This window comes from Sardina pilchardus, chromosome 6 (genome assembly GCF_963854185.1).
Source record: "Sardina pilchardus chromosome 6, fSarPil1.1, whole genome shotgun sequence".
Taxonomy (NCBI): domain Eukaryota; kingdom Metazoa; phylum Chordata; class Actinopteri; order Clupeiformes; family Clupeidae; genus Sardina; species Sardina pilchardus.
The window spans coordinates 18,473,809-18,616,779 of NC_084999.1; the positions used below are offsets into that span (position 1 = coordinate 18,473,809).

At 44.2% G+C, this 142,971-nt stretch overlaps 7 protein-coding genes and 1 long non-coding RNA gene across 9 annotated transcripts; 6 read left to right on the top strand and 2 right to left on the bottom strand.

The window, feature by feature from the left end:
• Positions 1-914: 914 nt before the first annotated feature.
• Positions 915-5,346, top strand: vps72b (vacuolar protein sorting 72 homolog b). The gene is made up of 6 exons (XM_062538849.1): positions 915-1,648; positions 1,785-1,937; positions 2,426-2,549; positions 2,723-2,899; positions 3,704-3,848; positions 4,373-5,346. The coding sequence occupies exons 1-6, from the start codon at positions 1,532-1,534 to the stop codon at positions 4,806-4,808; spliced, it is 1,152 nt and encodes a 383-aa protein (XP_062394833.1). The 5' UTR covers positions 915-1,531; the 3' UTR covers positions 4,809-5,346.
• Positions 5,347-6,780: 1,434 nt separating this feature from the next.
• tmod4 (tropomodulin 4 (muscle)) lies at positions 6,781-17,622 on the top strand. The gene is made up of 10 exons (XM_062538851.1): positions 6,781-6,872; positions 11,233-11,410; positions 11,922-12,078; positions 13,216-13,338; positions 15,420-15,512; positions 15,624-15,754; positions 16,161-16,268; positions 16,546-16,689; positions 16,839-16,983; positions 17,170-17,622. The coding sequence occupies exons 2-10, from the start codon at positions 11,303-11,305 to the stop codon at positions 17,190-17,192; spliced, it is 1,032 nt and encodes a 343-aa protein (XP_062394835.1). The 5' UTR covers positions 6,781-6,872; positions 11,233-11,302; the 3' UTR covers positions 17,193-17,622.
• Positions 17,623-18,437: 815 nt separating this feature from the next.
• Positions 18,438-20,948, bottom strand: scnm1 (sodium channel modifier 1). Its single transcript, XM_062538855.1, has 8 exons — positions 20,793-20,948; positions 20,588-20,658; positions 20,052-20,140; positions 19,861-19,955; positions 19,668-19,768; positions 19,361-19,509; positions 19,096-19,222; positions 18,438-18,761 (listed from the first exon to the last, which is right to left on the bottom strand). The coding sequence occupies exons 1-8, from the start codon at positions 20,934-20,936 to the stop codon at positions 18,662-18,664; spliced, it is 876 nt and encodes a 291-aa protein (XP_062394839.1). The 5' UTR covers positions 20,937-20,948; the 3' UTR covers positions 18,438-18,661.
• A 337-nt stretch (positions 20,949-21,285) lies between these two features.
• fam8a1b (family with sequence similarity 8 member A1b) lies at positions 21,286-26,188 on the bottom strand. Its single transcript, XM_062538857.1, has 5 exons — positions 25,657-26,188; positions 25,326-25,446; positions 25,077-25,200; positions 24,271-24,410; positions 21,286-22,738 (listed from the first exon to the last, which is right to left on the bottom strand). The coding sequence occupies exons 1-5, from the start codon at positions 26,171-26,173 to the stop codon at positions 22,594-22,596; spliced, it is 1,047 nt and encodes a 348-aa protein (XP_062394841.1). The 5' UTR covers positions 26,174-26,188; the 3' UTR covers positions 21,286-22,593.
• Positions 26,189-36,067: 9,879 nt separating this feature from the next.
• Positions 36,068-78,171, top strand: LOC134082849 (exostosin-1a). Its single transcript, XM_062538858.1, has 11 exons — positions 36,068-37,857; positions 66,137-66,230; positions 68,859-68,966; positions 70,298-70,417; positions 71,934-72,066; positions 73,948-74,066; positions 75,031-75,126; positions 75,378-75,467; positions 76,131-76,291; positions 76,806-76,977; positions 77,881-78,171. Exons 1-11 carry the CDS (start codon positions 36,905-36,907, stop codon positions 78,064-78,066), a joined length of 2,232 nt encoding a protein of 743 aa, XP_062394842.1. The 5' UTR covers positions 36,068-36,904; the 3' UTR covers positions 78,067-78,171.
• Positions 78,172-84,643: 6,472 nt separating this feature from the next.
• LOC134082850 (double-strand-break repair protein rad21 homolog A-like) lies at positions 84,644-93,099 on the top strand. Its single transcript, XM_062538859.1, has 14 exons — positions 84,644-84,769; positions 86,045-86,237; positions 86,480-86,609; positions 86,807-86,906; positions 87,125-87,231; positions 87,367-87,555; positions 88,190-88,312; positions 88,667-88,798; positions 89,168-89,391; positions 89,733-89,889; positions 90,262-90,407; positions 90,698-90,874; positions 91,618-91,701; positions 92,067-93,099. Exons 2-14 carry the CDS (start codon positions 86,094-86,096, stop codon positions 92,256-92,258), a joined length of 1,905 nt encoding a protein of 634 aa, XP_062394843.1. The 5' UTR covers positions 84,644-84,769; positions 86,045-86,093; the 3' UTR covers positions 92,259-93,099.
• Positions 93,100-93,259: 160 nt separating this feature from the next.
• On the top strand, positions 93,260-129,279 carry LOC134082851 (eukaryotic translation initiation factor 3 subunit H). The gene is made up of 8 exons (XM_062538860.1): positions 93,260-93,410; positions 99,575-99,731; positions 114,406-114,573; positions 116,570-116,669; positions 118,182-118,331; positions 121,249-121,369; positions 127,417-127,549; positions 128,974-129,279. The coding sequence occupies exons 1-8, from the start codon at positions 93,318-93,320 to the stop codon at positions 129,069-129,071; spliced, it is 1,020 nt and encodes a 339-aa protein (XP_062394844.1). The 5' UTR covers positions 93,260-93,317; the 3' UTR covers positions 129,072-129,279.
• A 5,366-nt stretch (positions 129,280-134,645) lies between these two features.
• LOC134082088 (uncharacterized) lies at positions 134,646-141,287 on the top strand. 2 transcript variants are annotated; one of them, XR_009939565.1, is made up of 3 exons: positions 134,646-134,811; positions 137,566-137,718; positions 140,518-141,287. It is a non-coding gene; the product is annotated as an uncharacterized LOC134082088 (long non-coding RNA). The 2 variants fall into 2 exon arrangements; XR_009939564.1 differs by having other exon boundaries at positions 134,663-134,811; positions 140,515-141,287.
• Positions 141,288-142,971: the final 1,684 nt, after the last annotated feature.

Consider the following 142,971-nt stretch of genomic DNA (forward strand, 5'->3'; position numbering starts at 1 on the left):
CATTCGGCCTACTCGAGAAAAGCACCTGTTAGGTGAAGTCCCTGCGTTTCAAGTCCCTTTCTCCCTTGCGTGGGCGAGATTGATACTGAGATGTGCACCATCTCATTTGATCAGCATCATAAATGTCAAAAAGAGGAAGAGAATCAAAGGCCTTACTCCATTAGAAATATATTTATCTGAATGGGAGCTGATTCAACAACCTAGGAGTGTGTAGTGGTAAAATAAAAGGTAAACTGAATTCTGTGCTAACAATAAGGTGGACTGTGCATAAGGCATAAGGTGGACTGATTTTTTAAAAAGGCATTCAGAACATGCTTGATGATGGTGGAGGTTATTACCCAATGTGTATAACAATATCAGTGGTATTAAATAGTTAATTGAGTGTTGATGAGAGCACATATATTGTGAATGTGGATGATAGGCCTACAGTGTGATTCTTGAGTGTTAAAAGTTGCAATTGCTGAATAAACCTTTTAAAGAGGTGGATAAACTCAGTTTAGAAGAGGATATGCAGTGTTTAGTTGCATTTAGCATCTAACATTGAGTAAGCTTGTATTTCAAAGTATAATGCTTTGGGAAAAGTTCTGTGTTTCAGAGAGAAGAATCTATTTCGGAGAAGGCCGATGATCAGTTAGAACATAAGAACATTCACTCGGCATTTGTAATGTTTGCTGTACGGCCTCCCTGGTGACCAAATGAGCCACCCAAACAAATGGAACAGCTGGATCATTGTAATGACTAGGCGGTGGTGACTGAGCCACACCAGTGGGTTAGGCCTCTCTGATTCACCATAGAGGACTGCTGGTTTCACCTTGTGTAGGCTAAAAGGTAAGTAGCCTAGGTTTTGAGAGACAGAAACAGAAATAAGTTCAGAAATGCAGTCTGGTTAGATTCTTTCTCTGTGGAATCCATGGCGCTCTGACAATGTGTTGTTGTGTGATTGCCATTGTGAAAGAGGTTGCAGTTCACTAAAATGCAGTGGTGCAGCATGCAAATGCCAAGCACCTAACAGCCTGGTTTGAATTGCTGGCCATGTTGCAAACTAATAAGCTTATCAAATATTATGTAGGGCATAAACTAAGAAACTTCCATCAAAACAAAAAGCATGGACTGCCTGAGATGTCATTAATATGAAAGGAGAAATCTCTAGTTTACATCTCTAGTTTTTGTTTACATACGAAACAAAAAAAAAAAAAAAACGCCCAACGAAAGTTATGTAACCCCATTTCCTATATAGCAGTAGACTGCCCCCTGGTGGCAAGTTAGCGTTCAACGTTCTATTGGTTTGGTCTGAATGAAGTGTAAATTCATCCATCGATTGTGCTGGGTCATTCATACATATTCTATGATGCACTGGCTCTGAGTAAAATATAACTGTCCCTCCTAGCCACACACTAAAATGATCGCCATTCCAGCAGCAAGTTCACTCTAAAAGTGTCTATGTCACACGTAAAGGCAAAAGTAGCATATAGCATTTGACTTAAGAGTTATTTTCATTTATTATATTATCTCATTTTGTAAGTGAGACAAAATGAGCTTAGCTGTCAGTCGTGCGCCTCGGAAGACAGCGGGGAATCGGATGTCCAAACTGCTGGATGCTGAAGAAGAGGACGACTTTTACAAGACAACCTATGGTGGCTTCAATGACGTGGGTCATTTACAGTGCATGCAACCATACCTGGTGTCCGGGTGTGAATGTTGTACCATAGTGTGCCAAATATTTAGATCAGTCGCATATTTTTTTCAATATGACCATAATGCGTTTTTCCAACCATAACCAATAGGAATCAGGAGATGATGAATACAAAGGAGATTTGACTGACACAGAAGATGAGGTGGACAGTGACTTCGACATTGATGAGGGTGAAGAACCAAGCAGTGAACAAGAAGAAGATGGCCCTCGAAGAAAATGTAGGGTTGTCACCAAGGCCTACAAGGTACTGCTGACAGATGCCATGGCATAGGCCTATTTGTAACAGTGAATTAATTTACAGTATGGAGCATGTAAAATCATGTGCTACCATGCATTTAAAATGTCAATATACACCATATTTAGGCCTACTTACTAGGCTATAAAGTACACAAAGAATAGGCACTGGCAGTATTATGGCATTAATATGGACAGTGACATTTATGAATATGAGGACTGCCTCACTGTCACTGTTCAAGGGTGTAGCTTGGAACGGAACACCAGTTAATGATGATAAGTGACAATAACAATGGGGTCTAAGGTCATATGAATAGGAAGTATTCAACCACGTAGTTCTTCTTCCTTTTGTTTGTATGACATAAGTGATTTACTCATTTAGGTGTAAGGTTCCTGTATAGGGCATGTGACACAAGAACATGTAGGCCTCCTGTCCTTAGCAGTGCAGGATATTGATTGTGGATCTTTTAAAAGCACTAACATATCAGTTGACATCAGGAACCAATCAAGGCCGTCAAACCCAAGCTCAAGCCCAAGAGGCAAGCCGAACCCCCCCGAAAGACGGCCAAGGCCAAGACCGACAAGCACAAAGCCCTGGAGCCTCAGGAGGACATCACCAAAAGTAAGATCTCCTCCATTGGCCTCTGCGCTCACCACCCTCTCCCTCACCGTCCAAATATGGCCTGTTCTGTGGAAGTGTTCACTGAGGGCCAGATAAGATTTTATCAGGCCCGTAGTCATAGACATGTCATGGTTGTTTCCGATTTAGCTGCTGACTTATGTTGACAATCCCAGACAGGAAGTCCGTGCGTCAGTCCACCACGGAGCACACCCGTCTGACGTACCTGCGGCTGCAGGAGAGGCAGGTGGCCCCGCGGCGGAGGAAAGGTGCCCGGCACGAGCGACCCCTGACGCAGGAGGAGCTGCTGGCCGAGGCCAAGGCCACCGCGGAGATCAACCTCAGATCGCTGGGTTAGACAGCAAACACACACACAAGCACACACACACACACAAACACACACACACACACACACACACACACACACACATAGCATAAGGCCACAGTGGAGATCACCCTCAGACCACTGGGTCAGATGGCAAACACACACACACACACACACACACACACACACACGCACACATACACACATACACAGCATAACGCTACAACGGAGATCACCCTCAGACCGCTGGGTTAGACAGCAAACACACATACACACACACATACACACACACACTCACAAAATCGTACATATGGGTAAAGCATGATGAAATCCTTTGAATGGATCAGTGTATTTGTCATGGAGTGCAGCCAGATGTGCAGCCAAATCAATAGAGTGTAAACACATCCGGGGGAATGCCCTCATAGTTTCGTCTCTGAACACATTCCGCCTGATTGGCATGACGATAAATCTCAGTGTACATTCTGTCTTCCACTTCCACTGACATGAGTACACAGAGTGCCAGCATGTTCACTTTAATGTTATCTATAAAAACAGATGGCTGAGGTTTTTCGCTTGTCACTCATATTAAATATCCATTTTCTTGGGGGACTCAATGTTATCAGGCACATTAACGTAACATTATCTCCGTGTTGTTGTATGAAAACCTTTAGAGATTTGCTAACTGTCCATTTATCTTGCGACAGCACTGACCTGCGTCAGTCGAGGGAGAAGTTATGCGAACAAACAGCCAGTCGCGACAGTTGCACAACAGCAGTTGCGTTTGTTTTCGCTCTGTCACTTGTCTCTTGCTCTTCACCTCTGCTTGCACCAGAGAACTATGAGCGGCTCGAGGCCGATAAGAAGAAACAGGTCCACAAAAGGCACCAGTGCACCGGCCCCATCATCCGCTACCACTCCGTGCTCATGCCCCTGGTGTCCTACCCCGCATTCAAGGAGGAGAATGTGGATGTTGAAGGGTAGGATAAAGCATGCCTACCTTGCCTAATTCCTAATGCATGGCCATTTTTCAACCATTTTTGCATCGCTCGACTGTATCAGTCAGTACGATTACATGCACAGTTAAGTCGAGCTACAGTTAAAGCTCGATGAGGGGGATTTGACATCTGTCCTTATCCGCGTGTACATGATTGGTACGCTAGATGGCGATATGCCCCCCTCCCTGTTCACATACACAAAAACACCAAAACATTGTCAGATACTTCATGGTGGGGTTTATTAGGAAAGAGAGGGACAGGTGCATGGTCCTTAGAGACCAGCTGTGTGTAGTGTATAGTGTACAGTGGAGGTACATAACAGGAGCTCAGAGAGTAGGCTGATGGTAAGACATCAGACAAAATTGCACAGAAGAACGCAGATCAGAAGACCATGTGTGACAGACAGACAGATAGAGAGTAAGAGAGACAGAGAGAGAAAATGACAATTGACAAGCATCAACCTCCGCACAGTGTGACATGATCCGTACGCTTGTCTTATCGTCCAGTTTGGACCAGGACACCCAGGGTCCGGCTCCTGTGGCCTCCCAGTCCGAGTCGTCCCTCCCCGGCGGTGCCCCGCCGCACGCCCCCGTGGGCAGCAAGTGCTCCCGCACGTACATCACCTTCAGCGACGATGCCACGCTCCAGTCCTGCTTCCCCCACAGGCCCCGGCCTCAGATCCCCGTGCAGGAGGTCTGCCCCGTCACCCACAAGCCCGCCCTGTACCGCGACCCCATCACGGACATCCCCTACGCCAACCTCCGGGCCTTCAAGATCATCCGCGAGGCCTACAACAAGTACGTGGCCGCCCACGGGCTGCCCAACCCCGGGCCTGGCACGGGCACCGCCGCCACCACCACCGCAGCCACCGCTGCAGCGGAGACCTTCTCAAAGGGACTGAGGCAGAGGCTCACCGTAAAGCAAGGCCTGCTTACATCTTAGACTGTCAGATGGTGGGACTTGAGGGAGGCTGAGTGACAGGGTGGACACGAACCTAATTAAAGATGGCAGACAGAGATGTAGTATCTGCTGTTGTATGCTATATCAGGAAGTTACTGTTATCACTGTGCTGAGTTTTAAAAGACAGTTCGAGCTGAATTTATATTTGTGTAAGAAGGGTATTAATGTAAATTTGGCCATAGAGGAATGTTTTTTAATCGGTCATATTTAGTTTGAATGTTGATTGTATGACATTTAGTTAATGTAGATGTCTGCAGTGTTTTGATTCTATACCTTGTATTTATTAAATACTTTCTACAAAGTAATAATTTTATTACTTGAAAGCTCCCAGTGTCATGCAAATGGTCAAATCAAGTCTGCTTAATGTATTCATATCATGCCGGTTTTTCCCATTGAAAGATGGAGTGTTTTGTTTTGTCTTTCATTCAGAGGTCAAGAATGATCTGTTTTACTTACGTGTGCTACAAAAGACGAGTCTTCACTCTGGCAAGTAAGTCCATTAAATGGCTCTTTACTTGAATGTCTCTCCACAGTGCTTTAAAGTGTTTTCACATGAAAATGAAGAAATGTATGACGTGTGATGTGTGTCCTAAGGGTGATGACATGGGACAACCTTTTGAGCAATGTTGCTGGGCAGCCATATAACCAGTTCCAATTATTCGGAAAGGATGATCATGACGATTTGCATACTGAGTTTGAAAGTTTTCCAGAAAAGAAATTGTTGCCCAATATCAATTACAACATGCCAGAACCACAATAATGGCAATGAAATTTCTCAGTAACATTGCTGCATCTCGTTGTGTTTGTACTTGTTCTCTGCACAGCGACAATAAAGTTGAATCGAATCGAATCTAATCTAATCTAATCTAATCTAATCTAAAATCTTACCAAAAAGAGGCCCTATGTATCATCAGCGTTAGGCCTTCATAACTATCAGAGAAAGGCCATATTCACAGTTGTTAAGTGTCCTATGAGATCAAGTTATTCATGATATTACAATATTTCATACAATAAACAGCCAAAATACGTATTGTGATACATTATGTTACTTTAAACTGTACGGATCTATGACAGTATATGTTTTATGTGAATACTTTTGAATATTATTTACAGTTATGCTAGCTTCTACTCAAGCAAATGGAATTATGAATGTTTGATGAATGCTCTTATTATGTATAATGAATGCTATCTATGAGTTAAGTGTAATACTTAAACTAGAAGTACTGTTTGTCTGACAGTGAAATGGTGCCTGAATTAAAATGGTAGCAAGTGGAATAAATGTTTACTTAAAGAACCAGGTGTAAATATCTATTTGTAATAGGACAATAAAAAAAGAAATAAATGAAAGTTTAATTTGAGCACCACATTTGCGTAAGTGATATACAATATTGATGAGCCACAACATTTTGCAGTAATCAGTCGATACCAAAGCCATCCACTAGATGTCTCATTGGTCCTACAGCTGACTGTGGTTCATTTAGCAATCTGCCAGCCTGGCTGTACCCTCAGTCTCCCCAGTTCTGCTTGCTGCTCTCAACACCCTCTCTCTCAGTTCCTGCTCCTTCTCTTTCTCTCTCCTTTTTTTCTCTCATTCCTCTCACTCTCTCTTGCTCTTTCTCTATCTCTTCTTCTCTCTTTTTTCCTCTCGTTCACCCTTCTTCTCGGTCACTCTTTCAAAGCGAAAGTAATAAAGTGCTGAGCCCACAGAGTGCTGCTACTGTAGTATGCCTGCCTCAGCATGGCCCCTGAAAGCAGGGCAGCCGGGGAGTGACAGGCAGGGGGAGTGAGGCGCAGGCGCAAGGGAGGGGGTGGCAAAGGGGGGAATGGGAGAGAGAGAACCGGGGTTGGCGTGTGTGTGTGTGTGTGTGTATGAGTGTATGTGGGTGGGGGGTTATTGGGAGGGTTGGGGGCAGGGGTGAAGAGGAGGGGGGTGTGGGTGGGGGTGGGGGGGGGGGGGGTGGAAAAAAAAGAAAGACAAACGACACTCTCTGATTCCAACTGCAGGCTTTGGCTGGTCCGAGGCTTCAGCAGCGAGACGCTGAGGAGGTAGGTTGGGGGGCTGTTCGGCTCTGTTGAATGGGGTGGCTGGGGCCGTTTGCTTGGGGGTGAAGCTGTCTGTGCATGTGTGTGTGTGTGTGTGCGAGCGGCTAATGGGGGCAAGGCTGCTAATACTCGCTCCACTCATGTGTGCGGCTAGTTTAAGCATGGGTCAACTGTGTGCTGTTGAGATATAGCCAGTACACAGGGGACGTATCCAACCAGTTGCTGACAGACGCACTCCGTATTTTGTTTGCTCATTTTGTTGTCATGATGTTTTGCTTTTATTTTGTTCTTTGTTGTGTTTACTTTAGTTTGCCTATACACTATGTGTGTTGTCAAGAATATAGCGTTATTACTGAAAAGAGTTCTACTGACTCCCGTCCCTTATATCAAAACTGTGTCAGCCTTTGTACTTGTGTACTATAATCTAGCCAGACATCCACACAACTCTTATTTGCAACTGATAAGTTGGGGTGGATTGCCACTGATGCAACATCTTTGGCACATAATACAGCAGATGTCTCCTGCAAAAATGTACCTGATGTTGGACTAGTTGAATCCAGAAAGGTTCAGAGCCGCTATGTTATTGGTCATTGCCACCAATGACCCTCACCACTACATGCTTGATTACTATTCGCCTAGTTCCTTTATGAAGAAGCTAGGCGAATAGATTATGAGATGTTGTGAATCTACTGTTTTGCCCCTGGTCTTGCCCCGGCTAGCAGCCTTTGAGAAGGTGTAGACTGATCTGGGGGGTGGGAGGGGGGGTCTGGGGAAGGGATGGGGAGGGGAGGGGGTTAGATTTACACCGTCAGAAGGAGCTGACTTGAGAAGCTAAAATTAAGCTGGAGCTGATTTGGAATTTTACACTTGGGCGGCAAGGCCTGGTGGAGCCGACCTGCGAATAGTGTGAAATCTTGCCACCTGACAGGCCCGAGAAACTTGACGCACTGTTCGGGCACTCCCTGTTCCCGGTAATAATGCAAGGCCACCTGAGCTACCTCAGGTATCAGGAATAAAAAAAAAACCTGATTATTTCACCTAAACTTGTATTATAACCACTTCTTTGTAAACCATTATATTACAGTAGCAGTCGTGACGGGACCTCCTTGGGGCCTATAATTGGCGGCCTAACCATTGGCCTCTTTCGTAAATTCTTGGCCCAGTAACCACCCACACCTCCCCTTAAAATAGTGAGCTAGCATAGTCCAGCTTCTCTGCCCATGCATCAGAAGAATGGGATCCGTCTCTGCTATGTCCAATTGACAGCGCAGGCCCCTTACGTCACAATGGTAATGCTTTCTGGGTCCCTTTCCATCACTCACCACAGGCCCCTCAGATATGCCAGAAGCATGTTGAGTGTCTAAATTCAAGCCAGACCATTTCATACGGGGGAGTAGTATGCTCTGACCTTTGTCTCCAGGGGGTCATGTGGCTCCCGTTACAGCTCAGAGATGGGATATTCCAAAGGTGGTAATTGCAAGTCAACCTGTGGTCATTCTGTGGGGGAAAAAAATCTGATGGTGCATTTGGTGAGGATGAGTGATTCAGTAGCTATGAATAGCCATTTGGGTTATTTGACATGTTTTTTTTATCAGTTCCTGTTTTCTGCTCTTAATGGTTTAAATCAAACGATACATTCATTTTCAGTGCCAGGAAACGATCACATTGTTATTTGGAGTGACATTAGACAATAAAAGGCAGTTGTACACTTGTAGATATCCATCTTCGTTATTATACGGCACAGAGAGATGAAGAGAAATGGTTGACATTCCGGTAGTTCAAAGGGGTCCGGACGTATAGCTGGCCTTGATAGGGCAGAGACGCGGAACCATCCGGCCTGCTGCTGCTGCTGCTGCCGAGGGTTGAGTTGGGGCGTTCCGACAGGAGTTCATCTGACAGGTGCGGTCCACAGTTGTCTTTCCTGGGAAATGTGATGTGCTCATAAAGATGTCACCTGGCCAAGAGTGAGAAGGCTGTCTGTGGTTATTATGAGGATAAGCACAGGTCCTTGTTTGTCCTTCCGCCGGAGCGTGGGCTGGATTTTCCAGATGATGGACTTCTCTGCCCACCGTCTGGCAGCTCGGCAGGAAATATACAGTGAATGGCCAGTGTAAATAAAGTCCATGCACCGTATGGACGGTGGAAGTCTCAGTCGGTGGAGGATTATATTGTGTTTAGGTGGACGCTCAGTTGCAGCATCCACATTGCTGCATCTTCATATTTAAGAATTGTAAATAGTGCACACAGTTTGGAGAGAAGTACCTGGCTTCAAATACTAAATTATGGACATGCAGAATTTATCAGGCAAAATGGTAGATGGTTATTTCTCACATATCTGAGACAGATGATTATGTAATGCATAGCCTCACAATGAAGACTGACTGACTGATATCATGCATGCAGTGTTGACCTCTGTCTTCACAATGTGACCCCTGAGCAGCTGAGGCCTAACTGTCTGAGGGGAAATTTCAAACGTACCTCCCTTTGAAATGATTATCCTTCTCAGAATTACGGAATGTATGCAAACACTAGCATCACACTGGTGTTTTGGCTCTCCATTTGATCCCGACGAATGCTCTCAATTCTTTTGTTGTTGTTGTTGCTGCTGCTGCTGCTGCTGCTGCTGCTGCTGCTGCTGCTGTTGTTGTCATTGTCCTTGTTGTTGTTTATAAATGCTGTCTGTTTGAATGATGGAAACCATTAGGCAGCCTGGTTTGGTACTGGAGGGAGAATGGAACAAATAGATCACACATCCTTAGACTGTGAAGCATCCAACTCTTATAAAGCACACTTCCCATGTACCTGCTCATCCAACTCTTATAAAGCACACTTCCCTTGTACCTGCTCTCACACGGATTTCCCAGGACAGTGTGTCGTTGGTGTTTAGTGTTAGTCTGCTCTAAAGCGTGACTATGTGTTAGTGGTACAGTACAATGCTTGTCACGCTGTTTAGATGCTAGGATGTTTTGCAGGGTGAAGCTTTCCCAACTGCCTGGGAAGAACCCTAGAGTGTGGCGTGTGAGTGTTTAGTGCCGCGTCTCCTAGCGATGCCAAAACATTCATCTCCCAACACCAGTGTGCTATCCGTCATCCAACTCCAATCAATCAATTAGTCTTTATATTTATATTGGTTTGAGCAGAGCTGTAACATCCGTATCAGTTTCATTATACAGTATCCACCTGCTATTTAATTCCAGTGACGCAAAGGACGTTTCCACACAGTCTGTACCGCTTTGTGTACGTGTGCTGCGCATCAGAGAAACTCAGAGATAATCTCCAAGCCTCTGAGCGAGCAGCACTGTACGGCAAGTGGCTTTGCATAGACGCCTTTAGCCAAATGAGCAAAATGCAAATGCGCTGCTCTTGTGTCCGTGTCTGGGGCTGCGCCGGCCACGCCAGGCACCTGGGCGTGCTAATCTGTGTCTGCAGACCCGCGGCGGACTCCCCTATCAGAGCGCAGCAGGGCCGCGAGGAGAGCCAGTGGAGTGGGTGGCGTGGGCGGGTGGGTGTGACAGGGAGTAAGTGTCAGCCTGTGATAAATAAGAGGTCGCAGCTTACTGCTTCTCTCTCTCTCTCTCTCTCTCTCTCTGGCTGCACTGTAACTTTAGACCCTCGGTCAGCCTTCAGGAACCAAGAATAGAAAAAGATCTCGCTCTCTTGCCTGTCTTGTCCATCTCTCTTCCCCTCTCCTCCTCCTCTCTCTCTCTCTCTCCCTCTCTCTTCTCTTTGCTCTCCATCTGTTTTGCTAAGCATGCATGCTCGCAGAGGCTTCCCCTAGGAATCCATACCTGTGCAAACAAACCCCTTTCTATATAATGCCATAATTACCGTGCCGTAACCCGAGCACGGAGTCGTATGGAGCAGTTCCCCCCAGGGTGCACAGAGCGCTTATGGAGCGCTGGTGTGGAACATGTAGATCTGTGTGGATCTTCCTTAGGCCACACAGGGGGGTTCCCCAGTCCCCAGGTGATTAGGCGAATGTCCACAGATTAGGTCACAGTGGAGGCACCAGCTATGCTAGGTATACAGGGGATCACGGCCTGCCTCTTGAACCCTCCCCGGAGGCCTGAGGCTCGTGCTCTGTGCACTGTGGCTTATGTTGTCTCGTCATCGGCTATCAGTGAAAGTGGGTGGGAGGGGAGGGCAGAACGTCAGAGTCAAACAGTGTCTGTCTGTCTTCTCATGTAGACTCACTCGTTGCTCTATTTTTCCGGCCTCTCTCTCTTTCTCTCTCTCTCTCAAACTCTATCTCTTGTTCGATATACTTTATTGGCATGACCATTTAAAAGTGGACAGTGTTGTCAAAGAGTAGACTACAGAAACATAGAAGAACGTGTTTTTTTTTTTCTCTCTCCCTGTGCAGACAGAGCCCTCTCTCTCTCTCTGTGGGGTTGTGGTGCCGCGTGTAGAAGGAGTCCAGCAAGCTAGCCAAGATGTCCAAGGGCGACCCACGGGACATTGACGAGGATGCCATCCTCAAGGGCCTCAGCGCGGAGGAGATTGAGCAGCTCGAGGTCGAGCTGCAGGAGATGGATCCGGAGGTATGCAAAACACACACACATAAGCAGACGCACACACACACACACACACACACACACACACACACACACACATACACACACACACACACACACACACATACACACACACACACACACACACACACACACACACACACACACACACACACACACACACACACACACACACACACACACTTAAACTCCTCCCTGTCATCAAGCAAACAAAACATGCTGAGGCACCCAATGGAAAAACAGATGAAAATGATCATACTAATATTATCCTTACCATGCTTATCTCTCTGGTCCAAGTTCCGCTCATCTGTGAAATTGCGATACTTTCGGACACTGTGTGACACCACTGTAGCTCCCCTTTCATCTTATAATGACAACTGTAGGATCAGTGTGCTCACTGTGTTTCTCTAAACAAAACGGACAAGAACTCGTCACAAAGAAACGACCCCCGAAACCCCTGAACTAATATGTCTCTGTGAATGCACTGCGCGCTAACCTGCTCCCGTTGCGTCCACAGAACGCCATCCTCCCCGCCGGTTTCCGTCAGCGCGACCAGACCAAAAAGACCCCGACGGGCGATTTTGACCGGGACGCTCTGCTGGACCACCTGGAGAAGCAGGCCCTGGATCACAAGGACCGCGAAGACCTGGTGCCCTTCACTGGAGAGAAGAAAGGTGTTTACTGATAAAAAAAAGAAAAGAAAAAAGTATTGAGGCACTCCTGTATGAGAAATAAAAAAAAAAAACCTTATTAAATACTGTCTACAGAGCATAGCCAGTATAGCCAGCATAGCTTTTTTATTTTTCATACGTGACTGCTTCAATTCTTTTGGGGTTTTTTTCATTGATGACCTATATTAATGAGCACCTGGCAACATATACTGTATGTTGATCCAGGGAAGTGTTCCCCTTTCTTTAAAGATGTTTACTAGATTAAATTATCATCAAGCCTATTTAGGGCAGCACTTCCATGCATACAGTACATGATAGTCTTGCCCTTGTGCCCTCATACCACCACCTGACGGTGTGAAGATGGGCATCTGGGGTATCTAGGGCACTAGCGGAAACATCATAGAGATCCCGAGAGTGGACAATAAAAGAGTAACGAATGGCTGTTGTTGACACACTGTGGGTCACATGGTGTTTGCGAGCCCAGAATTGACGCTGGGCTGGCAATGTATCACTCATCTGTTGTTCAGTTGCCAGCGTGCTGTCAACTCGCCTTTGAAAGGGCTTGGCGCGTTAGTCTCGTCTCCATCAGAACAAATATAGGGACACATAACTGACTAATTAATCTGTGATGAAAAGATCACTTTCAATGTGAGACCTTTCAGTTCAGCTAGTTATCCACCAGTATCCTTGATCTCACCTGCAACCACATGAACATTGTTTAGAGAGAAGCCATTTCATTTGTTACTTTTGGATATCTACATTTTGATCATTTACTTTAGTTAACAGTATTGTATTTATTTCTGCAGTATTATTTAAGACCTGCACAAAAATGACCAATTCATTAGACGTCAAGCTCCCACTGTCCATATTAATGTGTCAGTGCATTCAAGTGTTCATCAGTGACCACTCAGAGTGTTGGTCATTTTTTAGCAGACTCTTTTAGCAATGCAGGCGCTGGGCGTTATTTTGCAGCGTTGTTTTGGCTTGACCCTGGATTTAGCAGGCACGCACTGCTCAATTACCAGATCAGGTGCTGAACTCTTGCCATGGGGGACTGACTGGCAGTTGTTTTCTTTCATCTCTCATCCATACTCTTGACTGACCTCCCTCCTCCTTGTTGGCTTGCGTTGTCTTCTCCAGGGAAGACATTTGTTCCTAAGGCAGGGGCAGGAAAGATCCCCGACCACGAGCAGATCACCCTGGAGCCCGAACTCGAGGAGGCCCTGAGGAACGCAACAGATGCTGAGATGTGCGACATTGCAGGTAACACTTGATAGAGTGATATGCACACGACACACGCGCAGACAGACAGACGCACACACACACGTGCGCCCGCACACACATATTCATTCACACATACACACACACACACAAATATTTGTGTACACTGTGCAAATATGTGTACTTATACATCCACCCTCCAGACTCGTAGCTTATTCAAACAGCGTTTTTAAACAAACAATGGCAGCCAAGCACACAATAAACATTGCAGATTCTCATCTCATTTAGGTCTTTTAGGTGTTGTTTAGGTTAAACATGAAGTCATCACTTACAAAACATAATTATAAAAATCATTCCAATTGTAAGGATGTTCTTACGCTCTTGACCAAATGTATATGTACCCATATAGTTTGCGTTCTTCTCAAATACAGTATAAGCTCATGCACTGAGTCGTATAGGAATTGTAAGGCTCACTGTAACGTCCCATATCACAGATGCATGAGAGTCAAAGACATGATACAGGGTCTCCGATTCCCAAGCCTCAGCAACTCACCAAAATAAGCTGGCCAAGGGCCACGGCTCTGACATGAGCCAGGGAGGGGAGAGAGAGGGAGGGAGGAGAGAGTCGGATAGCATGGCATGGGTTAAACATGTCTGCAGGGCCATGATACTGTATCGACTTACACCAGAGAGGCAAGCAACCACTTACAGGAAACATTCACAGGGAGCTCAAAGCTAGGCTCATGGAAAAGATAGTCAATTATGAATTCAATAATATTATGATATCTGTGAAGCATTCATTAGATTAATCCACCAATGTACTGAAATTGTGTAAACATGTAAATTAAATATTAGTTAACAAAATCACATCCAACTCAAATTTGTTTTACAAACCAAGAATACAGAGTTTGTGTCAGGTTGATACAATTATGTCACAAAATTTGAAATGAGAGAATCACACATAGGCGTCTTGCAAAGCAGAGGGGGTAGAGCTTTCGGGTTGGCGGAATCAACATTCACAGGAATCTCAGAACATTAGTGTCAAGTCTTTGGGCACAGTTGGGTCCAGTCCACTACCGAGGCAACAGCACCCTTTTCTTCCTCCCTCTCTCTCTCTCTCACACACACACACGCACACACTCATAGACAGAACAGCATAATGTGAGTTTCCGGATGGTCTCACCAAGTTTGTTATTGGAGTCAAGCTCACAGGGCAGATTAGTGTGTCGCAGCCCCCTCATTGAGAATACAGTTTTAACTCTGGAAAGGGTCCAGATGAGGATTAAAGCTTCATTAGCCTCTGCTATTCTCTCTGTTTTGTTTTTACGGCTGAACCCACTCACACCGAGTTGGCAGGCGGGCGGTACACATACTGTAGAATGGCGAGCATGACATTCACTAGAATTACTCAAAAGTCCATTTCCTACTTCCTGTTGGAGCCCAGTGCTTGGGGTTTTGGGAGGTCAATAACAAGGGGCTGCACTGTGGATTTACTCCCGAGTACATTTGTGTGATGTTATCTGGTGCCTCCTCTTCTGACCAGCTGTCCAGAGCCACCAGAGAGAGCCTTCGGGGCTCTACTGTCACAGCAGTTGCTGTCACACAGTTCACTGGACCCATAGGCTTTGGTTGGACCGCAGGGCAAGCCATGTGCTGCCCTCTGGTGGTCAGTGGTCAGACAAAACGTACCTCGTCTTCACACCCACAGGGATAAAAGTCTTTGCCGGAGCTCACTGTGCGAATCATTGTGCTATAAAAACTCACGACAAAACAAACGTCAGTGAAATTTCTTGGTGTGTCTCGAGGGATGACTTCAGTGCAAAGCAACGCGCACAGTTAAAATAGGTTCAAAGCTGAAATGAGATGAAAGATATCCATCATTTGGGTGCTGGAATTAGAAATGCAATTAGAAATCCATCATATTTCACTAAGACTTTGTTCGATATACTGGGGGCAGTGATATCATACCTCAGTATTTGGGTCATGAAACGCATGCTTTCCATGCTCTGTCATGTCATTAATTATTAGCATTTAAACCACCCATCTCACAATCATGGAAAAAAAGATCAACTGACAGATCCCCCTCCTATTAATTCGGTGAAATGTGTTTTGTGTCTTTGCAGCTATTTTGGGAATGTACACACTCATGAGCAACAAGCAATACTATGATGCCCTCGGGGCAACTGGGACGATTGCCAACACAGAAGGCATCAACAGTAAGTAAATACACACAAGAGCACTTACATGTACATAGTATGTGCAACTGGTAAATTTGTCATTTTTTTCTTTTCTCACTTGGATGCAAAATTGTGTATTCATGATTTTAGGTGTGGTGAAGCCAGATGAATTCAAAATTTTCCCAGAGGAGCCCCCAAATACCACTAACGTTGAGGACACTCTGTCAAGAATTCAAAAGAACGACAGCGGTCTGCAGGAAGTCAATTTGAACAACATACCGGTGAGTCTTTATACTTATTTAATAAATCATATCTTGAAGTAGGCACAGTCCAGTTTTCTCGCACGTTCAACTTACTTAACCCTATATTTGTGTGTTGCTTTCATGACAAAACACAAAGTTCATTCTTTCCTCTATAGTCACACAAACAAATCAAAGATTCATGGCATGCTACTCATTTAGTAACTTGCCAAAGATATCCCTGAGCCACAAAACTATATCAAAAAGTGAGCTTATATTTAACTCATCATGTTGGTATTCATTTACAGTAATCAGAACTCATGCATCAATGTGATAGTCTACCATTTGAGTGAGGTGCTGTGAATGTACAGTATAAGTATGCTTGTTAACTGCTGATGGTTTACTGATGATATTTGAATGCTTTATAACACCAACCATCTGCTCATAGGACATTCCCATCCCAACACTGAAAGCGATTTTTGAGGCCATGAAGTCCAATTCTCATGTACAGGTCCTGAGCGTTGCTGCTACCCGTAGCAATGACCCTGTTGCATCCGTGAGTGCTCACCTAGTGGCTTATTCACCTGTTTCTATGCACACTATACTTACATTTCACTCATCTATATTGACTCCATATTGTAGATGCTCAGTAATGTACAAGTAAAACAAATGACTGGAATTTCAAAATAAGGCATGTTCATGTGTATGTTTACAATCTTTCCCAGTGCTCACACTCACAGACATATGAAAGCACATACAGTAGTGCTCGATTTTGTTTGTCACATAGATCATACTGTAGGGAACTAAATGCTCTTTTTGTTTCTATTCTCCAGGCTGTTGCGGAGATGCTTGCGGTTAATAAGCACTTGTATAGTCTTAACATCGAGTCCAATTTCATCACCAATGAGGGCATGATGGCCATCGTCAAAGCCTTGGGCTCAAACACCACACTTGGAGAATTAAAGATCGACAACCAGGTGAGTGATTTAAAACTGCACTGAAATTAGAATTGGAATTGGAATTGAAAAACATTCAGCAAAGCAAAACCCTACTCAAGAGAACGTATTTAGCAGTGGTTCATACAATAATTGTCTCACCTTCGATATCGTCTTCCATCTTTCCACAGAGGCAGAAACTGGGGGACTCAGTGGAGATGGAAATTGCTACCATGCTGGAGGGAAATAACAGCATTATCAAGTTTGGATACCATTTCACCCAGCAAGGCCCACGAGCCCGGGCAGGGATAGCCATCACCAGGAACAATGATTTCAGTGAGCACCAACACTTTTCATTCTATTACTTCATCCTTACATGAACACTTTTAAACATTATTCGAGGCAGGAAGTTGATTTCTCTTTGAACCTTCTGATGAACTCCTCTCTATTGTCAGAAAAGAGGCAAATATACAGTAAATATTTAAATGCAGATGATGATAATAATGTGTTTTGTCTCTGCAGTTCGTCAACAGAGAGTAGGTTGAGGGGAAGCAGCGGTTGTCTCCTTCCAAACGGCCTTTGAAAAAGCCTCCGAGGCGTCCCGCTGACATGACTGACTGGCCGATGCTGCTCAATGTAACCAAGGACTCCAACATCTCCTGTTCTACCATTAGTCCACTGTGAAAAACTGCCATTTAACAAACGTCTTCTGTGAATATGAATACCATCATCATGCTTTGCTGTTTGTAGCCGTTGGGATTCATACAGCCAGTTGAATGGATACAATAAAGGCGCTGTGCTTGTCATGCTGTGAGAGAAACCTTATGCATATTAGCCATGTAGAAACAACTGGGAAAATGTTTGTTGTAGGTCAACTCATTTCACTCATCCATGCCAATTCTTCAGTATGGTGCTTCTAACAAACGTTCTTGTAAATACTTTAAATAAAAGACGCTTTTAAGTTTTGTATTCCCACCAGGCTTCATAATGTCTGTGAGAATCTGGAGAACTTCAAATGACTGAAAACAGTCGATTTGTTTTAGTGTCCTGCTTTCTTTGCCGTTGCTGTTTAAAGTAACACAGACATTACCCCCCTCCCTCCCATTCTTCCTGCTGTGATGCACTAAGACAGTCTAGTTAACCTCATTCTCTGGTCATTGTCAGCTGGGTGGCCATGGATTTATCCCACACACTCCACAGTCTCTGCAGCTGGTCCCTTTATGCGTCCTGTGAGGCGGAACTCTTCAATCCTGTTCCAGTGGGTCCAGCAAATCGTCACGTACCTTATCTATTTTTACCCATCTGTCTGTGGGTCAGGCAACCCAGCCCCCGTGGGATTGGGTTTCAAATGCTCCAAATAGACCCTCATTTCGGAGTTTATGGACAGAAGTACTTGTGGGGAGGGGGTTAGTCATGTGAACATAAGATTATTTATGCTCTCAGAACAGCTGTTAACCTCTTTGAACCTTTTTTACAGTTTGGAAGTGAATGTGGAGCGCACCTTGATATAAATGCATGCTATTTCAGAAATTACCAAAGGTACAGAGAAATATTTGCCCTCCTCTGCAATTACTGCTTGCTAGAGGTCCTGATAAGGACAGAAACTTGTTCGCTGTAATTGTGAGCTTTACTCTCCTGTAATGTGGAACACTGCCATAGGTTGGTTCAAAATGGAACACCATCAATAAAGTATGCTTCACAGTAGATAAGGAAAAATAACTGAAATTTAGCAAAAACTGGCTTACAAACTTCGTTACTTGACACAAACACAAAAATATTATCAAACTATATTAGGCAAAATATTTATATTTACAAGACTCTGAGTTTCCAGCACTCGTTGGTATAGCATTAATAAATCACTCATGATTTGTCAGTTCAACAGCAGCCTTTGAGCTCCAGAGGATTTGCATGGCAAATTTGAATAGATTGCATTGCCACCATGGACCAGTGTCTAAACCCTGCCCACCATTCCTTTTATAAACTGTCTCTGGTATCACAGAGGAATGCACAATGTTTATGATTGGGAAATGGGAGGCGCTTCATCTTCATCTGAATCAAACTCCACATTTTCGTCCTTAATCCAATTGCCACTGCGGTCCCGCAGCCAGCCATTGCTGTGAGAGACAAAAAGCACACACTTATTAAGAGGTGGGATAACACTGACCCTCAGAGGAGGACTAGTACCACTGCAACTCTGGGGTTAAGGATAATTGGTACATATTAGAAACTGTATGTATATTATATTTATTATTATACAATCCAAACACATTTAATGTGAACACAATGAAAATCTCTTTGGCTCCAGAAGAAAACAATACTTTAAGCAGAGACAAAAAAACAAGCCTGATAATCTGATAGGAAAAAACAACAACTACACAATCAGTTTGTGGGCTAAAGAAGCACTCATTTGACTAGGATCTTTCTGAAAGAGTTCAGGGAGAATCATACCTTTTCAGTTTGAGGTAGTGTTCCAATTCCCTCCGGCGTTGTTCTGTCATTGGTTCTCCATCTGGGGGGTCATTCTGCTGTGGCTCTCCCTTCCTCACCTCTTCCTTTCTCTCATCATGCTGCTGCCCTAAGCAGATCAAGAAGCATGTGAAGCCCACTAATCAAGTATGTGGTGAAATCATGACGAGTGAAATCCTTCAGGAAAGAAAGCAGTAATTTGAGATGATGATGATGATGAGGAGGACGAGGACGGCAGAGTAGTTACCTCCAACAGCATTTGTGTCAGAAGCTGTGGATGACTTGGCATTTGAGCTGGCCCCTTCTGTTTGGTGTAATGAATGCCTGCTGTTGTCCTGGATAGGCTGGTGTATGGAGGAAACACTTTTCTGTTCCTGTTCCTGTTCTGTCCTGGTGCTAACACCACACAAAAAGTGTGACACACAGGAAGAGAAGCACACACACATTTACAGTGCAAACTAAGAAGCACTCAGGCATATCTCAGATGAGTTGACATATTGCTTCTTCGTGTAATCATGTAATTCATGTAAAATTGTACGATTAGTGATCAACACCTGCTTCTTTTGTGACAACTGCTGTACGGAGTTGCCTTCAGCAACGCATGATGGGTTATTTTCCTAGTTTGGGTCAAAAGAGGGGCAGAACTGGAAGCCTCCTATGAACAGACAACCACAACATTTGTATGTGCTACAGGTTGTAAACAAGTACTGTAAATTCATCAGAACAAAGCTTTTGCATTTTCCTCACCTGCTGTTCTTCCTCTTTGGCAACATAACTGTGGTGATGATGCTTTTCAATTTCTCTCTGCAACTGTGTTTTCTTCTGATAAAACCACTTCATTCCTAAGACAAAAGGGTCATATATTTGAATTAGCCTATTAGCCAATAAATATTTATTTAGATGACAAACAATTCGCCCAACTTTCCTGACCAACCCACCTTCCAAGTGCTTTTTCCCCTTCCGATGAACTGTCAGCATGTCGACAGTATCAAAGATGGGACGGTGGGAACACACTAAACAAGTGTACCTGCACAGAGATAAGAGGTGACACTGAGACTGATTTGAGTCAGCAGGCCTACATTAGGCTACATAAAAAGGTTGCCTAAACATCATCTTGGAACAGTCCCTGATAATAACAATAACAATAATAATAATAATAATAATAATAAATAACTGCACTACTTCAAGTGTCAAAACTGCAATTTCGGAGGAATTATTAGATGTAGGACATGGAATATTTTGGGCATGGAAATATTATTGTACTACACTGTACTTCGAAGAAACTGCAGTGTAGCTGCATCCTACTCTTTTTTTGTAAGGGGTTAAAAACAATTCCAACATGATACTGGGACAGGTAATAGCCTAAGTAGGATTATGTACAGTGGGTGGGACCACTTAGCCTGAAAAGAAAACACATTGTCAGTGATGGAGAAATAACCTCATAAAGGATAACGTGATGCAGCTTAAATTTCACCTTCCATTCTTCATTAAAGCAGCTTCGTCTTCTGGAATGAAATTCGCGAGAAGGTCAGCTACACGTCTTTTCTAGAGTAGAGAGGGACAGATTGGGACGTGGAAAGAAAGAAAGTTTATTTGCATGACGAGGAGAGGTTAGCATGCCCATCATAGCTCTGTATGGTACATGTTTTCTGACATGAAGAAACCGATATTCCTGTTACCTTAAGGACATTCAGTTGACTTTGATCGTTCCCTTCACGTTTAAATGACATTTTGTAAGCGTAGGCTACAGTAAAATCCCAGACAGTAAAAGAAAATCCACAGCCTACTCTGTAAACTGAGATGTGTTTTACTTCTTCATTCATCTAGCCTACGTTACCACGTACCTGACTACCATACTTACTACTGCCATCTATGGTAGTGGAGTATGTAATACATTGTAGGCCTTGTGTAGTTTCGGTAGAAGCTTCTGGTAAAAGCCATCGATGGCTTTGCTTCTGGTATAATAGGATTTGGTAGCCTACATGTCAGACCTCAACGACTTGTCTGAAGAGAAACTGGGTCAGCATGACCACTCTACAATCAGCCCCCTTCCTGTGGCTATCCATCAAAAGCTGTCCTCAAGGAATCAAATAAATGCCTACAAAGCTTTTGATTTTAATGTTCAACAAAGATCTCAATAAAACTTCTTGAAGAACACACACTACAACATGAAACATGAAGTTCTCCTTTATTAAATACTGTGTAAAAAAACACATACCCCCATACTGAGATATCAAAGGGTACTAATCGAATTAAAATGTTGACCGTTTCCATGAAAAATTAAGACTTTGTATGTTATGGCTATATCACAACAAGAGTATCACCAGCAACCACAGGAAGACCTGAAGAATCCATCTCATTTGTGAAAACCATTTGGCCAATTCTAAGAAAAAAACTAACGAAACAAAAAAAAAAAAACTATATAATAAATGTTACTGTTGGTGTGAGAAAACATAACATTAATACTTTTGGTGTAAAAGAACATTTTTGCTCTTGCATTCAGTAGCGATATTGCCAGCTTTAAACTCTAACATCTCTGAGATAATCAGCATTGCTCATTTTGTTAAAGCAACAATAATAATCAAATGAGAGAAATACATTAAAACACTTATTCAATTGTTTAAATAATACACTCCATGCTATTCTTCAAACAGAGAAAGAAAATATAGAAAGCTATAGAATTTCTCCCCATCCCATAATTTGTCAGTGAAATTATTCCTCAGCTTTCACACAACAAATCAGCAAATCAATCACTGGACACTGGCGCATGTTGTCTGTAGTATGTTTACAGAGTGTAGATTTCAATCGAAGAGAGAAGTGTCCATATTCCAAGCATTTCATAGCTCAGTGGAAATGTGGAAGTGTGGAGATCTACTTCAAGTGGCTCAATTGAATGATGGAATGTCTACATGTGTAAAATAACACTTATTATTCTGATAAATATAGCAATTCTCTTCAAGGCTAAAATAGAGAAACACATTCATAACACATCATTGGAAAACTAGACAGGCCAATCTTATAATCTTCATATCATTGCCAAAATCAACGTGGTGAGAAAGAAAAACCAGGGAAAGGTGTGCAATATTTCTGTGACTTAGATTTCATGTCATTAATTTATTACATATTCATAAATTAACCAACCACGACACACTCTTTCACCTACCTATGACATCAGAAAAATATATGGCATTTGTATGGTTTTAAAGTATGTTCTGCCTACATTTGGCTCCGAAAAAAACGGATGGCATGACAGGGGGGGAAATGAGGAAAATACTTTATCAAAAATGCTGTGAATGCAGGATCACAGATTAGCCATGTGTTGTCCAGGTGCTCACATCCATCTCTGGGTCAAAAAGGGTTTCAACTTATGGTTCCTCTCTCATGAAATTGGATGGTACTACAAGCAATCTCGGAGCACCAGAGGGATCAATGGTCAAAGCGGCACAGTGCCCACAACAAGAGTAGACTTCGCCCGGAATGTCATCTAGCCCCCCGCCGTTTGACCACGATGGTGCCAGCCACTATGTCGTAAACAGTCCTATTGTGCTGAAAGAAGAGGAGGGTGACGAAGGCAGGGAAGAGGAAAGCAATGGAGAAGTTTTTGCTCAGCGCTCGTATGGTAGACCTGATGAGAAAAAAGATACAGAAGCTCTCAGGATGGGTTTTTTTGTTTTTACATTTCATTTGAACAGAAAACACAATAGCCCAGGATGCTTTAATAAGAGCTTTTCCTTGCACTTGCACAAATACTGAACACTGAATACAATACTGAAACCATGCTGGTAGTGGGCACCATTTTCTTTTCCCATTTCAAAGTACCTGAAGACTCTACAAGAATCGGTGATCATGATTACCCATCTATACCCATCATTTATCAGTCGTTTTGTACAACTTGACGTCAATCTATGTGTATGTACTGTACAATCCCACGATTTGTGTACAGAAGAAACACAACACACACATTGAAAGTACACCATAACAATAATCCTCAAGACACACCTTAAACTGGGTGGATTGCATGCTTATCTTCCAGGAGCAAGTTCAAAGTCAAAACGGTTCTCTGATTAAACATGTGCGATCACAATGGTGTGCAACAATGGGCAACAGGTTTTCAAAATTGTTTTCTCTCATTTGGTAGCTGTCAGATCAGCAACAAAACGTGTAACTGGTGCATTTTGCTTGCTTTGCTTCAATTTAGGTTAGCTAACATAAATTCTCCTGAAAGTAAGGCATCTTTATATAGGGCAACACGTAAATAACAGAATAAGTTCTGATTCTTTTCCCTGGCTGAATTTAGTTTTGATTTGGTTTAATAAAGAGATGCCATGTAAATCACTATGGTGATTTATTCTGTCCAGCTAGTCTGGTCTAGTCTGGACACCCACACTTAGCTCATTCTAATGAATATTCATGTGGATACTACTTGCTATATATATTGGCTCTCAAAACACCACAGATAGTCTACATAATGCCATAGGGTCATCATTGCAATTGTAATAGCCTAGTGATTTTATAATTATCAACTTTTGTTGGTAGACCTTTGATAAATATCTCACTGCAGAAGTTGATTGGAAATGGAGGGAATATTTTCAAAGGTGTTTTATATTCATTCGGAGATAAAGACAGATAAAGTCATACATAGTTATACTGTATCTGTTTTTAGAGACATGCTCTTTGGACATTGTGTGCGATGAGGAAGAACACAAACATGGGTGCATGTAAATGTGCATTCAGTTGGACTATCAAGCCAACTCTCACATTTTTACAGAAAGGTTCCTTGTTAGTCCATGTCAAAAGCTGTTGTTCACTTGGTGTGACTGACTATTTTTATTTCAATCGTGAGCTCTTTGGAGGAGAGACGAGAACGCCCACTCATCCTGAATTACTTACACCTGGCATGACCTAGTCGCTCCTATCAATCCTGGCTTGGCATTCATAAACCATGTTGAGCTACAGTAGGTTGACCAGACAATGCTAGGTCAATCCTTGCTTTGTCTCTTATCTTGGATTCCTTAATTCAGGTTTTAGAAAATACCCCTCTGTTCATAACCATGTGTTATCATCACATAAGTTGTCTACATAACATCAGGCATTCCATAGCCCAAAAAAACACTACATATTTTGGATGACGACATGTAATATCAACATCATACTCACGCAGAGAGAGATACATTTGATGCAGGAACAACACGCACTCGGTTCGGTTGTACCAGGACGGAGCTGTCACAGGTGACCACACGCAGACCAATAAGGAACTTGCCTGGGGTGGCTCCACCGGCGCCCCAGATGCATATAATCTAGGATTGAGACGGGATGGTACAAATGGTTAATTCCATAGTGTTCATGGTGATGAGGAAAAACAAATAGATGGATGGATGGGTGTACAGCTAGATAGATAGAAGGGAATTGTAGGCATCCAGTATCTTATATGACATACAGAACAAGAAAAAACACAACAAAGATGAAACTGTATTTTTGAAATGATAGTCTATCCACTAAATGATACCATATAGAGCAAACATGCTTTCCCCTTTGACATGGTTCTCTCCATGATAATCTGCCTATCAAAGTGATGATATCACTTAATCTTAAATGACTTAACCAAGCTCCATCTATTGCCTAGTTGTATTGGGTGTACACAGTGGATTTGTGGAGACTAACTAATGGGCCTTAATTTAAATGCAGGGCAAATTTAGTTTAAATAAAGTCGAAAGTCTAACCAAGACTGGCGTAATAACTATGCAAAATCTATTTGCACATTTAATACCATGAGAAAGTTGATGCCGTTAGTTCATGCACAAGAACTTTGCTCATGGACTGACTTTGCATTATAGGTCAAAGAAGGGTCATGGCAGTGGCAGTGTTCTGTTTCTATGCTATGAAGCATAGAAAACCGATTTTCAACAACTGACAAACCACCAACCAGTTAAGCAGCAAATATATCATCAGCAATGTGTACTGACCTCATAAAAACAGACTAGTATGCGGTAGACAAGTGCCACAAGCATCATCTTCTGAAGTTCCTCCATGGATGCATCTTCATCAATCTCCTCCACAATAAAATGCATGGCAAACTTAGATATATCCCTAAAAGAGGAGTCAAAAGGGAAAAAAGATATTTCATGATGCTCATCAGACCTTATAAGTAGGCTAGATTAAATCTTTCTACATTAAAGAATTCGACGGATTGACAGATGTAAAAAATAACTCACTTCATTCCACTCAAATGCATGATGCTGATAATAATGGTTGCCTTTATGAAGAACAAAATTATGAAATCCACCATCTCTGCCATAAATCTCTGGAGGGGGGAAGGTATGGTGTATTCCCGACCTAAGCAAGCACAATAAGCATCAAAATAACAGCAGTTCAAAGGTTATGTTAAATATGCTGGCTAATATAGTCGAGGCAGGTTGGGTTACAGTTTGGTTAGGTTTCAATTAATTCTGAGTTACACAGATCAACACGTTAGACTCAGAAACATAGCGAGAGATGTTACCTGAGGCATATAGCCTACTGACTACGGAACAAAATATAGCTTACCAGGTTGTTGTGCATTCCCATTTTGCTGCTGTTGTTGTTGCTGCTGCTGCTGCGGCGGCTGCTGTACTGGTCCTGGAACCGTTGACTGGGTAACGTTAGTGTCACCCGCTTGGTTAGCATTACCTGCTGCAGGTGGGGCAGGGAAAAAATGGGGTGGCACAGGAAAAGCAAGTGGATTGTACCAGTTGCGAGGGTCTGAGGCAGATAAGTCGGTTCTGGAGGAGGACGAAGCCTGGGCTTCACTTGACGAGGAAGGTACGGGAAAGCAAGGAGGGCAAGAGAGAGTAAAAACTGACATCCAGCTATGCCAATTCACGTATGCACTGTAGTATTGCCACATCCATTCCTGCAGTTTTTCGCAATATTCTGTGGTGGTCATGCTGTTATTAACGTCCTTGTTGCTGTTTAAAGTGTTGTCCTGATTGGCCGTTCCATTAATCCCAGCATTTCTAGTCCGAACACTGTTGTTTACAGGTATTTTTTCTTTGACACTCGGTCCATTTCCTGAGTCCGCCATGTCTGATTGGGTACCCGTCACCTCTTCGTCGAACGAAGAAAGACGTGCAGTTATTTGTCTTAAAGGATGTATGTTGCCATCTCCTGGTCTGGAATGAAAATCTTTGTTTGAATCATGTCAGTTATCTCCAGTGCCTGGAATAAGTGCATGGAATTTGTCGTAGCTAATTCAGAATTCAGTGGCATTCTTGTCAACCTTTGTGCTTCTAAGGCTTAAGCTGTGAGAAGAAGAAGAATTGCCCTACGTTTTTGTTAGACTTGTGATGTGACGTTTTGTTAGACAGTCTGGTCAGTGGAGAGAATGCAAATATTTTAGTTGCTAATATAATAATCAAAGGATCCCAGGAGTTTCTAATGTATGCTTGCAATTTGAAATATATTTTGATGTTTTTAATATTTTTGACAGTATTCAGTTTTTAAGCCTTTCACTAGATGGCAGTCAAGCAACACATCCTTAGAGACCGGCCTAAACTCTAGGATGCTGATGTGCACCATATGTTCCCTTCCCTCCTCCAGATGCAGTCATGAGGTTGGTGATGTATCTGAAATCTGTCACTCTGTCAGTCTGTCTGTCTGTCTGTCTGTCTGTCTGTGTCTATGTCCAGGCATCCATCTGGATCCCTGCAGCTCTCATTGTTTTCGTATGAGTGTGTGAATGCATTCAGCAGCAACACAAAGCCACTCATCTCAAGGGCTCACATGTCCGACACTCCACTCTGCTGCTGCAGACCCTCGTCACACCTCATTGTGCAGGAGCAGGGCTTTACTGGAGCCAAGGCCTGGAGAATATAAATGTGATCCAGCCCTCTCCTCCGCGGACCACTGGACTCTGCAGCCGGAGGGCTTGTGTTCGCCTGACCAGCACCACACTGCAGCAGCCCCACACAAATCAGCCTGCCGATTCCCCTCGCTAATTTGCTACACTCACAGCACGCAGAGGACACAAGCATCTGAGAGCTTCACAGCTTGCCTACTCTCACACACACACACACACACACACACACACGCAAAAAAGACAATTAGGACATTTATGTGGAGCTTATACGCAATCACCCAGAGGGGGTAAAGCCTTGTGAACATCTAACAATATTGAGCCGTAAACATTCCCAGTGTGACCAATTAGGCTTAATTACGAGATCATTTCCTGAGAAACGCTCCAACACCCCAAACTGCATACAAACACAGAATGCGGTAATTCCGGCTAGACTGATGTACTGTAATGACGTGTTTTGAAATGTAGACAGAGAGACATTTACGGCGCAATGTCACTGAGTGTCATCATAACCACTGTTGATGAGCCATTGCTGTATTTCCAGTATAACTCAAATTTGCAATTTCAGTACAATATTTGTGATGCACCTATTAGGGAGGCAATCACATTTATCATCCATGCATGTTCACCAATTTGGTTGTGCTGAAAGTGCTTATAGTGCTGTGAACATGTTTTGAAAATGAAAGCATTTCTACTTGTCTTCTCTCTCTGTCTCAGACACACACACACACACACACACACACACACACACACACACACACACACTCTCTCACACACACACACACACACACACATGCATACGTACACACACACACACACACACACACACACACACACACACACACACACACACACACACACACACACACACACACACACTCTCCCTCTCTCTCTCTCACACACACACACACACACACACACAGGCACAAGTGGTTACTTATTCTTTAGGCCTACAACATTATGACACTAGACTAGAGCAACCTCAAATGCGTTTTACGTATTTGGCTCCCCACATAAATCATTTGCATAGTGCAGAGACATATTCTGTGTACTGTTTTCTATGACATGGTAAAATGGAATGAAAATATGAACTGAACATGTATTATTCATGCAGTTTAAGTATACAGGTGGCACTCGCTCAGGTAACAACATTAGTTTTCACACACATAGACAGAGGAGTAGAGGTAAGTAATGCAGAAAAGTCTGTGCTTGGATCCTTGACCTCTGCCCGAACCTTCTGGTCAGCGCCGAGCTGCAGTGGTTTCCTCAGGGACCCGAGATTTATTGCTCCGGCTGACTGATTCCAGGGTCGCACACTCCTTATAACAAGTCCGGCTATAGCGGGAGCCGCGCAGGGGGGGGAATTGCAGTGGGGCATCTCTAAATTAGTTTTCCCATCTTACCCGTGGAATGTATTAACCCCCACCAAATCCTCGCCGACCTTGAGATCACTCGCTTGTTTTATAAGCCATAGTAGATGCTATTTGCATACTGAAATGAGAATGTCGATCGGTCACAACAGCTTTTTTTTTTTTTTCTTTGACAATTGCATTATCGTGGAGTGTCTGTGAGAGAAATGAAGATGTAACACACTGACTCTTTGACTTATGAATCAGCCACGCCACAGTGCATGCAGCACGGCGAACACTTGTTTCAGCTGCAAGTAATGAATGATAAAATATTAACCCGTCAGAGCAGCAGTGGGCTTGAACTATTTATGGGGCTTCTTATTAGCGCGTAGTCATTAGTAATTGATAGATTCCTGTGTGTGTGTGTGCGGCTGCAGGCTCTGTTTGCCCTCTATTAGGGCTGATTTAGTTCTTTTACCAAAGGCAAGTCATTAAGTCAGAGTCCCTCTCAAGGTGTCGACGACGACTGCAGAGCTGATTTGATCTTGGTGGAGTGATGAAAGCTTGTGTTCTGATCAGTTCTTCAGGGATTGATCTTCTGGGTCTTTGATATAGGCGAGCAAGAGCTTGTTTGTGTCTTGTCAGCGTACAGTTTGAAATTTGCCATATTTCATAAAAAAGGAATCAGTTTTGTATGTTTTCAATGCGACATTCTATTGACCACTGTGAGGAGAAACACATATTCTGTGATTGATTATGCATGTATATACACAGCTTTTTATGTGAGCCAGACGAGTCCCAGGTTCTTATTAAAAACAAGACATGTAGAACCAGAACAGGGACCATGCACCTCTGTAGGGGGTTTCTATGGAAGTGCGGGGTGTGCACACATCCCTTCACCCCTGCATGTTTCACAGCCACCTACCGCTGGGCTGGGGGGAGATGCGTGAGGGGAATAGTAACGGTGCTGCCGTCTTCCCACCGTGGACTGAATTTCAAGGAACGGGCCTGAGTAATGGGACTCATCTGAATGTGCAAATTGCAGCGACTTGCAAATTGTTTCGGTATCGTCACATTGCTATTCCAATCAGGCCTGGGTTCATCTGCAATTTTGACCTATTGTGCCAAGCAGACCAAAAAAAGGCAATGAGAGAGGGCCCAGTGCACACACGCACACATACACACACACACACACACACACACACACACACACACACACGGGCACACACACACACACACACACACGCGGTATCTCAAGCAGAGAATGCAGCATCATGCCTTGGTTATCTACCTAGACTCCAGCCACCCACCCCCTATCGTATACCTCTGGCAGGAAAGTCATGGCAGATACCGCAGAGACTTTCTTTTATCATAGAATCTCAACGTCAGCTCACCTGTAAATTTAGTCATTTTAATCAGAAGTGAGCAAACATAAAGCCCTTTTTTTTGTCTATGCAGGCAGAGATAAAAACAAAGTGTTTGCAGGCAAGGACCCATGGCAGGCGAGACATACAGTCATGGCTGCTATCTGATTGTGATAACTCTGGATGAAGCCAAACAACCTAGAGCATCCATCTCAGCACGCAGTTGGCTTCTGAAAAAAAAACTCCCACATTGCAAATAGAATCATTAAAGCCTGCTAACATGCATTATTTGACTCTCAGTGATTCTGTTTTGTGAAGTGCAAAAACTTTCATTAGAAAATGTATCAAATGTATCAAATGTTGCCTTTGCTTATACTAAAACTGAATGTCTGAATGAGACTCAAATACTTGAGTCAACTAAAACTAAAACATTCTCTAAAATAGATGATGCACTCATTAAAAGGACATCTTGGGAGAAGGAATGTCTCTTTAATCAGCAGCTAAAGATTAAGAAATGAGTCAACCATGGGGAAGTAAACTTCTGTTGGCATTCATGTTTGTTTGGTGGATGTGTGTAACATTGATGGGAGGGTGTGGTTATATCGGTTTGAATTCTCCCTCCCCTCTCCCCCTATCTAGCCCTCTCCCTCTCGCTTGCTTCTCATCCCCCTCCCTACAACCTCCCTCTCCCTTACCCTGCATACAGCAGACCTCATCACACGTCTTGTGCTATTATGGTCGACGTGCATTACTGTTCCAGTAATAGCAATCTGGCTTTTTAAATTATAATTTTTTAACTGTTGCCCTTTTATGCTTTTATTTACAATTCTTTGCTTTTGTTTTAAATGCACTATATAAATGCTGTCTCTCTATATAGATCTTTCGAGATAATGTATCAGTCAAAGTTGGTTTTGACCAGATAGTGTTGCTGCATTTAAAACAGATTTATGAGGTGACCCTAAGTCTTCACAGACATCATAGGTCATTTTGATAATGGTAAATCCAGACAGTGACAGGGGTAGTAGTCTTGTGTTTTAAAGTGCAAGAAAAGGCCGCAAGATAGATATGCTTGATGAGGGTGAACCTGGCTGGCATGAAAGGAATGTTTCCCTCTGTGCTTTTCCAGCATCCCCCGGTGATAAGAGACCTCCATGACTCATTCGTTAGCCAGACGGAATTCATTCAAATGATTGATTTACCTCTGTTTCGGATACACAAGGGAAAAAAAAAAAAAAATAATAACATTTTCTTTCACATGCTTGAATTCCAACATCACCACCCCCTTGTTTGATTTGATGGTTTCCTGGCTTGGCAGAGAGTTTGGAGGGCCTGACAGATCCGACAGCAGCAGATTCTTCTCTCTATCTGTTTCTCCATCAGTCATGTCAATGCTCCCGCTACAAGTACGAGCCTGTTCTCCCTCCACCTCGCTCTACACCAGATTACAAATGCTGAGGAGACACAGTTGCCAGGAATTTGATTTCTCTGATATGACCCCTTGCCTACGATGCCAGCATGTATAACAGACGAGGTAATTAATTCACTACCTGGAACCCAAAATAATTTCATTTAATAACTGCCCTTTGACATTTCTGCACGGCAATGTCTTTTATCTTTACAGCAGCCGTGGAGACAGCATCGCCACTGCAGAGCTTTGCCCCTTAAATTCACCCCACTTTTTTTAAAGTTATTTCACACACATTTCTCCTTAAGGCATGGAACTTTGAAAGCCAAAAGACAAAAAGGCTGACGTCGTTTTTCTGCGCTAGCATCGTTTCGTGCCCTGGATCTGCCGTAAATGAAGTAAATGAGGCAGAAGACACAGCAAGTTGAGAAAGAGAACGTTAATCTAAATTCAAATAAACAATGCCCAGGGGGGGGAAATTCACAAGCGGTTTGTTTCACCGTCAGCACCCTGCCACTTTTGGCTTCTCGGCTGAATATCTTTTCCTTGGCACCTATGAATATCATTGAATTCTAAAGTGAACAATTTGGTGCGAGCATACCTGCTGCTGCACCTTTACTCCACTGCTTTATCTATGTCATGCTAAATCAGAACCAACCAGGTGAGAAAATGGAAAAGGAGTCTGGTAAGTGAAGAGCAAAAGTTCCCCTCCTTGTACCGTCAAGTGTTTCTGGAAGAGAATAGAAAAAGCAACGTCAACAAATATGTACTGCAAAACCCACAGAAGCAAGTCAGGCAAGACTCAACTGGTAGTCATGGCTTTACTTGTTTCCAACATCCCTGTGTGTTCCTAAGCAACTAGGGCGAATCTGGTTTATGATTAAAATGTTCAAAGCATATTTCCAGTGGTCATATTCCTATTAGCTAGAGCAACAGTCCTCTTGTAAACATCACCTCAGAGCTTGCCAATCCGTTTGGTCATAAAAGTCAGGAGTAGTTGAAGACAGACTAGAATAATGGGAGAAGTCACCTTTAATTTGTCAGTTGCAGCATCAAACTCAAGGCAATATATTCAGTCATTTGCCATATGTCAAATTATGCCTAGTGCGCTGTCAGATTGTTGATATGGCAGTTGGAATGCGGCCTGCTTTCAGGATATTGTGCCTGTGCCAGAGCTTCTCAGGTTGCTGTTAACATCTATTGAAGACATTCCTAGAATAGCACAGTATCAGCTCAAGGAAGTCCAATAATGTGACATAAAAAAACATCAGATTTCTTCTTTTTTTTTTTTTACCTAGAGCTGTCTTAAAATCTAATTTTACTGATGCTACGTTATTGGTTCAAGACACAAGACAAAGACAAGTGTCATCTTATCTCTAAAACACAAACTTACTGTAGATGATATAAAAAAAAAAGCCACAAATGAAACTGCCTTATTCACAAACATTTTTCACACATCTTATATCAACCCGGTGAGCTTCTGTAGGCCTGAATTGATTGATTGATACCAAACAGCATAATTAATTATGTATGATAATCGCTACTAACTCAATCAGTGTTTTGCTCTGACAAAACGAGATTGACGTGTTTGCTACTTTAAAATCTAATTGACTTGATTCTGAGATGTAAAGCAATTACTGCAATTACTGTGCCCAGATCAAAGTGTTGATGAAGTTTGAATACGGCAGAGATGCTTCTACATGTTTTCAGTTATTTAACATCCCCTCCAGTGTCTTGTGTAAACTTAAATGCTGATGATGTGCATGTGTCTAAGTGGACAAGAACAACCAATGTCTGATATTGATGTTTAATAACCTTTGTTTATGGGTGGTTGACATGACATGGCCTTTTTTTGGTCCAGAGTGTCAAACTGAAGTAAAGAAATGTCTAATCTGCAAATAAATGTGGTTATATTGTTCAGAAAAACCTGCTTTATATGAACATATGGACCATTCATGCCAGTCATATTCCTATTTCTCAAAATGTTCAGCCAAACCAGGAAAAGTTCATATGGCGTGACTGTCCCGAGCCCATTTCATAAAGTTTGATTTTGAATAAAAAAAAATCGAATTAATATATTTTCCCATTACTTAAATACAATGAATACTAAAGATGTCTACTTGTAAGTCTGTAGTGTTTAAAGTCCAGGCATAATATTTTTGAACAAGCCATAAACAAAAACATTTTGTCCCAAAAATCAATATCATATGGTGTGACCCTAAATTATGTTTTTTTTATATGTGCAATTGTGTGGAGACCTTTAGGGATAGGGGGTCCTTCCTCATTCAGGAAGTATAATAACTTCTCAGAAGGACATTGAAAGTTTATGTGTTGAGTTATCTCTCATATTTCTTTCAATAAATCAGGTATTTCCAGCACTCCTATCTCAGTTCCACTTTTCGCTGTCTTTTGGTGTGACCCATTTTTCAGGAAAATTTCAAAAGTAAATTGTTTTTTGGTCAAAATTACCTTTACATCTATGTTACCATGTTAAAGTGAGCATATGATTTTGGTCCTAGCATGTAGCCTCAAGACTCATTGTTCTGCTAAGTGCATGAAACCTCATATGGAGTTACCCCATATCATATGGTGTGATGGGGTTTTGCTGTCACACCATATGATTTATTTGTCACACTATATGATATAATCTGTATTTTCCTACATAAATAATGTTTTTTTCAAAGATATGTTTAATTAATAGTTTAGTGTTATACATATTTTAACATATTTAACATTTTGTTAACATTTATTATTTAATATGTGGCACCTATTACCCAAGTGCTATACAATATCTGGTGGAATTCTGTTTTACAAAGTTCTGAGTTTTTAACAGTGATCCTTTATGTGATATATTTGTCTTAAACTGTGATTTATTGTTTGTGAAATGCATATATTCACATTTTTGCGTTAACAAATTGTTATTTGGTGTAATTTATCATATGGTGTGACACCATATCATTTGGTGTGACATCAAGAAACATCAAGAAATTATGAAAATAAAAAGGCTTTCGGAGTCTAAATCATACAAATCTGAATGTAACAGATAGGAAATAGGGTCAGCAAACATTGTATGAATTTCATTTCTTTTGTATCAAGATATGTCCAAATTAATATGAAGTTTATTGAAAGATTAGGGACAAATGCCTTACTTTGTGTATTGATGAATAAATATACTGTAAAATATAATACATTTCCACAAGGAAATGCTAGATCTTGATGAAGTAAAGATAGAAGATTATGATACACTGACTCACATAAAAAATATATACCACATTATAGTTTTACACACAATAACTTTCATGTCACACCATATGATAATTTTAGCCACTAACACAAGACATTAGTGAATAAATATGAATTTCAATACAAATTCTAAAAGATCATACATATTTTGGGAATGGGAGAGTCAGTACAAGTGATTTCCATGCATAATATCTGAATTTTTTTTCAAAAACTTTTTTTCGGCCTAAAACGTCAACCACCCATGGGTCACATTGGAGTGCTCATTATTTCATTTTCTCCAATAGCTGTGTTCATATTGTACACACACATATTGTATGTGTTCATATTGTTAGTGGCAGTTTGCCACTAACCTCCCATTTATTTTTCACATTCTCCTTATCATTCAAATTCTTGATCTCGCTGAGCCCTACAGTATATCCATTTGCCAAAACTGTGCATGTTTTTGATTGAAGAAATAATGAAATCCCTGTGATGCATATTCACATCAATACAAATAAGCACGGCTGATTATAATGAATTAACTACTGTATATTCAACAAATATATTTAAGGCAAATATTTTAGGCTTATTTGAATATTACCTCTAAATGATCTGGAGATTGCATGCAACCTTTTCAGTTAGTTTGGCAACACTACTGCTTAGTGCTTATAGAGAGAAAGAGAGAGAGAAATAAAGAGAGAGAGAGAGAGAGAGAGAGAGAGAGAGAGAGAGAGAATGGAGAAGGGAGGGAGGGAGGACATAAGGAATGTTGGACCGAAAGTTGAGGAGGAGAGGCCCAGGCTTTGATCGCTGGCCCGTAGTGGCCGCTGTGTAGGGATATGGCTGAACAGCTTCCGAGGAACGTCGCCTGAAATTCCTCCTTGCCTGCGCTCCAATCCTGTCCTGTAAAATCACTTCTAGTCACTGAGATGCCGGCAGCTGTGAAAACACTTCTGAAGACGGGCCTTTGGAGCCGCGGCTGCAGCCTTTCTCTCTAGCCTACTGGGTCCTAATTTCTTAAGCACTGTCTAAGTGGCGCGTTCCAAGCAAACCTGAGATGCACTCATCTGTTGGTAATGGGAAGTCTCCCACACTCAAATTTAGTATACTATGTTAGAATTACTATAGTGTTAAAATGAAAGATTTGCTTGTTTTTTTTACACACAAATGTAGGTCTAATTATATTTAGATGCTATTTGTGATACAAAAAGGCAAATCACTGTTATGTATCATGTGTCCTTCATTATTAGGAAAGATGTTTTTTAAAACAAGTGTCTTCATGAGCCTCATAAGCCTGGCATGGCACATCTTTTGAGTCTATGAGAGTTTTTTTCATTGATTAATCAGAGATCAACTTGGACTCACATGCGGGGATCAGTGAATTTCTCATTTTGTAATTGTGTAGGCCTAGGCCTATTCCTTTAAAATTCAGTCGGACAGCTTCACCAAAGGCATTTGGATGGAAAATGTGAAATGTGATGACAGTTTTAACTATTTCAGATCAGTTCATGTAGGCAGTCATCCCAATATTATTACACTTTAATTTGATTGATAAATGAATGAGCCCTGAGTCTACATAAAGAAGCATGCTGATATATTATCCATGTCAGTGTTCAATCGTGGTGTATTGTTGCTTTAAATCACATGTGACCCGCGGTGATTGTGAATGGGTGCAGCGGAAACCCCGCCTTTCACGGATATGACGAAAACCAATGGGAAAGCCTGATACGCCAAGGAAGAACGTCATTTCAGTAGCCGTCGTGTTGGGATTGGAATGCCAGAGTGAAACAATCGGAGCAAGCAGACAGACTCTCCAAATTAGTCTTTGGAGTCGAGATTGTCCCTGTCAAATACTATATCGTGTCATCGCCTAAGAATGTGCATGTCAAACAACGGTTTTCGACGACTTATGTGACTGTACGATTCTTTACTTTTAACAGACATAGAGCCTAACGTGAGCAGTAGGAATGGAACTAAAGGTGCGTTTGTCTAGATAAAGGGGATATGATAAGATGTTTAGAAATGCAGGGATTTGTCCGGCTAGATCATTGTAGTTAGTCTAACCTGGCCGCCTTTGCGAAAACGAACTTGGAGCACTGGACTGGACATGACCTGGACAGTAAACTCTACCGCTATTGCAGTTAGAAATGCGTTGAAGTCTTGACTGATTTGTTTAAGTTTCCTTTATCCTGCTACTGTGGTAGCCCACTGGGCAGCAACTCTTCACGATAGCTATCGAGAGTAGCCTACTGGTACAACGTTAGCTATCATTGCAACTCACCAGGTGAGTGAAATGGAACGTCAGTACTCAACACGTATTATTTGTAAACATTTTGGGGGACAGTCAGGATTACCTTGACTTGCAAGCCTATGAAGATTGTCTAACTGCACGCAGCTAGATATAACAAAGAACATACCGAGGAGCGGAGGTGTAGATGATCCACAGAAGTCGCCCACATGCGCTGGATTTTGGAACGGAATAAGAAGGTGGAAGACGTGAGATCAAAATCCTTGCAGGCTGGTGGAAGATGGCGGAGCTCTGTAGTTGGAGGTGGTGAGAGAGAAACTTCAGGGCGCTTTGGATTCATTAGTGCACACCGTGACCCGGATCAAAGGACCCATGCAAGCCAAAAAACGGTATTTAATTCTATTCTCTGCCTGCGCATGTGTCGTTTTACTGTTTTACTTTGGAGTGGTGCAGCTCCCGGCTTCCAGGAGAAACCAGAACCGGCGTGATGATCACAGCCGCAGTGGATATCATGCGAGTCCGCACTGGCCTCACTTTTCGGACCCCCTGCAGCCTTTCATTCCTTGGGATCAATCCGAGACCGAGGACTACAACGTTCACATGTCGCCAAGGCAGAAGAGAGATGCCAATTCCGGGGTGTACAGGGGCAAACGGTGTCGCATGGACTCCTGCTTTGATTTTTCCCTTTGTAAAAAGAATGGCTTTAAAGTTTACGTTTACCCGCAGCAAAAGGGTGAGAAAATCTCAGAAAGTTACCAAAACATTCTCTCCTCCATTGAAGCATCCCGGTTCTACACATCGGACCCTGGGCAAGCTTGCTTGTTTGTTTTGAACTTGGACACTTTGGATAGGGACCAGCTGTCTCCTCAGTATGTGCACAACCTGAAATCAAAGATCCAGAACTTGCATGTTTGGAATAACGGTCGGAACCATCTTATATTTAACTTGTACTCGGGGACATGGCCGGACTACACGGAGGATTTGGGTTTCGATATTGGCGAGGCCATGCTCGCCAAGGCAAGCATAAGCACCGAGAACTTCAGGCCCAACTTCGACGTGTCCATTCCTCTATTCTCTAAAGATCACCCAAGGACCGGTGGGGATAGGGGCTTTTTAAAGTACAATAACATACCACCTTTGAGGAAATATGTGCTGGTGTTTAAGGGTAAAAGGTACCTCACGGGCATAGGCTCGGACACCAGGAATGCCCTGTATCATGTCCACAACTCCGAGGACGTGGTGCTCCTCACCACATGCAAACATGGCAAAGACTGGCAGAAGCACAAGGATGCCCGCTGTGACAAGGACAACGCAGAGTATGACAAGTAAGTGAAAGTCACACTTGTAACAGCAACCACTGGGTGAACTCGCCATGGCCATTTGTTCCCTATATCGGCCTCTTACTACCAATAGAGCAGATGCCACCCATAGCACATGATGCCTCAGTAAAATGACTCATGGTTTATTTGTGGGTGGGTGCGTATGTATATATATATATATATATATTTGTGTGACAGTCTAATGTTAGCGTTTCTGCATAGCCTCTACTCTGTCCATTTCACGGTCAAAGAGGGCTGGATAACCCGGGGGCCTATTCTCCAAGTGTTATATGACCAACTGCCAAGTGCAGTCACAAGACCCAGAGGGAGTTTTTAAGTTTACTGTAATGTGATTGGGAAGATGGAAACTTGTGGCACTGTTGGGGCACGTGCATGAAATTGCATCACAGATGAATGAAACTCGTTCACTTTCAGGAAGCCCTTTCTCTTTCAGGAAGCCCTTTCTAGAGAAAACAGTACAAGTCCCTAAGTTCTAAAGGTTGAGGTGTTCTGGCCGACTTGTTGCAGTTAGCACCAGTTATCCATGCATTCAAATACCTGAACTCATGTCTGTTGTGGGGCCAACAACCCATGAAACCTTCATCACCACTCTCAGACTACAGTTGTCTTAGCCAAAATGTGTGGTGGTGTTTACATCCATCATCATCATCATCATCATCATCATCATCATCATCATCATCATTATTATGACCTCACTGACCTCAGTGTTGTTGCGTGCGTGCTCACGAGGTGAATTGCCTTTGCTGTGGGGTTTGATATAAAAGGATTGAGAAGAATAGCTATTAGGGGGATTAAGGGGCCAGGGGAAAGCGCTGATAGAAACTCCATGAACTTGTTTGTAGCTGTGACGTCAGTGCTGAAGAAGACACGTGCATGTTTTGCATGATTTGGAATCTGTCGGTCGGTCGCCGGGTAACTTGTTGCTCTCACATGTACAGCCTGTCAACTTTCTGGCTTCCACAAACTGTAGCTTTCTGCCTTCTGGCATGTTTAACATCAGGTGATGTACAGTTGTTGGTCTCAGTGACCCACTCTGTTGGCATGTGAGTTCTATCTATAAAAAAATATTTGTTCAGCCCTCACGGGGGAAAAGCTCCCGTGTTAAATGTCATGGCTTAAATATTTTCCGCATGTGAGTGAAATGGGCTAAAGTGTGTCTTCAGTGACAGTGCATTTTGGGAGTGATGAAATTGGATTAAAGCAAAGACCATGGTGCGCATTCGTTTAGTTCAGGGGTACCCGGACATGCCTCCACTACGGGAGCCCCCCCAATCCCCTCATCCGTCTCCTTTTTGGAAGCGGACGTTGCGGAGCGCCGGGGCGGGTGAGGGAGAGAGAGAGAGAGAGAGAGAGAGAGAGAGAGAGAGAGGGCCGGGCCAGACCAGGGCAGGGGGAGAGAGAGTGCGGATCCACCCCATGCCCCCCCCCCCCCCCCCCCTCAAACGCGTCGGCCGTCTCGTGTTTCCACCGGCTGAGCTCAGTGGCCCGGGGGCCGCATGCCTGTTGTCACTGGCGACTGCGGGGCGCTGTGTGTGTCGCACAGGAGCTCTGCGAGGGATTAGGCGGAACAAAGGTCCTGGTGCCAGCGGGGGGAAAGGAGGCCTAACGAGGCCTTCCCCCTGTTTGCACAGGCATTTCCCAGACCCTGCCGCTGTGCCCCTCGGTGCGCCGGTGTCCTGCGTGAACTCTCGCGGCGCGCTGGCTTGACCTTTTGACCTCTCCGTCTGCCCTCTGCCCGCGACGAGAGCGAAGCCTCCCGAGTCATGGGAGACATTGCGTGCCATCGCCATGGTGATGCGGTTGGGTGTTTTTGGCCGTTTTGGTGTTTGGCATTTGAGTTGCTGTGCTGTGTGACCTGGGGTTACCAGATTTGTTATTAATTTTTCCCCCCCTTTAATACAAAGGCAGATCTGTGCAGAGGGACCAGCCAGTTGCCACAAGGCATCATGGTTGTTCTGAGCTTCCAAGGGTTTCCATGGCGCTCACTAGAAAGCTGGTGATGCATAAGACAACTTTTAGAGCAGTATTGCTGGGCAGTGTTACAGAGTATTGCTGTTTGGGTACGTTTCCATTGATATTGGGCTTCTTTTTTTCTTCTTCTTGAGGACTTAAAGCATCAGTAAGCAAATTATCATGATCAACCAGTCAGAGTACACGGGACCGATCATGTGGTTGCCCGGTAGCATTGCTCAAAAACTTTATGAGTATCACGCTAGAACTATGAATCAAATGACTTTGACTTTACAAGCATGTCACCACTTAGGATTGGAATTTGCTGTGGACAGCAGAGATGGGCTATGTCCTGAATGTTAATTTAGGCCAGCTCCGAGTAAGTAAAAATGTTGTCTGTAGACCTACACCTTGCTTGTGCCGAACAGAAGTGCTTAAGTGACAACCTGGAATTTAGAGGCAAAAGGAAAGGCTGTAATTTGCTGTGTGTGAGCTGCAGAGCTTTGCAGAAAAAGCAGTGTGCCTTCAAAGGCAGAGATTCCAGTGTTTGTTTTCCGGGATGCTGACCGTGTTTGTCTGTATGGTGGGTAGAAGTGTGTGTGGGTGTGGGTGTGTGTGTGTGGGTGTGGGTGTGGGTGTGTGGGTGGGTGGGTGAGTGTGGGTATTTTATGATCCCGTCTGAGTATGCAGCAGAGTCTTGTCTTTTAGAATGCTCTTCTGGCCTGTCCTCCCTCCTCTCCCCATTCCTCTAAAATGCAGGAGATATGCACACATGCTACACATCCCACTTGTATCCTCTGACAACCCTGTGTTTATGCCCCTGCCGACAGGCAGCAATAGCTGTTTTTGTAAGTGGCTGTTTTTCGGAGCGCTGCAGAATAGCACATTGACAAAAGACGACACAGATGTGCCAGTTGTGGAACATGGCCTAAAAACACACTCACATCATGGCTGTACAAGCAGTGTTGCCAGGGCATATGATGAAAAGCAAGCAGCAGGTCTCTGAAAATAAGCCCAAAAGAAGCGACCCAAGACCAAATAGTTAGCATCCACTCCCCGAAAACCCTGATGTTACGGGGCGGTCATGGGGCGGTCATGTTAGAGGAGCCTACAGTTACAGCGTAGAGTCGACAGCACAGAGGCATAGGTTAAAATGCCCTCTCTGTGTACTTGTAGGCGCTATACGTGGAATCTACACAGAAACAACAGATACGAAGCAAGCCCAAATGAAAACGACTGCATTAAAAGCACGCCCCCAAAACAACCCGCAACCTGTGACTTCACAAAAAACAAGCCCAAAGTTGCTTCTGATAAGCGTACTGTGGCAACACTGTACCAGCTCAGAGACCAGAGATCTGATCAGAGAGTTCTCCGCCTGATCGGTTGCAGGAAGTTGTTGAACATGACTCTTCCTGTGCATTGAAAAAAAAAAAAAAAAGCTAGTGGTTTTTGAGAGTGATGAATTAATTATCAGCAATATTTTAATCATGTTTTCATCTACTTAATGTCACGCTGAATTTTAAACTCTGTTCATGCCTAATTTATGGCTCCACCACTAGATCTTCTCACCCACGTCCCTGGACTGCATTTGCAATGCTGCATATTCATTGAGGGAAATTTCCAAAGGACATTAACTGGTGCAAATGGAATTAAGGCAGCTCATCTGACCTTTTGAAAAGCAGCCCAGATTTGAGTTGATTCTGTCAGCTGAACACAATGGGAGCTACAAAATGCCAGTGCGTGGAGCAATGATGGGCGAACTTACAAACAAGAGTGGCTTGGAGAGACAATGGAGTGAAGCAAAGCTCACACACACACACACACACACGCACACACACACACACACCCTGCTTTGTGTGTGATCCAAGGATGTGCTGTTGTGTCTACTTTGTGCATGCGTTTCATTTTCAGTCTGCGCTTCAGCCCTGGTTAGCGTTGATGATGTGCTAGCTTTTGACTTGTTTTGACTGCCGAGACAGCAGCTGAACAGGTCAGCAGCATTGCCTTGTACGGTAAGCGCTAAAATACGGGAGTGAGGGGAAGAGATGACTGCATTTTCACGGAAGGAGGAACAACTGATGAGTGGCAGGCAGTAAAATTGCTCTTCTAATGTTTTTTTGGTCCTTTCTAACCTAGTTTCCCCTTCAGGCAAACTTTTACTTTATGATTCATTTATTACTCTCTTATTTTTTTTGTCACAAAGATTTGTATTGGCTCGTAGGGCTGATCTTGAAGATTAAACAAAATATAGCCTATATTTTGGCTCTGTCGCTGAAGAATTGCATCAGAATGAATTGATGGTGTTGGCTTGATTTAATAACGATAAAGCCACACACTTTAATGCCAAATCACAACGTAAAAATGGCCCCTGAAGAGCAAGTGGCCTATTAGTTGGCATAGGCCATGCTGCCTTCTGTCATTTCACACATCTGCCACTTTCTACTGGTGGCATGCTTCTACAAAGACTGTATCTGGGTCATGTAGCCAATTTCAAATGAACTGGAGATACATTAGTAATTCTATTTCAATTTTTGTGCTTACTGAAGTGTGCCAATTATTTGTACCCTTGAAATGCTGGTCAAAGATATGGGCGTCTTCTTATGATGCAACCTAAACTTTTATTATTATTATTATTATTATTATTATTATTTAATTATGCTTTCTCAGTAGACGGCCTTTGCTCCTCTCGGTGAAGAGCTGCAAGTAGTGTGTGTGCGGCCGGTCACCGTCTAAGTCACTGCCTGTTGCATTATGTAACAGTGGATTTGCACTTGAGTTTGCCCTATTAACGAGCCTAATCACATTAACTGCTCCCCAATCCTTTGCGATGAGGTTTCCCTTACCAGCGCACCGAGTTAACTGGCCTTGCTTTGACTTTGTGGGCTTGTGAATACTAAATGCTGCAAAGCTTTAGCTGTCTATCGGATAACTGACACTAGAACGAAGAAGGCAAAATGTAAATGTTGTGAAGGCAGAATGTAGTTGGATAAGCTGAATCTGTAGAGGCGTGGGCTAGACAGTGCAGTCTGTGGTTTAACTAGGTGGAAGTAATTGTTTTTTTCCCCTCTCCACAACCCATTGTGTGTCAAAATCCCCCTTTGCTCTGTCACTAACAACAAGGAAGTTGTGATGGTCCACATTCAGCCTCTGAAAACATCAGCCGCCCCAAAACTAACAGGCTCTCCTCCCAGAGCGAAAGTGCAAAACATCTTGCATGCCTGGTGGTGTTCTGCAATTGGATTGTGAGATCACTGATCGAGAGGCAATCAGTGCCCAGATTTATCATCACTTTTAAAAGCCTAAGTTACAATGCTGTAATGTGGCACGGATGAACGATCTGAGCTAGTCTGCAAGTTACTTGGTGGAAACATCACCTGAAATAATTGCAAGTAGAACAGTTAATGTTGGCAACATGCACATAACCACATGTGTTGCCTTACTTCACTTACTTCACAGCCTACAACCAAGGTGAGTCTGGCCAGGGTGTTCCACACTTTAGTCTGAATCGTGATGATCACCAAGCTGATCTCTGTTCGGTATGTTTTCTTAGTTGTGTGCAGAGAACCCGGAGGAAATGAGGATTCGTCCATCCCTCACTGCCTCGTTATCAGAACCATACCACGCAGACTCAGGGGTCTCTCCTGGGTATAGGCCTAACGAATGCTTGAAAGCACCACACTCTTTACGAATGCAGTGTTCGTAAATCCTGCTGTGGACACTCAAAGAGGCAGGTGTTTGTTTATCTTTGAGGTTTGAGGTTTGAACATGTTGGAGCCCCTCCCACCCCCACACACACACTCATTCTCTCTCTCTCACACACACACAAACAAACAAACAAACACACACACACACACACACACACACACACACACACACACACGCACGCACGCCTCCCACCTCTGCTATGCTAGTCTATGTTTTGAGCCTTCAGTCACAGATACAAGTCGATTTGGATTTCTGTTTCAAGCCTGAGCCCATGCCAGAGAATTCTCGCATTTGGAAATTCCCGTATGGCCCCTTCGACGGCTCCCGAGCTTCTGAGCGCGAGCTCCATCTCATTTAGCTTCCGGGCAGATTCATGCTCCCCTCCCTGGAAAACCGAACGCTCCTGTGCCTTTTGAGCTGGACGAGTCTGCATCGGACCCCGATGGCTGGGGGCGCTTTGCTAGCACGCGTTTTGTAAACCAGTGGAGAAACTCCCATTCATTCAGTATTTCTAAAGCTAAACCTTTAAGGGGTGGAGGGGAAAGAACATTGTTTGAGTACGGCCTCTCATTTGGAATGCACAAGCAATGAATTGCCCTGAATGCGGAGGAGGAGGCTAATGAAAACACTACTACTAAAGATGAGTCTGGTTTCCCAGCGCTCGCTGAGTGAATTTGTGATGATGTTATCGCCGTGCTCTGTGTTCATCTTCTCTCAGTAATGAGGTAACCACAGGGAAACTGCCCGACTTCCCATGGTGTTTGGCAATGGGCTTTCTTATCATCATTATGCTGTTGCTAATTAGGTATGTTACATACTGGGGAAATGGTTCCGCAAGGCGTCTTGTAAAAATTTAACAGTGACTGGTTGCTGGGTCCAATGCTCAAGCACACAAAATTAGTGACCCAACGTTTAACTTTAGCAGCGAAGTCAAAGAGACTGTTGTCATGATGCTTTAAAGAGTTGTATAAATAACCCCAGGTTCCACATGATTGGATTGCACCTTGAGGAGAACTGCGGTGGTGTGTGCATTTAGTTATGTATATGTGTGGGAGTGTGAACAGATGTTGTTATGTGTTCCATAACAGCACGCCATTTTAACTGTATGACCAATAGTAAAGAACTAGGCCGAAAGGCTCCACTATTCAAACTAAGTTGGTGAATCCATTAGATTGTTAATCAGACTCAACTTGTCTTGACTTTTTTAATGGTGTAAATGCGCTGGATCCTAAGTTTGTGGATCTTAGGGGATTTATGCGTTTGTAGTTCTACCATCAAGAGCCGTGAATCTGGAAACCAGATGGCTGGAGCAGTGGGAAAGGGTGGGAAAGCACCAGCCGTGCCGTGCCGTGCCGTCCTCTCCGCGTGACAGCGGGATGCAAGGAGGAAGTCGGAAGAGTTTGCCCAATAAACGGCTCCGTAATTCCCAATAAATCCGTCAGCCCCTAATGTTCCCAATCTCCGCTCCGCATTCACAGGAAGGTGAACACCAAGATGTGATCTTGTGGTCGCCGTGTGATGTTTGTGTGGAGTTTATATTTAGCAGTTGTGCAGAGAGAGAGAGAGGGGTGCGCAGGGCTCGGAGGGGGTGAGGCATAGCCTTTCACTGTACATGTGCCCACTGGAAATGCATTCCTTGACCTTGATGCGCTTGGCGCCGGGTTCTGCCAACCGAGCCACTCACGGGGTTGCCAGATCATGAGGTGGGGAATTTACTCTGAAAACAGAGCCGGTGTTTACCTGCTACTGATGCCATTGTGGTCAGTCGGTGCCAGACAGATTTGCGGTCCAGTCATATGAGTTTGGACACGGTCAGCGGCAACGTTGGTGTGCAGTAAAGCTGTTTAAAAAATAACAAAAAAAAACAAATGAGAGGATTTGAAAGTGTCTGCGGTTTCATCCGACGCAGCACGTTGTTGGACAGGTTCACTGGAACTGTTCATTAAAACCTAAACCGTACAGACCCTCTCGCCGTCTGTTTCTGACGGAGCGGAGCGGGAGGTAACCAAGCATGGCGGGCGCCGCAGGTCTGCCCTGGCAGTGGGGTAGGCAGGCGGGCGGACAGCGGGCATTTAACATGCGGGACACGCCGTCGGAGCAGCGCGTTCAACAGCCACGGCAGCACCAGTCATGATGAGGCCCGCTGACTTGAGTTTGCTCAGGGGCCAGTAGGGTTTAAACCTCTAGTCTATAGGGAGGGAAAGCCATCATTGCTTTGCTGTGGGTACAGTGTCAGCTCCTGAGACTTTCCTGTTGTATGTTGTCTTGTGACAATGGTTTGGTCACACTGTGTTAGCAAAGTGTACATTTGCTGGATACTCTTTATATGGATGAATGTAGGGTTTTCAGGAATGCATGTATCGTATGTAAAAAAAACTATACTCAAATACACATGTAAATGATGTTCTCATAGTCAAATTATATTTGGTATTTCCCCAAGTATAGATTCTGCAGTAATACTGGAAGCACATTCACAAAGAACACCATGGGAATGACTGACAAGATATTACTTAGCCTCTTGCGAATCATTTTGTTTCAACTGATACAAAGAGATGAAGACATGGCCCCTTTCCCCTACCTCTAAATCCCATAAATGTGTGTGTGTGTGTGTGGAAGAGAGACTGTTTGGTGTGAATGGAAGAGAGAGTGTGTGTGTGTGTGTGTGTTTATGTCCAGCTTATGAGAGCAGCTTGACATGCCTTTACGTTACTCCACTGTCTTACTTTCACTGCTCCCCTCAATTCCCCGGTTCTGGCTGTGAGCAGCGGGAGGAAGGAGAGCCGGTGACTGCCTGGCTCTCCTCTCACTATGGCTTAGCCAGCGCCTGGGATTAAACCCACCGCTATAAATACATCTCGCCAGCTCACGTCAGCTTGCCTTCACGCCGTACAGCTCCTGTCTGTGTCTCTGTCTCTTCCACTCTTTCTCTCCATCTCCCTTTTTCTTTCTGTCTTTCGCTCTCTCTCTCCGTCGGTCTCTCTCTCTCCATCTCCCTCTCTCTCTTTCTCTCTCTCTCTCTCTCTTCATCTCTCCACAGCGGCGGCGGCGGCTCTTAATTAGGAACACGCTGTGCGCTCTCGGTTTTAGGCCTGGCATTTGATCCCCGCTGGCTCCTGCCGATTGCCTTCTCCTTTTCTTCTTGGCTGAGAGCGCGGGAGCGGAGACCAGGGGCTTGTCGCGGATCCAGCCCAGGAAGTGGAACCCGAAGGCGTTGACGACGCCGAGCATTGCTCGGGCCAAAAGGCGTGTTGGAGGTTCACCACACGCAAGTGTGTAGTGTACACCTACACACACACACGAGACTCACGACTCAGCCCTCAAGCTGGCCACAGTCAGCAAACAGTAGACTAAATGTCAATAGGTTCCATTGTGTTCCTGACTGGTTAATAAAGTTGATGTTAAGCCACGTGTTACAATGCAAGGGCTTGGCATGATGGTGGTAGAGCAGTCACCTTGTTTTGCATTTGAGTCCCAGACCAACACAGGATGGATCTGCGCCATCCTTGTTTTTCTCTTTAGAAATTGCTCTAGTCGACATTTAGATAAATTACAGGCCAAGCAGATGTTTCCTAATAAAAAAAGTAATCTCCTGCTCACACAAGGTTTGGACTTTCCCTATGGCTCAGTTGTTGCTGTGCTGAAATCTTTATGTTCCACAATCTTTAGGTAGCAAACGGGCTCTGGATATAAGGGTTTAATTAAATGAAATAGGCTAGCATCTCAGATCCTTGTCATGGGGTCAAGTCTTATGGTCCACGGCAAATTAGTTGCATAACGGTAAGTTATGTAAACATTGTCAACTAGCCTAGGTTTTATATTGAAGAAGGCTGGCCTAGAATTTAATTACCAACCCGAAACATGGATGCTTGTTGATCAGCGTTTTCTGCAGTAATCTGGAAATGTGTCTCCTTCGAACACTGTCATATGCCCACACGCTGCATCCCTCGTGCCAAAAATGATGTTTACCAAGCAATGCTGGACGAGATGAGCCTCTCCACAAGATCATGCCAGTTCAGATCTATTTATGGACTTGGTTAGTGCTTTGATAATCTCCCTGCTTGCTACATTCTACACTCTACACTGTCATAAACACTTGCAGCTTAATATTGTACGGATCTGAGTGGCCAATAGTTGTGGAATGGAGTTATGGCCTATGTTTACTGGAGTTAAAGATGCAGTCAGGAACTGCGCAGGAAGTCAAGTTTGTTTGTGTTTATGTTTATAGTTAAATGTATTAGGACAAAAAAAAGAGTACATTATATTTTAATCACTCCTACTCCTACTCTCACTCCAACCTTCAGTATTCCCAGAGAAATTCCACGCAGGGTTTCGTTTTTTCTTTGGAGGGCTGGCTGATCCCACTTTCGAGTTTTTCGAGACTATTCGAGTGTTTCGAGACCTTTTTTTTTTTTTTTTTTTACAGTGTAATCACAGAATGGGCAGATCGCGGTCATGAGGAGATGATTACTGCTGAACATGACAAAATGTTATGGGCTTGAAATAGCATAAAATCCCTGACAGGTGCAGACCTTTTAATAATAGAATTTTTAGAAAATGTTCTGAGTTATAATAATTGCCTTGCAAATATCATTATAGTTCTCCCTTTTTGTCTTTAATGTTTATGCATTTCTATCCTTTATATCTAACAGCTAATAAGGAATTTAAGCAAGCACAAACACATGAATGCTCTACAAAAGCCTGGACTAATTTATAGTTGCGGAATGATTCATTCTGTTTGAAACATCTCCGCCGCTTCACAGCACTGGAATATCCATCAGTGTAATTGATTTAAAGGTCAACCAAGGGGAGAGGCAGAGGCATTTTGTTGTGGCATGTTAGCTTTTAGAACAATTTATCCTTTGGCTTAAGAAGGTTTATGGATGGGGAATTAAACAGGCTTCTCAGAATCAATTGTTCAGATGCCTGATATTACGCCTGGCATGTCTTGAGAAAATATGATCTGTCAATGCCTTGACCTTGGCTTTCTTCATCATGGGGTCCTATCCTTTACACTCTTGATTCGGAAAGCAGCCTCTCAGCTGTGAGTCATAGGATCCCCAACCTGTTCTCCCCTGCACCCGTTTTGAAATAATAATACTACCGTTTTGGAATTGTTATCTGGAAATTCTGCTCGAGACATGGCTGAGAGAGAGGGAGCACTGGTGACTTACTCTCTCAACCTGTTCGCTGCATATTCCTCATGGGTATGTTTTTTATTCCCCTCCTCCTCTCGGGCCACCTTGGGAATGGGAAAGTTGGCAAAGCCTCTTAGAGCCACGCTTCATGGCACAGAATGATCCTGGTCTGATGCAACAAGAACATGATGCTAAGAAGGATGCCAAAGAGTGGTTTACATAGTCCTCCCACGCCACACACCTGTGTGTGTGTGTGTGTGTTTTTGTCTGCCTCAGTTTATGTACGTGTGTGTTTGCGGGCCTGCCCCTGTGTGTGTGTGTGTGTGTGTGTGTGTGTGTGTGTGTGTGTTTTTGTGTGTGTCTGCCTCTGTGTATGTGTGTGTGTGTGTGTGTGATTGGGAACCGACCGAGGCTCCGGCCAGGCCTGGACATGCCTGATGAGGGGGAGAGAATGGGTGCTCTGAAGAGGCCTGGGTAAGCAAAGCAAAAAGGTCAGTGCCTCTTGCGTCACCTAAACGCTCAGCCTCACAATAGGCATTAAGCCTCCACTGAGTTAAGTGCTGAGTGGAGAGTTGTCATTAATGCTTTGCCATTACCAGCCGGATTCCAGCGGTTTGGTGACTTTGTTCTCTTTCTGGCTGAACTGAGGTCATTCTCTACTCTATGTATCGCCTCTTGAGGTTTTGTTGGTTTAACCTTTTTAAGCAGAAAGAATAATGAATGTTGCACATCTGATATGTACACAATTCTGCCACCTATTTCTGTTCATTTGTATAGATGCCTTTGGTGGAACATAGAGACGGCAAATTTTGGTATACCCCATATTAGAATTCTAATTAAAAAGTCCCCAAACTTAATTCATATCAGTGTGTGCTGTTAAGAAGCGGACTGTACCTTTTTCTGACACAGAATTTCATGTCAGGTCATCCAATGGTTTGAACCCCATCCACTCAAATTTCAGATAACTTTGGTTTGGAGTTATTGACATGAAAAGACAGTCAGATCAGTTTTCACTTTTTTGCATATTTGGATTGATTGGATTCTTATGTAACTATGTATAAAACATCTTGCCATGTAGAAATGTGTGGAGGAAGCATTTAGAGTGTATGTTATATCACATGGTCTTTTGACAGATGTGGAGATCTGGAACTTTGTGCAAGTATTAAATGTTAACATTTAATGCAAAGATCAAACTTCATTATCATTGATTAATCGACATGAAATTCTATCTTTTTACACAACCAATCCAGATTAATACCTAAAAAGTTTGGAAAAGAAAAGTGCTTGCTTATAGTAATATATCTACTGTTGTCTAAACAGTTGAAAGAATGTTACGGTTAAATGTGCAATTTAACCTTTACATTGTGGGTTAAATATTAAGGAAAGATGGAGTTGTGGGTGTAGATCAGAAAAAGGGGGTTCAAAAATCACACATTTTTTGCATGTGCTTGCCAAGGCCAGGTTGGGCTAATCTATCCACAATTATCCAGTCTGTTTAGTAGTTGAATTTTATTTGGCACGGATCGGTTCCAGAGCAGACTGTCAGGAGATCTAGTTAAGGGTTATTGAATGACTGCAGTCTTATATGGCGTAATTCCACACTTAGAGCTGTTGTGTAGCCTGACATCCTGCCTGCAGAAAATTGGTATTGCCCCAGCCTTGCAGTGTGGGCTACACAACACAGTGGTAACCTGGGGGGAATGCCAAAATAGGCCAAATCTTGCTCTGTGTTGTGTTCTGAAGACCAGCATGATTGGCTGTCCAATGAAATGCCGTCTTGGTTGATTCCGAGGATGAGACTTTAATTGACATAGTCAACCTCCCATTCCCTGGTTTCCATGCTGTAACAATTAAAATGCCCTCAAGGCAGTGATTTTTGCATGGGGCGCACACTCTTAATCCTTCAGAGCGACCGAGAAAAAAAGCCTCTCAACACCTTTCTCTCACATCTCTTACAAGATAGCTCCTTAACATTGTCATTGGCTCAGTTTTGGTTCAGTTCCTCAAAATATTTGTCATCGTCTTGTTTTTCATTTGAGTCGAGCCTAGTCTATTTTTCTATTTTCTTTTGTCTAATTGGACACCCTCCAGCTCAAGGTCCTCGCTGCAGAGACCGTGGAATGTGAGACGCATCAGCTCCACGCGTTTCCCAGAAGTCTTGCCACGGCTTGTGCTCTCGTCTCCCATTGATTTCCCCCTCATTTTTCATGGCGGAGATTTATTGGGAGGCAGGGGGTGGCGTGGGGGGTGGGGGGGGGGGGTTGCGGGGGGCTCGGGGCTGGAGGTATATAGGAAGTGCAAGGGGTCTTAACAGCTGGGTTCAAAGTGCCAGTCATTCATCAGCCGTGGAAGTAGTAAATCTCTGAGAGGAGGGCCACGAAACCCGATACGCGCACGAGGCTAAAACGAGACATCAAGAGTTTCAAAGGGCACCACAAGCCTTTGGTTTTTGTTTTGGTATTCCTCTTATGTGAGGATCCTCAATTCATTACAAACAGCTGCACTGAGCCTCTAGCAAAGCCTCGAGATTTGCCCGACGATTCCCAGGGCTTACATTTCCAATGGCTATATTGACTGCTCACGGGCATATACCATTCATTACCCATTTGTGTTGGATTCTGGTGTAATCTGAGTACCTCTGTGCATTCAGAGGCATCATTGTTGTTATTCATTCTTTTTTTGTACATAGAGCAGTCCTGAAAAAGGTTTTATGAGGTGAGGTATGTAACAATCTTAAATAATGTGACTAGACAAACTGTATACGTGTAAATCTTTACTCTCCCGGCTTCCCCGCTAAAAGGTTCATTCATTCAAAATAAGGAAATGCTCCAATCACATTCAGCATTCACTCTCCTTTCCGGTTTAACAGTGGCTCGGGGTCGCTGTGACTTGTCAGTCCTCCTTCCACCGACTTTGCTGCGTTCAGCTGAATTATTCACCCTCAATGCTGGATCTGAGGCGTTAAGCGTTGTGTGTTTTTTTGTTAGCTTCGGACTCTTTCTGGAGGGAACGCATGCGGTATTGGGAACGAGCGGCTGTTGAGTGGACCGTAGGATGAGGCCACCGGCCAATGCGGCCATTGTCCCGTTTGGCTCTGCTGAGCCTCTCCCCAGCGCAGCCATGGCAGGATGATGTATGTGTGTGGCCCTTGGCAGGCCAGCACAGGTGACGGCAGACTCCACTCCCAGGGAAGTGGGGAGGTGATATTTCCCAGTGTGCACGGAGTGCCATGACGATCCTGTGGCGTGGCGTGCCTCACCGTCTGCCTGAGCCTGTGCGTGACCAGGATGTGGCACCCCCCCCCCCCCCCCACACACACACACACATCCCCATCCACCACCGCTAAATCTCAACTGTGAAGCTCCGTGCTAGCTTGGCTTCCTCGCTGTGACAAGGCTTTTTGCAATTATCCCTCGTGTACAATGAAATATGTTTTTGAACGCTACAAGGAAAAGTAAAGCAGAGTTAAGACCGTAGGCAAATCCCGAGTTTTATGCGTCTATTTTGTAAAATTCATAATCCGCTGGCGGCCCTGTGCACTCTCCCTGCCTCTTACTGCCACTCTGGACCGGCTCGGGCAAAAGGGATTACCGGCGTCGATGTTAATCGGCCCAGGGGTGGTACTCTGCCCGTCAGCGTTCGGGGCTAACTGCTGCATCCGCCCACCTACACCCACCGAGTGCTGAAGTGCTGTAGGATGACTCACACCAAGAATGCTGGGATATTAATGATCTATCTGTCTTCTCCGAGCACATCTCTCGCTCCCCAGTTGAGTCTGATCCTTAGACGTAAAGTCACACATGCTTATTATTTATCTGTCTGTTTGTTTATTTATTTATGTATTTAGTTACTTTGTCTACATTATTTATCCGTGAGCTTCTAATCGGTTTAGCTCCTCAAGATTTTTATTTTTCAAATGCATTATTGTGCATTAATTATGAGAAACTTTGCGAGACCTTTTTCCATTTTTGGTGGCATGATTTTTTTTGTTGTTGTTAAAAAAAACTGAGTTGACTATTCATTAGGGGTGGGAATTGGCAAAAGAATGACAATTCGATACTATTGCGATATTTGGGCCACAATTCGATATTATTGCGATTCTAAACATATTGCGATACAACAAGTATTGCAATTCGATTCTGCAATATATTGCTATTCATGTCTCTCATATTGTTCGAAGGCATTACAAAAAATAAGGAAAATAACACTGTTCAAATCACTTTGTCATGGCATGGTGCATATTAAGGTCCTTACTATTTGCTTTTTGTTGAAAACCGAAACACACCCACACTTTCAATTAGAAATTGCCGTTGAATGCCAAATAAAGCGCCACAACAAGCGCCACCTTGTGAGCGTATTATCTTGAATTTTCCCCTTGGGGATCTATAAAGTATCTATCTATCTATATATCTATCTATCTAGCATATTTAATGTCATCAGAGTAAACCCTGAGTAAACTCGCCTCAAATAAAAGTAAAATAGATAATTAAATTATATAATTAAGTATTGCGATACTTTGAGCTACTCGTATCGATATAATTGCATGCACAAAATATCGCGATACTGAACAGAATCGATTTTTTCCCCCACCACTACTATTCATGATGAAACCTTTCAAGTTAGCAACACTAAAGCCTCTCTACCTACTAACTAGAAAGACATTTTCTTTCATATTTTTGTTTCAATGTTGCTAGTTGCTCATAATAACATTGCCATTACAACTCTAGAAAGGGTTTTGTCACTATAGAAATGGCATTTTTTCTTTGGTGAGCCAAATGATGGTCAGGATTATGGAGATTGTACGCAGCCAGGCTTCAAGTGCTTTTAACAAAGCACAAACCCCAGCTCCGCTGACCAATGTCCAAGAAGCACAAAAACCTATTTAAATGTGACATTTCCCACCACTTGCACTTGTTAGCCTGCTACTGTTGGAACCACAGGCTGTAAGCACGGGCGTGAGAACCTTAGCTCTTCTCAGCTAGTCAGCAAGCTGATGGCTTACGTGGTTAAGAATGAGCTTATCATTTGAAATCTAGTCACACGGCACTAGCTGCTGTCAAAGAGGCTCACATACTGCTTAGTATCTTCACCAGAGGGTATATATGAATGCAATGTACAGTATTAGTGGAAACTATACCTGTTTAAAGTGCGCCAGAACTGCAGCATGTGTTTTTGCTGTTCACCTAGGCACTTCTTTATCGATCAATAAACCCTCACCGAACCATCATCGCATGATTTCAGATAGCTGGGAAATTCCCTGCGGTCGTGATGTCGAGATGAACAAGTTTGCCTATCATGACAAAAAATCAACATATTTGGCATCCTTATCGTGCCGGAACACTTGAGGTGGTGTTTTTCTTTCCACTGACCTGGAAAGATCTCCTCTGGAGATTTGAAGAAATCGACTCTTCAGATTCTCACTGATGACAGTCTTAGTGTGTGGCTTCTTGCGAGTTGTTGTTGTTGTTGTTGGCCACTGTGAGGTGAGATCTGACTTGGTGCACATACGTCTGCAGTGGAACGACCATTTTCAACAGTTTTTTTTGGGGGGGGGGGGGGTGTTATTGTTCGCCGGCGCGCGACACGCCATCTCTGACCCCAAGCCAGCTGATGGTAGATAGGCGGCTCTTGCTGCAGAGCGACACCCTAGACACCATCTCTCACCTCACCCCGCATTTCACCATGTCCACTACACGGGCGGAGATAAGGGCCGCCTCCGGAGGACTTTAGCAGGGCAAACTGTTGCCACACAGACGGCTCTGTAGTCTCCCACCGCCCGGGGGTTCCCAGAACACTGTGCCACTCGTACCCACTCCCACATTCTGTCTCTTTGTGTTTATCATTTAGCGTTGTGTTGCGTAGACCTCCACACCAAGTATAGCATAATATTGGGTGACCCCGTGGCATGTCTGATGCGAAGATCTGAAGGGATTGTTTTTTTTCAGTTGTTTTTGATTTGCATTTGTTTCACATTTCACACACAGAATTGTGTTTTCTGTGTTTTTGCTTTGTTTATTGTTTCTTGGAGACCCAATTTGCATGTTAAGAGTCTCCCAAAGCGTGCCCTGATGCGGCATATGTTATACGTTCCCGAATGTCTGGAGGATGAGGTCATGATTTGTGCTTCCTCGGATGTTGCCATGTTGTTGCAGCATGGCACGCAACTCCCCTGAATCTTCCAAACGCCATATCCTCCCCACCCTTTCCTCGGTGGTTCCTGGTTGTTTTTGTTTTTAAGTTTAGATAGTTCCAATGGCGTCTGTCGCCTTCCCTGTCTGCCACATGCTTGGGTTGTGTGCCTGGGCTCCTGCTTGAGTGGACTTGTGCTTTGGCCTCTGTCCACTCGCAGGGAATGCTGGAGATGGTGGGAGATTGGGTTGCATTTCCCAAGGGATCACTGGTGTCTGCCTTTGCCTTACCTGTCTGGACTTTTCGACACTCCGTCTCTCTGTCTCTCTTTCTCACTGTCTCTCTCTCTCTCTGTCTCTCTGGTGCCTCAATCTATCTCTCAGCCTCTCTCTATATATGTTTGTGTGACTATTTGTGACCATGAGCGCATGCATAGCTGTTGAGCATAGTTTCCTTTGTGTTTTTATAGTCATGTGTTCTTTCCAGTGGTTCAGTTTTGCACCTCTGGTGATATACCTTTGTAAACACACGCTTCTCAGAGGATTGCATTATTAATGACCGTGCCGGCACTCTTCCCACAAAAAACATAATGAACACTCTGTATGCGGCAGACACTAACAGCCTCCTTTTTCGTTTTGCCCTCTTATTTTCTTCGCACAAATGTCCCACTTTGGCAGTCAGGAGGAAAAATAAATATGAAAGGATGGAGCTAGCTTTTTTTTTTTGTTAGCCCTTCCTGTCTTTCTCTTTTCCCACCAGCCAGACCCACAGGCTGGTGGTGCGGCGCTGGAAATGAGAGCGCCGGCTAGCGCCGGGGTCCGGTCCGTGACACCTGGCCTCCCCGCAGGACTTCGCCGGCTCCCCCGCAGGCCAGCCTGGCTCGGGGCGCCGGCTTCATAAAAGCGCCGCGGCGAGTCCTGCCACCTGGGTGAAACTTTTGACTTCCCCGTGCTACTCCGTAACCCACCGGAGCCGACCTGCGCGCCACCCCCCCAACCCCCCCCCCCCCCCCCTGCCCCTCCGCGCCTTTCATCTGCCCCGCTGCTAAACTAATTACCTGCCCGCAGCGCTGGCCTGGGCAGGCATTAACCAGGCTTATGTGGTGTGACGCGTCGGGTAATATCGACTCCTGGGGCTTTTTTCTTTTTCTTTTGCCCGTGTGCATGCGAGCGAGCGAGCGAGCGCGAGCTAGCAGGGGAGAAGGAGAGTGCAGATAGAATTCGCTACCTGCTGCGCAGGCAATGCTCGTGTAGAGGTCTTGCTGAGCCAACGCCGTCGGTATAACTCTTCGCAAATCACACCCTTGGTCAATTCCAAAGGCTTTTTTTTGTGTTGTTTGCATGCTACAGGCATTCCCATAGGTGCAACAGCCGTTAGACGCTTCTCTCCCACACAGTCCCTCTCCGGAGGATTTGGCACGTGGGTGCAAGTCCAGGCTCTTCCTTGTCCACTGCCGCTTCGGGAACGTCCCTCAGGGATCATTGCGTCTCACTCTGCAGGAACCCATTGTTCCCCCATCGTGCCTCGCTTCCCCTCATGCCCTCCCAGGGACCCCCCCCCCCCCCCCCAACCCCAGGGATTATGGACACTGCATGTGAATGCATTCCTGGAAATCCTTTTGCCCTTTCCGATGGGTCGTCTCAAATATCCCCCCCTCTATTTGGCACCAGGTAGATTCAGATTGCACAAGCTCTGGACTGTACCTAGTGTTGTTGTCTCAGCCGGTCTTTCTGTTAGGCGACTGGCATGCACTTTGAATTTTTGAATGCCTCCGAAACTTTAATGTGAGCATCCTAGGTGAACTTGCAAAATTGCTGGCTTTTAGCACTTCTCGGGGGGCCACCCGAAAATAACCCATTTGCCATCTTCTATTCAGTTGCAGTGATTTTGTTTTTGTTGTTCTCGTCGAAAGAACTGAATTGCTGAAATATTATATGCAAAGTGAATAGACAAGCTGCACGATGCTAGCCAGCCATGCCTTGTCAAGGCATTTGAAATGACAAGAGCATTGATCAGCTCTTGATCTGTGTCTTGTCTCCTTGTTCGCCTGTCTTCTCTGTCGTCGTTGCTTCCCCCTGCGATGAATAATGCATGCGGGAGTACTGCTTTCAGCGACTAAAATAACAGGAGTTGCTCGGGCCCGTCAATGGCAGGCTCTCTGGTTGTGGTGAGGACACTAAAAGAAGGAGAGAGCGAGAAAGGGAGGGAGGGAGAGAGGGAGGGAGAAAAAAAAGAGAGGGAAAGGGAGAGGTTTACCTCATGATCTCTCAACCACGTCAGCCCTTCCACTCTATCTTTGCGGTTTCATCAGACTTGCCGAGCGCGTGGCTTTCCTTTCGCTGTGCACACTTGACCCTACACATCAACTGGAACTGTTTGGCCAATTGAGAACCCCTGAGGTGTTCGTTTCCTTGGGTTTTCCATAGGGCCACCCTTGCATGTACAAAAAAAAAAAAAAAAAAATTCAGGGCAAACATTGGGTCCATAAATTCTTAGTTAGTTTGCCAAGGCCAAGCATTGCCATAACGTTGCCCCTCAAACGCCATGGCATGGCATGGGCAGAGCGCTGCCAATTTCTTTGGGCCCTCGAGTGAGCTCGTCTCTGGGTCTCGGGGGCGGCTGGAGGAGAAATGGCTCTGGGTGCTGCTGTCTCTCTAAGGGCTTCCCACTGTTCTCTGGCTCGGACTTGCACTCCTTGACCCCCCTCTGGCTGGGGAACTGAGGCATTCCAGCAGTGTAATTATCTGTCCAGTGTAACTTATCCCTCTCAGGAAGCAGCGTAGCACATTGACACAGTGGATGTGGATTTAAGACATTTTTTTTGTGGCTGTTGTTGTTGTTGTTGTTGTTGTTGTTGAAGGTTGCTTCATAACTTTCTGTGCATATTTTGCGTATGATAATATTTATTCTTTTCATATTTTCATTTTCTGAACTTCTGAATTTTTTCAGCTAATAAAAAATGGCTCTTATCAAGAAAAGAATTGCTTCACACAAAAAGACATACATTGATACAGTAAAATACATGGCAGGGTTTGACTGATAAGCAAACTAAAAACAGCCTTTTTCATCTTATAGTGCAAGCTGTGCTGTGCCACGTTCACCTCAGGAGAGCAAACAGTGTTTTTTTCCCCCTTCTTTTTTTTGGTCCACGACTCCACATGTTTAGAAATGAACTCCACGAAAGCCATCCCCTGGGTGTCGTTCACAATCACACTCTCTACCTCGGATCACCTGTCGGTGCGGAAAGGCGTAGAGCACGAGCAAGAGATGGAAAAGAGCTACACAAAGAGAGAGAGAGAGAGAGAGAGGGGGATAGAGAGAGGGAAGAGAGCGCGGAGTGCGAATCCTTTGTGCTGTAATTAGATAAATTAACCTGAGGTCACAGGGCACAGAGTTGGCCGAGGGAGCCTCCACTCAGAGCTGGTGTAAATGTTTTATGAAGCCTGCTTTGAACTTCGCCAGCAAACAAGAGACCTGGGACTTGCAACAGGGCCTTGGAAAAAAAAAGGCGCCTTTGATGCAAGGGGCCTTATTTATTTTTTTTACGGCATCTGGAAAGCAAATTAAACCCTTAAGGTTTTGCCCAGGCATTCACTTGTTAATGAGCGTTGCCTTTTACAGATGTTTGCTTTTGAGTTGTGTTGAATTTGTTGTAAACTTCTTCCATTCTTTGTTTAGTTTCTTTTGTCATCATAGCAGCTTTAAACTGGTTTCAAAGCTGTTCAGAAGCCATTCGCTTCATGACAACAAATTTGACTGCCTGTGGTTCTATCTGACATGCCACAGCTTTTTGTGCCTCATCTTTGCTTTGCTGACAATTCATGCTTTAACATTGTTGGCTTGTAAGGTTTCTTTTTTAGTTTTGGAGTTTGGTTTAGGATGTTCCACAGGAAATATTTGTCAGTGTTAAAGGGAAGGCACTGTTTTTGTCAGTAATGGGGATTTGAGGACAAGGAGGATAAACAAGGACCTCCAGACTCCAGGAAGTTTGTCTTAAGGTTGTGACGAAAGATTTCCATGGCACTGAAGCTCAGAGAGCTGCTGTTATCAAAGTTGGCATAATTTCTTACTAACTTCCATTAGTAAGAATAAGAACGCTAACTTCCGAGCATTTTCTTGAGGGGGAAAAACACATCAAATTACAGTCAGGTTTAAAAGTTCCCAGTTGCTGTAAATTGATTGACTGACATGACGGATTGGTCAGCTATATCGGTCAGAGTAGGTAGCTACGACTGCAAAGTGACGCAGGCCCAATTTGCTTGCCTTTTTTGATTCAGGCATTTTTTGAGCATGTTATTGTAGTTCATGAACCGGCTCAGTCAAGGTTTGCAGCTAAGGTTTTCTTCATGGCTTTTAGCAAATTCTGAGAGAAAAGAGGGTTTGGAGTTCAGACGTTTGTTGAAGTGTGTGTGTGTGTGTGTGTGTGTGTGTGTCTGTGTCTGTGTCTGTGTCTGTGTCTGTGTGTCTGTGTGTGTGGTGCATGAACGAGCAAGCTGGCTGTTTCTTTTTACCCATTCCACATTTGATGACATTCACTTTCACTGACTGCCTTTGAGGCTGACATTCCTTTGGCTCGAACTCATGTTCTTAGCAACACTAAACTCTCCATATGGGACCAGAAGAGATCAGCCTCCTGACACAGACTCAGAGCAGAACGCAATGGAGAATCTTCAAAGGAGGGGAAAGGGGACACATTCATTTACAAAGCTCCTCTCCCCCCCCCCCCCTCTCTCTCTCTCTCTCTAACCCTTCACTTGTCCTTTCTTACTTTCACTCACTCTGTATTTCTTTCTTTCCTCCCTCTCTCTGTCGTTTCTTTGCCTCTCACTTCACTGCACTCCCCTTCTCACTGTCACTCACTCATCACTTTTATTGGAGTTATTTTTTTTTTTTATCTGCCAAAACCACATTGGTTTGGCAAGATTTAGGCTACTAAAAAATTACAGAACAATCTCACCTCTTCACACTTTTTGGTGCGAGTCTTCACTGTCGGGCCTCTGTGTGGGAATAAATCTGATTGCCTCGACATCTGAAGTGGCCCCTATTTCTCAGCCGTCCGTCCTGTACCATATTTTCATTGTTTGCTCATCACTTGGGTGGGGAAGGGGGGTGGGTGGTGGCTGTTGCTTGCAATCACAGCAGGTTTGCCCCAGTTTTGTATCCCTTGGAGAGCTTCCATCGGCTTCATTTATCCAGAAGCATCTTCCTGTTCTTGTGTAGAACCAAATGGCTTTGGGAAGATTTCAGAAGAGCAAGAACAGATTAAAAAACTGGCATGATGGGCTATAAAAGCAGAATGTTATCTTCAAGTGCACATTCAAGTTGGCTTTCTCCTGTGCAAACCTTAAAGAGAAAGTGCAACAGACTGATAGTTTGTCTGTTTTTACATTCCACCTCTTCAAAGCTGCACCACAAAACACCCACTGAGCGAGCTGATGTAAAAACCTCTCCATTTTATGAAATAAACATCTCCAAATTGAGCTTTACTGAAGACCATCTCCTTAATATGAAGGCTTAAATATTTCAGTGTGGAGCTTAATTAGCAGGGATCTTGGCCCAGTGCTACTGCATGTGACCAAATATGACTCAAATTTGAGCACAGATGGAGTTTACTTCTGTGAAGCTGAAATGATGTAGCAGGTAAACCGAAATGTCATTGCCGGATTGGACCGGGCCGCGCTGGTCAAAGCTTGTCATGGTCCGGAGGGGCCGTAAGACCCGGTGAGGGCATGTGGCCGTCGTCCCAGCCCTCACTGAGGCGTCAGGAGAGCGGTCCTGAGGAGCCAGATGGCAGGGGTCCGCACAGGGCTCGACCCTGTCCACAGCGCGTCTTGTCTTGTCAGCCAGCAAGAATGTTTGTTTCTTTTTTTTTCTCCCTGCATCTTGGTTCTCTGTCTCTGTCACACAGACACACCTTGATGCCCTTGAGGACGACAGTGAAAGAGGACACGCACACGCACACGCACACGCACACGCACACACACACACACACACACACACACACACACACACACACACACACACACACACACACACACACACACACACACACACACACACACACACACACACACCAACTTAGCAACCTTTTTTTTTCATTTGTGATGGCTGTAGCCTAGGTGTCTGCAGACAGACAGATACACACACAAAGAAGCACATTCAACAATTCTGTGAGGCAGAGATCTAATTTAGGCTTCTCTCTCTCTCTCTCTCCGTCTGTGTGTGTGTGTGTGTGTGTGTGTGTGTGTGCGCGCGCGCTTGTGTGTGTGGCTGTCTCTGCTGTTGTTGCTGTGCTGATTGATCAGACACTCATTTTCAGCTCTGGCGGCTCTCAGTGAGCTTGTTAAGATGTTTGTGTGTTGGCTGCCAGCTGCCCCAGGGCACACCCTCTTCCCCTCTGCTTCAGGGGTCACTGCTCTGGCCCCGACCCCCCCTCCTCCCTCGCCCCATCTCGTCCCTCACTCCTGCCCTTTGTCTCGCTGATTGGGCTCCAGCGAAGACGAGTCTGCACGGGCTTTCAAAGAAGTCGGGAAATTGCCCCCGAATGATAACCTCAATACTAGACTCAAAGTCTGAGTCAAGCTCTAAGTCTAGCATTCTCCGTCTGCACATTTCTCCAATGTCTTGAAGACGACGTGGCATTTAGGAGTTACAAAAGCCGATCGGTGTCGAGCCTCCAGACAAAAATCCGATTGGTGTTTGTGCCCAAGTGTGCAAGAGCTGGGCAATTTATCCTCTTGTTTATCGCGTGCATGCTCACACACTCAATTAATGCCTTTATTTTGTTCTCCTGTCCCTGCCAGCTCCGAGCAAATGAAATCGTCAGCGTGAACACAATCAATGGGGCCGTTATCAGCCAACTCGGCCTCCTTAAATAGACCGTCCTTCTGGGCCGCTGGAGCTCTTCCATTCTCCCTGGCCAGGCCGGCGCATTGATTGGTGGTTCAGGACCAGCTCGTCTCGGTGCCATTCACTTGTTTTGGAGACTGTTTGTCAAGCGGGGTGCTGTGTGTGTCTGTGTATCTGTGTGTGTGTACGTGTGTCTGTGTCTGTGTGTGTCTCTGTGTGTGTGTGTTTGTGTGTGTGTGTGTGTCTCTGTGTGTGTGTGTGTGTGAGTTGTTATTAATATGTGTGGATCACAATAGAGATGTGATTAATGAGCACCTTAACGAGAGCTGATTTATAGCCGCCGGTCACCCCGGAGGTCCGGCGTCCGCGTTTGACCATCTGTTTCACCCGGTGCGCACTCTTCCCATTCTTTCACGTCTTTCATTCTCTCTTCTTCCTTCTTCTTCCCTCTCTTTTTTGTTTTCCTTTCCACCTTTTGTTTCTCTTGTCATTTCGTCTATGTCATTCGTTCTCTCCTTTTGTTATTTTCTCTTGCCTGCGATTGTCTTTGTCAGTCAGTCTGTTCATTTTTCTCCTCTTACTCCATTCTCTCTGTTCAAGTCAAATTCTCTGTGTGTAGCCAGAACTCTTTCACTCTCTTTACTCTCCTGAGTAGACAAGTCTGTGGTGCTTAGGGCCCCAAAGTATATCAGGACTTTGTACTTCACGCCCAACTTTAGCCTTCTCCCATGGTCATCACCTTGAGTTATATCTAATCGTGAGCTGTACGTGAAAGACATTGGACAATGGCCTTGTGTCATTTTGAAGCTCACACGTTCTGTTGTTGTTATAGAAGAAGAGAACTGTTGGTTAGTGCCCTGGAGTCAAACGAGGAACTGACGTGTGACGGGTTTTTTTTGTTTGTTTTTTGGTTTCTCTTTGTCATTGTACCTCTCTGCTGTTATGGCTGTCAGCTGTTTGTGCGCTGTGGTAGAGGAGCGAACGTGCCGTTGAGACTGACGGGCGGTCAAGTTAAAGACACTCTGTGGCCGGCTCGATTGAACGCCGTGCCGGATCTGAGGCCCTGCCTGAAATATTGCAGAATGTATTGTGTGTCCCCGCACATACTGTAAATATCCTCTTGGCGGAGAAAATTGGCCGAGAAGCACGCTGGTGGTCTCAAAGTGCATCCGTGGCCTCTGACCATAATGGTTTCCGTTTTTTGATTTATTCACAGGCCTGCTAGCCGTGGACCGTGTGGTGCTGCTGCTGCTGCAGTCTTTGTCACAGCAGCTGAAATGTCCCAGCTTGCTTGCAGAGCCTGGAGTGCCTCCTCGCTCTGTGTTTACCGCCGCCACCCGCTGCCTCGTTGTAGCTAGCGCTGTAAACAACCGCGGCAACACCGACTAGCCTCCCCATTTTTGGACGTCTTGGCACTCCGCGGCGACTTTGCGTGTGGCGGGGGGATGCACAATCAGGTGTCAGAGGGGCGTAAGGCGCAGGCTTTTTGTTCTTTGACGTAAAAGGGCCTTCTATTTTTAAGCCTTTTTAGAAAGCATCCTTTGCTGAGGTGGCAGAGAGATTACATGTTTGCGGACGCCGAGAGTGCTCACACACAGAGTGAGAACATCGCCGCCTACCCGCGTCGAAACGATGACGTGCGGCGCTTAAAAAGAACAAGCGGACGGCGAATGCCACGCGGAGCAGCAAGACAAAAGAACTGCCATTTGAAAGGGAGAAGGATGGAGAGAGAGACAAATGGAGTGGAAAGTGATGATCTCTCAGGCTGCCATCAAATGTCACTTTATCCACAGAGTGCCTTCTGAGTCTCCTGTGGCATCAGTGAAATGATGCCTGAAACACACTCAAGTATAAATGATACAGATGTGATCCAATATATTTGCATTACATATATGTCACATTTTGAAAACAAAGACAAGATGGAAATTAATAGTAATAAAAAAATAGGCAGTCAAAAATAAGCATCACGGCATCCCCCTGTCTCTGACATATGCATGTTTACAGATATAAATACACATATACACATACACACACCCATATATATATCTATATTCACTAATTCCTCACATCCCCTCTAGGAGTTTGAGGTGCAATTTTTTTATTATAAAAGAAAATGAGCCATTCAGACAGCAACCTTCAACCCCCCCAGGACGATTTCTTATCCCTCCTCCTCTCTCCACTCCCAACTTCTGAATGCAATAAGGACACAGATTATGATGAGTGTTATTTAGCGGAACACAAGGAATGGTGGCTAATTCCGAAACGTAAAGATTTGGATCGATTCAATTTCCGCATCATATTTCACCCCCGCTTCCTTCCTGATCTTGTGAGTTGTTTTCCTAGCGTCTCGGGGGCCCTGCTGGAGGTGTGGGAATGTCCCCAGTGCGGAATGAGAGGGTGAGGAACGCAGCCGCCGCCGTGTAGCATGGCGGGGCTGCCGGCGTTCCTGAGTCTCCGGAGAGCCTCTCCCGCCTCCATGAGAAAGGGAGATAAGTGCGGGGTTCAGTCCTGTCCTAATTACACCCTCATTACAAACAGGTTGGCAGCTTGGCGGCAACCGATGGTCGCCATGTGAGCTCTCATTTCCTTTTTAATCTGATTTATGGCAGCCGCCGCCACCCGGGAGGGTGCCGTCGCCCTGGTAACCACGCCGAGTGTAAAACACGCCATCCGCGAGTCTGTTGGACGAGAGACTCTCCAGTGGAATAAATTAGGGCCTGTGTGTTTTTTTTTTATTGTCCTTTCAAAATGTTTTTTTGTTTGTTTGTTTTAAATATTTTGGTCATTTGGCCTGAGGATGGTGTTTCTCTCATCTCTCTCTATCTCTCACACACACACATACACATTTTCTCCCTTTATCTCTTGCATACACAGACGTGTGTATATATACACACACACACACACACACACACACACACACACACGCGCACACACACACACACACCTATACATAAATTCCCAGTCGAATAATCCCCCTCCTTGAACAATGGGCTGATTAACATTCTCCTGAGGGGAATTAGCCCGGAATATCGGCTAACTCCAAGAAGGGTGGTCCTGAGCCTGCTGAGAACATGAGAGCGCTGGAGGGGAGGGCAGGGGACACTAGGGTCGGCCAGTGGGGTGGATGGGGGGTGTAGATGGGGGTGGGGTGTCCTCCTGGCCCCCCCCTCTGCTCCTGTGCTGGAGCCCCAGAGGTACTAGCTTGCAGCCTGCCGGCTGGGCTGATCCAGAGAGGAATGGAGGGAGACTGGGCAAGAAAGCACCGGGGGGCTGAACGGAGGAATGCACAGCATAGCTGATTACTCATCGCCCTGAGAGGGAGAAGACCGTAGGTATAGGAGGGAGAGGGGAGGGGGGGGGGGAGTTGGTTCGTTGGCGGTGGGGGCAGGATTTAGGTAAAAGAGAGATTGGGTCGGGGGGTGGGGGGGGTGAGTGGAATGTCATGTCAGGAATTCCAAACAGGCCCTTAATCCAAGTGCTGACTGAAACTTTGCTCGGAGCGTTTGGCTGTTCAGGTTTTTTTTTCTCTCTCTCTCTCTCGCTCACTTTCTCTCCCTCTCGCTGAGTCTTTCTCTTTTTCTGAATAATCCCCACATTTATATCTCCTGTGTTTTGAGGTTAACACACAGCACTGGAGAAGAGTGGTCTGCCATGTTTAAAAAGGAGGGATTTCGAAGAGCATTCTTTTGACTGTGCTCCCCACTTCTCAATGTTCAGTGCTGGAACCAAATTCACTCTAGGACACTGTTGCCCTATTTTAACAACCTGATTGACAACACAGAGGTCATGATGGGTTGAGTTTTAATTGGATTGTTTGAATCTGATGTGTTCTCGTACCGCTTGTTGGCAGCTGTTCAGGACTTGCTGTGAGTAATTGAAGAGGTTGTGCATCTCCAAGGGGGGGTAATTCCCAAGTACGTGGTTTTATAGTGACAAACCTGACATGGGCAAGTTAGTCACAGTAAAGGGGAAGCCTCCTGATAGAAGAGCTGTTACAGCTTCATTCTCCTCACAAAACAATATGTTGCTGGTGAATGAATGCAGTCCCTTTTGGTTTGTGTGCTGAATGCCTCCGCCTCGCCTGTGCTCGTCTGAATGCCAGTGGCTGTGAGCGTCTCCCTCCCGTCTCTCCCTCCCCTCTCTCATCTGCTCTGGGATCTGACCGGAGCCTCGTGGCTGAGCGGTTTGGTTTGGGGTGAACCCTGCTGAGTCCCTGGGTGGCGGGTCGGAGCCGGAGCCTGCTGCCACCCTCTCCGACCTCTGCCCCCCTACAGACGGCTGTTCCTGTGGAGTAAAGGGGGGGGGGGGGGGGTTGTTGTACATAGGGGGTGCACAGATTGAGATTTCCTGAAACCCCCCCCCCCCCCGCCAAAAGCAAAAAATAAAACAGGATGTTGAACGGATGCCATCTTGCCTTGGCTCATCCTGTATGTATTTTGTCTTTTTTCCTCTCTCTCTCTCTCTCTCTCTCTCTCTCTCTCTCTCTCTCTCTGCAGGTATGATTATAAAGAGATGCTGCATAACTCCACGTTCTGTCTGGTGCCTAGGGGACGACGCCTGGGCTCCTTCCGCTTCTTGGAGGCACTGCAGGTGAGCAGCCGCATGTGGCTATACATGCAACACACTACACACACTACACACACTACAGACACTACACACACTACACACACTACACACACTACACACACTACACACACTACACACACCACACACACCACACACACACCACACACATACAAAACATACAGAGGAGGTCCCAAATACCTGACTTGATACAGACTGTATCCAACATTACTTCACTCTGACATGAAATACACTGGGAGCCTAATTTCCTGACATCCATACACCTGAACCAGTAGGAAGCACAAGCATTGTAACAACAGCGAAAAGAGTACAGTCCAAAAAAAAAAGACCGTAAGGGTCCGCCCGCCAGCCCGTACCTCTCACTCAGGTAGCCTACACACACCTGCCGTAACGCTCACTCGGGCTCTGACAAGAGCGACGCAGGCCGCTTTGATGAGGCGTTTGATATTCCGCGCGCAGGTGTGGGGTTGTTTTTAAGTGGCTCTGAGGCGATGCGCTCACCTTACTCTTCGCTCCTCCGTTCAGGCGGGGTGGTGGTGTGCAGGTTCGCCGCCGTGAGGGCTTTTTGGCGTAGCTCTGAAGCCGTGACAGCTACTTAAGTCAGAGCGGTGTCAGCGAGTCAGAAGTCTTTTTTTTTTTTTTTTTTTTTTTTTTCTTTCCTGCGGGGCGCAATCAGCCGAGGCCAGGAAATGAGAGCACGGTTTGGACGCGCTTGGAAACGGGCCAGGGGTCGCCATCCTTTTGTCTTTTACTTCTGCGCTAGCTGTGTGTGTGTGTGTGTGTGTGTACGCCACTACGGCCGATGAGCTCAGCCACTAACAGGATACGTCTAGTCCACGTGGCCCAAAGCGAGAGTGAGAAAAGGCCCTCCCGCTCTCAGTGCCTCATTAGTTTTAGTGTTGGGCTTACCCAAAGCACTATTGGATCATGCACTTTGTAGAGGCATGACTTAGCAGGTGGTTTTTGCATTGTGTGTGTGTGAGAGAATCTTTCATGATGGCCTTGTATGTAGAGTGTGGTTCTATGGCTTAACACTGGGACTTTGTGTGTGTGTGTGTCCGTGTGTCCAGATAATGCATTGTGTAGGCCATAGCTTAGCTCTGCCAGGCTGTATTTCAGCAGATTGGAGCTTGGGTTAATGACACTGAAAGGATTACAGGCGTGGGACAACACGGGACATGAGGGGGGAGGGGGGAGGGGGGGGGGGGGGGGGGGGGGGGATGGGAGCGCTGCGGTAGAGTGGCACCCAGATTGCCAGATTAGAGACAACGTAAGGGGCCTGTTAAAAACATGCACACAGTCCAACACACAGTCCGACACACATACAAATATGCACATTCTTGCACTCAAACCACATTAAGGTTCTAACAAAGATTTGCTCATGTAAAATCAGGCGCCAATTTGACATCACTGCCGAAAGAGTGTCCACGATCTGTCAGGCTGGAATGAGAATTATTGTCAGTGTAATGAAGGTGAATGACATGAATGGTCTCTTTTCATTTCTATTTTTATTTATTTATTTAAAAACCGCAGGGACATTTTTTTGTCTGGCTTGTCATCCCTTTCAAACCCACAAACCATTTAATAAATCTGAGAATGCATTTCATTTCTACCTCTTTGCATCCGTCCTGCCAGATGGATTTCAGACAATTGGACTTTCTGTTGACAACTGCGTTTAATATCCAATCCACGCGTATGGACATAGTTTTTTTTTTTTTAATGTGGTCTCGGCTGCAGCACATTTGCAATGCAAGTCGACGGAGCCCTCTGGGGTCTTCATATCTGATAATCTTTCAAGAGGTGGTGTCAGTGCTGGACAGATGGCAGATTGATTTGGCGGCCTAATGGCCAGGCTGTATCTCAGAGAGCAGCTGACGGAGGGAAGCGGATCTGTCCGGATCCGGGCCACATCAGCGCCGGGCCTGGGCCGGAGGAGTCTCGCTGCTCGCTGCACTCCGGCGCTGACGGTTGAAGAGCTGGCTGCAGCTGTGTGAGGAGTCATTAGTGTAGACTGCTGAAAGCATCTGTTGAGGGCAGATCTAGCGGAGAGGCTGCTATTTCATGCGGCAGTTTAGAGTAATGGCCACTGACAGAGCCGATGTTTGTGGTCCAACTTTAGTCACTACAACTTCCCGTCAGTAATAACAGGAAGAATACTGTAAAGGCAAACCTTTTACCAGAAGCATTTTGTGTAGCCATGACCTAGGTCAGTGTAAAGCATTCTCCTGACTACCCTGTGAGGTCTTGTCTTGACTGGCTTTGGATCCGTTGTATGACAAACATATTAGTGGAACTTAACTGTTGGTTTTCTCCTGTGAGAAATTAAATTAAATTAAAGGTGTACTAACTGTAGGCAGTTGATGTACAACAATTTCAAGATATAGTATTTTGTTTTCTAGGAAGGAGAGTCACTACTTAGGCCTAGTTGTTTGTGCTTTGCTGAAACCACTGAGGCAGTCAGACATTTCTACTTTTCAAGACCCTGTTATACCTCAGAAATTGTGTCTTGGATTCATGCTGTGACCAGTCTATGCCCACTTTACCATTCACCATGCATAGATGGGATCGCCGTGCCTGAAGAGACCTGACTGAGCTGAGCTAAGCTAACGTCTCCCTGTCTGTGGTGTGTTCTAGGCTGCCTGTGTCCCGGTCATGCTCAGTAACGGCTGGGAGCTGCCCTTCTCCGAGGTCATTGACTGGAGCACTGCCGCCGTCATCGGGGACGAAAGGCTGCTACTACAGGTGCGTGTCTCTCTCTCTCTCTTTCTCTCTCTCTCTTTGTCTCTGCATTCTTTCTCTCCTTCATTTCCTCTCACTTTCTTTCCCTCCTGATTTCTCTCTTTCTCTCTCTCTCTCCTCACCACCCTCCACCCCCCCCCCCATCCCAATTCCAGGTGACCTCATCTCACCTGTGTGTCTTACCTGCCATATCATCACCATTCCCCCCATCTCTCCCTCCCTTCCCCACCCTTCCCGATCTCCCGTCCCGTCTTCGCTACACGACTCCTACAGCTGCCAGAGCAGCACGCCACATTCGGCAGCCCGTTCTGCGGTCTGACGAGAGCCCATATTATAGCTTTAGCGCGGTCATTACCAATGATTGTCTGTCTTCTGTTCTAGTCCTCGTCCGTCTCCACCTCCTCGTTAAGAAGCCCGAAATGGCAAACGTTTCAGAAATGTTGATGCGAAGCAGATAATGGTATGAGGGGGGTGAAATTGGTCTCGGGAGGAGCTAATGCTAAAGCTATTCCGTCATCTAGCTCTCGCACTGTGCACAAGCTAAAGGGAACCATAGGGTGTAATGCCAGTGACAGCTGCTGTCTTGAGCAGAATAACTGCTCCGACTGTATGTCATGGACGCTCCTCCCTGCGGGGGTAATTAGTAGGATGATGGAGTGGGGGAGAGCAGGAAGAGCGTCCACTGCTCCCGGGGTTTTAATGGAAGCACATTCTCTCCCTCTCCGACCATCTCCCAGTTCATGCTAATTTCATTCGATTCCTCAGACTTCAGGCTGACGTTCATATGAGGTTCAGTCTTAGTTTTCAACCCGCTGTATAGTAATGAGTTGGAGCCGGTGAAATGCCCATGAAACATAATTGCTCTACGTAACTATATTGCACTGGCCAGTTGAACAGTACTGCTGATAGACAGAAGAAGGTTGTACCATGAGTGTCGGAACTTTTAAAGCTTACCCTTTTATTTCTGTTAAAGTTTGAAACTCATTGTACACTGCCTATATGTTTTTCTTGTTGTGCTCATTCATACACATGATCTCAGAGACTTCTTTTGTGTCTCCTCCTCTTCTCAGCCACACGCTTATCCCCTTTCACTCGTTCATGCCGTCCCCTGTCGGATATTCTTTTCTTCTTTTCTTCTTACTCCCTCTCTCTTTTCCTCTCTCTATCTGCCCCATGTAAATGCTCTGTATTCAGAAATGTTCCACGCGTCCAGAGGTTAATTGCTTGAGTAATGCTTCCTCCTCTGGGGCTCTCTCTCTCTCTCTCTCTCTCTCTCTCTCTCTCTCTCTCTCTCTCTCTCTCTCTCTCTGTTCCCTCTTCTCCTCCCTGGACAGATCCCCTCCACGGTGCGCTCCATCCATCAGGATAAGATCCTCGCTCTCCGCCAGCAGACACAGTTCCTCTGGGAGGCCTACTTCTCGTCCGTGGAGAAGATCGTCCTCACCACTCTGGAGGTGAGTGAGTGGGGGAAAATCGGCCCCATCAATCAGCCCAATACAGATAGACACACACACACACAAACACACACACACACACACACACACACACACAGACACATACACACACACATAGACACACACACACACAGACACACACAGACACACATATGGTACAGTGGACAGTACTCCCACACCCTACTCTGTCGGTGAACTCTGCACAGGATGTTTCTGCCATGCTGCTCCGCCTGGAGATCAAAGCATAGGCGCTCTTTCTGGCGTTTTCCGTGCCACCACCCCGGCTCAGCGCTGTGAATGTGATGGCATAGGGCCAGGGGGACAGATGCGACTCAGTCAGGTCCACCTCCACATTTCTAACCCCCCACCCAGCCTCCTGCCCATCCGTCCCCCCACCTCCCAGACCCCCACCACCCTCCGTGGGTTGCGTGCTTTCCCCTGACACATTGGTGTCACACCCTGGCGCTAAGTTAAAGCAGGCGAAGAGGACGTTAGAAGGGTGAGCATCCGCGGCGGCTGGCATGGCACACGTTGTCGCCAGGCCCCGTCCTACATCTGGAGAGCCAATCACGTCAGGGGGGTTATTCCTGAAAGAGCAGCGTTCCATAACTGCCCCCCATTCCCCCCCTCCCTTCCACTTCCAACCCCACCCTCAGACACAACCCACCACCACCAGCACCACCCTAAAACCCAAACTCGCGTTACACCCGACTCTCCCGAGAGGAAGTGCTTTCGCCGGGAGTCCTGAGGAGATGACTGCCCGGCGGTAAGGGGACACCACGGGCAGTCTCACGCCCTCGGATCAGTGTCTGCTAACGGGAACAGGTGTCTCCGGAGACCGGGCTCATTTCGCTGGCTGTGTTTGGGTTTCAGTGCCTTTGGCATAGCTGGCGTGCTTTATAGCTGTTTAGCTTTGGTCTTTTCACAGCCTCCGGTCTAAGTTTAGTCTTTAAGAGTGCCGAAGTTATTTTCACCATCAATCAGAGAAGTGTGTGTGTGTGTGTGTGTGTGTGTGTGTGTGTGCTCGCAAAATATCCAGTGAAGAATAGTGATCTGCTATTAGTAGCAATTAGAGGTTTGAAATGGTTGCTGTCAGTTTCTGTCATGTTTGCTGTTAGTAAGAGATTATTTTTCAGTTTGACAGAAGATGATGGATTTTTCTGAGATTATAAATTTCCTAGGGCATTACACTCTCCTATTTCATTTCATGCAATGTGGATGAAGTGAATTAAACGAGTCAACAGAGTGAGGAAAATTATGAGGTTGTCCTATCGATGATATTATTATTGCTATTATTGTCATTATTATTATTACTATATTGATTATTACCGGTATGTATTTTCCATGTCTTTAGGAAACTATTAACAACAAAGTTCAATTTGGAATGTTTTGGCCTTGAAATAGGATCATATTGTGTGTGTGTGTGTGCGTGTGTGTGTGTGTTCGCATGTGTGTGTGTGTTTGCGTGTGCGTGTGTGTGTGCGCCCTGAGTAACTGCTTCGTTCCTCCGTCGCAGATCATCCAGGACCGGGTGCTTCAGCAGGAGGCCAGGAGCAACCTGATGTGGAACCGGCTGCCCGGAGGCCTCTTCACCCTGCCCCAGTACTCCCCCAGCCTGGGCGACTTCCCCTTCTTCTACTCCAGCCTGGGTGAGTGCACTGCGTCTGTGGTATCATTTTTATGCAGGTTCCTCATTTAATGAAATGTTTAGCTTAACTATGAGTATGTGCTGTGAGAATATGGTGCCATTCATTCTTCTGTGTCCCTGAAGCCTCCCTCTGTGGAAAGTTCCAGAGAGTGAGAAGACTCTGTGTTGTTGAGTGTCTGATTGTCTTCACCCCCAAGGACACAAACATAGCCTAGGCCATTGATAGGTTAGGGGGGAATGTTTGTAACATTCTTATCTCCCTTAATACTAACTGGTTGGATGGATCATTGTTATGGGGAAGTACCTTGGGGGGGGGGGGGGGGGGGGAGTATCGAGAATAAAGCACACCAGTTGTGCATCGCCCACAAATGACCCCAGGGATGCAGTCCACTAGGATCTGCTTTATCCGATACATGGATTTCATGTATCTGATAGAGGGATCTACTATATCTGATAGAGGTCTAATTTATCCCCTGCAGGGAGCAAAGTCCTCCACTACAGGGATGCGATACATCAATGATCGTAGACATTACAGTACAGGGATCCAGGGACAACAGGGATTAAATATGTGAAAGTGCTGTGTCTGTCTACTAAAAGATATTAAACAGCAGATTATGTAGTGACGGAACGTTTTAGTTGTAGCTGGCTGGTTAATATGTAGCCGGTGGGTTGTTTACCATGAGTCTTAACATCTATAGGTCCGATCTTTCTCAAGTATTTGAATGCCATGAAATATTTGATTCATCATATCTTTACTCCTTTGGTTTTCATCTTTAAATTAAAGATTTGTCATGTGTATGTTGGACTTTGAATGTTTACGGAGTCCAGCAGGTCAGAACGGCTTTAGCATCGCTCTAGCCATTATGGATGCAAAAGCTTTATCTTCTGAATCGGCCTGACGGCTATAATAATACCCCTCCGCCTGTCCTGTTCATTTAAATGCAGTTTGACTTTATATTAGTTAAAGCGGTCTAATTTCACCCTCGTCTCCCTCGGTGGTAGCGTGTGTGGGCAAAGGTAAACACCGGCCATAATTCACATTGACACCTCTGTGAATTATTCAGGGTAGGCTTTCATCCATTCATTTATGTGACATAGAGACTGCAATTAAAGGTGACCACTGTGAGAGAGAGGGAATGTGTGTATCGGGTTTGATGAATTTAGCTTGACGCTAAAGCGCTATTCCATTATTACTCTGGTAACTGAACTTTTTTATTGTGTTTTTTTTTCCCCTGGCCAATCTTCCAATTTAATTCAACACAATTTGAGTCACAGTACTTCCATGGGAGCTCTTATGTTTTTGTGAGTGGCATAAAAACACAGTTTATCAAAAAAGAAACTTTCCCAGCTTGACTAGCCATTCAAAAGAGTTGGCTGGACTTTCTTGCAGCCGGATCACAAAAGGGATGAAAGCCATTAAGGTGCAAGCTGAAATCAGACGCAGGTAATTGTCTGAAGGCGTAATGTGTTTGCAGACGGTCCTCCTCGTTCTCTCAAATTTTTGCGCCGCGCCGGGGAGCCTTTGAGCCTCGTGCTCTTGATTTTTCAAAAAGGCGCCTGTATCAAAGAGGGGTCCTAAGGGTCCCTCTGTGTGGCTCTGTGTGTTTCTTTCTCTTTGCCTTTCTTCTGTTCTTCTCCTTGGTCCTTGTAGTTGTAGGGCCTTTCATCTGTCGTCTTTATTTCGTCTTCATTTCAATACGGCTTCGGCAACACGCAGCCACCACTTTCTAATAACCAAACCAGGAACCTGTGGAAGACATAAACAAAAGGCCTTGTCATCCAGTCTGGGGGGTTTTTTTTTTTCAGAATGGATTTTACGTTTTTGATGTTTTTATTCCCCTTTTGTTCATATGTTTTTTGTTTTCTGATTTGGGTCCCACAGGCATCAGACCACTTCCTAAGTTCACCGCGGTCATCCACGCCGTCACCCCGCTGGTGTCGCAGTCCCAGCCCATCCTGAAGCTCCTGGTGGCGGTGGCCAAGTCTCAGCACTGTGCCCAGGTACACACACACACACACACACACACACACACACACACACACACACACACACACACACACACACACACACACACACACACCCTCCCTCCCTCCCCCTGTGGATTGTCCTCTCTGTGATGGACAGACGTCTCAGGGGTGCTTTGTCTGCACTTAAAACACAAACACAGGATTAAGCCAAGGCCGTGTCTGTCTGTCTGTATGTGTGTGAGTGCCTGTGTTTTTATTTAATGCGTTGGTGTCAATGGCGTCCCCTGTTCTCAAACTGATGAAAACTGACTCTTATCCCTCTGTGATGAGGTCTGCTGCCAATTACATCAGCTTATGCTTTCATGAGAACGGCTTAAATCATAGAAATGGGAAATAATTCAGCGCTGTGCATAATTCATCCGTGTGGAGGTAAATAAAGCAGAAAGTCGATAGGAATATCTATCAGGAGGGAAATCTGAACCAGCTGCCGAGGCTCACTGTTATGGCTGCTGTCAGCTGTTGTAGGTTTGTTCCTGGGGGTTTGGATATCTATCAAGCGTCTTTTTGAGATGACCTTGATCAAAGCACACTAGAAACAGGGAGGAATCAACATTTCTCTGCGTTATCCTTGTCACTTGACCAGTGCTAAGATTGTGCTGGGATTAAAATGGAGCATAGTTAGAATATGGATTCTGAGTTGTCATTGATTAGCTTTGGAGTGCTAATCTGAAACCTCAGACTCAGAATTTCAGACCAGCCTAATTGACAGTGGGCCAAAGGCTCAAATCTGCTCTGTTTTTGAGACAATCAGTTCTTAGCTAGATAAGCTCCCCCCCCCCCTTTTTTTTTCCCAAATGTGCTTCCATTTTGTTGGCAGTCTCAAATTGATAATATTATCAACTAGACTAAACACTTGCATTTTAGTTTGTGTTTGTTTTAAAATAACCATGACCATGTCTTACTTCTGGTGTGTTTCCCCACCACTATTGGACCACAGATCATTGTCCTCTGGAACTGTGACAAGCCCCTGCCTGCTAAACACCGCTGGCCAGCCACTGGCGTCCCCGTCATCGTGATCGAGGGGGAGAGCAAGGTGAGTTACCCCCACACCTCCTGTTCCCTGCAGGGCCAAATACCCGCTGGGCTCTGGCACATCATTAAGACCCTGAACAGAATTAGCTTTATTTAACGTCAGCCATGACTGATGGTGGCAGAGCTGCCCACAGTGTTGGCAGGGTGTCAGAAAGAAAGAAAGACTTGGTAGAGGCTCATTTCAGAATTCACAGAAGGGGTTTTCCCAGTTGCATTGTGGGTGAAGTTTTTTTGTTTGTTTTTTTCCCTCAGATGATGAGCAGTCGCTTCCTTCCCTACGACAGTATTATATCGGACGCAGTGCTGAGTCTTGATGAAGATACTGTTCTATCGACCACAGAGGTATACTAATGTTATCATCATCATTATTAGAGTGCATGAAAATGCACTCTACTGTTATGCTGTTTATTCTTATTATCGATATTATTATTCTTCTTCAGACACTTTTTGTGCGTTCAATTCAGCTTCAACCGTTCGACGTAGAAACTTCATTCAAACTGCGCTGCGTAGGTCTTACTTAGGTGACTTCAGCTATGTAATTTTCATCTTTGAAAACTTTATCGTTTAATTTATATGAATTTTTTAAAACATTTTTTCTCCCATAGACTTAACATTGGATTATGACATCACAATAAAGTCGTTAAGCAATTAGAATCTTATGCCAGGTGTTCAAAGCCACCTGGCAGCAACTCTCTGTCTCAGACTTTCTGGCTCTCTTAAGACTACATATCCTGTTCAACTGTTTCCTCTACCCACAACTGTTTCAAAATAAAAGTCCTCATCATTTTTGCATTTTCATGCACTCGTAATTTCCTTGGAATTACATCTCTAGTTATTATTATTATTGTACAGTAGTAGAGAGTGCTTTTGATGTGGTTGCATTTGTTTTATGCTAGTTGACCTTGATGCTTAGAGTCTATGGTGAATCTGATTAATCTGAAAGAAAACCTAAAAATAATACATGTCATATCATTCAGGAGTTATTTATTTGTTTGTTTTGTGCAGGTGGACTTTGCTTTTACTGTGTGGCAGAGTTTCCCAGAGAGGATTGTGGGATATCCAGCTCGCAGTCATTTTTGGGATCAGAACAAAGAGCGCTGGGGCTACACGTCCAAGTGGACCAACGACTACTCCATGGTGCTGACAGGAGCAGCCTTCTATCACAGGTATATGGACGGCGCCTTGACTGAAATAATGTATTATTATTATTATTATTATTATTATTATTATTATTACCTGACCTTGCATGCATATCCATGCACTTGTGCGGAGCGCCATAAAGCTCATAGGGGTGACTGAAAGACTTCAACTGAGTCTTGAGACAATATGGACTGAAATGGCTAAATCGGTGATATTTTAGTCAGCGATACTGCATTCAGAGTACTGTAGCATGCTCTCATCACGTATTCTCTATTTGGGATCCTAACTTTTTTATGTTATTTTCACCTGTGTTCATGAGTGGTTTGCGCCCACCAGACGCGTACGTACGCGGTGCACCGCGACAAGAAAACAACTCCGTTGTTTTTAACGGAGCAAAGCCCACTAGCCGCTCGGCAGCCGCACAGGGATCAAAAACTGTTCTTAAAATCCTGCGCGTCAAGCCCACACTGCTGAACGTCGTGTCCAGCGGGCGCCGGCCTTTATACTCCATCCCTTGACCAGTATTCCTCCTCTCACCAGATACTACAACTACTTGTACACCAGCTACTTGCCAACCAGTCTGAAAGGTATGGTTGACCAGCTCTCCAACTGTGAAGACATCCTCATGAACTTCCTGGTGTCGGCCGTCACCAGGATGCCCCCCATCAAAGTCACGCAGAAGAAGCAGTACAAGGAGACGATGATGGGACAGGTGACTCTCTCTCTCTCTCTCTCTCTCTCTCTCTTCAACAGTTCTGTTTTTCTTCTGTGTCTCCTCTCTCTGGCGGGCGTCTGTGTGGCTTTGAGTTTGAGCGTGTAATCCTACCCGTGGTGTTCTGCTCTAATCCAAAATCTAACAAATGGCAAAAAAAAGCGCTCAGAATCATTTTCCATAGAGCCAGTTCCCTGGAACTGTTCAGCAAATTGAGTCATTTTGAACGGTCTTTAGCTGGCAGTGGTGTCATGAACTTTCATTTTCATAACAGCTCAGGTAAAATGCATAAGCCTCGGCAGAGAGATGAACTCTGCATAAATCTGCAAACCAGATTTTTATTTTATTTTTTTATTTTTATAAGCTTAATGTACACTTCGTTTGTGCCGATCTGCAGTTTTTATTTTTTGCTTGCTGGATGAAATTGATTTGTATGAGTTAATCTGTTCTTAATCTCTCGAGACAAAGTCTACTAGTGTGTAGTTTGGAGCGGAGTTGATCTCTGTGTCCAATCCAACACAAACAGGACACAACACATTGTGCCAGAACTTCTCGCCATTGTTTTCCTTTCTTGTGTTTTCCAATGGATTCAGCAGATGTGCCAGCTTCCGTTCCCTGCTGGAGATATATTATTAAATGTTTATGTTGGAGGGGAAACCTTGCTGCCGGCAGACTGATTTCCACCCGTCGACTCGGTGTCTCAAAGCCAGTTGCTTTACTCCTTGTAGATTTACTCGTCTACTGCTCACGTGAAATAAAATGAATAAACCATTCTGATAGCCTCTCTGTGGGGATCTTCTTATTCAAACAACCCTCTCTGCCTAACAGTCCTGTATCTTCTAATGGGAAATATGTGTGTACTATCTCAGTTTCATGTGATATGTTTTGTGTCTCTCCCTGCAGACCTCCAGGACATCTCGCTGGGCGGACCCCGACCACTTTGCCCAGCGGCAGACCTGCATGAACAAATTTGCCAGCTGGTTTGGCAGCATGCCCCTGGTGCACTCCCAGATGAGACTGGACCCCGTTCTGTTCAAGGACCAGGTGTCCATACTGCGCAAGAAGTACAAGGACATCGAGCGACTTTAGCTCTAGTGCTCTAAGCCCCGAATCCCTGCAGGCCCGATTTTGGGTCTTGCGAGGGGTGGGACAGACGTTGGCCAGGGACTCACCCTTAAGACGCCCCCCCCCCCCCCCCCCCCGTCAGTGTTTTAGGGGAGAGGCGGGGGTCTTGAGTGAAACCGCTCACACACACTCTCCTGCACGCTAAAAAGGGTCAGTGAGAGGTGCTCTCTTTGGATGCGGTGTGCCTTTTTAAAGAGGTTCCCAAAGAGTGGCTGGCTAGGCAGGTTAGGGCAAACTTTTTTTCTTTTTCTTTTTTGCTGGAAGCAGCAGGCAGTGTGTCACCCATCAGAGTGTGATGTATACAGAAGTGGTTCGGTTATCCATTAAATTATTGCTATCTAACTTGATGGATCAAACAGGAGATGTGTTGATATTGAGCCAAACCAAGCGGAATGCCGAGGAGGTGGTCTTTATCAGTATGCAAATAATTATGTTTGTATTTGTCGAGATGTGTTTTTTGTTTCTCCGCTCTGGTGCGTTACAAAAGTCATCTTCTCCTGTCTGCTGGTGCGACGCAAGGAAAACAGAACTGTTGTCTGTCTTCCACCCCCACAAATCCATCGCCAATGACGACAGTGACTATGACAACCCAGGCAGTGGTGAGGAACAGCACGGAGAACGCATTTGCTGAATTGGAAGGCGGACGATCAGAATGCATGCCACTCCACAGAGCATAGTTCACAACAACCTGTCCCCTCTCTGTACCTGAAACCACCTCTCCTGAGTCTTCTATGCAGAAATCAAAAACGGTTACTTTTGAGTGATTTTTTATATTATTGTTTTTTTTTTTTTTTTTTAACTGTATTGTGGTGTTCTTCATGAAGATCTTTGAGGATGACCATTGCACAGTGCCTGGCGTTTTCACACATAGTGGTGTTTGGAGACTAGACGGGGTCAGTGTGGGAAGGTCAACAAAGAACAAAAAAAAGAGCCCATCATCCATGCTGCTTAAGTGTATTAGTTGCACCCTCCCAGATCCCCCAAGTCTCAAGTTTTATACATCCTGTCATGACTGAGAACATAAACATCATATTTGACACAGACTGACTAATGTTTTTTTTTTTTTCTTGTTTTGGGCTTTTTCCCTCGCAAATTGTAATTGATAACACTACCCTTGCTTTAGTGAACTACCGCATCAGACAGACTTTAGGTTGTTTGCTCTAGTTGTGGTAATCCCTACAAGTCTCAAAAGGAGATGTTCCTGCAAAACTGACAAAAAAAAAACAACAGCACCAGTAATCCTTATAAATCCCATTATTTTTCTGTCTGTACTAAATGGGGGGGAAGAGCCCAGGTTTGGGCATTGGTATCTAAATTCAGGATTCAATAGGCAAGGTTTTTTTTTATTGTTTTGAGCATCTCAAGGTGTTCTGTTCATTTCTTAGAAAGAGGATAGGCATTTGCATCACATGCATAATTAATTGATTCTATTCGGATTGGTCTGTAAGTATCATTTTCGCCTATTCTTTAAATGTCTTTTCTGGACCATTTGGATTGAAAACGTGTCCTGCAGTGAGGTTTGTCCCAGGAACATCCTTTGTATTAGTTCACAGTTACTTGAATGTCTGGTGACCTTTTAAGGAGTGCTGCACTTGAGGCCTGTTTCTCAAGGCACCAGATCCTAAATATTGACCAGCACATCGCCTTATCTTGCAATGCCATCCATAGGAGTATGTACACTGACCCATTGATATGAGCAAAGAGCAAGGTTCCCTCGATAGTATGTGTTGCCATAGTCTGCCAGCATTGTTCTATCCACTAGACTCCCATCTCCCATCCCATCCCATCCAGTATTTTGTGATTTTTTTGTTTTTCTTGTATCTGCTCAGTGTTGAGTTTAGTTGTCCTTTGGTCACTTTATTTATGACTGTGTCATGCCTTTTATAACACACACGGTAGAAAACAACAAAGTACGTCCAGACATGGTGAATAGTCTCAACCCTCGCCCCCCTCAAAAACGCTTATTGAACAAATGTCAATTTGAAAAGAAAAAAAACAATTTCCACCATCTTGTGTGTATGTGTGTGCGTGTGTGTGTGTGTGTGTGTGTGTGTGTATGTGTATATAACTATAAATAGATATATAAACTTGTAGCTATATTTATTTTTGCAAAAGCATAGATGTATATTACTGAAACTTTTTATTATTTTTTTTCCCAAGGGGAATTGTTGTACATGGTTGTAACATTACATCTTGTAATTGTATCACTTGTTGCCTGGCTTACAGGGGGGAGGGGGGGGCATGTTAAATGGCACACGGGTGAGTTATCACCTCTTGAAACAGGTCAAGAACATTCATACCTGTGGCTTTTTTGATAGCTAGCTGGCTAGCCAACCAAACAGCAGTGGCTAGACTTTTTAAGTGCTTTCGGATGTTCCATGACTCACCATAAATTATGCTGCCCTTATTGTTGACCTATTGTGCCAATGGCTGACTTTTTTTTTTTTAGTTCCGTTACCCCATCCTCTTATATCACATTTCCAGTTGAAAGTGATGCACACAAAAAACAACAACATTGCTTTATGGTTTAATGAGTTGCTGATGGCCAGGGCTGTTCCCTGCTGCCCCTCAATGACCCACTGACTAAAGCTAAGCAATATCATGGAAGACAGTGTTGTAATTTTCCTGTGTGTGTGTGTGTGTGTGTGTGAAGTGTTTAGTTGGTGCAGAGGAGGAAATGGTAGATATTTCGCTCCTCAAACCTTCTAACCTTGCTCCTGGGCACGTGGGCATGTGTCCAGAACAAATCATCCGTGAACAAACATGGCCACAGGAACGAGGAGACAAAAAACGGCAACTTTTTACTACAGCTCTTATCACTATTTCTCTCACCTTGTTTTCCGGTGGTATTCTGAGGTCCTTGTGCATGTGTATCTTCACTATGGGTTGTCAAAGCACAGGTTTGTTTCATGAAACTGTGGCGATCAGTGGAGTAGACCTACTCTTAGCCTGTGCCCTGCTGTTACCTGCTGAATTCCTGAAAGTGATTTGAATGTGCCTTTGATGAAAGACACTTCTGTGATTTGTATTATGTTCTCTCTTTGCCTTCAACACAAAGAAAAAAACTCTTTCATTCTTATGGATTTGCAGACTGGAATACGTGTCAGATTGTGTGTTTTGTTTTTCCATTACATGTCCAGTAACACATAAAAGTGGTTTTTAGTTTACCTCGTCTAACACTGGAATATTTTGACTGACATTCCTGCTCTTGACGTAGGAATACTTCTCAGCGGCTTTCTATGTTTCTGTCATCATACTTTTGTGAGATCTGTTTTGTTTGTTTCATCAGACCATCTGTGTTTTTTTTTTTTTTTCCCCAACGTCTTGCCATTCTCTTCCCAATCCCGAGATTCTTGTCATCTCAGTCATTTATTTTACAGAGTTTAAAACAATAATAGAAAATGTTAAATTTTTTAAAAGACTGATTTTATAAAATAAATAAACAAATATTTGTTACACCTGTGGCCCAGTATTGCTTTTTAAAACGTATGGATTTGTTTTCTATATCCCATCACTCCCAACGTGCATTTTGCAGTCGCGCATCTATTTGTTGAGTAATTTATTGTAGAGTTCTCCAGAGTTGATATTAGATATTAGATCCAGAGTGAATATTGAAAAGCATCATCAAGATTACACTCCGTGATTCTCACATTATTGACTATGAGCACTGCAGAACTCTGCAGGCCCTGAAGCCTTCATCGTCTGAGAACCAGGCGCACTGATGGCATTAATAAAAAGGCATTGGGTATGGTTTGAATCTTCATGGTTTGAAAGGATAAGAACTGCACTATGCTCCCTGAATTTTATCACCCTGTTAGGCAAACACATTATATGTGGTTTCTTTAAGTCATGAGACAAGACCGACTACAACTGATACTCTCAGTAGTTTAATTGGATAAAAATATAAGCTTCATGAACAGGTGAGTATAGTGGAGTAATGGGCCGTGACATCATGGAGGTATGTGCTTCTATGATATGAAGTGGGGGCATTATGGGAAAAAATTGGCCTACTAACAGTCATCATGCACATACTGTAAAAGAAGTTGGCCATGGGCCATCTTGACATGCAAAATGATGAGATCCAGTATTCAGTCCATCACTGTCTTTGTTTAAATTAGATATTTTATACCGGAGGTGCTTTGCCTTGAGCATACCATACAAGTCTGATCAGATTCTGAGCCGCCTGCCCTACTTTGCATAATTCTCCACCAAAAAACAACGTGCTGCTCGAGTCAATATGAAGAGTTGGCACTTGCCCTGCAGGGCCAGAACGAAATAATACCTCTGCCTGTCCATGGGCACCAAAATCCCTTGTAAATCAGCTGCTGCGTGGACAAATCTCAGTTTAGACACGCTTAAATAACAGCATGGGAGCCGACTGCTGCCAGTAGCCCTGGCTGTGTTGGATTCACAAGCTGTATGGCAAAGTTATGCATCGGACTGGAGATGGGTTCCACTTTTATGAAGGAGCGTAACCCACTGAAGTGATTTGTTGAGGAGAGGCAGCTCTCTCCGTGAGATAACACCACATGCCCAAGTAATTAAAGAGCTCCAGATAAGGGGCATTAACATCATTAGCCATTTGTGTGCACAATTTTGCTTTGTTGAACTTGGAGGAAAAGCGGATTTATTTTCGAACATTAGCACAGATAAGCTGTGGATATCCCGTGCTAGACGTGCCTGTTGGACTGTCTGATACTGACACAAGACACGTGATACAGTGATAGCTCAGACTCTCAGTTTCCCAACACAAACATGTTTTTTGCCCTGTACTGCCACATAACTAGAAAACGAGTTCATTCGTGCTCTGCTTTGTATGTCATGGCACAACAAGAACTCAACTTAGCTCAGTGTTCCCTCAACCCCCCCAGAATATTCGCTAATCACAGTCAGATCTGGCAGTGCCACATGTGGAGTCTGTCCGAAAATCTGCTCTATGTGACGTGTGCAGTCTCAGAGGTAGTTTATTCCCCTCAGATGGTGCAATCTTCCACCCCTCCCCCGACAGTTTTAATTTAGGTCTGAGTGACATGAGTACGAATGCATGGGGTGATGGCCCCTGTCTCGAAAAGCTGTCTCAGACATGAACTTAACTTTGATAATTATTTCCCCTCCATCTCCTGGGATCCCCTCTCAGCTTGTAGCTAGATGGCTGTGGATGAAACGGCAAGGTCAAACAAGGCTACGGACTGCACGCTGACATTTCCATTTGTGTGAAAAGAGAGTGTGGGGCGCTCTTTAATCTGATTGCTGTCCAAGAAGAGGCGGACAATCTGGGATGTGTAACTGCTTTGGCTTTTGCTGCTGATCCTGACTCTAGGGCCAAAAGAGGTTTTTGACTGGTATCAGTATCTACCAGACTACCAGACACTTTTACTGTCTCTCTCTCTCTCTGTCACATGGCAATTGTATAGCTATCACAATGGAGTGATTCTAAAGCTACTACAGTGAAGTACTGAATTGCAAAATGTTCTACACATAATGAACATAGGCCTCTAGGCAGCTTAATACACACACACACACACACACACACACATGTTTTCTGGGCCAGCTGCAAGGTGAGCAGTTGATGATCAGCGGACGTGAATTCTTTAATTGGCCCTTTACCCCTCTAATGTATAGGTTGCATGAAAAATAATCCTCTTATTTACAAAGATATCCTTTTCACACCTCAGGTGACTTGCTTCTTCACTTGACTTGATTCAACAAAATCAATCCAATGCAACCAAACGTTGTTTGCCAACTGGCATAAAAACAACAACAAGCGGAAATCTATTCAGCTTCAGTTCACACTGATTGTGCAGGACATGAGGATGGAATGAAGCTACAATGCAGTACATGTAGGTAATCCTACATCGATAAACACTATGTTTTCAGTAGGCCTACTAGACAAAATGTACTGTAGAAGAAGAAGAAGAAGAAGAAATTGGTAGAAGGGGGTAAAGGATGGAAGAAAACGAAGTGAATAGTAAGTGCATAATAAATTGTGCAACACATGCCTGTTGACAATGCCAGATATGTTGAGGGAATTTCCATTTCACTGTACTGTGAAATGTATGCTTAAATAAACATTACTTGTTTCAGCAACACTGGATGAGTTGTGAGGCTAGATGTGAACAGTGATAGCCTACCTTGAACAGGTTCAAGCCTCTTACAAACTGAGAGGAAAAGTTGCTATCATTTATTATTTTTAGATCTGGCGAAAGCAATAGCCTATAGAAAAAAATAAGGTTGCCACCTAGGCCTGCAATTTTACTTAGTAGCCTGCCAGTCTGTTTAGAATGAGAGAGAGAGGGGGGAAAACAGGCTTACACATTCTACTCCATAAAATAATGCGCAAGAGAAAACATAATCCAGAACCTACAATGGAGATCTTCCTTGTGTTAACGGATAACATAGGCCTACAGCATGCATTTCACATTTGCTGAGAATGACCCGTTATTAAAACAATATCGCCCTCTGCCATCAATCAATACCAAGCACACTCCCGTTCCTTTGTGTCAGTCAGCCAGCTGAAAATAGCTCCTCCCACCCACTAAAATTTTGACTGTAAACATCCCGCAGATTTTAAAGGACGAAAGCTGGCGCCATCTTGCTTGTTGTAATGAATAAGCCAGTGGAGGGAAAATACAAGTGACTTCAGTTTTCGAGAAAAAGGGTGAAATTGGTAAGTGCGTTATACTTAGAACGACAACAAAATATTCTGATATTAAGAATTGGTGTTGCTGATGGCAGTTTCAGGTGCTATGCGTTACAAATATTTTCTATAGCCATGCAACATGGTTAGCAAACCGGACTGATGCGAAAGCAGCTAGCAAATGTTCGTTCTTGCAAACGTCGATAGCGCTTCATGTGGCTAACTGTAACTAGCTAAAGAATCGGCTTCCGTAGTCACGAGTTTGCGGTGTAAATTACGGCGTCGATCAAGGTATTATTAATCTAGATGTTAAAACAAAAAAATACTCTGTGCTGTAGGGATACACCAAGCTGAATATATTTTCAGTAATTAGTTCCTGTGTTTTGTGCTAGCTTGCTAGTTGCTGGAAATCTCTCGACAGTAATGTTAGCTTGCTAATAAGCTAAGATATAGGCCAACAGACCTGTTGCGCGCTTTTTTGCATATTGGAGTATTCGATTTTTCTTGGTTCGTGTGATGTTTTCTACCCAAGCATTGAGTGAACAGTTTAAGATTTTTGAATACAACTTGTATCCGAACTCACGGACACATGATTAACGTAAGTTCTGAAGTTAGCCTTGCAATGCTAGTTAGCGACGTCGTAGTTAGCCAGGAAGCTAATGACTGTACGTTAGCAGAGACGCAAGCCACAACTTTGCGTTGGATAGTGTTTGAACGTAACGTTAGTTAGCTCCAGCTAACGTTAGCCGTCAATTCAATAAATGTTCCAATCATTGTGATAAAGAAGGGAAGGTAATATGTGTCGATTGCATTGAAATAAAAAATATTTTGTTGTGAATTGTATGTAACGGCAGGACTAAGCCAGTAAAACGTTTTCAAATGAGAAAAGACAGCACTGTAAGCAAGCTAGCAAGCTAATATTAACATTAGCCGTCAATTCAATTCCTGGCGACGTTAGGAGATGGAATTGCCCTTAGTTTGGTTATATCAAAGTCTTTTTAAAGTGTCTCTGGTTATATGCATGTGGGTATTACATTAGTCGGATTTCCACTAGACGATTGTTTGCTTCATCTAGTGCTCTCAGTCAAAAGCTTTATATTCGATTAGTCGATCTGAAGTGAAGCTACCGTGCCCTGCGTGATTTGTCATGCCCCCCATATTTTTGTCCAGCTGTCCAGTAACGGCCTGGGTAGAGCACGTTTTGAACCGGTAACGGGGATGTTGTGCTTGGTTTCGAGTACTATAAAACGGTGTAATCTAACCTTTGTTGTCATTTTATTGTAATAATATTGTTATTCATTCCAGCCCCCCGTTGGCGAAGTCAACCCTGCCGCTGTAAAAACCACCGGGGGCAATGTTTTACGCCCACTTCGTCCTCAGTAAACGTGGGCCGCTAGCCAAAATTTGGCTGGCGGCTCACTGGGACAAGAAGCTGACCAAAGCCCACGTCTTTGAGTGTAACCTGGAAAGTAGTGTGGAGAGCATCATATCGCCGAAGGTAAACCTGGGCCTCTGTCTTGTTTGATTCTTCCCATATTGTTGCTGTTTTGTTTTCCAGTATTTAGATGGCTGTGGTCTTACTGCTTCCACAAAGTTTGGGTCTACATTAGTACTTTGTAATTTATTTTCTTGACTGAGAAATAAGTCCTTTGAGGTTTGTTGACTAATGTATTTGTCTCCTTTTTTGTCTTTTTCCATCCTCATCATGTGGGTACATCCCCTGTAACTCTCCTGATTTAGGTGAAGATGGCTCTGCGTACCTCTGGTCACTTGCTGCTGGGCGTGGTCAGAATCTACCACAGGAAAGCCAAATATCTCCTGGCTGATTGTAACGAAGCTTTCATCAAGATCAAGATGGCTTTTCGTCCAGGTACAGTAACACCTGATGGAAGTGGCATGAAGTAGGCATTGAAAAGTGGATATTGAGGAAGTGACATTAATACTGGAACCTTCCATTAGCATAAAAAACCTACTCGACTTGTGGCCCCTGTAATTTTCTTATTTTCTTTTGGCATCTCTTAGTTAACTTGATGCATAGCTTAATGTTTTGTTTTGTTTGTCTCTTAGGTGTGGTGGATCTTCCAGAGGACAACAGGGAGGCTGCTTACAATGCCATCACCCTGCCCGAAGAGTTCCATGATTTTGATCAACCACTGCCAGATCTGGAGTGAGTAGTTAGTCTTTGAATATTTTATTGCCATTAGCAGACTGTGCAAGTCATACAAGTAGGGAGTGGCTCATGTGTTTGGGTGATTTATACATTTATACATCTGTTATAATGTGTATACAGACCAATAAAATGTGTATCTTTTTTATTAACGGTGTGAACTTGTGTATGTGTGCAGTTGCTAATACTCTTTGTGCTGCTTTGAATCTTCTCCGCAGTGACATTGATGTAGCTCAGCAGTTCACTCTCAATCAGAGTCGTGTAGAGGAGATCACCATGAGAGAGGAAGTGGGGAACATCACACTGCTGCAGGAGAATGACTTTGGTAAAGTTGCACGCTTTGCTGTGCTCTTTGGGTGTCTATATAAAGCATTATGTAATTTATGTAATTTTATGATTGTCCAATAAGTAGCAAAAATATTTGACTAAATTAGTGTGGTCTGCTTCTGTTGGATATCAGGTGACTTTGGCATGGATGACCGGGAGATGATGCGTGAGGAGAGTGCTTTTGAGGTGGATATCACTGCCGCCAACTCAAACCTGCTCCTGGAGTCTGAGCCTGGGACAACCGCCCTACCTGAGAAGTCCCAGCTGGACTATGATGACTTTGGAGACAACAACTTGGACAACAGTGATGGAGGAATCTTAAGTACGTAGAGATTTGGAGGTGGATGAAATGCACCGGAATGTATTGTCCTATTTGTTGTGTCCTGTTGTACAACAGAATGATCTTTGTTGTTAACCACGTTCTTGACTGCCTTCTGTGTCTACAAATATGTGACCGACTAATTTGGTCACATCACCCAAATTGACAAGCACAGATCAATGGAGAGTTTGACAGTTTTGTGATTGTTATATGTTTTTTTTTTTTTAATTATTATTATTATTGTTATTTTTTTAAGTGTTGCCACTAGTGAGCTTGCCTAGTGCACGAGAAGCACAGCACTCCTGATTGGTGCTGTTCACTGCCTCACAGGGAGGATTACCTGAATATCAAAATCATAAATGTGACCAGATTAACAGCGCACAATTAGTTGTAGCTGTTGTGATTGGGTAATAGGATTAGTTCAGATTGCTATGGTGATAGTTGTGCAACCCTACTTATAATATAATCGATGGAGAAATCTCTCTGTTTTAAACACTATGCCGTTGATGGACCTGCTGGTTGTACAGCTGTAGAAGGTTTTCAGTGAAAGGCCTGTGTCTTATTCTGAGAGTCATATTAGTATCCTACGTCAATGGCTATACTGATCACAATGTTATTACACCCCCCCCCCCCCCAGTGGACAAGCTTCTCAGTAATGAGGATGGTGGAGGTATTTTTGATGAGCCACCCACAGTCACAGATCCGGTTCCATTGCCTCAGGGTCCTGCAGATGATGAGGATGACTTTGACAACTTCTCCCGTAAGTTTCCCCAGTTCATTTTTGATGCCCTCATAGTTCATCCTCTCATTCTTTTCAGTTAGGCAACGCTAATGATCCTTCACCATGCTGTCATATTTTGCTGGGTCACAATAATTCATATTTTTATAATGATGTATACTGCAGTCTGCCATCACAAATGGTGTTAGTATTGCTATTGATGGTATCTGATGGTTCTCTTGGAACCATTTATCTTTGCTATTGCATTAATGATTTTTCTCACCTTGTCACGATGCCTTTGTAGGGCACGTGAAAATGTACAGATAGAAACCTAAACACATGTCTGACATGTTTGTCTAGCTGTGTTCCTCATGTAAGCTGATTGTTTTTGTGCAGCCGCTGGTGGTCCCGACAGCCCAGACTCTGGGCCAGCAGAGCCCCTGCCCACCATGGCTGACCACACAGAGCAGACCACTCTGGTTCACAACGAGGAGGAGGCCTTTGCTCTGGAGCCCATCGACATCACTGGTGAGGCGTTTGAGTGCTTGTAGTGCTTTACTACTGTTACGGTGGGCTCGTTGCAGAATCCAACATGATAAGGGACACAACAACTGAATTTACGTTGTAAAACAAAATGTATGAGATTTTTATAAGATATGATGTGTTGAAGACCAGCAAAATAAAGCTCCTAAATGATTACTAGATTGAAGATGCTAGAAGTCTTGGTGGATGCGTACAACTAAATGAGCTTGTTTACTTCGAGATAGCATCACCATAAGCAGACTTTTTGATGTTGTGGTTATTGCTTTGCTTTAATGATGGATGCTGAGCACTTCAAGTCCATCTCAAATCACTGTATACTAAGACGATATTTGTATTGTCGTTGTGGATCAACAGTCAAGGAGACCAAGGCCAAGAGGAAGAGGAAGCTGATCGTTGACAGCCTGAAGGAGCTGGACAGCAAGACCATCCGCGCCCAGCTGAGCGACTACTCGGACATCGTCACCACGCTGGACCTGGCGCCGCCCACCAAAAAGCTCATGATGTGGAAGGAGACAGGAGGAGTGGAGAAGCTCTTCTCTCTCCCCGCTCAGCCCCTCTGGAACGGCAAGCTGCTCAAGGTGAGGAAGCATGGAATGGGTTGGTGGAGGCATGCTGGCAGTTGGTGTGGAACGTGTGGACTTGCTGCTACCAAATTTGAAGAATTAAGAAAAATGTATATCTCCATAGCTTTGAGTTCGACAGTAGGCATAATCCATGTATAGGAAACTGGGCTGTGGTGTTTTCATAGGTGACCTCCTGTTTTTTTGTGTGTGTAAGTATGAAATAAGCAGAGCTGGAAAAGTATTTGATGATCCAACACAGGATCTATCTACTAACTAACTGTTTTGAGGAGGTGTTTATCAGTGTTTGAATGAAATATCTGTCCACTGAGTGCTGACGCTTTTGTGATTTTCCGTAGATGTTCACGCGCTGCCTGACCCCGCTGGTGCCGGATGAGCTGAGGAAGAGGAGGAAGGGTGGCGAGGCCGACAACCTGGACGAGTTCCTCAAGGAGCTGGAGAACCCAGAGGTGCCCCGCGTAGACGACCTCATGTCCCACACTGGCACAGTCATCGGTGAGCTCACTGGCATCCACATAAAGGGATGTTTATTATGAGGCTTGTCTGGGGTAAATACGGATTGTCCTTACCTGTGCACCTGTATTCCATTCATGAGATGTAGGAGTCCCAGGTTTGATCGCATACGGAATGTGATGTCCCAGGTTTTGATATTGGAACATTATTATTACATGCGCGAACACTAAAAAGGACACTCAAAACCCCAGTTGTACCAGAAATAATGCAGTTCATGTAAATGCCCTGAATCCTCTTGTCCTCCAGAAGCACGCTTGTAATGGCAGTAGCTATGGTTAGCTAAGATATGATTGTTGTTTCTCAGAAGCTGCGACCATCATGTTTTTCTGATCTCCTTTCTCTTCCCCCCTCCAGACCAGACCATCATGGAGGAGCCCAGTATGCTGCAGACCTCCTCCATCGAGGGCAGCAGGACCACCCTGGACGAGACCCTCATGCCCCCACCCTCCAGGCAGCGCGGTCTTAAGCGCAAGTCAAACGACCTGGAGACGTCCCTGCCTGTGAGTCCGCAACGCATGCCAGTGTTGCCTTTCCTACGTTGCTATGTTGTTTGTTTTTGAGTAATTTAGTGGTCCTTTGGCTAAAGCCCAATTTATGCTTTTTTTTTAGGCCTTCAGAAAATGAGTACAGACCGGCTCTGTCCATATCAGTATTCAGCATTGATCTTAAATGAGACCGAAGTAGATAGTGCACGGTTCCAGTTCATTCAAATGGCCTGCATTTGTGCTTCTGTCAAATCACCGCAGCGTTCCTCATGTCCTTCTGGTGGTTGTTTATTCCCTCCCTGTAGATGGGCCCTGTGGACCTGCCCCCAGACCAGTCGGTGCTGTCGGTGAGCCAGAGCACCCTGCCCGAGGTGCCCCTGCCGCTGGAGCAGACCGCGGAGAGCATGCTGGTGCGGGAGCTCAACCTGGAGGAGGAGGAGAAGAACAAGGAGAAGAAGGACGACGACAGCGAGGAGGAGGAGGTGAGGCCAGGCCACCATTTAGGAACGCTCACAAAGTGTATCAACCTTAACTCCTCGAGTCGAACATAGGCTTCACCTAGACGGGGTAAACCCAGCCCGATCTGCTGGCTATTTGATATAGCCATGCAGCTCAGACAGGAAACCTCCCAAATGTTTCTATCCTACTTCAGTTACAAATCTGTGGGGACCAATCACAAACTGGCTTATCCACCTGGCGCACCCGGATGGTTGGTCTGATTGTACGCAATTGGATAGTCCTTCAACTAGTCATTTGAACTATGTCCGTTGACCATGCCTCTTGTGCAGTATAAAATGCAGAGCAGACTCCCCAGACTAATGTTCCAATCTTAAAAGATGTCTGTGATAGCCAGGCTTGGCTTCACCATGACACTTCAGTATTCAGAAGTCCGTTTTTCTACCTCTGGCCAAAGCTGCGTAATGCCATGGTAGACATTGCCTGACTCGTCCTAACTCGTGTAAAAGTGTTTTTTTTTCTATAAGTCCTATATTATGCAGAATATCCAAATTAAGTACAAAATAGTGAACATTTCGAAAGAAATTTGAATTTTCTAGTTAGCCTGCTGAGACTGCACTAAGATATTATGTAAATGGGAGATGAAAACCGGACGGAAAGTAGAGTTTCGTAAATAAGGTGGCTATAACAAGGCCTCCATATGTATCCATAGCTCGTGTGTAGATGGGCTCTAGACTTTTTTTTTTACACTCTCGTTTGCCTGTTACAGGAGGAAGAAAGCCAGAGCGGAGACCAGGATCAGGAGGAGAGACGCTGGAACAAGAGGACCCAGCAGATGCTGCATGGTCTGCAGGTGAGACACTTGAGCCGGGTTGGGTTGGGCTTCACTCCCATCTGAAACCTCTCTCTCTTTCTCTCTCTCTCTCTCTCTCTCTCTCTCTCTCTCGACATGCCATGTACAGATGTCTACCTATCAATTTTTTGCATGGTGTCTTGATTCAAAAGAAACTTGTTTTCTATTTGGTTTTGCCTCAGTAAGTCTGTGTGCCTAAAATGGCAATTGTGAATTTGTAGGTATACTATTTAGAGTCTGCTTTACGAAATGAGCAGAAACTGAACATAACTGAATACATCTTCCTTGCTCAAATTAAGTTATTTTTGAGAGAAATGGGCACTTTTGATATGACCAAAGGATACATCTTGCATCTTTGTCTTCAGAGGGTCATGGCCAAGACTGGACAGACCTCCATCAGTCTCCTAGACCTGTGCAAGAACAACAACAAGAAGCAGGCTGCCGCCAAGTTCTACAGTTTCCTGGTGCTGAAGAAGCAGCAAGCCGTGGATCTGACTCAGGCCGAACCATTCAGCGACATCATCGCCACGCCTGGGGCCAGATTCCATATTGTATAGACAGATTCTTTTTTTTTTTTTTAACTCTTTTTTTACGTATATTATTGTTATTATGCTCATGTGTGGATGGGGGTGGGAGTTGGGGGTTTGGGATGTTTTTACCGTCAAAAGATCATCATGCCGTTGTTTTTATTGTAAAGCCAGGAGCAAGTGTGTGACGGCAACAATGCATGTTTGAAATCAGGCTACTGTGGTCCAAACCTGTCTACCACTGGGACTAGACGATAGTGTTTTGTAATTCATTTGCTAACCAGCTAAAATTGGTACAGTTACTTACTATAGTCAACCATGCTAAAGTTGTTTACTTTTTTATCTTTGTTGGAGGGATGGGGTGGGATGGGCTGGGCTGGGGTGTTATGTTGTTCCGCCTCTTAAATCTCTAAGCACTAGGACCATTTCCTGTTTTGTCATTAAATGTACAGCAAAAAAATGTCATGGAGTCCAATAAAATAGTTTTAAGAATTTGTACTCAAGACACAAAAATTTCTGACTACTGCAAAGCTCAAGATGCTTAGATGTTGACTGATTTCGCCTTTCTACATTGGAAGAGGATACCGGATTCAATTTGGCGAGATTTGTCTGAAAGAGTTGGAATGTGGATTTCCAGATCTGACATTTGTTTCTTTCTACTGTCTGCCTATTTTGTTTTGTCCTAGTTTTGTCCTATAACGTTTGGAAACCTACTGTTAAAACACAAATCTTTGTATTATTTCATAGGTCTTCTTTCATGAATGCTAAAATTATTTTATGAGAGAAGTTTATTTTCTCGATGAATATTTGTAAAAAAATGGCTGAACTTGTTGTTTGTAGTCTTTCACAATAAAACGTAGTTTAAATGTAACTTTTTGGCCTTTTTGAGCGTCAGTCAGATGAAACCTGTGCACACATTACCCAATTTTCTTCACTTTTTGGCAGTCTCTGAACCATGATCAGAGCAGCCCATAGACCTAAAGGAGCAGCCGTCAGCCTTGCATTTGTTCTACCCGGAACTAGTTGTCTGACGCACCTAAATACAGGAACCGCTGTTGATTCTGTTTCCTCCCCCTCTCTCGTGTAAGAATGGCCGCACGCAAAGAATCGACGACCGCAGCTGCGGTGTTATCGTCCAATACACTGGACTCACCGGTGAAGACGATCCAAATTGAGGGACTTGTAAGTTAACTTATATTTCATACTTTGTGTGTGTACTGAGAACAAAATCGGTCCACTGATGTGAAACACTGGTGGCGTGATCACAACCGGCTGATGCTTTTTAGCTTGCTAGCAAGTCATGCTAGGGTTGAGTGTCTGGGGAAAACGAGCATGAAGCATGCCCCCAGAAAAGATTGGTGAGTTAGGACTGTTCCCGTCTTGGCAGTTTGCGGTTTGGTGTTTGACCTATTTGATCACACTCAACCGCATGTTTTGTCATTATGGGTAATACTGGTAGCATCATTGGTTAGCAGTTAATGACCGGAGATTGTACGCTGATATGGTTAGCCTACATCTGGCTACAAGCAAAGTGATGGCTAATGTTCTGAGCCTGTCCCGTTAACACAGACGTGAGAGATGTATTGGTCAGCCCATCACCTTAAAATGTAGCCTGTGAGGTTGGCGGTTCGTTATAGACTCGTAGTCTTTTTCTGTTGTGCAAATTGTGTACAGTTTAAATACCATTATCGGCATCAGATATTTGATTAGTTTGATTATATATATATATGTGTATATATTAATCCAGTTTATCCGTATGTGGAGACAACAGTTGTTCTCGCTTGAAAATATGTTTTGAATGTAATATAGGCCTACCACCGATCAAAAGTTCTGAAACGCGTACTCTTTTATGAGTCTTTCGTTTTTTACTACTGTTTGTTACCAGGGAAGCCCAAGACTTCATGAACTCCACCCCTGATATCTGATTTGGACCGTTTAATCAAATTTCTCGGGTTACATCATCTGATATCAGAGCTGCCAACTTTTCAAAAAACCTTGGAGTGAGATTCTGTCGGGGGTGACCAAAACTTTTTACCGCACTCGTCGCGATACCAAAATTATTGTTTCGATCCCGATACTAAGTCAAGAATTGTGATTTCGATACTTTTTCGATGCTTTTTTATAACAATATAAATACCAAATACAATTTTAGTGTAGGGCCTATTTGGTGATTTAATCATCAGTAACCTAATATTGAATATTGTGTGATCATTCACACTAGTGGCCATCTAAGATTCTGCTCAACCCTCACCCACAGAGAAAAAGATGGTCATATGTTTCTATAGCATATATTTTGGAATTCATAACTGTACATATTTTGTTGATAATGTTATATTTTACAATCTGCATAACTATTAGTAGCTAAACATTTTTAGTCATTTGTGTACGGAGTTCAAGACTATTACACTTACTCATAGGCCTATTTTTAAATGGTGTGTAGGCCTAGGACTAATTGAGTGTGCATTAGTGGTGTGTGTAATTGAGTGCCTGTCGCTTTAAGAAATACGTGAGGTGGCTTTCTATATCACGGTTTTACTCGAGTGAAATAAAAGATGCATGACAAGGATATGTGGATGCAATTCATTTTGCTTTGTGTCATTAGATAAAATACATGTTCAAAACACTAACAAGTCGAAGAAAATCTTTCAGGGATCATATAAGAGATGAGTGTCTTGCAATATTCCTTTATGATTTTAGTGAGCACTATGATTTAGCTCTCTCCAGAAGTTATTTATCCACACGTTCCAGCAAACAAAACAGTGCAACAAAAGCGCAAGTTAGTCTAAAGTTAACATGTAGGCTAGGGAATGAAGTTCATCCACAAAAACTGATTTCTTTCAAGATTTTAAATTTAAGAGAGTGAGTTCTTAATTAACAATAGGCCTATGATATGTGTCATTGTCAACATACTCTCTGACCAGAAGGCGATTTTCTCCCGCGGGTGTCTCCTTCTTCTGTCGCAAACTTGGATGTCTATGCACTACTGTACAGTGGCGCCTCTTAGCGTCATAGGCTACCGTTGGGGAGTTTTAAAAGGAATGAACGAGTCTCAGTCCAAAATCTGATTTTGTTTTGCGTGAGAAAATGCATGTATGGCGTGAGTGCGTGTGTAAACAGGCAAAATCGTGTGTCACACGCCGAAAGCGTGAGAGTTGGCAGCTCTGTGATATGTCTTAATAGGGGCCCTCAATAATACATCATAGGGTATATTGTTCACCCCTGAAAACTGAATGGGGCCCCTCAGTCAAATAACACAGGTTACACTATGTGTGATAATCATGCTTGCTGATTGGCATCTTTTTTCAGCAAGATGCTTGGGATCTGTTGATGGTTATGTCATAATTGAGATTTAAGTCTCAATCTCTAATTCTTGCAAAACTTGTCGAAAGCCATCATTTAAGAAGTAATTTATTCAGAAAAACAAATGAATTATTAAATGAAAACTATTAATTTACACTGGTTGTACAATGGTCGATGGTCATCTAAAATACTTCTCGATTAACACAAAGAAGCAAAAGCCGCCAACAAGAGCTCAACGTGTATGAAAACATGCTTCGTGTCTAACTTCAGGTGGTTGAGAGAATCCTAAGAGTGTAATTACAGCAAAAGTTGGCTGCTTTGAAGAGCCAAAAAAGAAAACCGTAACATTTGTTTGCACCTTTTTGTTAAATGACCCTTTTGTTAATTAGTGCTTTGAGTTTTCATTGTTCTTCAATGTAAAAATAGTTAGAAAAAAGTAGGTGTTTAAAAACTTTTGCCCAGTGGCATAATGATGTTGAAATGAGATGACTTAACTCTAACTTAGTGTTAGGTTGTGCACTTGCTCCTTTTGCCAGAAGAGGGCAATGTTGTTCCAGGCAGGAACTCTCCAAAATCCATCAATAACCATAACAGCCGATTGAACAAATGAAATGCGTGTTTACCATCCATGATCAAACATTAGGCTTAAACATTTAACTCCTTTTTGCTATTCAAAGTTTATTTAGCAACAAAACTGAACGTCTGCATTTATTGTCTAATGAATTTCTTCCACAAGAGAGGTCTTTGTTGCAAAGGCGTATGGTTGGAAGCTATATTGTTGCTGTTTTCCCCCCCAGAATGTGGCCTATCTTGAGTTATTTCTGCTAAATAAGTTGAAATAGCTGAGCTATTTGTATACTTATATGAAGATGTCTTCATTTTCAGCTGCCAGCAATAGGTAGCAGAAGTTCCCAGAGGAAACCTGATTGTAAATAATTCACCTGTCTTTATTGGAAGATATTGCTTGAGCATTGCGTCAGTCTGATGTTGAGAGGAGCTTTAAAGATGCCTTACAAATACAGTTCACACACAATGTTGAAATGCACTGGCAGTTTGCAAGAATGAAGGCGTTATGAAAATTCTCTGAAGCCATAAACACGACTGATTGGAAGCTCAGCACGTGGAACTCTGTACTTCCGAGTGCTTTGCCCTCACCTACGGAGGCTAAGGAGAGAACCCTGTAGGAAGGCGAGATTTGACTGTAGCGAGAGAGGTCGAGGAGAGAGGGCAGACGCTGTGCATAGTGCATATAAAGAACTCCAATCTACCCTTCAGCTCACGGCACCGGGGAACAAAGACTAGTATTGTGTGTTAAAAGATTCTAGAATGGCAGCAGGGACGTATGACCGCTTAACACGGTTCTGTGTCTCTTCCCACATATCCACTGACCCAGAGGTGGCCGTATGGTTTACGAGTACACGTAGATAGTGCAGGCATGGCTGCAGGCGGGTCTAACTATGTTAGCCTGTGTGTGTTCGTATAATGACGGGTAAGCAGAATGTGTAGCTGTTGTGCCACGATGTGATGTCCAGATGAGGGCGTTTAAGCTGATCCTTATCTTCATCCAAAGCTGGTCTTCACCTCGTCCCCTTGTTTCTGTCAGAGTCCAGAGTTGATGCTGAGTGAGTGAGTATGGATGTGTGTGTATCCATTGATCAAAAAAGAATACAAAAAGAGTACAATTAGCGAATGCAACTTGGGACTTGACATGCGTTGGCGCACGGAACTCTGACATCAAATTGAGAAAATAGATAGTGGCTCATTCATCCTCTCCTGTAATTGTAATAAAAAGCTAATGCTAAATGCAACCAGCGTGTTGCGTCGAGTGTGTGGTGCTCAGAAAAGGGTGAAATTGGACTAGCCGTGTGCCTTTAGAGGACAAGCCAAGTCAGGGTTAGCTAGTCTGACGCGCCCGCAAATGGCTTGTTTGACACCATGTTTTCATTAGAGTCAAGCAGATCATAGCCCCCCACCCCCTCCCCCCTAAACACACACACACACACACACACACACATAAACGCACGCATGCACACACGCAAGCACGCACGCCAATGCAACAAATCACTTGATTTAACCCTTTACAGTCGTTTTCTCCTCCACCCAGTCGCCTCCAAAAATATTACACCCCGATCCCTAAGTCACTGACACAACAGCAACAGTGTACTGAGAAGAATGACTCTCAGTGGAAGTGCTAGCTTGAGGCTTACTTAACTTTGTTGTGCCCAGCTGATGTGGAGTAAGGGAGAGTTGCCCTTCCCTCGGCCACCCCTGCCATTTTCCTCTTTGATATTTCAAGAGAGGAAGCAGGTGCAGAGCCTGCATAGTGAGTGATTGAAGGCACCAGGGCCTTTGAAAAAAAAAAAGAAAAGCTCCCTGCGGTGCAGAACCTTGTCCTCCAGATGAAAGATTGGCAGTGGAACTTTGCATCGACAGAAGTAGGGTCTCTTCTCTTACCCGTGAAGCTTCTCTCCCAACCTTTCTCCCTCACCACCTGCACCCTGATGCTCACTGACGCGCAGAGAGAGAGGCACGGTGAGCGAGAGAACCTTAAAGGAGATGGAACAGCCTTTGACAAGCACCTTTCATCCATAGGCTGTTGTGCTCAGTATTCTTGGCCTGTCCTTGTGACTTTTAAAGCAGAGCAGCATTACAGAGAGGCTTTCTGCCAGTCGTGATTTGCGCCGTCTCTCCGACACCACTCACTCGCACGTCTGTGCCCGTTACGAAAGAACGAACGCCTCAGATGTCGAGATCTTGACCGCTTTCGTGACCTTTTTGCCAGCGCCCCCCGTGTTCAGCGGTTTGATGCGCCGTGGCTTCGGAACGTTCTTTGTGCCCTTCTTTGTGCCGCGATGGCCAGTCTACTTCTCGGGTCCAGTATTCCTGGAGAAAAACTACACAGGACATCCATTATACATTAGTTCCCCACACACGAGCCACCCCCGAGTAATCACAGGCGATGCTGCGTACTTATTACGCCGCCTGACAGCCTTAGGCTGGGCTTACAAGTGGCCCCCTGTCAGAATCTGCCCCCGTGCGGAAGGCGCTCGTGTCCTTCCGTGGCGTGGCGTAGCCCTTATCGCCGTGATGTATACTCCTCGCCTCATTGTTTTTCGTGTGTGCCTTTTAAGCCTTATCTTCTAGGCACTCTTTTTTTTCCTTTGACTCCTGCATCTTCATTCATTATGGGTCTGGGACATCTGTGATGTGCCTTTTTAATAATCTCGGCTTTTCTGTCTGTGTGTGTGTGTGTGTGGAGGTGTGCTGTGAGTTCAGTGTAGCCACAGTGGTTTTACTTTGACACACATCGGTGCCAGATTGTGCACATCCCCAGATTGTATAATGGTGGGTGGGGGCAAGTGTTTGTAGGAGTGGAGCGGGGCTCCGGGAGCGGGCTTGTTCGCACAAGGAGCAGTGTTTCACAGGGGCAGCACGCTGTTTTAAAGCAGCATCCAAATCCTTTTTTCGGAGGCCTCTCCTGTTGTCAGGAAGCATAATGAGGCACTTAAGGATCATTTTGCCACCATTAACCCCGGGGCGTAGAAACCACCGACCTACCCCGGCCTAATCGCTACAGAGCCGCACAAGTGTGCAAGTGTGAGTGGGTTGCCATGGTACTCCGGCAATTTTAGTCTGGGGTGTCATTTTGAAGGATATAACTGACCCGCCTCTTTCTACTTAAGTGAAGAAGAAAAAAAAAACTTTGTGCAAATTCGTATGGATGGTTGGTACTTGTCTGTTCTCTCATCCTCATTTTCACTCCTCTCTGTCCATTGCTACCATGTTCTTTTTAGGTTAACATTTTTTTAGTCTTTATGTTCAGCACAATTTGAAATCCACAAGATTACAGAGATTGAAGGAAACAACACAGGGAAGGGAGCGGCAGCAATTGCCTTATTTGAAGCCTCCACCTCAATACATTTCGCAATGTTACTGTGGTATCTGCAATGCCCGCTGCCTATCTGTCACGGTCTACTTTTTGATCACCCCTGACCTGTTTCTTTCCCCAACCCCCTGTGTCCTGTGTGTGTGCCTGTGCTGGGCAGGTGGTGATGAAGATCATAAAGCACTACCAGGAGGAGGGCCAGGGTAGCGAGGTGGTGCAGGGCGTGCTCCTGGGCCTGGTGGTGGAGGACCGGCTGGAGATCACCAACTGCTTCCCCTTCCCACAGCACACTGAGGACGATGCCGACTTCGACGAAGGTACAAGCTGCACCACACACAGTCCATTTGCAATGCTATTCACACTCTTAACAAAGCATGTAGAGGTGAAGCTCAAATAATTGGGATATGGTTGGGAAAAGTTAAATATTGTTCCTTCCTTAGTCGTTCATGAAAGTGTAGACATTATAACATATTCTACACTCTTATTATATAAACTAAAATATTTCAAGCATGTTTTTGTTTTGTCAAGTCTGAAGTATCACCTCAATACAAAGTAAACTGTAGGTACTAGTTAGCACACCCCTTGATGATGATTATAAATAACACTAGCCACCAGCCTTGTCAAAGTTAACTTTGCAAACTTATTGTTTGGCTTAAGCCCACCTTACTCTGACAGACTTTGACAAGATTTGGGAAAGATTCTTGAAAGATTGTAGTCTTTTAACTAATGCCCCTCATTCAAGCTTTACTCAAAAGACTACAATCTTTCAAGAATCTTTCCCAAATCTTGTCAAAGTCTGTCAGTGTAAGGTAGGCTTTACTTGATCTAGACTGCATGTCCCTGCTGAAAAAAACAGCCTGACCAGCTTAAGTTGGTTTGCTGATTGACCACCTATGACCACCCTATGATGGTTGACCAGCACGACCAGCAAATCTCTTGCGAAACATACCCTCAGCTGGTTTACCCAGTTTACAATGGTGATTGTTGTGCCACTTCAAACTTAAGTCATTCGCATTGACCATGTTAAGAAGCATCTCACGAGAATCGTGAAACATTACCATGTCAGTAGGTCTTTGGAGATAGTTTTTGACTGTTGTTAGTCCTTCATTTCCACAACAAAAACAGTTTCATTGTGTACAGGGGGAACAAGCCATGAAAAGTAGAACATATATATAAGATAATTTTCATATATTGCGACTCCAGGGGGCGATTACCTGAAACTGCATACCATTTCTTTTTGAGTCTATAAAGTTGGCTTGGCTGTTCATTGATTCACGATTTCCTCATCTGCCAAAATTTGAATTGAAATATTTCTAAAATGTGTTCATAGCAGAAATGGATCCATCATAGAGTATGTAATTTATTAGACTAATTTTTTTAATCGTTTGACAGCCCTAATTTAGATACCAGCATACAGCCCACGGTATTAATTAGGGAATACAGCTGAAAAATAAAAAATGATATCTAAAAATTATTTTATTTAGAGATACATGGTATTTATACTGTAAAGTGATCTCCCGTGTATTCTGCAAACATCATAAATTGCAGATCAATGTTTTATGCAAATAATAATGATAACAATGAGCATTGGCCATACTCGTGTTACCGCGGTGAGGAATGGCCCAATGAGTCAGAATCAGACCGTGTTTTAATTCCAAGGAAGAATGAAGAATATAAATGCATTCCCATATGTAACCCCTGTGTAGTAACCTCATAGCTGAAGAAATGCTTGCTAAAATCAGTGTATAAACTGGAGATTCAGGTGCAAATAGTAATTAACTCCAATAACATTTTCACCAACATGTATTGTTAACAGCCAAGAGTGGTCATTCAGACATTTCATTTGGTTCCTTTTAATGTCCCTTTTTTTGCTGCATCTTAAAAGGTCATAATGGTATACCCCTTGTTATCCTTATAAACACACAATTTAATATGGCACCACAAAGCACTGTTTGCAATCAATCAATCAATCAATCAATAGGACAGCACAAGGTCAAGTAATATTTCTCACAAATTTTTCATGTCCTGAAGGGAAAGGCCAAACAAAAACACACGAGAGGCAGCTCACCCTCCCTTCAGTATTTCCAGAGAGGTCTCGCTTTTGTTTGGGTGGCAGGCTGCCTCCACTTCTGTTTCTTTTCTGTTTTCTGAGCTACCTACAGAGACCGTTTTCCAACAGTGCACTCACAGAATGAGCAGGATCATGAGATGATTGCCGAATGCGACACAAAAATGTATGTGCTTGAATTTGTGTGTGATAGTGCTGACTGCACTTTTAAGGAGTCGCTTGGCCCTTTGATTCCAAAGAACACCCAACTAGAGCAACAGTTAATACTTTTTAGGACTTTTTAGGGCAGAGTACGCTGACGATCTTCGTCTCAAATATATTGATCACTGCCTATGACGGAACAAAGAACTGTCAAGATTCTTTCAGATGTTATGTTTTGGTTCCCTCTCGGCTGTTATCTGCAGCTTCAAAGCCCACAGTGTTCTGTGTACAGTTGACCTATTTACCTTGTTATGAAATATAGGTCACATGACCTGAATTTGAAGCTTGACCGCTCAAAATTAAACTATACTATTTTTCTGTGGAATTTCAGTGATTGTCAAAAAACTTTTATTTTTTATATGTAAATACTTTTAATTTGTATAGCACATATCATTCCAAAGTACTTCACAGTTAAAAAGACAAAGATTAAAAGATGATTCAAGCATCAATGACAGCTGACACCTCCAGACAACAACCAAAACAGAAGAGGAAGACATATACAATAGACAAGATACTAGTGGCATCAAAATACATTTGTGATCCATCTGAGATGACATAACAGGCCTGTCCCTCCATTAGCTTGGGCAAATTGGTTTGTAATAACATTTCAGTCATGTGATTAGAAGGAAAACCTGTAGCTCCATTGCCGTAGCTTGATGATGCATAGTTGCAAGAATCTTACCCAACAGTCAAGACCGCAAGTATATAAACATGCATTGTTATATGATTATGACCACATTTGAATTCTGATATTGAAAATCAATCAGGAGGATTTGAACAAGCCCAAATGAATTCATGCTGCTTTTCAATAATCTTGAGTCTAATTTGGGTGCACAATCAGGGAAGTTGTGACGTGATATTGCTCTCTCATTACATTCAGTGAAACCAAGCAATCATGTGCTCTGTCATCCTCCGCTCCCCTCAAAGTGATCAGGGCCGCCCGTTTTCATATTCAAAGCAAACATCAGAAAAAAGGAAAAAGCTATGAAATAATCACAAACACAGACACTTTCCCACTCAGGAATACTCTCACAGACACACACACAGACACACACACAGACACACACACAGACACACACACAGACACACACACAGACACACACACAGACACACACACAGACACACACACAGACACACAGACCGACAGACAGAAACGCACACACTCATACAAAAGAAGCAAAAATGGAGCAATTTAGTCTGCTGCATCAGCCATCGCTTCCAAGGGTGAGATGCAAATGCACAAATAAATATTTACATATTAGCCTGTTTTCTTTTCTGTTGTGATTTTCAATCGGCCATCTCCTCTCCTCTCCTCTCCTCTCCTCTCCTCTCCTCTCCTCACACACACGTGGGGTAATGCCAAATAGCTTATTTCCCAAAATAGCCGCGACGCCAAAGACCACATTCCCTCCATAATGGAAAGACTGGCAGGAGCTCATCCGATAGGTGTGGGCGGCCTGGTGTGCTGGGTGGCGGGGGCGGCAGGTCAGTCTTCTGGGCCTCTCCTTTTTGAAATGGCATTGCTGATTTGCTGGTGGTCTTCTGTCAGCCACGTGTCGGGAGAGGTCAGTCCCCAGCCCCTGGCTTCCCTTCAGCGAGAGCCAAGCTTGTTGTTGGAGGCTGCTTGTTAGTGCTCAGCTGATCGACAGCCCAGAGCCGGGCGACTCTGCAGCTTCGCTAATGAGCAGCAAACCTTTAAAAAAAAAAAAAAGAAAAGAACGGAAGCTAAAGTGCAAGCTGATGACATGCTTGAAAGGATTCTGGCTAGTTCAGCCGCGCATCATCCTAGTGTCCATCTTTGTATGATCAAGAATTGATAGCCACGCCTGCCTCGCCTTTAGCGGACCGATTGCCGAGAAAAGAACACAGCCTGACACTTGCCCTCCAGCGGAGAACGGAGAGGCTATGTTGGACAGGGCAGGGAAAAAAACAAGCATTGCAGCAACTGGTTGACCTATGGTTTGACCCAAGACCTTGCAGAACCTGACTGTTTGTTAATGTACATCGCTGTAGTGTTGAGCCCAGGCTTGTTAGAAGTTCCCCACTCTCTGCCATGTTTGCTTCTCCCCTCCACTTTCAGCATTGACTTCCTCTTTGTTCTCTGCTTTAGCTCGTTTTTTTTCTCTCCCTCCCCTTTCTTTTCAAATGGCAGTATCCTTTCAATTTGCACGTTCCTGCTTGGTTAGAGATGGAAGGAAATTAAGCTCAACTGAAGCAGAAATGGTATGCCCATCCTGCATTTATAATGTGCTTCATGTCTTGACGGGATGAGGTTGCTTGTGCTCTTACTCTGATCAGGAGGTGAGGACGTCATGGTTTGTCCTCAACCAAGTTCACATTAGCAACAGTTTAAAGAAGAGATGAGGTCATTGCTCTTGCTATTAATGACCAGCATCCCAGATGTTTAAATGATTTTCAATAGCGCTGCACAATTAATTTAAATCACCATTTGAAATAATGCAGTTAGTTAATCGCAAAGGCAGCTTGCAACTCTGTCCTGATGGTTAATTTGGCAACATCTGTGATTTTCATCAATGTGTCATCCTTCTTGTGTGACACAGTTTAGCTTACCTTACACGGCTGCTGCTCTTCTCATGCAGTAGGCATGCTCACCAATCAAATTGGCCAACTTAAAGCGAAATTTGTAATGTTGAACTGATGTAATATTGAACTGAAGCGTGACTTTCATGATTTAGATCACAAACCGAATAGCAATATCTGTCAGAAAAGTCGCATTTACAGAGTCTTACAGCCCTAGTTTGCCAGCCGGGGGAGTTCAGTCCCTAACATTGAAGGTCCGGTCAGCATTGGACAGCATGGGGACACTCGCGTCAAGATTTGCCGAGGTTGAGCGATGTGTAGGACAGAGTGATTTGCTGAGCAAGGGGTCAGCACATAGCTATGGCAGGGCTGTGACCTGTTGAGAATGAGGACAAGCATGGAGCATTCTGTGAGTTAGATTGCCTCCTAAATGGAGTGGACATGGTTAAGCAATGCTCAGCGAGACGCTAGACTACTGGCCCCCCCCTCCGCCTGTCACAGGTGCAGGGAATTTGAAACCCTCAGGTGAGTTCCCCCTCATCGATTCAGCGGGCCCCTTCTGCCGCGGAGGCTGCCAACCCGAGTGCAGTGCTTAAAGATTAGGCCACAATGTGTTTCCCCGATAAGCTTATCTGCTCCACAGCCTACTTCGGCGGTGAATCGGGCATATGCTTTCGATTTCTAACACCCCTTTATGGGGGTTATTAAAATGTACGGCTGGCAAGAACCAGCCTCCTCCATCTTGTTGACTTGAGAGAATCAAGGCTTGAGCAAAGGATTTATGGCAAGTTTTTTTTTTTGAAAGAATGTTTAGGGAAGTGGGACTGCAACAGTAAGGCTGATGCAATTTGGGTCATCCAAAGGGGGAACTAAAAATCAGCTTTTTGGGGTAGTACCTCAGCCTTTGTTATATCAGGTTGTCATAAAGACAAAAAGTATTCTCACACGTGTGTGTGTGCTTTTCAAGGATGAGTTAATCAGACGAGATTCACTATCCATTTACCCCAAAGGCTCATGGGAGATTGTCTGGCGCTGTGGCTCTGGCTGCGCTCCCATCTTTTACTTAAACGGCTTGATTTATTAATGCTCCATGATGCCTCCACTGAATACGCCCTGTCCAAGATTTTAGTGGATTGCCTTGCGCCCTCTCTCCGCGTCGCTAAAGGCATAATTAATCTGGATTCAGAAAGATCAGACAAAAGCGCCGGGTTTCAGTCACAGGAGCGGCTTCTTACGGGAATTGCACATTCCCTGTTTTCAGATGGAGTCTGCAAATGTGCTTTATCCATCAGCAAGAGACAGGATGTTGGACTGCCGGAATGGTGTCTCATTAAATCACAATGGAGGTGACTTGAAGCGACCTTCTGTACAGTCACTGCATAGACAAATATGATGGCGCTTTAATTCTGATTTAATCAGGATGGTACGGGACGGGTTGGGTGCTGATGCGCCCAGTTCAAATGGTGAAGATTTGCATGCACTCGTATTCAGTCAAGTTAATTTTCAAATATAAAGTGATTAGGAACTGTGTGGTAATGAAACCTGGGTTACGGCGTTTAGTTTTCTTTGCTTGTTTTTAAGGTCCGTGTCCAGTTAACTTTGCCTTTACTTTTGGCAGTGTTTGTTACATTTGCCACCATCAAACAATAGATTCAAAATGGTTATCTTGGACGATTTGTTGTACAAAATATTGGAATTTACAGTGAGTAAGCAGTTTTACTGTAGACTGATGGAACCAGAAAATTCTACATTACTCTACATTATATATGTTGGTCTAACAGCCAATTTTACATGAAAGTGCTGCCTGTTTGAAGCAGACGTACACAATTACCTCTGCCAACACTGTGAGACTGTTCCCCTGAGATACCACCAGACTATTTCCCCTGGTTTATGTAATGCAACCTCCCAACCCTCCCATCCCACCCCTCCAATTTTTATTAGTATTGAGCTCGCTGCTCCTGCTCAGATTCTGCAGTGTACAGCCGTGCCATTGTTTTATTCATTCCTGGACCTCATTTGCAGTCTTGCCCTTCCCAGAGACGAGGGGCAGAATGCATTACCGCCTTGTGCCAGTAATACAGGTGTGAGGGAGGGACTAGGCTGCACAATTGTTCATTCTCAAATTGATAACAGCTCGCGTGGGCAACAGGGCTTTGCTGTCCACCGAGGAGCCTGTTTTTGCAACCTTCGGAGAAGGGAGAATCGCTGCAGATAATGGAACACAAACAGATATTGAGTGACACTGTGATGCGCCGGTGTGTGCCACATTCTTATTCAGTGGAAATCTCTTGGTTCTCCTCTGGAGAGCCCGCTGGTCCACAGGGGATCCCAATGGGGATGAGTCTGACGTGTGATTAGCCACGTGTTTGCCGAGGCTGTGCTCGGTTTCTCGATTGGTCTAGGGGTAAAAGAAAAACACGAGAGAAATGTAAGCGAATGGGGGGAAAAGTGGGCAGAACGGAAGTGCCTCGGCAACATATGCCCTGCACACATTTCCTGTCGCATCCCCATCTGACGGATGCATGTGCCACCCAGAAATAAATGGCACTCCGCGCCTTCCCGGGCTGCTTTGGCCGTTTTCGAGAGGCGACGGCTAATTTCTCCCCCCCCCCCACCCCCACCAGCTGCATAATGGGATCGGCAGACCAGCTTGTTTCAGAGTTCCACCGGGCATGGCGGATTAGCTGCAATTAATCTTAGTTAAGAGAGCGCCGCATTCGTCTGACAACACGGTCGGCCAAGGGAATGCTCGTGTACCAGCCGCCGCTTAGGCAGAGGGATGGGGAAAGCCACTCTCCGTGGCCTCTGAACAGCCTGTGCACTAATGGGACTAGCGTGGGGAGGCGAGCCCTGGAGCGCTGGAGAGGAGAGGAGCGGAGAGACGCGCGCTGCCCTGTGTGCTTGGGAGACATGGTGCATCAGTCTTCCATTTCATCACCTTCTGTGCGGCTCCCCATCACCCCGCCCCCCCCCCCCCCTTCTCCTCCTACCTCCTATTTTTCTACGCCCATCACCGCATTGTCTTCAACATTTTTTTTCCAACTGGCTGTCCTGGGAAAACTCCATCCCCATCACCACTCCTCAGGGTGAACGAAGTCGAGATATCCCCAAGATGAAATGGAGGTCCGCAAGGGGGAGTGCGCTTGATTCGTTTCCATTGATGTCTAGACTGCTGAATGTACAATGAGCTTTAATTTATGCCCGGTCTGAGATGTGCAGGCGCAGCGATCATGGTATGGCTGAACAGACATGGGCTTTCATGAGGTGAAATGCACAGTCTTGTGTCTCTGGAGGAATGTCACTTCGGAAGTGCAAAAAAAAAATCATTTTGCCGAATGTCAGTTCTTGCGATTGAATGCTGCCTCTTATTCTTTTCACCCTTGGCTGTGATTCACGTTAAGAAGAATAGGCCACACATAAAATGAAATTGAGGATTTGGTGCTTCACCGTCATAGTGGAGAATTCTTGGCAGATTTCAGAGGTGGAAAACGTTGATAATCGAAGCTAGAGAAGGCTTTGTAAATCAAGGGGGCATGTAATCAACGATAATGGGAAGGGGCAAACCACTTCCTTTCGTCACACCGTAATCCCGGCATTGGCAATTCAGGCAACTCGGGTTCCTCAAGGGTTTTCGGGGGCCCTTCCAAGCTTAGCATTTGTTTCAGCTCAGTGGCTAATGGCACCCATATATACATATACACCGCTAGTTTCAATCACATATCCACTTACACCACAGGTAGCACGTTGGTGCTATAGCATGGCACCCTCTACTACTGTTTGCCTGAGTTGCAGCCATTCATGGAAGCAATAGTCGCGTTTATGAGCACGGATTTTTTTTTGCATGTCTCCATTTATGTCTGGAGAGAGGGGTGCGAGCCTTCATATGTGATACAGTAATAACACTGTAATCTCTGAAGCAGTCGAGTCACTGCGCCTAGTCAGTCCTTTGTATTGACACTGCGTAGGTGGTGTGCTGTGGCTCTCGCTCACACCGCGGTGGCAGCAGCAGCAGCAACAGCTGCTGCACAGGAAGACATGGGAGGCCTCAGCCACTGGCAAATGCCTCGAGTTGGAGCCTGTGAGTAGCAGTGTTTGCCAACATGAGCCCACAGTATGAACTACCACGTCAAAGGCTGCTTCGATCCGACCCAGTCAAGCCATTTAGAGGAACAGCACCGTTTAGATGGTCCTATTCATGCAAACTGTGGGATGCGAAGATGGCTTTTGTAGATTCTAGTTACCTATATCAGAGGGGTGTTGAATGATGGTCCAAACATAGCCACTGTGGTAATTGTTTTGGAGCAATGGGTGTTAGTGATTTTAGGCTGTTGAATTCTGTGTCGGATGAGACTCCTAAATGATTCTCGTATGCCACATTTTGTGTAGGCCCGTTTCAGAAGATCACTAATTAATCTTAATTTGGATATAAGACAGAATTATGCACACAGTGCCTTTCTGTAGCATATTGTTGAAGATCCCATGCTTGCCTTTCTTAACTACAGTTGTCCGTGGGATTGCTTTTAAGTGAACCAATACAAGTAATCAATGGGCAGGCCCCAAAATAACCTCATTTTTATTGAGTGTGCTAGGTCACAGCTGACTCCAAAGGAGCAAAGCTGTCTAGACTGTATGTCATTTTTTTGTTTTAAGCAGATGGTTCACTCTGATAAATGATCGTGCTCTCTCCCAAATGATTATGACTCCCACATTTACCTTACCCTCACCTAATGTCTTTGATCCCCTAGAGTTGCTTTGTCCGTGCATAGACAATGATGTTTCGAAATTTCCCTGCTGTCGAGTAAGGACAAAACTGAAGTCTTATTTTGAGGAAAAATGAGGAGAGACGTGGGATTGGTGTTGGTCGTGGCACAAAGGAAGTTGAATGTCACTGCTACAGCTAAGATCGCAATCAATTAAGATGACTGTTTTAATCACCATGGAGAGCAATAATTAAATCAGCCATGTACTTCTCGAATAGTCAAATTTGAAGGACTATGTCAAAACATGTTTTTAGAAAACTCATTCATGCCTTTATTTTGCAGCAGGCCTTACAGCAATTGTCAATTCAAATAGATTAATGTGCAAAATGTCCTTCCTAGTCCTCACAATGGCTGCCAACAAGTCACAGAATCAACTTTATTTTTATGTTAGCCCTTGTATGTATTCTTCCTTTTCTAATAATTGATTTTTCTGTGGTCCTTAAAAAGCAGTACATTTGTCATTCGTGAAGCACTGTGAATCACCCGTGTTTATGACTTGTGTTATATAAATACATTTGCCTTGACTACGGCTGTTCCATTATCACAATCGTAATCGCAATATGCACCAATGCTTGAATAATCACAAAGTCTACAAATAATCGTGCACAGTTAATTTTGTCAATTTTTTTTACCTTTACTGCCACTTCTGGTTGATAGGTGTGCGTAGTGTGTGAGGGACACAGAAATTCTGATTGGTGAGCTTTACAGTTGGTCAGGGGTGCTGTGCTTCTTGTGCACCAAGCGTACTCATCAATCATGGGTGGCACAAATTAAAGAGACATTTGGAATATTCAACTGAATCAGTTAATTGACATTCAAAAATAATACAGCAAATTGCAATTCGCAATCGCTGTCAGAAAAATCTTAATTAGACATGTTCCCCAAATCGTGCAGCCCTAGCCTTGACCTGCCTCTCTTGTATGTACGCCATGGGCTTGCGGACGTGGGTACAAGGTTGATTCAATCAGGGTTTATTTTGTTCCACCGCGATGGGGGTTTGTTGAGGTCAGTTCCGGATTAAGTTGACCGAGTTTTAAAAGTTAACTAACTTTCCTGCCGCAGTGACAGATCAAGTGCAGCCACTTGTCTAGGTAACCGTTTCTCTTGCATCTCCCAGTCTCATTGTAGTTTTGCTACGCCAGAGGCGAAGCAGCCTGAGCTCAATGTATCATGAAATTAGTGTTCTTTCTCAAGGTGGGATTACATTACGTAAAATGAGCCTGGAAAGGGGGCGTTAACAGTCCACTCACCCCCCCCCCCCCCATCCCTCGCGCATCAAGGAAGCTTTGAATTATACAACCTAGTTATAATTCTCTAGCCAGCACAGCAATGTTAAAGCTAACGTGATCAGGGCCTCTGTATAGATAGGAACTGGTGGCGTTATGAAGTTAGCTCAAATGTAAGGCTCAGTGAAGATGATCTACATGGAAATCGCCGAAAATAATCTGTCACGCTGCTGTTTTTTTTAACTGTGGCTAGTGAACACAGCTGCCTGCTTAAGTAGTCTGCTTAGATTTCCTGTGGATATTAAGCCCCTGACAGCCAGCACAAGCGCTTAGATAATTGGAACGCTGGGAACTTCTGTTGGGGTGATGGAAATTTTGCTCCATCAAGACTCAAATTAATGCACCTCGTCAATTATTGAAATTACCACCACCTCCCCGATAGTGATGGACGTCCGCGTCCAAGATAATCACTTTCGTGAATCTGATGAATTGTGCCCCCCCCCCCCCCCCTCCCTGTTGCAGGTTACTTGTGTGCTTGACAGAGGTTGTTTAAATCGCAACAGATGTCTCGTCTTCAAGGCTGCTTGATAATACAAACCTCTTAAGTAGGGGGAAAATTCTCAAAGTATTTTGTAATTGGTTGCCTGGCCAGGGAAGTCTTTGCTGAACCAGTCCTCTTGGTACTCCAGTTTTGAGGGGTAAGAGAGCTATCCATCTTGTACACCAGGCACACATTTTCTTACTTTAAAAAGTATGCAAAAACTGGCAGACATCTTACCTCTTCAGAAAGTGAATGGTGGCTTCCTAACACCTGCAAATTAGAGCCTACACATCCTGCCAGTTTTTTGCGAGAGTGCTGCAGAGAGAGCTAGTGACATAGTGAAACGGAATGACTGGGAGATCATTGTGATTGGCCTCTCTTTGTGTGTGTGTGGAGCGTGATTATGGCAGAGGGTTCCAAGACAGAAAATAGGCTGATAAATAGGCACCCTTATACTACACTGTAGTATCTCTGCCTGTAGACAAGATGTAAAATATAATCAGTGTTTCTCACTATTACTTCTCTTCTGCCCTCGGTGGCCTGTTGAGGTGAGTTAATGTGGCGTTATTCTAATAAAGTATCAAAAGTAGCTGCTCGGGGGTTTGGCTACTCTGTGTAGCCAATATGATAAAGCCAAACTCCTATACTTGTTTAGTAGGCTGAAGAGTGAGGTTAATGCACCAATGATCGGCTTGGCTATGATGTGTAGTATAAAAAACGGTAGAAAATAATCGCACTGGGTGTTGCCTTGGAAATGTATTATTTGTTCGCCAGTCATTTCAGTTAGCATTATATTGTAGGCTTCCCTTTAGTGACAATTTACAACCAAAACAGCCACTGTAATGAGAGGAGCACAACATGGTACTCTTATGTGAAAGAGATGAGTGTATGTAAAATGTGTTATTTGCACCAGTTTATATTTTGTAATTTGCCCCATTTGGCACTTAATAATTGAACGTTGGATGCATTTCCAACTGCAAAGCTGCTGAACCATTTTGCTTTCTGTATTGGGGATGTTGGGGGGGCCTTTAGAAGGGAACTGGGGTCTCTCTCTGTATAGAAGCCTGGCCTTCCTCTCGGGTGTCCAGCTGGAGTGTTGATTATAGATTCCTGTCGTGCTGACGCGTCGCGGTAGCAGTAGCGAAGTGCCATGCTAGTCATTAGAGGAGCTACAGGGCCTCGCCAGCACATGCCCCTTGCCCTCGCCCTCTCAGCAGGCATTTCCCGAGCTCTGCTTAAGAGACAGCCCTGATTGGCCAACCACTGTTCTCTTCCTTGCTTGATTTCTATTCTTTTTCTTTCGGTCATTCGTTCTTGTACGCCCCTGTATTCTCACGGATGTTCCCTTATGCTTGCTTATTCTGCCCCTGTCAGTCTTTGGCTCGTGATAGTCACGCTCGCTCGCCTGCTCACTCATTCAGTCTCGCTGGCTCAGAAATCCTCCTGAAAAAAAAAAAAAAAAACCTCCCCCGCCGCATATCTGACCAATGCGTGCCCAGATGAGAATGTGACCGGAGTGAAGCAACTAGCAAGTGCCGCCACTCTCTCGCTGTTTGGCGCATTCATCGCCGCAATCAGATGCCATCCCCCCGATGTGTGAAAGAGCAAATAAAGCCGAACGTGACCGTGGATTGGCTCTCTCTCAGATGAGACTCATTTCGCGCCTCTCTTCAACCGAAAACAAACAAGGCACTGTCACGATCCCGTGATATTTGCCAAAAGATTCCGGGGGTTTTGTTTGCACGTGCGGCAGAAGCACTATTTTCTCCCACGAAACCAAATCTCTGAACCTTAGCTGGCACGTTGACAGACAAAAGGGGCTTGGTGGCGCGGGGTCTTAAGAATAGTCCCTGTTCCTTTGGCTCACGGTCGCCAATGGTCTACCTCCGTCAGGCCTTCCCCCCCTGACAGACAGGCTGGTAAATGGGACTGGTATTCAGGATATCCCCCTTATTAGATGCTGAAAGCCTGTCACAGATCTCGCGGTGTGCCCAGGGCCGAGAGGACATTGATAAATGTCTGCCTGCCTTTCCGCCCACCACCCACCCAACACCCTGCCATTCGGCCTCATTGCACTTATTCCCTCTCTGTTTTTTCACCTGGGCATAACTCCACCTGCCCATAACTCCACCTGCCCAGAACGTGTGCACACACAAATCTAAGAAAGGTGCCTCATGTTGAGGGAACAGATTTAGATTTGAACAAACGCACGCACAAATGCACGTGCACGCACACGCACGCACACACACGCACGCACACACACACACGCACGCACACTCACACACACAAACACAAACAACACTAAGAAAAACTCAAATGTCCTTTGCCATACCTCACCATACTATAAATCTCAGATTTATTGCAGTATTGATAACATTAGAATAACGCTGGTTTCCGATTTCACCTTCAGTCAGCACTCATTTAGTGTCATGAGCCATCAACAAGGCACAGCATATTTGGAAAGCCAAAATCACCTCTTGCTCTGATTCATATCAATTAGCTGATAGCTGTGTCTGCTGTTCACCACCACTGACAGCATTCTTGCACACTAGCAAGTTGGAGCATTCGCAAATTCCACTGATGCTGGGATTGACACAGCATGGCTACTTCAAGCTTGCTGGAATGATGGCTGAATGGTTACCGAAATGTTTATAAACGGAAGGCCCCCTTTTCATTTTGACAAGTTTGTATGATCCCAACAAATGTGTTTCTTTTGACACGCATGCCTTTTGAAAAGACTTTGGAGTGTGCTGGTTTTCTTTTGTTGCAGAAAGGTTCAGCTCAATGCATAAAACATTTGAAGTGGACTTGCTGACAATTTATTACATCCACTTTTTTTTTAGGAAAATGCCAGTCTTTTTGAAGTGCTGTTTTAACATCTTTGAGCTCAAGGTTTATCCGGAATAGCACAGCAAGACATTGCAGACAGTCTGACCCTTTGTGCTTTGAAATACCATGTAAAACTATATATTTAAAGACTAGAAAATATATATATACCCCATTATATTATGTTTTCATATTGGATGCTACTGCTGACTGACAAATTCAGTTATGCATATCAATTCATATTTGCATCAGTTTTTTTTATGTGGGAAGCAAATATAATTTTGCATTGTATATGTACAAAAATACTTTGCATACATTTCTATAATGTCCTTGGACTACGTCAGTGATTCCAGGTGGTGGTGCATGTGTGTGTGCGTGCGTGTGCGTGTACGCTTCACCACCTGCATAGATGACAACAGAAGCTGTAATGGCGTATCTGTCTGAACAAGTCTGCTCAAGACAGCATTGCTTTATCCATCAACTACTGTGTGAATTGACTTTATGTCTTCATTCAGTGCAACAGTTGGGTGTTTTAAGTGCTGTTTTTGTTTTGTTGTGTTGTCATCATTATATGTCCCGACTTTGTTGTGTCATCCGTTTGAGCCTGTCTGTGTTTTGTTTGTGTCGTCATTTAAGTTTAGGAGCCCTTTTATTTCTGATTTTCAAATATTCCTATTTCCACATACGAATGAGCGTGTGTGACTTTTCGATTGACTGGGCTCGGCTTTCACTAGTGTTCCCTGGCAGTCTTTGGTTAACTAGTTTAAGTATGATCTTCGAATGTTATCCTTTTTTTTCCCTCACTCTCTCCCTCCATCTAATTCACAGTTCAGTATCAGATGGAGATGATGCGCAGCCTCCGCCATGTGAACATCGACCATCTGCACGTGGGCTGGTACCAGTCTACGTACTACGGCTCCTTTGTCAGCCGAGCCCTGCTGGACTCGCAGTTCAGCTACCAGCACGCCATCGAGGAATCTGTTGTGCTCATCTACGGTGAGTTTCGCCTAGAGACGCGCCAGTCTGCGTCTGTGTCTGTGTCATTCGAGTCCTCTAAAAAGGCCAGTCCAGTAATGTCTCAAAGGTGCCTTTTATGGAAGTTAAGTAGTTTCTGGAAGATGGGTTTGCGGCCCTTTGTCAGAGAGACCTTACGTACTGCAAGAAGTAAATTACTCAGCCCTGCTACCCTGAAATTATGTCTTACACCGTGTACTTCTTTCTGCCAAACAAATGCCTGAATATCATTTCATCTTAAGATAAAAAATGCCTCAGTGGTGTTTAGCCCTTAGAGCTGCCATTATAGTCAAAGCCTGGGAATGAAAAGAATACTTCTTACCCGTTGCATAGACTTCTCTGTGTTTATATATTTTGGATTTAATGAATAATCTTCTCAATTGGTATCTGTCAAGGCCTTATTTTTTTGTCCAGCCTTGCACCAGCTCAAGCACAGACAGGTAGGGCAAGCTATTGAGATGTAGCTCCCCAAAATCAACTAGCACACAAAGCTAATGTGCCGCATGATGGGCACAGCCCACATCCAGTCTCTTGAGGCTTGTTAGGTAGATGAGAGAGACAGGGTCACAGATTGGCACTAACAAGGTGGCTCGAGTAGACAGGCTGATTAGGCTTTGGCAGCTTGGAGTGTTAATAAGCTATCGTTCTAACTGAGTGCTAAATGACTGATGAAACTGCATTCCACAATAAACAAGACTTTCACTAGTCTTGACCGTTCTGAAGGGCTTCATTCTCACCTGATACTGGTCAGTATAGTATGCTAAAATGTCAGTAGGACATCTAATTGGATTCTAGATGATATATTTCAAATTCTAAAAGTGTAAAAAAAAAAAAAAAAACCCTTCTGATTGACCTGAGCAAGTCATCGTCTCTTGGGCTGTCACATTGGTCACGTTAGATTTCTGAGAAGGTCTTATTAGGAGATGTGAAGAGGATGGTCTCTGGAATCGATACCTTTTCCAGTTCATGCATTTTGATGATGGGGATTAAGAGCAGAGAGGAAGGTGTGTGGAATGACACGCTCTACCTGACACCTGCCGGGTGACTCGTTCTACCCCCCCCCCTCGTCTCCCCGGTCAAACTGTCTGGATGAGGTCCATTATGGAACTTCCTTGAAACCACTATCAATAATGTATTATGATATATCAAAGGCAGGGACATGAGACTCCTTGACGAATTTGAACAAGAGAAAAGGGAAATGGAAAGGGAATGAAAAGTCTTTTCAAATGTCTTATTCCGTGGCAGGATTCTAGGATTCAAACACTGTCAGTAGCTGATACACCCCCCCCCCCCCCCCCCCCCCCCCATTTCTGTGACTCATTTCTGTTGTCTTTGTATTGAAGTCACATTACAAAAGCAATAATTGGAGAATCAAACGCTGATTTCCGGGTTATTTGCAAGTCTGGAAGACATGCAGGTGATTGACGCGACGGATAAGTGTTTTGGAAGCACTTATGAAGTTCATTACCAACTTTTTTGACAGGCACATTAATGCAGTGAAACTTCATCAGTGAGACTTCCGTCAGGAATGTCTTTTGTTCTTGGCCTACTGTCGATAATTAACCCAGACAAATCCTGTAAACTTTGGTTCCCAAGATGGAGAACTGGAGATGGTGGTTTGACTGTTTTTTAATGCCCACAAATGAAAAGCGACAAGTTGGTAAATGAAACGCTCAAACTACTTAACTTGGATTTTTTAGCAAGGCTATCCATGTTCATTTATCCAGAATTAGCATGCGTATTTACTGTTTCAGGACATGACGGATATTTGAATGATAGGAATGCTTTAGTTATAGTTTAGTTTAGTTTCATGCTACTACATGAATGATAGGAATGCTTTAGTTGGTCTCAAGCTACTACATTTTTTTCTCCCCATTTGTTGGTTCTGCCCTCAATTCATACTTGATGTTTGTTTGGTCTATTTTTATTTAGCCAACTCAAGGTTTGTTCAACATTTCGTTCTTTTTTTTTTTAATAGATCCCATCAAAACAGCCCAAGGCTCCTTGTCTCTGAAGGCCTACAGACTCACCCCTAAACTCATGGAGATCTGCAAGGAAAAGGACTTCACCCCAGAAGGGTCAGTCACATACACACACACACACACTGTAGTTCTGCAGTTGTCTTATCCACATGGGGTCAATGCGGTCAGTTGAATGTCAAACAGATCATGGTTGTTATTTGTATGGCGCTGGTGGGGTAGTAATAAAAGTGACCTGAATTCAAATGGTTGATCCAGTCTTTCAAAATTACACAAAGTTTTTTTTAATACTCTTGGAATTAATTATCTCTTGGAAATCAGTCTTTAGACCTTGGCACTGGTGCTGTTCTCTACCCGTGGAGCTGCATAGTCAGGCCAAGAATACTGCAGCGGGGGGGGGGGGGGGGTGCCATACATTTGCTTTGCACAGATGAACAGGGATATTGGGATCCAAACTTTCAGGCAGCTGCAGCCATTGCTCTTGTGGCTTTATGGAAACACACACACACACACACACACGAACACACACACACACACACACACACACACACACACACACACACACACACACACACAGACACAGTAGTGCCTCCTTAGGCTTTTAGAGTAATGATGATGGCAGCATTGAGAGATCTGCCAGTGCTGCTGGTCAAGTAAACAGGTGCACAACGTCGCCGGCTTACGTGACACTAAAGCAGATGGTAATTGCTTTTAAATTGCCGCCAGATCCGAGTGTAACGAGTGGGCGTGAGTTAGCGCAAAGCAGTCTCGGAACACGCGCACACACACACGCACACAAAAAAAAACGTGTAGTGGAAATATCACAACTGTCGGAGAAGGAAAGATGCCAAATGAATTTGGTTTGATCTCTTGGAGATGGTTTATTATAGGTATTTAGCGGGAGGAATGAGTGTGAAAGTGTACCGCTCGTGAATGTTTGATGTTTGTTTACGCATCACGTATAATCACAGGGCTTTGCACAGGAAAGAGTTATTTTTCATCACAGCCCAAAAATATGCGAAACAAAAGTCATTGTGCCTAAATCATCCATATGCAAATATGATTTTTGGCTTGCTGAAGCGACACAAATCCAACTGACCTGACAGGGAAGGTGGTAGACACAGGCGGTCTGTCAATTTAACCGACGGGGGCATTCCCAAATGTTAGTTAAAAAATTCTGCCGGCTTTCTATAAGACAATCACACAGTCTTTCTAATTCTGTTTTCTACATGTTCTTACGATGGCAGCTGGCCAACGCTACGTCCTGCTCAATATAGCCATTTCATTATTGAGTGTTACCAGACCGAGGGTCCTTTCAAGTTTGCAAGATCTTGAGGGGAGAAAAAAAAAGTTCAAAAAGCTGTCATAGCGCTCACAGTTATTGAGTAAATTATTGAATGCTAGAGTGCGCATAGCCAATGGGAGGGGGTCTGAGTAGAAGGCTTTTTTTTGTGTGCGTGTGTGTCAGTCAGTCCTTGCGTTGCCCTTTTTTAAAGACGCGTTTGAAAAGTTGCCTCCAGAAAAATGGAGTGGCTATCTGATGAAAGCCCCTCTGATATCCTGCGTATGTCGTCTTCTTCCTCATCATCCTCCTCTCTCGTCCATCTCCAGGCTGAAGAAGGCCAATGTGGGCTACGAGCACATGTTTGAGGAGGTGCCCATCGTCATCAAGAACTCTCACCTGATCAACGTCCTGCTGTGGGAGCTGGAGGACAAGTCTCAGGTGGCAGACAAGCACGAGCTCCTCAACCTGTCCAGCAGGTGAGTTCTCCCTCGTTCTCAAGACCGTTTGTGAACGCAATCCTACTTCTCAGGGGTAGGGTGAGCACACACTGTTCACTAACCTACTTGTAAGCACACTGTTCACTAACCCAGTATCCCTCCGTAGCTTCTTATGGCCTGTTATGTGTACCTAACATTAGAAATGGATGCTTCGAGCTGCCAAGGGCTATGTCTACTATTCTTCCAGTGAATACCTTAGACCTTATAAGGTCTTTTAAATGAACCCTTTAGAAGCATTATCTGTGAAGACACTTCTCCAAAATCAGGCATGAAAACTCCTCACCTTTCGGCGAAATTCGCCGTTTTGAATAAAAAATAGGTGACTTACACGATTCGTGCAGATCCGATGAGAAAATATTTAGGGGGGGGGGGTCAAGGTGAATTGAATTTATAACTGAGTCATGCGCAGACGCTAACGCATCTTGAGGTGTTTCCAGAGCCGCATTTAAAACATGTCTGATCAGCAAGGGATGCGTGAATGTAGCCCCTGCCCTATGCGTTTAATAAACATTAGTGGAAGCTAATTGTTGACATAGACGCAACGCGAACACGCGCAAGCCAAGTATAGCCTCCCTGTTGTGAGCGCAGATAAATGCGTCTGAGATGTCAGGTGGAATAGTGATCCTGGCGAGGAGAGATGCCGAGGGATTTCACAGGTGGGCTGGTTGAAACGTTCAACTTCTATTAGAAAAAGACGCTGAGACTAGTCTAACAACGTAGCAGGATGTTTTCCTCTAATGTTCTGAAAGTTAGCGAAATTAGACAAACATGTAGACATAACGAGTTATTTTGATGAAGAATACGTGCAGTTTGAACCATCTAGATCGGCAATAGGTGAAGCAAATAGGCAGACTTTATCAGTATATCAAAGGCTAGTGTGACAGTTGAATTAAATGCTCATATTGTCCAGAGACGTAGTTGATTGACATGATAATGCTGTCTTTAAGAAACGTGGGCCCTGTTACTCGAAGCACACTGCGCATAGACGTTACGCAAAGCCTACGCAAAAGATATATAGCCTACAACTCAAATGGTTCGCAAATGATTCGTAACGTAGCCAAAAAAAGTTGCGACTGCTTCAGACCACAGGTAGGCTAACGCACGTAACCGTTTGAGTTATGTGTGTGACTTGCGACAACTTTCAGTTACACCCGGATCATTACGAGTTCGTAAGCCATGTGTAACGTAAATTTACATTTGATTGTCGAGTTGCAGGACCCTGATCAGAAGCCTAGTCTGTGCCTACAGGTAGCCTACAGGTTAACCTGTAATATGAAGACCGTTCACATAACTTTATTGGTTGGTTAAACACACTAGCACAATAAACCACAATCTGTTGTAGCCTAGGCTGCATGTTAACACAACAATTAAAAAAAAATGAAAGCCTATCTACCCTATTTTATATAATAATATTAGTTTGAAATAGTGAGTGTCTCAAGCAAGTTTATTGATTACCTGGTATGGTCCAACAAATATTCAGACTTATCCTTATTCTGTTTAAGTGTCCATTAGGCCTATGAAATCATCAGAAATGTGTAATAACTTCAAGCACAGAGAGAGAGAAAGAGAAAGAAAGAAAGCGGGTCCCTCACACTTTGGAAGATTTTTGTCCTTTTTTTTTTTCCTTTTCAGAGGGGGGGGGGGGTTCGAAGAGTCTTCTCACCTTTTTCACCCCTGACCCGTTTTCATGCCTGCAAAATACATGCTAAAGGCTTATATTTTCAAAACTCTTCCGGACTTATCTTTGTTGCTAACTTTCCCACACATACGTTTCCTGAACACCTCCAAGCTGTAGATTCTCGGCCTCAACCTTAGTCGATGACGAGACCCACATTATGTGAACCCGTTGAGTCACGCTCCACCAAAATATTGAACCTCTTTGGTTCAAGATGTGAATCATCCCTATCTCTCAGCGCAAGCTTCCCTAACCTGCAAGCAGCAAGGGAGGCGCCAGTACCCTACCACTGCATCCCCATCAAAATGCAAAACCTTGCAGATGCAGGTCTGCGAGCAGTTACTCGACGGAGTTAGTCGGTGTGTAATCCTTCTTGTAATGTGTAGGCAGATACACGTTCGACGGGAGATTACAGCGGGAGAGTTTCACACTTGGCCCCCCACGTTTTGCAGTTATGGAAATCGTTGTCATTTTTTATTTTTTTTTGAATGTTATTTGAATTTAAATCATTTACGTGGGCAAAGTAAACTTTCACGGGCGGTCACGTTGATTTTTGCAAGAAGGATCTCGCGCCCGCACTGCAGCCGCGCACGGAGAAAGCACACGCTGTCGACGTCGGGTTCTTTAATGACGCCGCTGTGCGCGCGTGAGCGCCCGCCCGATATGTTCGGCGGTCTTCATTTGTAATGCAAAGCATCTGAGGAGTGGTGCTGCCTAATCCCGGCTCCCTCTCCCCAACACTTCTCTTGATCCTTAACTCCGGCGGCAGGCCCGGCGGTAATGAATGCGACGGAGAACACACGGCCCTGTCAGTGTGCGCAGCGACCACCTTTGTCTCGCAGTCCTCAGATGGCATTAGTTTTCGAAATGCTGCACATATTGACCTTTTCTAATCGGCATCAGGCTGCGAGATGAATGGATCCCGCCCCTGCGGGTAATTGTTGCGTAACGCAGATTGAGACTTGTTTTTTTGAGTTATGGGTAAGGGTAAGTCGCTGAGACTGATCCCAGCGGGAGATGAAGTCCCTCTCCTTACAGTACGAGCGAAGATGGAGGGAAATCTCATGAGTGGTGGACATCAAGGATGTACTGAATGTATTGTGACTGAATTTTAACACCACTGTCTGCTTTTTTCCAAAACTCAAGTAAACGAGGCTCAAGGGTTCTGTCATATCATGGTGTCTTGACTGTGTGCCGTATGTTGTTGATCTGTTGCTACAGCAACCACCTGGAGAAGAGCCTGCAGCTTCTGATGGACCGAGTGGACGACCTGAGCCAGGACATTGTCAAGTACAACACCTACAGCCGCAACCTGAGCAAGCAGCAGCAGCAGAAGCACCAGGTACTGTTGACCTCCACCCCTCACCCACCTCCACCCTTACTCACCTCCGCCCTCACCCCTCACTGCCCCCACAGCAACAAGGTCCGTGCCCGCTGCAGTAATCCCCCTCGCCTCTGAGCCGCAGGGGAGTAGGAGGGATACATAAGCTTCTTCAATTACAAGAATTATTAGTCGTTATTCGCACTGACCTCCCACTAAACCTCCCCGCTTGGCCCCTTCTGGTGGTCCGTGCCCCAGGGTTGTTCTCTGTCTTGTCCCTCTGGACCAGGGGTGAGGACAATGGATACATTACCGTAATAAATCTCCTCAGATATGAGGTTAATACACAAGGACAGTTAATATGGTTTTGTTTAGTTTAACTTGCATAAAACTCTCTCCTGCAGCTAATTGATATTAAGTCCAGTAACTGGAAGGCTGAATAAAATGGTGAAATTATTTAAATAAGTGAAATGGTAAGCTTTTTGCAGGTTGAAATTAAGGGCGGGGTGGGTCTTAATAGGCTGTGAATTGCCACACTGGCGGTATTATTCAAACAGTTCAAACCTGACAAAAACGACCTGAGCAGAGACGTTGATATTGAATTATTCATTCTTTAATCAGCTGGTGTCCTCCTTGTCGGACACTGATAAGGCCGGTCAATGGACAGGCCGGGCCTGGTCGAGGCTGACATTTTAATTGATTGTCGACCCCACCCCCACCACACTGGTGTCGTCTTGTGGAAGCATGTCTTGTCACTGAAAAGCCCTTGACATTTGTCATCCCCCCCCTCCCCCCCACTATGCTTGATGACTTTCCTGTGAGACAGGCACCTGAAATGGTGTCATAAAGTCACAGGGTTTGGGGGTGGATAGGATGCAGGAACGAGTGGTTGACCATATTTGGATTTCCACCCTGGCCTGGGCGGGGCCTCTCCTGGCCTTACACGAGTGATGGACCAGGCTGGATCTCATGTATATGAAAGCCTGGTAGGTGAGCTTCCCGCTGCAGTCCATCCCAGACAACCTGCCACTTGAACAGATCACCGGCTCGTATGTTGTCAGCAGAGCAGCTGGCGAGACGTGCTGTCGTTCTCATCACGGGACGCAGTGGCTACTGAGAGACAGGAGCCGTCATTGGGCGGCACAGGGTGGACCGTTGAAGGTAGTGGTGGTGGCGGTGGGGTGGAGGGAGTTGATGGTGGTCTTGCCAGCCGGAGGTGTCCTGAAATTTCCTGAATGTGACATCAGCTCGCCTCAGATGCCCGAATGACGGAAGGTGACAGGGAGAAGAGAGGACGACGGCAAGAGGACTGGAGTTGGGGGCAAGGAGAAGATAACAAAGGGAAAATGGAGAATGAGAATTCACTTGAAAAGCGTTATTAGTAATAACTAGAAAATGTAATTCCATGGAAGGAATTACCATTGCATGTAAATGCAAAAAGGTTGCTGACTGTGTAAAACATTCCTATTAGGTCTATAGTTAAAAAGACAACTAGGCTACACAGAAGAATAGATAAATAACAATAACCCAATCACAATCCCACTGAAATTACTTGGAAAGTCACATTTAAAAAGTGATTTATGAAAATGCATCAAAATTGTGGATATAGGCTATTATGGAAAATAACTCTTCATTTATTAGAATTTAAAAGACTGAAATGAAGTTGCCAACTTCAAACGAGTTGCAAGAGCTGACACTTTAGTAGCCTACAGTGAAACGACTGGTAGGATAGCTTACAGCCTTCATATCTACACTAATGCAGGTTAAAAGTAGGCCATAAGCTATAGGCTATATAGCTATAAGCTAGACACCATTGGAATACGGAATACAATCTCAAACAACGCCAATCAACGATGATGCAGCAACAGGTAGGATATCTAGCAAATGTAACGTTAGCTTACAGTAGGATACAGTGTTGCATTTACGTTGACGTTAGGTTAGATTGTCTTTAGCTGTTGATAACGTTACCAAGAGCAAACCGGTCACTGTAACGATTATGAACAAATCAAAGGAGTAGCCCAGGAGACAAGACGATAACGTCCTGGTTTACAGAATGCTTTCATAGCTGTTACAGTTTAATGAGTAGCCTAGCAGCTAGGCTATTGAGTAGACATAACATTTAAGTTTAGCCTGGTCAGAGAGGGTTAAAGCGGTTAAGCGCAGCAAAGATCCTTGATTAATGACAGCTGAGCACTGACGTAACAATTAATCTTTGCCGCCGAAAGGTCTCAATGTAAACTCTATGGGAATTTTAAACTCTTTTATCGTAAATATCTCAAAAAGTATGAAGTTCACAAATGTCAAAAATAGATTGGTCAAATCTCCGTTACAAGATCTTTGTAGGAGTGCTTGAATGACGTCAAACGGTTCAGTGGTTTTAGTGTTATAAATCGTTGATTTTGGTCGGAAGAAGAATAATCCCGATAAGAAGAACAGGGATAACAGTACATTGCATTGACATGCAATGTAATTACATTTCCACTGAAATTACTTGGAAAGTCACATTTAAAAAGTGATTTATGAAAATGCATCAAAATTGTGGATATAGGCTATTATGGAAAATAACTCTTCATTTATTAGAATTTAAGATTGAAATGAAGTTGGCAACTTCAAACGAGTTGCAAGATCTGACACTTTAGTAGCCTACAGTGAAACGACGGATAGCTTAGCCTTCATATCTACACTAATGCAGGTTAAAAGTAGGCCATAGACTTAGACACCATTGGAATACGGAATACAATGTCAAACAACGCCAATCAACTATGATGCAGCAACAGGTAGGATATCTAGCAAATGTAACGTTAGCTTACAGTAGGATATTTGTACAGGATGAGCTAGTATGTTCTTCGAAGTGTCTCCAGGTGTGTGATTGTCCTAATAGGAATGTACAAGATGTTAACAAAGGTCTTTAATTTGTGAATGATACCGAAAAACCTAGCCTGGAGCAAGTTTGGTTGTCGTTAGCTAAATACAGTGTTAGATTTACGTTGACGTTAGGTTAGATTGTCTTTAGCTGTTGATAACGTTACCGAGAGCAAACCGGTTACTGTAACGATATAAACAAATCAAGTTAGGAGTAGCCTAACAGGAGACAAGACGATAACGTCCTGGTTTACAGCAGATATGGCATGGTAGAATGATTTCATAGCTGTTAGTAGCCTACTCAGCACGCAGCTACAGTTTAATGAGTAGACAAAACATTCAGGTTGCAGCGGTGGCATGGCTTTAGATTGGATCAAAGATCCTTGATTACTGACAGCTGAGCACAGACGTAACAATTAGTCTTTGCCGCCAAAGGATCTCAATGTAAACTCTATGGGAATTTTAAACTCTTTTATCGTAAATATCTCAAAAAGTATGAAGTTCACAAATGTCAAAAATACAATCGTCAAATCTCCGTTACAAGATCTTTGTAGGAGTGCTTGAATGACGTCAAACGGTTAAGTGGTTTTAGCGCTATAAATCGTTGATTTTGGTCGGAGGAAGAATAATTATCCCGATAATAATAAAAAGAACAGGGATAACAGTACATTGCATTTACATGCAATGTAATAATACTGGAACATGGCTCATTGTCATCTACCATTCTCTTTCAATCTCGCCAACATATCTTCATGATGCAAGCACGCACGCATGCTAGCGAGTGCACACACACACACACACACACACACACACACACACACGCACACACACGAAGACTAAAAGTCTTTCAGAGCTTTGTATTTGCCCTGGTAATTCTTAATTGAATATTTGACATTTGATGAACATGTTGTACAAAGCCTTTGAAATGTGCTCTCCCTAAAAGATTTCCAAAGGCCCCTTTCAAGTCGAATTGGTTATACAAAGCAAGGCCATGACCCGAGCGCTCCCGCACCCCGTCGCTCCCACCCCGCCCGCCCGTCACTGAGGCGGCCATCACCGCAGCCCGCGCCCCAAATCTAACGTAATTACCTCAATCATCAATCATTTCCGCGCCTCCGTTCGCCACAACACAAGCAGGCTCCCCGGCGTGCCATAGCAGCCAAACGACCCGCATCAATCACCATTTAACTTCAAAGAACAATGTGCTGTGTTGGTGGCATGCCTGCTTGAATCTTATCTTGAGGATGAAGAGGGGGGGGGTGTAAAATTTTTACCTACAACACCCCCCCCCCCCCCACACACACACACACACACACACACACACACACACACACACATACGAACACACACACACACACACACACCAACACACACCAACACACACCAACACACACCAACACACACACCACACACACCACACACAAACACACACACCAAAAAAATGGGTATTCTCAATAGAGCAATAAGCTTGTGTGCAGCAGAAATTGGAAACAAAGTTATTACCATAAGACACGGCAGCCATCGAGCCGCGTGGCTCGGCCTCACTTTCGTAATCCCATGGCTCTAACAAGCAAGCAAGCCAGCCTCAACCAGACTCTTCTCGCCCCCCCCCTCCCCTCCTGCCAGCTGTGCTTTTTTCAATTTTAAAGGAAAAAAACACAAGAGTTGAATTCCAGTTATAAAAGTTTAATACTCAATCATTTTCCAGCGTGAGCTGAAATTAGGGAGATTATCTCCTTTGCCTCGGAAATGAGAATTCTGAGTATTTGGTCACTTGGCAACGGGTATTCAAAGCCTGGTGCTGTACCTGGGTCAAAGACGTTACTAGTCGGTATCCAAGTCAAATTAAATGTACAAGAAATTATTTTATTTGTGTCCAGATCATATTAAATAACACTAGATGTTATACTTAAATGCTTGAAATTCCGAACTCCAAAATAGTCATTCTGTGCAATCGTCCTCACTCCAGTTGTATAATTACACCATTGAATAATAATAGAAAAAGACAAGTAAAAGAATGTGTGCTTTCTTGGCAGTTCTAATGAATGTGGTCTGAATATGAAAAGAGAAATACCTTGATGTCTCCTTCAGTATTGAAAGAACCAGGGGGACTTTTGTTAATTTGAAGTCTTTCAGAGTGACACGGTAGAGAGATCAGTATGACGCCGTATGAAAAACTGATCATCAAAAGTACCCCTGAAGACCTCCTATGGTACTGTAGCAAGCATAGTTGGTAAATATTCGATCTTTTCATGGTGTGCTGGCTTGATGCACAAAAAGTGCACATCATCCAAAGAAATGGCAAGAAAAAGCATACACTCTCATTTCTTATATTCAAATTCTTATTAAGATAGATTAGAAGAAGTATTTCATGTGATTAATTGTGATTGATCTTGATCAATACATTGTATATTATTGGTGGCTTGTTAGCTACACACAATATGTCACCAAATGTCTTTTGAATCACCTGCATCCGTTGGCACACTTTGCTATTGTGGCAAGTGATTAGACTGGGAAGGTGCTTGACTATGCACGAGAGACGTTTGTCGGCCCATTGCAATACCCCGTGGCCTCGCTGAATAAAGCCCCCGGTATCATTACACTCCACGTGGCTGCAATGATATTACCTGTCTCCTCACAGTGGCTCTTTGGAGTCTCGTATCCCTTATGTCTTTGCACAAGTTCATTGCGCCCCTGAGACCGTAGTAATTGCATATTCGCGCGTCACACGTTTTCTCTCCTCCGTCTTCTCCCTGGCTCTCTCGTTCACTCACTGTCTCTTCACGCCCCCCCCCCCCCCCCCCTCCAAATTTCCCCATCTCCTGATGTGCCATTTTATATATTTCTTGTCCTCTGTTGCTATGTTACTCATTCTCATCCTGTCTCTCTCTCTCTCTCTCTCTCTCTCTCTCTCTCTCTCTCTCTCCCTCTCTCTCTCCCCCTCTCTCTCTCTCTCTCTCTCTCTCTCTCTCTCTCTCCTCTCTCTCTCCCCCCCCTCTCTCTCTCTCTCTCTCTCTCTCTCTCTCTCTCTCTCTCTCTCTCTCTCTCTCCCCTCTCTCTCTCTCTCCCTCTCTCTCCCTCTCTCTCTCCCCCCTCTCTCTCTCTCTCTCTCTCTCTCTCTCCCTCCCTCTCTCTCCCCCCCCCCCCTCTCTCTCTCTCTCTCTCTCTCTCCCCCCACCTCTCTCTCTCTCTCCCTCTCCCCACAGTATGTGCAGAGGCGGCAGCAGGAGAATGCCCAGAGGCAGACTCGCGGGGAGCCTCCATTGCCGGAGGAGGACATCACCAAGTTGTTCAAGCCCCCACAGGCCCCTCCACGCATGGACACCCTCCTGATTGCAGGTATTGACCAGTCGCCAGGGCCCCAGCATCAGACATCACACCGCATCATTCCCCTCAGCAACCTAAAATATGCGTGTGCGCACACACACTCACACACACACACACACACACACACTCACACTCACACTCACACACACACTCACACACACACACACACACACACACACACCGACGCACAAACACGGGAGTGGTGGAGAAGTGGAAACGGCGCCGCCTGATAATCGATCGACCCGGAGTTCGATCCCCGAGCCCCGCCACTGCGAGAACTTGTCGCTTTGGATAAAATCATCCGCTTTAAGTTCTAGTCAACTTTAACAACTTTAATTTCGCTCGCATCCTTTCTTCCGTTCCGTCCTGTACTCTGATTAAAATATTGGGCATTAGTATGCATTATTCATACAACATATTCAAAATGTTATGCATTAGACTGAACTGGTGACTAAACATCACCTGGGTCATGGACTTGGTACCGAGAGACATGAATATACATTTATATCTATACTTTACCGTGCTGTAGTTCACTTGGGGTAAAAGATTGGTGAATCCTATGAAATTAGCGAAAGGTCACACTCTCGTCCCTTTATTACATTGTAATTACAGGTAGACACAGCACATTACAATGTAACGTGGTGTTGGAATGAGAACCAGCACATGGTGAATGGGTATTGAGTAGATGCTAGAGTTTGGGTACAGAGAAGTAGAAAGCGTGAGAGTGTCCTTGATAATAATATAATGAACCGTATTGTAACTAGAAAAGCACTCAGAGAGCGCAGACCTCCGCCACGCGAAAACATATCCGCCTCCTGGATCAAGACGATGATACGGATCACTCCCAAAATCGTTTCTTCCTTGGGTCATTTCAGACCTTCCCTGAAAATTTCATCGAAATCCATCCATAACTTTTTGCAAACAGACAAACAAACAGACAAACAAACAAACCCTGACGAAAACAACCTCCTTGGCGGCGGTAATAGATTGACCGCAACCCCTTCTTAGCACTGTCCTGCAGTTTACTCCTCACACTGCCCCTCGATGTGCATGCCTACTCTTACTTGTTCTCACAGTCCTTCATCCTGAATCCGCACGTTACTAACCCAGAAGGCTTAGGGATTTTTTCCCCTTTCCAAGCTCACCTTGGTATTTAATGGAAGGGGCTGGTGAGTTGGCATTGATCTCCAGATTGCACTTTGAATTGATCTCTTGAGCATGGAAAAACTCCCAGAGTCAAAGTGTTTAACGCCACCATGTAATTAATTTGCCTCCAGTAAAGCAGAAAACGAAAGCCTGTTTAATGCCTTTCAAGCCTTGGTTGCCACTGAGTTCATGTTATACGTGTGTGTGTGTGTGTGTGTGTGTGTGTGTGTGTGTGTGTGTGTGTGTGTGCGTGTGTATGTGCGCTCACACATGTCCATTCTTTTTAATAGGACAAATCAACAACTATTGCGGGAATGTGAAGGAGTTTACCTCTCAGAATCTCGGCAAGCTTTTCATGGCTGAGGCACTCCAAGGCCACAACAGCTAGAGCGCTGCTGAAAGGAAGCCGGCGCGGCGCGGCGCAACAGGATTTGCTATTGAAACGACAGCGCACCCATGTGACCAACCCACACACACAGGCCTGCCTTTTTATGTTCCACGTGATAATTTGACGACATCGGGGGGGAAGAAATGGTCCGGGATAAACAACCCTGTATAGGTCATTTTGAATAAAATACAGTACATTTAAAAGAAAAGTGTCTTTTACGGTTTAATTACTGGATTTGTGTGAGTGTTTATAGGTATGCGTGAGATATGCATGTTCTACAGGGCCGCTGCCATTGCTTGTCTCTCTGTATGGATCAGTGCAAGTTCATCAGCCGTGGTACCCCGATGGTATGGTATCCCATTTTTTACTTCTCTGAGAGACTACCATCTTAACACTAGCAGCTTTACCTTTATAAATGTATCTGTTGCTTATTCTAAACAAGCTTATTGGGAATTACCCCATACACAAGAATGATGCTGTTGCCAACTCGCATGGGCAATGCAGATGTATCCAGCTATCGTTAACGATCGTATTATCAACAATAGCTGACATTATCAATGCGATAGATAGTCCTATGATGAATGTTATGATGAGGTATGATGTAACGCTCATTACTGCCGATTTAACAGTACATCTGTGTGCACCTAGAAGGTGATTGACGTTACAGAGATGAATGTCTGCCAAGATGTGTGTGTGTGATTGTGAGAGAGAGTGAGAGTCGCAAAAGAGATTGCTATTGTTCGAATGCCAGTCACTGGGGATTTTTCCTGCAACATTTTTCTTTTCTTATGGCATGCTAACGGAGGACTCGGTGAAGGGGTCGTTACAGTTTTGCACAATTGCTAGAACACTAAACCCCACACTTTGAGCCAAATTGCCTGAGAACACGTTTATTGAATCAATCACTCTTGGCAAAAATGTAAACAGTTTTCGCCTACCAAAACAATTTGCAGATCTCATTGATTTGTTTGGCAAAACTCTAAACATTCTTATGCAATACAATGCTTTTGCACTGTGATGTACTTGTGGTGCATCATGATAATCCCAAGTGTCAAAAGATAAACACAAAAGAAAGCACAGATGACATAAGTGAAGCCCAACAGCTCAAAATTGATCACACTTGTTTCAAATGATGTGAGACAACCAACATGAGAGAGTTCAGGGTGCAAACAGGTTGCTGAACAGTACATGTTCAAATTAACATTCAATTAGTGAGACACTTGGAGAACATTGTAGGCTGTTGACTAATTTTCTTCTCGTATTAAAAATGGTCTTTTCCAGTAGCCTACCTTATGCAATACTTAATTTTAGTGATTGTACTGTACAGTATAATGCTGAATGAGTTATGATTGGGTTTTTTAAGAGGTGCAAAATGCATTTATTGCGTTGTGCGTTTCACCAGGAAAAAATAAGCATTGAACACTGATTTCTATTGTTTAATGTAGTATGTAATGACTGCTCAGAAGTGTTGTCATTTTGACTGGTGTGTGAAGACATGTTTTTTTTTTTTTTTTTAAACTTTGCTCAAAACAAAGACCCTAACCAGAGGCCATTGTTTGATTTTGCAAGAAGTGTCAGACGTTTTGTGAAAGTGGTTTGGGAGTGGGATTTAGTTTTTTACAGTTTTCAGTTCCGCCATTCAGATAAATTTCAGGCAAATTGTTGGAATACGAATGGAATGTTCTGTTGATGCCTTTACTTACAGTATATGTCGCCTCAGTGACCTAAAAAAATATTCCCCACCAAAGGCAAAGTGGTCTTGCCCCTGAAATCATGAAATTCCACCCCTGGTGCCAGTTTCAAGGCGCGACTCACATGGAAGAGCCACTGACTATATATAGTCATGTAGCCATTGATGTGGGCATGCACACACACATGTCTCCACGAGTGACGGCCTTCGCACTCCCTTCTCCACGTGTAGCGGTTTCCATACTCACGTGTGTTTCCGTTAGCAACTGTGACCACACACGTGTGAACATAACGTCACCTTCTTAAAATAATGAAATTCTTTTTTTTTTTTTCAGTTTTTTAGAAGACACAAACATGTTTACCAGAAATTGAATGATTTAGGCAAAAAAAAGAGCATTTGTGTCAATGACTGACACGCCAGTATTTTATAATGGTGACTATATTGGGTTGTGCACACATACCTATCAGGAGTCAGAATGAATGCTGCCTTCACAAGCCTTCCCCTCACAGACGATTCGTCTCCGAGACTACACATCACACTGGCCCTGAAGGGGCTTTTCGATCCGTCATTTATGGGCCGTCAACGGACAGCCTCTTATTTTCCTTTTCACTTTTTTCCCCCCTCTTCACATCCCTGTGGGCTTTCCCTTGTTGGTATGTGTCAAAGAAAGCGTTACCGCCGAAGCCTGGCCGCCACGGAATCTCAAACAGCCGTCGGCCGGCGTTTTCATCCGGATGGCTGTGAAGGAGCGCTGGCGGGCCGGTCTTGCTCACCGCCCCGCGCCCCTCGTCCTGATGGCTGGGAGTGTCGATTAGAGCGAGCGGCCCCGTCATGGCGGCTGACGTGTAAGGGCCCCTGCCCTTGTTTTGGCTCCTCTCGGCTGCAGCCGTTGAGGCTCCGTAAAAAGTCACCAGGTGTGCTGGAGCCTGGGGCTAAATCAATGGCTGATCGATACCAGGACTTAGGAATCACTTGAGGCCGTGAAAGTCTCAAAACACACACACGCACACACACACACAGACACACACAGGAAGTTATGTCCATTGAGAGAATTGATGGCGTGTGGTGTCTATAACTACAAATCGGCTCTTTCAGGACTGGTCCGATGCTCCATGTAATCTCTCCGTGACAAACCTGTCGGATCAGGTTTCATCACCGAACAGTAATGCCTTCTCTCTCTTGACATCCTGCCACAGACCCTTGTACTGTGTCCGTTGTCCTAGTCCATCCTTTCTTCCCTCCTGTTGGAAGTCAGGCACCACGCCTGAGTGTTTTTGGCTGGTGCTCGAGTTCAGCAAGGCCTTAAAGTCTAGCCAACAGCATGCAGCTGATTAACTGCAATTATAATCCACGCCATGTTCAGAGGACATTAAAAACAGAGGCAGTCAGGCTTCAGATGCTCAATGCCTTCAGATCAATGGTTGTAAGTCTTATTAGCACTGGCTACTGCTGTGAGAGGGGCCCCCCTTTTTTATTGATTTTTTTGTATCGGTGCTCTCATTTGAGTTTAAGTCCTCCCCTCCCCTTTAAGTAAGAGAGGCTGTGTTCACACATCAGGTAAATGTCAAAAAATACAGCTTGTGCACCACACGAGTGGAGAAAACATGCTTGGATGTGTGTGTATATGAGAGAGAGAGAGAGCGGGAAGGAGAGCTATTGAAACATGGCGCTATAGAGAGCACGGACCTAAACAATGTGTTTTTACGGCGCCCTGGAAGATCCGGAGGTTTAATGAAGCAAAACAAGTCCTCTTGCTGTTAAGTCATGACACTTCCTAACTCTCCCTCCCCTTCAATTATTGCCATGGCAACTGTAGATTCACTATGCTAAGGCTGTGCAAGATACATGCCCCCCCCCCTCCCCCCTCCCTCCCTCCTTCCGTAGTTCTCCCCCCTGCGTGAAGTAATCTTGTAAATCCTCAAAACCTAAAGAACATAAATGATTCCACAGAGGAGTGGGCGGAGATGATGAACAGTGGATTTATGGGGTGGAGGGGGGTGGCCATGGAGAGGAAAGGGGGGGGGGTTGATTTGAGATAAACGATGAAGGGAAAACATCCATGAGCTGAAACATCGTTAGCCATGAATGCAGTGACGCTCGTGCTTAGTGGCGGATCGACAGCCTTGATACCCCTGAGGTTTCCCAATGTTCCATGGCTGTAATGCGCTAATTATTGTATTAATGATGCACATCAAGCCAGCGACGCTCCCATTCATTTTTTATGGAATGCGCTCTGACAGAGAAGAGAAGGCTCCATTTGAAATGCGTCACTGTGCTCCGCTCGCCTCCCCTCAAGTTCCTCATTTAAGACTATTCCCTGAGCCGCTTTGACAGGTGGTCTTAGCACTGTCAGGAAGCATGGTGCAATTTAGACTAACAAACGTAGCAGTGTTTGGATGGCTCTGCCACTACACCAGCCGCCCCCCTCCACCCCCATCAGCGGATGTGTGTGGTGTGTGTAGGTGGTCTTATGACACCAGGTAACCTACCCTGTCAAGAATAATTATAGTCGGTGTCATATTGCCAGCGTGAGTTAGTGTTCCCCAGACAGATGTCCTGGGAGGACTGTATGACCATGATGCCCCCCCCCCCCCACCCACCCACCCAATCACCACCAACCCCCGACCCTGGTCGAGCAGCTCTTGAACATGAAGCACACTCCTTATAAATCAACTGTGCTGAGCCAGGTGATGTGCTCCCCTGTCTCAAGTAGGGGGGGAGGATGGCCTGAAATGACCACCTCTGATAAGTAGAAATGTTTTATTCAGTATGACCACCACTACCATTAAACTGCCTTGGGTAGGCAAGCGACAGCTTGCAAGTGAAGTGGCCATTTGGTGTGTCACAGCGAGGGGGCCAGTTTCACCGCCGTGGCCTACAAAGGACTGTTGGGTTGGCCTGTTTTTTTTTTTAAATCTTTTTTTTGTGTTGTTTTCACTGAGTCATCCGAGGTGTCAGCGCTTGACCAAAACCGAGCTTCTGAGGGGGGAGATTTAGACAGGCCACTTGGACCACTTCAAGGCCAAGACGCCTGTAAATTTGTCCCGAGTGTCAGCGGCTCCACTGTGCCTCCAGGGCAACATGGGAATAATCCCCCCCCAACACACACACACACACACACACACACAACCTCGTTCCTTGTCGAGAAAATTGGTCAATTCCCACACGCCCTTTGCTCTCTTCCCTCCTTCAGCCAGAGGTTGATTTGCTTTCTCTGAGGTAGATGAGTCTCCACATATTCCCATGTACTGTATGTCTGAATGGAATGTGTTTGCAGGGCATCACCACATCTCTCTATTGGCAGCAAGTTAAATGGTATCGCAGTCGCCATCAAAATCAATGTTTTTCTTTGGCATGAAGTAATTATATTTAAGGGCATTTCAAGGTCTTCATAAGGGAAAAAAAAAGCATGATCACAGTCACAGTGATCACATAAGCCCCCCCCCCCCCCCCCCCCCTAAGTACTGGCCCTGACGAATACAACAAGGATGAATGACTTATCAGGATTTCTTTTGCTGCACAGTGTGAATGCTAAGCTCCCGAAGAGAGGCCCATATGCCTCGCGCTCTGTGATTTGAAATCTTTCTTTAGTTTTTATACTGATGAAGTAATTTGATGATTATACAATTATGCAGTGCCAAAAGGGCTTGGAATTAAGCCTCATGAGCTATCACTGCTCAAACATTTTGATTGCAAAAAAGTATGATCTGAGCTGTGGGCGGGTTAATGGACTTCCTGCGGTGCTTCTGGCATCTGGTCTATTTGCTCATTTGTTTGCCCATGCATTGCAGTCATCAGATCAACAGATTTTTTTTTGCTGCGCTCGACCTCGTGTTCAAAATCAATACTCCTTGTGGAGTGGACCAGACGGGGACATTGCCAGACGCGCCATCGTCGCGGATGTTTTTTCTGTAGGCTGGAGTGTATCCCGAGGATATTATAATCCTCCCTTCAGTAAGGTGACCACACACACGCCTCTGTGAGTTCGCCCTGTTCTCTGCTAGACACGAGAAGTATTATGGTGTATGGCGTGAGAGGGGGACTGGAAAGGTATTTAACTAAATGGGATTTTTATGCCAATTTGCCTAAGCAATAGAAGTATGAATCATGCCGTTATGATCGCTGCCCGCACTGTGGAAAAATAATGTTCTCTTTGGTGTGGATGGAAAATGACTATAATGACTGGCTTCATATGAACATGAAGACAAGAATCCTTTACAGAGAGCAGGGGTGTATATGCCGCCGCATAGCCTATAGCACATGCGTAGTCCCACTCTAGATCTCCATTTGGAAGCCTATAGGGGGGAAGGAAATTAGCAATAGAACAGAAAGAGAAAGTGATGAAGGTATAACCACTTCACATCTCCTCAATTATTAGCATAGATTGCAGATGAATATACCCCTTTTTGCCTTCAAAAGGGAAATTCTGTTTCATTTCAACATCACACCTTTTGCTACTTTGTATGAAGATGGCTTGCTGCCCTCTCAGTGGCCTTGAAGAGATGAATGGGAAATTGTTCTGTAACTGAAAAAGGAGGCAAAGGAGCTCGAGCAATTTAGCTGCTAGAGTAAATACCACCATCATGGCTAAGAAGAGCTGTAGCTTAGCTCACGTCATGCGCCAAGCTTAATAGGCCAAAGACCCCCCTGTGGGGGATCTATCAGTTACCTACAGCAGAGGTACGCTTCACTTCCTGTTGCTTAGATTAGGGCTTCTTACATGTCTTTGGAGGAACTCAGTCACCATATTCATTTATTCATTTTGCTTTGTTCTCGTTAGTCGCTAACCACCAGGGATGTAGTGTTAAAAAAGAGGTGGGTAAACTACGAATTCGGTGATCAGGATGAGGTGGACTGTGACATGTGGAATGTGTAATTTTTTTATTTATTAATTTATTTATTCTTTAAAAGGCATTCAGAACATGATGATGGTGGAGGTTATTGTCCAGTGTTTATAACAATACCAGTGGTATTGGGCTACATGGATCCTAGAGTGTTGATGAGTGTACATTGGTGAATGTGGATAATACAATGTGTTTTTTGAAAGCTGAATAAACTCTTTTGAGAGGTAGATAAACTCTTTCTGAAATATTAAATATTTCTGAAATGTAGCCTTCACCACATCCCTGCTAACCATCAATACTAAATGTGTGCAACAGGGAGCTCAGAGGCAATTTGAGAGGAAAATGGTTCGTATACATTCTCCCATCCTCAAGATCCTTCACCCTCACTGTTTACATCCACCCATCCTCAAGATTCTTCACCCTCACCAAAAGTCTGTGGCATGAAAAATGTGTGTCAGTTAAAAAGAAAATAGTTCTATCTTGAGTGGCATGGAACTTTTTTTTTAATCATATAAATGCATCTTTCGGCTTAAGCCTGATGGGTTACGTTGCTCCCCAGGGATGAGCCTGCAGTGCAGGGACGTGTTTTGTTGGATGCCCCCCTTCTTGGCTGTACCTGCTGACAAAGGCGAAGGGCTTTTGACTTTTTGGCTTTTGCTGATTTCACCTTGCTTATTCTATTTACTCAACAGTGCACTGATTGCCAACTCAGTTTCTAGCATACTCCATTTGTGCTTATGGCATGAGTTTTTACCTCAGCTATTCGGAGAGGGATAAGGAGAACCTATTAATTATGTCTAAACATAATTCAGAGTTCCAAGGGATCATTTTTGTAGGTTTTGTGTGTGTGTGTGTGTGTGTGTGTGTGTGTGTTTGTGTGTGTTTGTGTGTGTTTGTGTGTGTTTGTGTGTGTGTGTTGCTGCTGTCAACATTATTCCCCTGAAATTGCATCTATTTAATGCAAAATTATTTTAATGCCATTTCTTTCTGGATCATAAATTTGAAAGAGGCAATATTTGAAGCAGTTAACAAATCAACTAGTGCATGAACAAAGCACCCCGCATTCTGATCAGTCTCCCAGGACATGACGGGTGGTCAGTTTGGGGCACCCACTGTGATAAAAATGGTCATTTATGATCAATCGCGTGAGGTTACGCATTTCACAGGATGCAACGTCAAAGGAATGGCTTCAAGCTCACAAAAGCACTCAGATTTTGAAGGCTCACAGAGAAGGATTGGAGTGAGTAGGGCGGGGGCATTTGAAAAATTAAATGGGCTTTGATCAGTAGAATATGAAAAAGCCTGATGCTCACAGGCTGTTTGACTAGGATCACTATCGCTGAGTTAAGTTGTTGGCTGATAGGACACTATAAAGCACACAGGTTAAATGATTGCCGGTGTTACAGTAATTAGTTGTTTTTTAATTATTCCATGTATTTTAATTATTACTTTTTAAACATCTTGAAACTATTGCCCTTTTTTGCTTTTAAGTACTATTCTTTCCCTCTATTCTATGCCTTTACTTGCTATTACTGTTTGCTTTTGTTCATATAACACATTGAATGACCTCTGTGTATGAACTGTGCTATATAAATAATCTAGTTTTGACTTCATGATGCAACAAGTTTTGTCTTGTTGCCGCACTTCAGTGCTGATGCCATGGTTACTGGCCAGGCTTGTTATTGTACATAGTATATCACATAGTTTCGGTTGCAGTGTAATGTAAAGTAAATAGAACAGTAGCTTTTTAGTCAGTCAATATGCTGTAAATCCTACATTTACCTCACAAACTCTGTTTGTGTGATTAATTGTTCTAAAGCGTCTTTCAGTAATTGGAGCTAGCTGTTGGGCTAACTCTGTTGCACATCACACTTACAGTATGTCAAATCTCCAGTTATTTGGTAGCCCTGATGCACTTGAGTGCCTCATCGTTGCCATCTTTGCCCCATCCTTTGGCCAGTTCCTCACATTCTGCTGCCTGCACCTTGGGAGAGGCAGGGGACCCGTGCCAGAGCTGGAGCCCTGGCAGCAGTCTGATGTCCATCTTCAGTGCCGGCCCAGCACTGCTTCTCATGCCAGTGGGACCAAATTGAAGGCCAAGTCTTGACTGATGGTGAGATTTTGGGATTGAACCCTTCTGCCCCAGCCTTAATTAACACCATGACTGACGTGTTTACTTTCAAAACTTTCACTTGTCTCAATTAAATTATTGTGAAAGTAAATAATCAAACAATACCTGCACACTAGACTCACATCATCATTGCCTGATGACGTGACAGTTTTATCTCCCAATGCAGCCAATGCTGTATGATTGTATATGTCCATAACTATAACCTTAACTATAACCATATTTATACTATATATATTTATTGTATGTGTTAAACAAGTCTATCAGTGATCATAACCCTGACTCTTGCTCAGAGACAGACTGACTTTTGCTCAGAGACAGGCATAGTTATACAGAAAAACACTAGTTGTTGTTGTTTGTGGTTGAAATGTGGTATGCATCCAAACAATGTTGTGGTGATTGAGTGGACCAAGTGGATAAAACTGGATCTTTACATGAGAAGATACAGGCAATACAATCCTAATGAGAAAAACAATACAAATAGCAGTTATAGTGTTCCGTACAGAAGTTTGTTAAATTTAGTGTGTGTTCAAAGAATGTTTTGCTGATTGTGTGCACCAACTTTGGATAATTGGACCTTTACATGAGAAGATATTGGCAATAGAGTCATAATGGACCATGTCCTCATGTATTATCTCTCAAACGGGGTAACAACTCAAAAATCAGCACGGTGCACCATGGTCTGTAGATGTTGTGTATCAAATTTCAAGAGAATCTGATGGACTGTCGTTTTAAAATGGTGGGGAAATTTGGTAATGGAAGGGGAAGGCTGGCTTGGCATTCAGGAACTTCCACTGACCACAAGGAAAAAAGAACATTAAATATTCCTGATCTCAGATATGGTCCTAAACATGAAAGCCGTGGTGAATGTGGACAGGTCATTAGAATTGAGAGAGGTCGCTGCTAAGATTTGAACTTGCATACCAAGTGCCCAACCACTTTTAGGCAAGAAGTGTATATCCTTAAAAAAACAGCAGCTTCACTGCTTGGACCCCTAACAAATACAACATGAAGTCCCTCTTTCACACTTTTCTCACTCTAAAACTGGGTTTTATTCTGAAAATACACGATGTATTTATCAAATTTCAATGTCAGCAAAAAAATAGAACGCATTAGAACATTCTGTCAAAAATGTCAAATGTCTAAAAAGAGCAGAACTTGCAGATTTTTTACAGAAACAGCATGCATTTGAAATGTAGGCCAAAATTCTGTCAGACACAAATTTAACATCAATCTGTAGCTTAACAGGTTGGACTGGCTCAGCAGAGGAATTATCTCAAATATGCAACTGTCAGATTGGCAACAGGCTACCAACAAGATTTTCCAGAAACCATTACAACATCAGTGGAGAAAATGTTGTCCATTGCAACTCATGGTGAATATTCTAGAAAAAAATATCCAATCCTGTGTGAACACAAGACATGATAATGAACCCTACAAATATTGTTCATACTGAACTGTATGCATTTAACCTTACATTGTTAGAAATAATCTACACTTGTTGAATTTTTTTCCATCACGCTGCCAGTATGGTGATATTGAATATTGAGTGTTATGCATGATTGATTGCCATTAAGAAACGCTTTATCCTCCAAAGATTGGAAAAATTGGATGCCTGACTAAATTGTTTAATGATTGTGAAACTACCCACAGACATGTTTAACACAATTAGTTAGCTAGTTTCTTGATGCTGAATGACATATTCTGTTCATTTTACTCATATCATGCATGTTGCATCCCTTGGTTAGCTCCCCCAGGGTTTGCAGTGTCAATAATTTCTTTTTTAAGTAGGCCTACCCATTGACATAAAAGCGTATTCTACAGAAGAGGTTGTATAGAAAAATGTTTCTAAGATAATAATGCTGAAGATGGAGCCAGGCCAATTACTGATGCAGCTGATTACTGATTACTGTGCTTTGTGAAGATCAGAGAAGAACAGTGGATAATAATTCTCCCCGTAAACATATTGTATAACGTGTGTGTGTGTGTGTGTGTGTGTGTGTGTGTGTGTGTGTGTGTGTGTGTGTGTGTGTGTGTGTGTGTGTGTGTAATGACATAGGTAACTGCTGTTACGGGGCTGAATGTATGCCCAAGAAAGCCACTGTTGTCAGAGAAATAAGCTATAAGCATGACCATTACGAAGGAGCCAATCAAGACACCACAACTCCACAGAATTTTTACACTGATTCGTAAGGCTTGAACAAAAGAAAATTATTTTTATTTATCGAAATACCTACCAATACCTAATTAAGTGCCAGTACATAACATACATTTTATGATATTGCCCAAGTTTATCCACTCACATGCCCAATCTCACCCCACTTCCAGTCAAATAAAATCATATACTTATCATAATAATTGGTGTAAATACATACCAGCTAACTATAGGAAAGAAATACTTGAAATAGCATGTCTATTAGACCAGCGGTTTATTGTGGACTGACTCCAGAAATACTGAATGATAAATTTAACTCTGTGACATTTGTCCCCAACCCACCTCAAATCTGAGCTCACAAATACACTCACCTTGCAAACCGCCCTCGACCCTTAAAGATGCCTCCAGAAAAAGTGCCTCGCTATAAAAAGCCAAGTTTATCGATGACTAGATCCGCACCCTGTCGGATCCACACAAAAAAAAAACTGGGTAAATGTTAACGCCTGCCCGAAGAAACATACGAGGAGAGAAAACACGTCACAAAAAGTTTCTTTTTTTTTTCTCTCTCTCTCTCTCTCTCTCTCTCTCTCTCTCTCTCTCTCTCTCTCTCTCTCTCTTTTGACTAGAAGCGCGGTATAGCTGAAGCCTCCGACCACCACACCTGACTGGGAGCTTATCGGCCTGTGCAGGAGGGTCTGAGCCACCCAGACATGAGAGGGAGATGAGCTCCCCTGATAAGTCTGCGGATGCGGAGGGGGCCCGGGAGGCTGGACCCGCAGATGGATGGGCCTTTTCCCTGGCCGCCGGCAGCTCTTAAGCTTGTGTAACCATCCTCATCTCTTACTCCTTCAAGTATCCCTTTCTCTCCAAGGAAGACCAGATCAGCACCCATCATCTCTGCATAGCCGATGAACGTGCCTGTGATTTACATTTCAGAGAATGGGGAGTCTATCAATCCATTTATCTGCTTTGTAATGCCTTTATCATTAAATTGAACCTTGTGCTCTCTCTCTCTCTCTCTCTCTCTCTCTCTCTTTCTATCTCTCATTTTCCTGGCACTTTAATAGTATTACGGTGAGTCTCCTTTTCCAACTTGATTAATTAATTTGATCTCAGGTCCATCCATTTATGTTAAAAAGGAGATTTCTGTTTAACACACCTGGATTATTTAAGGCACATTTTAATTTTTATAAAATCTGTCAAGGTTTTCTTTTCACCTCCAGAAGCAGGTTGAGCCTCACAGTTCTCCTTTCCTTCACCACCATCCAGTATTAAAGATGTATTATTTGTTTAAAAATAGATGTTTAATTCAACTAATGGACAATTTTAACAACAGAGTGGATTATTTCATCAGATCATTTGAAATTTTGCTTCATGTTTTCCAAAAAAACTATCTCCCCCACTAGATCCTTCCAACCAACAGCTGTTGCTAAAGCTTGGAGATCTTTACAGTACTTTGGATTTCTAGGGAGGATGACTCGTTTTGGGCTCTGGAGATTAAAGTTAGTTTATTGCTGTGTTACTTGGAGGTGTTTTTTCCCCATCTTGTTTATAAATTGTTGTATTAATTGGGGGCTAGTTGAAATTCTGCTCACGGCAGCAATCCTTTGTGTTTTTAAATGATCTGTATTTCTCAGGGAGCACTACTCTCGCTCCTGTAGACTTGGCTGCAGTTATGCTGATGTAACTAAGCCACGGCTATACCACATTATGTCTTCTCTGGATGCATCTGGCGGATGGGATATCTGCAGGGATGAATAAGAAGCATGCTAGCACAAAGGCAAATATACACACAAACACAGACACACACACACACACACACACACACACACACACACACACACACACACACACACACACACACACAGACGCAAACACACACACACACACACACACACACACACACACACACACACACACACACACACACACAGACGCAAACACATATGTAGCTGTAAAAGCCTCACTTGAACTATGTTGACAAACTGAGGTGTCTCAGCCAGAGTTTAACTACAGCGGAGTGGAAGAGAGCACATAAGCAAATAAAAGAAGTTCAGTCTGTTCTGCCACAAGGACTTCCAGCAAACAACGAAACACTGCAAGATGCACACACACACACACACACACACACTCTCTCTCTCTCTCTCTCTCTCTCTCTCTCTCTCTCTCTCTCACACACACACACTCTCACACACATGCTCATGCTCTCACAAACACACACACAGACAGACACAGGCTCACACAGACACACACACACACACACACACACACACACACACACACACACACACACACACACACACACACATTTACACTCCGCTTTCTTCAGGTCTGACAAAATGCCATATCTCGACACTATTGACTGTAAAGCTCCAAATTAGAGAGGGATTCTCTAACTTAAAGTGATGGCCAGGGTTCGCAGCAGGAGTGGAAGGCTTCAAAGGCCTGGATAAAAATGGATTGCAATGCTCCGAAGGATGTGAAAGAACTTTCTCAGTGCATTTAAGCACGCGCGGATTTCCCCCGTAAAATGACATTCCGCTATCCGCCTTTCAGATTGGTCATGGTGCGATTTTTTTTTTCTCTTTCCTCTTCGCCCTCCTCTCTTCGAACTTCCTCGGGCTAAACAGCACAATGTATTCAGCTCGCCCAGGAAAAAAAGCCTGAGGAGAATTACCACTCTCTATCTGGAGTCAACACTGTGACCACAAGTTATTCTGTCAATACATGACCATAAAGGTTCTTGTCAGGACACAGTCACCGCGGTGAATTGCTGGACCGCTGCCGGTGAACAAAGCTGGAGCATTCATTTGTGGCTCTTAAGGAGACCAGGTGTTAGTACTCACTGTGTTGAGGTAACGTAATGATAGAAGACAGTCCTTTCTGAAAAAGCAACCTCTAGCCTTAGAGGTGATGGAGGGAACAGCATTCACTCATCTGGCGTGTGTGTGTGTGCGCATGTGTTTACTCTTCTAGTAAAGTGTTCATGTATTCTCTTTTCATTTCAGAGTAAAATGGGAGTTCAATTTTCTTGCACTTTCTGCACTGAAGGACGATGGGAAAACAAGGCATAAGAGAAAAAA

What these genes read in the sequence shown, in the direction of transcription:
- vps72b (XM_062538849.1), top strand. Translation starts at nt 1,532, where the DNA reads ATGAGCTTAGCTGTCAGTCGTGCGCCTCGGAAGACAGCGGGGAATCGG. An exon ending in GATCAACCTCAGATCGCTGG is followed by an intron (nt 2,900 to 3,703) that starts GTTAGACAGCAA and finishes TGCTTGCACCAG; the next exon opens with AGAACTATGAGCGGCTCGAG. An exon ending in GAGAATGTGGATGTTGAAGG is followed by an intron (nt 3,849 to 4,372) that starts GTAGGATAAAGC and finishes CTTATCGTCCAG; the next exon opens with TTTGGACCAGGACACCCAGG.
- tmod4 (XM_062538851.1), top strand. Translation starts at nt 11,303, where the DNA reads ATGTCCAAGGGCGACCCACGGGACATTGACGAGGATGCCATCCTCAAG. An exon ending in CTTCACTGGAGAGAAGAAAG is followed by an intron (nt 12,079 to 13,215) that starts GTGTTTACTGAT and finishes TGTCTTCTCCAG; the next exon opens with GGAAGACATTTGTTCCTAAG. An exon ending in CAACACAGAAGGCATCAACA is followed by an intron (nt 15,513 to 15,623) that starts GTAAGTAAATAC and finishes TCATGATTTTAG; the next exon opens with GTGTGGTGAAGCCAGATGAA.
- scnm1 (XM_062538855.1), bottom strand. Translation starts at nt 20,936, where the DNA reads ATGAATGAAGAAGTAAAACACATCTCAGTTTACAGAGTAGGCTGTGGA. An exon ending in CCAAAGAGGAAGAACAGCAG is followed by an intron (nt 19,769 to 19,860) that starts GTGAGGAAAATG and finishes GTCTGTTCATAG; the next exon opens with GAGGCTTCCAGTTCTGCCCC. An exon ending in CACTACCTCAAACTGAAAAG is followed by an intron (nt 18,762 to 19,095) that starts GTATGATTCTCC and finishes TGTCTCTCACAG; the next exon opens with CAATGGCTGGCTGCGGGACC.
- fam8a1b (XM_062538857.1), bottom strand. Translation starts at nt 26,173, where the DNA reads ATGGCGGACTCAGGAAATGGACCGAGTGTCAAAGAAAAAATACCTGTA. An exon ending in TACTAGTCTGTTTTTATGAG is followed by an intron (nt 24,411 to 25,076) that starts GTCAGTACACAT and finishes TCTCAATCCTAG; the next exon opens with ATTATATGCATCTGGGGCGC. An exon ending in TCAAATGTATCTCTCTCTGC is followed by an intron (nt 22,739 to 24,270) that starts GTGAGTATGATG and finishes TTTTCTCATCAG; the next exon opens with GTCTACCATACGAGCGCTGA.
- LOC134082849 (XM_062538858.1), top strand. Translation starts at nt 36,905, where the DNA reads ATGCAAGCCAAAAAACGGTATTTAATTCTATTCTCTGCCTGCGCATGT. An exon ending in TGATCGAGGGGGAGAGCAAG is followed by an intron (nt 75,127 to 75,377) that starts GTGAGTTACCCC and finishes TTTTTCCCTCAG; the next exon opens with ATGATGAGCAGTCGCTTCCT. An exon ending in CTGTTCTATCGACCACAGAG is followed by an intron (nt 75,468 to 76,130) that starts GTATACTAATGT and finishes TGTTTTGTGCAG; the next exon opens with GTGGACTTTGCTTTTACTGT.
- LOC134082850 (XM_062538859.1), top strand. Translation starts at nt 86,094, where the DNA reads ATGTTTTACGCCCACTTCGTCCTCAGTAAACGTGGGCCGCTAGCCAAA. An exon ending in AGAGCATCATATCGCCGAAG is followed by an intron (nt 86,238 to 86,479) that starts GTAAACCTGGGC and finishes CTCCTGATTTAG; the next exon opens with GTGAAGATGGCTCTGCGTAC. An exon ending in CAACCACTGCCAGATCTGGA is followed by an intron (nt 86,907 to 87,124) that starts GTGAGTAGTTAG and finishes TCTTCTCCGCAG; the next exon opens with TGACATTGATGTAGCTCAGC.
- LOC134082851 (XM_062538860.1), top strand. Translation starts at nt 93,318, where the DNA reads ATGGCCGCACGCAAAGAATCGACGACCGCAGCTGCGGTGTTATCGTCC. An exon ending in AAGGACTTCACCCCAGAAGG is followed by an intron (nt 116,670 to 118,181) that starts GTCAGTCACATA and finishes GTCCATCTCCAG; the next exon opens with GCTGAAGAAGGCCAATGTGG. An exon ending in AGCAGCAGCAGAAGCACCAG is followed by an intron (nt 121,370 to 127,416) that starts GTACTGTTGACC and finishes CTCTCCCCACAG; the next exon opens with TATGTGCAGAGGCGGCAGCA.